The 144,179-nt window shown below is 43.7% G+C and overlaps 1 long non-coding RNA gene across 2 annotated transcripts; it reads right to left on the bottom strand.

Annotated features, from left to right (window-relative positions):
- Positions 1 to 47,181: 47,181 nt before the first annotated feature.
- Positions 47,182 to 108,998, bottom strand: LOC148505797 (uncharacterized). Of its 2 annotated transcripts, none has more exons than XR_015869845.1 (4): positions 108,767 to 108,998; positions 94,180 to 94,298; positions 48,316 to 48,400; positions 47,182 to 48,052 (listed from the first exon to the last, which is right to left on the bottom strand). It is a non-coding gene; the product is annotated as an uncharacterized LOC148505797 (long non-coding RNA). The 2 variants fall into 2 exon arrangements; XR_015869844.1 differs by lacking the exon at positions 108,767 to 108,998 and adding an exon at positions 108,280 to 108,614.
- Between the last annotated feature and the right edge of the window lie 35,181 nt (positions 108,999 to 144,179).

Genomic DNA, 144,179 nt, shown 5'->3' with positions numbered 1-144,179 from the left:
CGGACTCGGATCGGGGGGGCTCGGGGGGGGTTCGGATTTCAGAAATCCGAACCCGCTCACCCCTAATATATATATATATTTATACAAACACAGTATATATATATATATATATATATATACATATAAATATATATATGTATATATACACACACACATGTATATATATATATATATATATATACATACTAGGGGTGAGCGGGTTCCGATTTCTGAAATTCCGAACCCCCCCGAGCCCCCCGATCCGAGTCCGATCCGAGTCAGGCTCGACTTTTCCGCCTGACTCGGATCTGAAATCGAGGCAAATACGTCATCATCCCGCCTTCCGAGTCTCGCGGGTTTGGATCCTAATAAGGTACCCGCGTCGGCGCCATTTTCTCACTCGGCTGTGGACAGTGAAGAGGGAGGGTGGGAGTTAGGGCTGTGTAGTGTAGTGTAGTGTAGTGTAGTGCTGCTGTTGTCCACTACTTCAAAGTCCATGAGGGGCTGGCTGTGTTGTGCTGTGCTGCTGTTGTTAATAGGGGCTGTGTCCACTACTTCAAAGTCCAAGGGGCTGGCTGGACTGTGTTGTGCAGTCAGTTCTCCATAGGGGCTGTGTCACTCCAAAGTCCTGTGCAGTGTCCCAGTCCTAAAGGAGTGCTGTAGTGTTGTCCAGGGGTGCTCTGTCCATCAGGGGTGCTCCCCCCAAGTGCTAAAAAAAATAATATATTTTCTGTGTTTGTGAATTGTGTGCGCAGTAGCCGCACGTGCATCACAAAGTAGTGCCAAGCGTGCACCTGTGTCATAAGTAAAGGGCCGGCTGGCTTGACCGTTAAAGGGTGCTGTAACCCCCGAAAGTACACCTCCAGTCCAAACCAAAAAAAAATTATTTTCTGTGTTTGTGAATTGTGTGCGCAGTAGCCGCACGTGCATCAACAAAGTAGTGCCAAGCGTGCACACTGTGTCATAAGTAAAAGGGCCGCTGGCTTGACCGTTAAGGGTGCTGTAACCCCCGAAAGTACACTCCAGTCCAAACCAAAAAAAAAAATTATTTTCTGTGTTTGTGAATTGTGTGCGCAGTAGCCGCACGTGCATCAACAAAGTAGTGCCAAGCGTGCGCCTGTGTCATAAGTAAAGGGCCGGCTGGCTTGACCGTTAAGGGGTGCTGTAACCCCCGAAAGTACACTCCAGTCCAAACCAAAAAAAAAATTATTTTCTGTGTTTGTGAATTGTGTGCGCAGTAGCCGCACGTGCATCAACAAAGTAGTGCCAAGCGTGCACCTGTGTCATAAGTAAAGGGCCGGCTGGCTTGACCGTTAAGGGTGCTGTAACCCCCGAAAGTACACTCCAGTCCAAACCAAAAAAAAAATTATTTTCTGTGTTTGTGTATTGTGTGCGCAGTAGCCGCACGTGCATCAACAAAGGTAGTGCCAAGCGTGCGCCTGTGTCATAAGTAATAGGGCCGGCTGGCTTGACCGTTAAAGGGTGCTGTAACCCCCAAAGTACACTCCAGTCCAAACCAAAAAAAAATTATTTTCTGTGTTTGTGAATTGTGTGCGCAGTAGCCGCACGTGCATCAACAAAGTAGTGCCAAGCGTGCACCTATGTCATAAGTAAAGGGCCGGCTGGCTTGACCGTTAAGGGTGCTGTAACCCCCGAAAGTACAACTCCAGTCCAAACCAAAAATAAAATTATTTTCTGTGTTTGTGAATTGTGTGCCGGCAGTAGCCGCACGTGCATCAACAAAGTAGTGCCAAGCGTGCGCCTGTGTCATAAGTAAAGGGCCGCGTGGCTTGACCGTTAAGGGTGCTGTAACCCCGAAAGTACACTCCAGTCCAAACCAAAAAAAAAATTATTTTCTGTGTTTGTGAATTGTGTGCGCAGTAGCCGCACGTGCATCACAAAGTAGTGCCAAGCCGTGCACCTGTGTCATAAGTAAAGGGCCGGCTGGCTTGACCGTTAAGGGTGCTGTAACCCCCGAAAGTACACTCCAGTCCCAAACCAAAAAAAAAAATTATTTTCTGTGTTTGTGAATTGTGTGCGCAGTAGCCGCACGTGCATCAACAAAGTAGTGCCAAGCGTGCGCCTGTGTCATAAGTAAAGGGCCGGCTGGCTTGACCGTTAAAGGGTGCTGTAACCCCCAAAGTACACTCCAGTCCAAACCAAAAAAAAAATTATTTTCTGTGTTTGTGAATTGTGTGCGCAGTAGCCGCACGTGCATCAACAAAGTAGTGCCAAGCGTGCGCCTGTGTCATAAGTAAAGGGCCGGCTGGCTTGACCGTTAAAGGGTGCTGTAACCCCCGAAAGTACACTCCAGTCCAAACCAAAAAAAAATTATTTTCTGTGTTTGTGAATTGTGTGCGCAGTAGCCGCACGTGCATCAACAAAGTAGTGCCAAGCGTGCGCCTGTGTCATAAGTAAAGGGCCGGCTGGCTTGACCGTTAAGGGTGCTGTAACCCCCGAAAGTACACTCCAGTCCAAACCAAAAAAAAAATTATTTTCTGTGTTTGTGAATTGTGTGCGCAGTAGCCGCACGTGCATCAACAAAGTAGTGCCAAGCGTGCGCCTGTGTCATAAGTAAAGGGCCGGCTGGCTTGACCGTTAAAGGGTGCTGTAACCCCCAAAGTACACTCCATTCCAAACCAAAAAAAAAATTATTTTCTGTGTTTGTGAATTGTGTGCGCAGTAGCCGCACGTGCATCAACAAAGTAGTGCCAAGCGTGCGCCTGTGTCATAAGTAAAGGGCCGGCTGGCTTGACCGTTAATGGGTGCTGTAACCCCCGAAAGTACACTCCAGTCCAAACCAAAAAAAAATTATTTTCTGTGTTTGTGAATTGTGTGCGCAGTAGCCGCACGTGCATCAACAAAGTAGTGCCAAGCGTGCGCCTGTGTCATAAGTAAAGGGCCGGCTGGCTTGACCGTTAAAGGGTGCTGTAACCCCCAAAGTACACTCCAGTCCAAACCAAAAAAAAAATTATTTTCTGTGTTTGTGAATTGTGTGCGCAGTAGCCGCACGTGCATCAACAAAGTAGTGCCAAGCGTGCGCCTGTGTCATAAGTAAAGGGCCGGCTGGCTTGACCGTTAAGGGTGCTGTAACCCCCGAAAGTACACTCCAGTCCAAACCAAAAAAAAAATTATTTTCTGTGTTTGTGAATTGTGTGCGCAGTAGCCGCACGTGCATCAACAAAGTAGTGCCAAGCGTGCGCCTGTGTCATAAGTAAAGGGCCGGCTGGCTTGACCGTTAAAGGGTGCTGTAACCCCCGAAAGTACACTCCAGTCCAAACCAAAAAAAATTATTTTCTGTGTTTGTGAATTGTGTGCGCAGTAGCCGCACGTGCATCAACAAAGTAGTGCCAAGCGTGCGCCTGTGTCATAAGTAAAGGGCCGGCTGGCTTGACCGTTAAAGGGTGCTGTAACCCCCAAAGTACACTCCAGTCCAAACCAAAAAAAAAATTATTTTCTGTGTTTGTGAATTGTGTGCGCAGTAGCCGCACGTGCATCAACAAAGTAGTGCCAAGCGTGCGCCTGTGTCATAAGTAAAGGGCCGGCTGGCTTGACCGTTAATGGGTGCTGTAACCCCCGAAAGTACACTCCAGTCCAAACCAAAAAAAAATTATTTTCTGTGTTTGTGAATTGTGTGCGCAGTAGCCGCACGTGCATCAACAAAGTAGTGCCAAGCGTGCGCCTGTGTCATAAGTAAAGGGCCGGCTGGCTTGACCGTTAAAGGGTGCTGTAACCCCCAAAGTACACTCCAGTCCAAACCAAAAAAAAAATTATTTTCTGTGTTTGTGAATTGTGTGCGCAGTAGCCGCACGTGCATCAACAAAGTAGTGCCAAGCGTGCGCCTGTGTCATAAGTAAAGGGCCGGCTGGCTTGACCGTTAAGGGTGCTGTAACCCCCGAAAGTACACTCCAGTCCAAACCAAAAAAAAAATTATTTTCTGTGTTTGTGAATTGTGTGCGCAGTTGCCGCACGTGCATCAACAAAGTAGTGCCAAGCGTGCGCCTGTGTCATAAGTAAAGGGCCGGCTGGCTTGACCGTTAAAGGGTGCTGTAACCCCCGAAAGTACACTCCAGTCCAAACCAAAAAAAATTATTTTCTGTGTTTGTGAATTGTGTGCGCAGTAGCCGCACGTGCATCAACAAAGTAGTGCCAAGCGTGCGCCTGTGTCATAAGTAAAGGGCCGGCTGGCTTGACCGTTAAAGGGTGCTGTAACCCACAAAGTACACTCCAGTCCAAACCAAAAAAAAAATTATTTTCTGTGTTTAGCCGCACGTATATATCAAATCGATATAACATAAATGGAGGACCAAACTTTCTCCGATAAAAATAAAATAGAGAAAGATCAAGAACCACTTCCTCCTAGTGCTGAAGCTGCTGCCACTAGTCATGACATAGATGATAACATGCCATCAACGTCGTCTGCCAAGGCCGATGCCCAATGTCATAGTAGAGGGCACATACAATCCCAAATGGCAAAGTTCAGGAAAATGACCTTGAAAAAGACATTTAAATCAGCTGAAGAGAAACGTAAACTTGCCAATATGCCATTTACGACACGGAGTGGCAAGGAACGGCTAAGGTCGATCCCTAGTATGTTCATGACTAGTGGTTCAGCTTCACATGACGATGGAAGCCCTCCTCCCACTAAAAAAATCAAAAGAGTTAAGCTGGCAAAAGCACAGCGAAGAACTGTGCTTTCTAAGAAGATATCACAAATCCCCAAGGAGAGTCCAAGTGTGGTGGTGGTTGCGATGCCTGACCTTCCCAGCACTGGACGGGAAGAGGTGGCTCTTTCCACCATTTGCACGCCCCCTGCAAGTGCTGAAAGGAGCACCCACAGTCCACTTGCTGATATGCAAATTGAAGATGTCACTGTTGAAGTACAACAGGATGAGGATACTGGTGTAGCTGGCGCTGAGGAGGAAGTTGGCGAGGAGGATTCTGATGGTGATGTGGTTTGTTTAAATCAGGCTCCGGGGGAGACAGTTGTTGTCCGTGGGATGAAAAAGCCCATCACGGTCATGCCTGGGCAGAAGACCAAACATTCCACCTCTTTGGTCTGGCAATATTTCTATCCAAATCCGGACAACAACTGTCTTGCCATATGTACCATATGTAAAGGTGAAATAAGTAGGGGTAGGGACGTCAACCACCTAGGAACATCCTCCCTTATACGGCACCTGCAGCGCGTTCATAAAAAGTTACTGTCAAGTTCAGAAACTTTGGCTAAGACCGTAAGCAGTCCAGGGACACCTAAATCCCGTTGTCCTGTTGTATCCAAGCGCCTGCAAACCACACCGTCAACTCCCTCCTCGTCAATTTCCTCCTTAGTTAGGATCGGAAGTAGTCCTGCAGGCCATGTCACTGGCATGACTGACTCTCCTATCCGGGATTCCTCCGGAGGATCCTGCATTGCTACGCCTACTGCTGCCGCTGCTGCTGTTGCTGCTGCTGGGAGTCGTTCATCATCCCAGAGAGGAAGTAGGAACACCACTACTTTTACTAAACAATTGACCCTCCAACAGTCCTTAGCGAGGAGGATGAAGTACGACAGCAGTCATCCTGAAGCAAAACGTATAACTGAGGCCTTGACTGCTATGTTGGTGTTAGACGTGCGTCCGGTATCCGCCATTAGTGCAGTGGGATTTAGACAATTGATGGAGGTAGTGTGTCCCCGGTTCCAAATCCCGTCTAGATTCCACTTCACTAGGCAGGCGATACCGAGACTGTACAGAAACGTCAGAAAAAGTATCCTCAGTGTCCTGAAAAATGCCGTTGTACACAATGTCCACTTAACCACGGACATGTGGACAAGTGGAACAGGGCAGACTAAGGACTATATGACTGTGACAGCCCACTGGGTAGATGTATCACCTTACGCAGCAACAGCAGCAGCGTCACCAGTAGCAGCATCTCAGAAACGCCAGCTCGTTACAAGGCAGGCTACGCTGTGTATCACCGGTTTCAGTAAGAGGCACACCGCCGACAACCTCTTAGAGAAACTGAGGGAAATCATCGCCCAGTGGCTTACCCCACTTAGACTCTCCTGGGGATTTGTGATATCTGACAACGCCACCAATATTGTGCGGGCATTACATCTGGGCAAATTCCAGCACGTCCCATGTTTTGCTCACACAATAAACTTGGTGGTGCAGAATTTTCTGAAAAGCGACAGGGGCGTGCAGGAGACGCTTTGGGTGGCCCGAAAAATTTCTGGCCACTTTCGCCATTCAGCGACTGCGTGCCGAAGACTGGAGCGCCAGCAAACACTCTTGAACCTGCCCCGCCATCACCTGAAGCAAGAGGTTGTGACGCGGTGGAACTCAACCCTCTATATGCTTCAGAGGATGGAGGAGCAGCAAAAGGCCATACAAGCCTATACATCCACCTATGACATAGGCAAAGGAGGGGGTATGCACCTGACTCAAGCGCAGTGGAGAATGATTTCCGTGTTGTGCAAGGTTCTCCAGCCCTTCGAACTTGCCACACGTGAAGTCAGTTCAGACACTGCCAGCTTGAGTCAGGTCATTCCCCTCATCAGGCTTTTGCAGAAGCAGCTGGAGAAAGTGAAGGAGGAGCTAAGACGGAGCGATTCCGCTCGGCATGTGGGACTTGTGGATGAAGCCCTTCATTCGCTTTGCCAGGATTCCAGGGTGGTCAATCTGTTGAAATCAGACCACTACGTTTTGGCCACCGTGCTCGATCCTAGGTTTAAAGCCTATGTGGTGTCTCTCTTTCCGGCCGACACAAGCCTGCAGAGGTGCAAAGACCTGCTGGTGAACACACTGTCAGCTGAAGCGGAACGTGACACGTCAACGGCTCCTTCTTCATTTTCTCCTGCAACTGGGGCTGCCAGGAAAAAACTTAGGTATCCTAAGCAACCCGCTGGCGGTGATGCAGGGCAGGCAGGACCAAGTTTGGACATCTGGTCCGGACTGAAGGACCTGGCAACAATTTCTGACATGTCTACTGTCACTGCATATGATACTGTCACCATTGACAGAATGGTGGAGGATTACATCGGTGACAGCATCCAAGTAGGCATGGCAGACAGTCCATACCTGTACTGGCAGGAAAAAGAGGCAATTTGGAGGCCCCTGTACAAACTGGCTCTATTTTACCTGAGTTGCCCCCCCTCCAGTGTGTACTCCGAAAGAGTGTTTAGTGCAGCCGGGAACCTTGTCAGCGAAAGGCGTAGGAGGTTGCTTCCACAGAATGTGGAGAAGATGATGTTCATCAAAATGAATTATCAGCTCTTCCAGGGAGACCAGCCTCCAGAAGGTACAGAGGGACCTGTGGTGGTGGATTCAAGTGGGGACGAGTTAATACTTTGTGAGGATGAGGATGTACACACTGAAGAGGGTGAGGAATCGGTGGATGAGGAGGATGAGGATGACATCTTGCCTCCATAGAGCCAGTTTGTGCAGGGACACATTAATTGCCAGCTTGTTTTGTGGGGGCCCAAACGAACCAATCATTTCAGCCACAGTTGTGTGGCAGACCCTGGCGCTGAAATGATTGGTTTGTTAAAGTGTGCATGTCCTGTTTATACAACATAAGGGTGGGTGGGAGGGCCCAAGGACAATTCCATCTTGCACCTCTTTTTTTTCTTTGCATTATTTGGGGCCTAGTTTTTCAAACTGCCATCCTGTCTGCCACTGCAGTTTCACGCCTAGATGGGTCACGTGTTTGTGCCGCCCACTCGTGTCGCTTAGCATAGTCATCCAGCTACCTCGGTGCAACGTTTTGGACATAAAAACACTATTGTGAGGTGTGAGGTGTTCAGAATAGACTGGAAATGAGTGGAAATTAAGGTTATTGAGGTTAATAATAGCATAGGAGCAGAAAAACCTACAAATTCTGTGATTTTAGCTGTTTTTATGCTTTTTTAAAAAAAAATACAGATCCAAAACACAAAACCCAGAACCCAAAACACGGAAGGGTGGTTTTGGCAAAACCAATCCAGATCCAAAACACGAAGAAAGATCCAGATCCAAAACCAAAACACAAAACACGAAAAGTGGCCGGTGCACACCCCTAATACATACATATACACACAGTATATATATATACACACACATACATACAAAAAAAAATAATATATATATATATATATATATATATATATACACACACATCTCATATCCCACATGTTGTGATAGTTTGTCTGTTTATTATTCTACCCGTAAGCAGAAAACAGCTAAGTGTAATAGGCGCCAGGGGTTAAGATGGTGAGCTAACCTGCCATATAGACAAACTGCATTCAGGTACTTCATACATACATACATACATTACATACTTACTTACTTACATACATACTTACAAGGGAATCGGTATGTATCTTAACCGCATCCCTTATACGTACATTAATATATAAAAGCCAAATACATAAGACATTAAATACTGAAAGAAAATAAAAGCTGTTACAGCCAACATTGAAAAACATACATATCATAACGCACATACATAGAATAATTAGTTAATTGTCATACCTAGGTAGTACTGGAGAACTAAGCAGTGTGACATAAAAGCAATATTAACTATATATATATATTATATAGGATGGCATTACACCGCTCAGCCATTAAGGCGGCCTTGAGTGGGAAGAACTCGGACCAGCCCGTAGCCCGGCATTTTGCGGTGCAAAAGCATGACCTGGTGCAACTTCGACATATTATAATCGACCATGTGCCTCAGTCCCTGAGGGGGGGTGACCGTGCTAATAAGCTCCTTCAAATGGAAGCTAAATGGATGTATCTTTTGAACACTATCAGCCCTAATGGGCTGAATGAAAGAATCACGTGGAGCGTGTTCTGAGCATCTGGCTACATAATTGGATCCCTGGGTTGAACTGGCCTAGTACACTTTTGAACTATTGAATTAGTCCTGCATATTGTTGGCCCTTTTGTGTATTCTCTTTGGCTAATTATTAATCATACTGGGTGCATTGCCTAGTTAGCTGTGCCCATGATGTATAGTTATCACTTGTGAATTGTTGTTCTTGTCCCCCTGATCTCTAAGTTAAGACTAGCCAGAGTCTATAGACATCATTGATTCACTGTCTCCACTACACTTATTTCTCCTTATGCCTTCGGGTCATGCATTTTGCGCTTTGGGTGGTGGTTTTAATTAATTTATTTCACTGTAGTTTGATGTTTTATACACATTGTATGTGCGCTGTTTATCACCGGCTATTGTTTACTATACAGACCGGCTGGCGTCCCTGGTAACCCGGACAACCGGGCGTCGCCAGCGGGGTGACGTCATCATCCAGGGTCTCTGCAGCCGCGCACACCCTTTCGGCTTCCTGACACGCTTCCTCACTGGCAGGCTTCTTGGTGGTATATAAGGTAAGACTTGTCTTTATTTCTTGTTCACTTACCTTGACAAAGGGGCGCTGTGGCCCCGAAAACGTTGGTCGATGTTCCTGACTTTGGAATAAACGATGTCCTTTTTCTAACTGCTGTTAAGTCTCAGAGTGCCACTATTTTTCGTTCTGCTTATATATATATATATATATATATATAATATATATACACACACACACATCTCACATGTTGTGATAGTTATTTGAGTGATGCATAATAATATGATAACATTACATCCTAGGCATCACCTAAATAATCACAACTTGTGGAATGTGATTATATATATAACTATATATATATATAGTTCTATGTCACCGTGGATAAGTTGTGACACATATGAATTCAGTCATGGTCTACACACTTATACACAGAACTTGTGTGACTCACAGTGTTGGTGCCAGTCGCCTCTGCCTCCAGTCCTGCTGCCCTGCCCCTCTGCCCTTCCCGGCTCCTGAGTACTGCGCTGGCTGGTCAGGTGGCTGCTGGAGGCGGAGACGTGAGGTGTCACTCACGTGCCCATGGGAGGAGCTGCCGCAGCTCAGCATGTACAGCAGCCCTCCCTCAGCCATCTCACTGATGAATGAGCCTCTGCACATGCACAGAAGCTCATTCATTACCGCTGCCCATTCGGAGCTGAGCTCCGATCGTGGTAGCGGCTGTTAGAGCCGCCTGCTAGTAGTCATAGTGATTAAAGTGCCCAGCAGGTGGGGAGAGGGGACCGGCCCAGCGGGAACCTTCCCGCAGTCCCGGTGGCCCAATCTGCCCCTGCCTCTGAAGAAACCGCCTGTCTTGTGGGCGGAGAAATGCGTCAGTAATTGGCTGTTGGTGACACGCAGGTGGAACGCGGAAACAGGAAGTCCGTACAGCAGCATCCGGAATACAGCAGCACGAGGAAGCGGTGGATTACATCCGCATCACCCCCATTTCAGGCTTGCGGAGGGGCCGCGTCACAGGAGCGGAGGTCCCTTTGCATTGGGACTCGGCGCCACCGGAGGCAGGGTGAGCAGCCACCAGATAAACCAGCGGGACACATCAGGTATTAAACGTACCATACACAATCACGTTGGCTTTGAATCCCAGGATCATTGCATTGGCACATTTGTTAAGACATACCAAGCACGGATTGCTTGGAGATATCCTCCCTTAATAAAGGTAGAGGACTCTAATTAATGCATGCATGAATTTTGTCCTTACTAACTTGCTGGTTTTTGCAATCCCTCGGCTTACTAACTATCTGCTGTATCGCACTTCCTGACATTAACCTGCTTATACTTACAAACTTCAATGCTGCTACAATCTTAATCTTTATTAAATTCCATTATTCTGAATGGGTCATATTATTAGGATTCTTTCCACTTAATGACCAGGAACCAAACATTATTTTAGAATAAGCATATGCTATTATTACTGTTATTAGTGTAATTTAGAGGAATTGTCATTTCTATGTGTATTTATAATTGTGTATTTTTTGAATTGAGTAAGCATTTTAAATCAGCAGCTGGTCACAGGCGCCTTTATTCATTTTAAAGTTGTATACCTTATTTCTGTGGAGTATCCAGACCCACATTGTAAGGGCAGCCTAGACTAGCCCATACTATATACACATCCTATTGTATTAATTGATAGCGCTCACCTTATATTTCCTTTCTTCTTTTTCACTTACCTGTCAGACAAGGGCATGTCCTGCAGTCATGTGACGCTAATCAGATTGGGGCCGGACTTAATTTTCCATTCTGGAATGTTGGAAAGTACAGGCAATTCCCCTAGAGTTGCTTAGTGGTGAACACAGAGCCAGATCATCCATTAGTCAACCTAGGCTTCTGCCTATGGCCCAATGGTCACCAAAATGTCATGTTAAGGTGCGTACACACGGCCTGATTAAAATGCATGATATGATCGATACCGTTATCGTTCATATCGTGCATTTTTCGGTGCCTCCAACAACCTGCGATGCGTGGGCACGTATGGACGATAACGATATCGTCCATCGCCCGTGCATGCAGGCCAACCTGGTCGATATCGACCAGGTTACTATAGGGACTCGCGATCGTTGATCGTGGGTCGTTGACCATTGTTGGTGGTGTGCTGGATGATCGATATCGATCATCCAGCACAACCTGGAGATCGTTCAGTATTCTGCCTAGGACCTCATGGCGTCTTAAAAGGGTTTTGGACAGATTTCTGGAAGGAAAAACAAGTGTTGTACAATCTGTGTTGTTTTTGAGTATTCGAACATGTGTGTGTGAATGTTACAGGTGACATAAATATATATGAGAGAGTACTTTCATAACTATGGGCCTGATTCACCATGGATCGCTAGCATACGTAGCTTGAGTACTCACTGCGTGCGACGAGGTTAGCAATTTCTGAGTAAGGTCAGACCTGTTGTAATTGTGCGTGAGGGGCTGATGTTACTCGATGTTCCCGATGTATACACAGGACTGCAAGGTATTACGGATGTGAGATAGCAGATCTGCGTGCGTAATCACAGCCGCCATCGCAATAGCGATTCGTAATGAATCAGGCACTATTTTTATTGGCCCTTGTATCTGCCTAATTTAATAAGTAGGAGATGAATGTATAATACTGAAACGAGTACCTACGGAAGTCAACAGCTATTGTTTTTGTCTCTAAACCATAATCCCTTTCCAGTGTCTGTCTTCTTGTGTAGTTATCAATCCATCATGGGTCTGATGTCTGATGTAAGCAAGTGCTGGTATGATGTCATTGGGGAACGGCTATATATATATATGTATTGGAATCAGAACTGCTGGAGAACAGGCAAGAGAAACTGACATGTCATTCATTTTACTCTTAAAGGAATAACAAACCATGTCTAGCACTTTCATATACTTGGCACAAAAAGTGTCTGACATTAATGTAAAATAGACTGAATTTATAACGTTAACTGTTTCAAGTCATATTTAGTAAGCTTTGTGAAGTATAAGGCGTGAGCCAACACATTGTTGCTGGAAAGGGGGTATTATAATCTGTTATAGTGGCAATTTGGGGAAAATGTTGATACAATTGCTGATAGGGGTACATTAATAAAAGGATGAGCTTCCCCCAACGTTCCCAAAAGCAGGTACTAGAGAGGAGAAGTCTTCTGTGACTGGGTAATGTCCAGTTTTTGCTTTTCCCCGACCACTCCCCGTCACCCCCACAAACAGCACTTCCTGTCAATCACTCTGCAATGGGTCTGCGTAGCCGCTGCGATCGCAGTGGCCGGTTCGCTTACTGCGATGCATGTGCAGTACGCAACAATCGGCCGATTGCGTGCTTATTAGCAGTTGCGTTCCGTGCTGAATCAGGCCCATAGTGCATAATTCAGAGACGGACGGTAATGCATATGCAACTGCATACTCTCACGGATCGCAGTAACTAAAATACGCCAATGCAACAGGCGGCAGATATTGTATTGAGATGCCCCCCAGAGGGCTAGTCGTGGCCGCAACTGCGTACACAACCGCAGCATTGTACGCAGATCTTTATAACATCGACAGCCTGAGTAAGTCTATGGTCACTCAGAAATGGTAATTGAGACACTGGAGGGTCTGTGTGCGTGATTGCAGACGCTGGCTAGTGCACGCCCAGGAAACGGCAACGACATGACTGCGTTTTGGCCGGAACTCCCCGTAACCACCCACGTAACGGTCTCTTCCTGTCAATCAATTGCGAGTGAATCCTCAAAGCGTGCGCGATAGCAATTCGTTCACAGCATGTGCGCAATGCCACTGGGATGCACGCACAGACCACCGATAATAATCGCTCAACTGCGTGAACATCAGTAAAGGGTTCAGCTGTGAATCAGGCCCATAATTCCCTCTTTATTTCCCACGCTCTAGACAGCTGCAGAAATGGCTATTATACATGTCACAGGCCCCGCCCCTCTGTGTGAATCCACCAATCCGTTTTCGCAGAGCAAGTGCCCAAGCCTATCACTTCCTCTCTGCTGGCTGAGAATGCTGAATAATAACTAAGCACCTCCCCCCTAACACCGCCTTTTGCAAAGGTGAAATAGAGAGCATGAAGGGCATAGTTACTTACCAATAAACACTTCAGTCATTTCATGTATATTAAGCAGCTCAGTGATACACAACCTTTAATGTATAGTAATGCAAAATAGTGTCTTGACTTGATTTTCAACTCGGCTAATTTTGTCCCTGCAGCCCTGTGCTATTTGACATTGAAATATATTAGCTGTCATATGGATATACCTATGGGGAATGGTTGTGATTATCTGACAGATAATAAAGAAACAAATTAACATGTATAAAGCAGATGCAATGTGCTTCCTGATAGAGCAAAATGCATGATAGTCACGGTGATCTGCCGGGCTCTGTCTGGTGCCCATGAGTATGGGGACTGACACTGCCCTTGATATGACATGTATTGTTGCTAACATTTGAATACAATTTCCACTGACGCTTAGCTGTGGGGCTTTATATTTAGTCATGCACGATGCTCTAGTCCGACTATATCACGACCCCCTTCCCGAAGACAGAACGATCATTGGAGATGACCAAATCCAATTCCACTTTATTTTATATGCTGAGGATTTAGAGTCACACTGGGGCTGAGGCTTAGCTGGTAGGAGATTGGAGGCATGTTCTCTCGTACAGAGATAAACTCCTATATTCGCCTGTATGCAGTTTTATGTATCCTTGCAATGCACCCACCCCCTATGTATAATCTTGGGGTTCAATCCTCTTAGCTGCGAGAGGCGAATTGCCGTTGCAACAGCGTAGACATGCCGGTAACGGCAGCACAACTCGTCCGCCTCATGGACCCCCACCCAGGACTTGCACATTTTAGTGCACAGTACTATGGGGCTGCGAACAAAAGTCTGTTAGTACGGAGGTACCATAAGTGCGGCGTTACTTGCGCTACAAAGTAACTCGCAGCTTATTGGACTGAGCCCTTGGTTTGCTACTCATCGTCACTATCACCATCTGTGCGCATGTACACCAGCCTATACATGCAAATGATACACCCAGAGGCGCCTCTATGAACTTTTCCTACATGAGAACACCCTGTTACACCTCTTCAGTCATACGTAGAGATGCGAGATGCGTACGTTCCGCTCGGAATCAGACCCACTGTCTTGTTAAGGATACGATGTGGTGCATGCAGGCATCAGCTTCTTGCAACTGCTGAGCAGGTGCCCCCATAGCACACAGGGGTCGCAGATGGCCCACCAGTATCTCTAGTGATGGGAAACGCAAATGTAAATGGGGTGTGGTATGTTAGGTCGACAGTTCTCCTGTCAACATGCATCAGGTTGACAGGAGAATGTTAACATGGTCAAAGTGTCATCATGCAGCATGTCGACAGTGACCATGTCATCATTCATTATATCTACAGGGATAACATGTCAACATGACAGAATGCTGACCTGATGTCCCTGGTGGCACATCGGTTGCTTAGCTGGTCCTGTCGCCAGCGGCGTCTACTTCTGGGTGCCGGCTGAGCGATTTCATGCGCAGGAGTTCCGCCAAGTATACAGGTCCTATCCTTAACACTTCCTCTAATGCCTAACTCCAATATCCCCCCCCCCTTCCCGCAGCCTGACTCTAACCCCCTGGTGGCGCCTAACACTAACTGTCTGCATTGTGAGGATGTCGATCTCATGCCTGTTGACATCTTGAACCATGTTAGCATTTTAGTGTCGATATGGTAAACGGCGACCAAGTTACTGGATACCATTTAAACACTTTACCATATCAGATTACATTTGTAAAATGTAATCTACCACAGAGATGAATGTAAGTTTTAAACTGTGTTGATATCAGAAGCATTTAAGTGGAAAAATAATTGCTCAACCAATGACATTGTATGCAATATTTTTACGTTTTTCTAACCGATCTATTTGTGAGCCGGTGGTTTCTTCTGCCATTTACCAACCTACTAAAATTAAACCTGGAAGGACAACTGCATTTGCCTATTTTTTTTTTTTAAACGTTGCAGCCTGTGGTTGGGTCCCAAGCCGGCTGTCCTCTGCTCCTCCACGTGACCAAGATGGCTGCTGCAGTACCGAAGATGGCGGCACAATTTTCAAATATATGACTGGCACCAGGCGCCATGTCCAGTGGCTTTGGTGGCATGCTGTTAAGCCTGTGTGCCACAGATTGTGTAGAAAGAGCAGCTGCAGGGGTGCATGCCGACCGCTGGGGATTGGGAGCCTAGATCCCGATGCCCCAGCGCTGCAGGGCAGTGGGCTACATATCGCTGGGGTACCAGGAAAACCAGCTCCCAGAGCTGAGCGCCGAACAGTGTGACTGTTACAGTGCTCTGGGGACCAGGAGAGTAGCTGCCGATGCCACAAGCAGTGAACTAGTTAAAGTCCCAGCGAGAGGACTACTAGGGTATAAATGCACATGTAAAAACATAGGTGTATATAAAGCAAAGCATATTTAATAGTATGTAACATGTTTAAATGTACTTATATTTAAGATGTGTCTAAATATATGTATAAAATTTATTTAAAAGGGTATGTGCAGCACTGAGCCGGGAAAGCAGCTCCTGAGTTGAAGTGCTGCTATGTGTAAAGCCTGATGCTGTGCACAGGCACAGAGTGTTATACAGAGTGTTATACAGAGTGTTATACAGAGTGTTACACAGAGTGTTATACAGAGTGTTATACAGAGTGTTATACAGAGTGTTACACAGAGTGTTATACAGAGTGTTACACAGAGTGTTACACAGAGTGTTATACAGAGTGTTATACAGAGTGTTACACAGAGTGTTATACAGAGTGTTACACAGAGTGTTACACAGAGTGTTATACAGAGTGTTATACAGAGTGTTATACAGAGTGTTACACAGAGTGTTATACAGAGTGTTATACAGAGTGTTACACAGAGTGTTATACAGAGTGTTACACAGAGTGTTACACAGAGTGTTATACAGAGTGTTATACAGAGTGTTACACAGAGTGTTATACAGAGTGTTATACAGAGTGTTATACAGAGTGTTATATATGTAATGAAAAAGGTTTCAACTGTATTTAAAGAGCTCTCTGTGGGCTGATGGGTTCCTTAGTCCCCCCTCCCAGGTAAACAGAATGCCTTCCTCTGCAGCCCCATAGCCCAAAGTTTATGAGGAAGGGCAGAAAGAGCTAGCCACTGCAGCCAGCTAATTATTTTCTTGGAGCTACAACGAGCTCCCGCTCAACAACCAGCAGTCTGCCGCCTGGGGATTTTGTCTGCCTGATCATACAACACAGATTCGGGTAGAGGAGGTGGCATGGTCCTCTAACAAAATCCGGGAAGTAAGTTTTGGAGGGGAACCATTCCCCCACTCCAGACGTGCCGGCACCTGTTCAGGTGGTCTCAGGCACAGAGCAGTGACTCCCCACTGCCCATAAGGAACAATGTTAAGGGGGAGCTTTTTGAGAGTTAAAATCGGAGATAAATAGCACCAACCAATCAGCTTCTGTCATTTTTCAAGCACAGCCTGTAAAGTGACAGCTAGGAGCTGATTGGTTGGTGCTATTTATCTCCAATTTTATCTCTTTCCAAGCTTTATTAAATCTCCCTCTGAATGTGTACATGTACAGTGAATGTCCAGCACATGCACTTAGCTTGATTGGTTAAGGAACCCAGGGCGGTCTTACCCCTTGTGGTACTGTGTGTTAATAGGATAAAAAAAGGGTCCTGTGAGAGTGTGTATGTGTTTGAACATCAAGACGGACAGTACTTCTGTAACATCTGTATGCTGTGATTTACCCTGAGCACCTTCAGCGAGGGGAATTGTCTTTTTCAAGACATTGAGCAATAAACATCTTGCCTTCAGGTGACGCATCTGCTTGTATCCTGTGTCCACTATAACAGCGCAAAACGCTATTCCATTCTTCGGCTGACCTGGATTGAACCCAGTGTCCCCAAGCTAAAGCCCTCTGCCAGCTACCCTGCAGAGACTGGTCCATGGTAAGGGACCAGTGCAAATCAGCAAACACTATTCATGAAGTACAGTATTGCAGTAGCAGCAAACAGTTCCAAATGCCGATAGCAGGAGCTTGGTGGTAACAACGTAGTACACACCCTCAGGGGTCTATTTACTAAGCAGTGTTAGGAGACAGAGTGAAAAGTGATAAGAAAGTGATAAGGTGCCAGCCGATCAGCTCCCAACTGTCATTTTTCAAACACAGCCTGTGAGATGACAGTTGGCAGCTGATTGGCTGGCACCTTATCACTTTCTTATCACTTTTCACTCTGTCTCCTAACACTGCTTAGTAAATAGACCCCTCAGTCCTATGCAGAACAGTGTGCAGTTATCACTGACAGGAAGCTGCTTCATTTATAAATAAATAACAACCATTTTAAATTGTCTTGGTATTGAGTGAAATATATTCATGAAGATAAACAACTAGTGGCTAGTTACTTTCATATCAAATTATGAGATAGGTCCATTGACCATTATTAGATTAGACTGCAATCGATTCAACGTATTAATATTCGTTTTTGTGAATGCTGAATTATATATATTTATATTGGATCCCAGTTCAAAGCCTGGCTGATCTGTCAGCTATGTTCCTTATATAAATTGGCTGACTGCCGGATTCTGCAGTTTTCCTAAAGGTAGAAAAATAAGAAATAAAACTAACAGTAAGAGTAAGACAACACATTCTACAGACAAATAGGTCTATTTTTATGGTAAAACAATATAAACTACATATTGAGACAGAAGTATATGAACCTATTATGTCCTATAGCCGAAACATGTCTATTCTAGGTTCATATCCCCTCCCCGAATAAGAGATGCTGGCAGCTCTAATCCATTGATTGGACATTGATTAGACCCGCCTGTCAGCCACTCTAGAGGAATGCAGAGCGGGAGAGATATTGATTTGTTTCACCTCCTGCTCAGTCAGCTGTGAATTGGGAGTTTCAGCTGACTGAGCAGTAAAGGAGAGGATTACCCCCAATATCATGACTCTGAAGTTCCCAGCGCTCCACACCGAGAAAGGGTTAAATCTTATACTGAAAGAAAAGCTATGCCTTAGGTTATACGTTGCAAAAACCACAGCGTATACTGAAATCATTAGTACATAATATGTTATACTCGTAGTGTGCTTTATTCTATAATGCAATGCTAACTTGCAATGTTCCAATAGAGAAAATTGAAGATTATTCACCCTAAGTACATAATTTAGCCCCGTGCCATCAAGGACGAAGTAGATAAAATGTATTGCTATAAGCAATGCCTCTGAGGACAAGCCCCACCCTGACAAATTGGTGTATTTTGAGAGAAAAACGAAACCCAAAAATTCAGACTATGTCATAATCCTAAACACTTGGGGGTAAATTTACTAAGATGGGAGTTATATTAAGAAGTGATGTTGCCCATAGCAACCAATCAGATTCCAGGTATTCTACAAGGTGCTAGATAAATGAGAAGTAGAATCTGATTGGTTGCTATGGGCAACATCACTTCTTAATAGAACTCCCATCTTAGTAAATTTACCCCTTGGAGTCGGTTATCGTTTGTCTGTTGTTGAAAATTTGCTATAGTCCATATTAGTTTTATATATACATACTGCATGTATGTATGCAACTATATCTACCCATATTAACAGCACTCTCAGGACTCCATGCTGAACACTGCCCATCCACTCCAACGCTTCAGCATATGTATGTATGTATGTATGTAGCCACGGCACTAGGACCCAGTGTTGAGACTCAGGGCCTATTTACTAAGCAGTGTTAGGAGAAGTGAAAAGTGATAAGGTGCCAGCCAATCAGCTCCCAACTGTCATTTTTCAAACGCAGCCTGTGAGATGACAGTTGGGAGCTGATTGGCTGGCACCTTATCACTTTTCACCCTTCACTTCTTCTAACACTGCTTAGTAAATAAATCCCTCAGATTGGTTTGTAAATAAGAGAATGTTGGTGAAGTGGCAGAAGAATGTTGAAAGGAAAAGCAGCCATAGTGAGGGGGGGGGGGGGGGGGGGGGCTGGAGGAGATGCCCAAGGGCTGAAGGGGGACCAGGTATAATTGTGAGAGAACATATCTGTCAGGCAATCAGAGACTCAGCGCAGGCGCACAGGACGAGCAGGGGTAAAGTCCAGCCACAGAGAAAGAGACTAGGGCACCAGCGGCAAATGCATATAAACACGCAGCACTGGTCGCAGGATCCTTTGATAATTGTCTATCTGAGTAACCTTATGGTCGCGCAGAATGGCTGCGGAAACTGAAACATTGGGGCCAAACATTCTGCCTACGGGATCGCAGTAGCATGCTGAGACACACCCCAAAAATGCCCGCAACACACATATTTTTGCCGCCACTCTCCATAACCGCCAAACTGTCCCTGAATGTCAATCACTTTGCAAAGAAATTCTCGCTGCAATTGGATCGCTAAGGTATCTTGGTGTGTGCGCAGAGCGATCTCTGCGCATGCTGCCAATAATCGCGCAGTCGGCATATAATTAGGCCCAGTGTCATCTGATACCTGTAGGCAAATTGGAGATGCGCTCCCACAAGATGTACTAAACCTTCAACTATAAAGGGAGAGTTATCTAACACTATTTCTACAGTTACAGATTAGCTACTAACCAGGCTTACTGACGTTAAGCGCATCTTACCCCGATCCACCATTAACCTTACCTCCTGTTAATAAATGTACTGTGGTGATTTTCATGAAGTATTGCCTGCATGCGTAGTTCTATAGAGTAAGCCTGGTGACAGGTACTAGGGGTCTCCCAGCAGGGCCGCAACTTGGGGGGGGGGGGGGCTAAGGGTGCATTTGACCGGGTGCCGGACCTGAGGGGGTGTCGGGGAGAGGCTGCCGGGAGGCTAGGTTGCTGCTCGTGTGGGTTTGGAGCCGCATCCCGGCCTTGAGAGGCACAGAGACACTGTCAGTCTAATGTGGTGCCGGTCGCAAGCCAATCAGTGCTCGCAGACCGGCAGCCAATCAGCAGAGGCTGCCGGTCCGTGCACTCCAATTGGTTTGCGAGCGGCGCCACATTACAATGACGGCAGCACCGACAGTACCCCAGCGTGTGGCCGCTCCGTCCCGCGCCACCCAATGCTCACCTAGCGCACGGCCCTGGCAAGTAAGAGAAGGGAGATGGGGCCTTACTGTGGCTTAATGTAAAAGAGGCCTTATTGTGGCATAATGTATAAGGGGCATTACTGTGTTGCATAATGTGTTGTAAGGGACATTACTGTGTCACAAAACCACATACCCTTTTCGTCCACACTTTTGTATTTTTTTTTTAGGCGTCGCCAAATTATGACCTTGCCCCGGGTGACAGAAATCCTAGTTTCGGCCCTGCTTACGTCATTGAGAGGTGAGTCAGCGGAAACAAACTAGCATCTCTCTCTCTCTATCTCCCTCTCATGAAGTTGGGGGCTAGTGTGCTTTTAATCTGATTCTATTCTTTTGGAAAAGCAGCATAGGTTTATATAGTTCCTAATACTTTATAATTCCTTTATACTTTTGCTGACATTGTATTTTTACTGTTGCTGACAACAGGCCAGGAAGTAAAAAAAAAAAGAAAAAAGATATAATAAAAAGTTCTCCTTTTAGTTCTTTCCGGGAATTGCTCGCAAACTCTCCAAACTTTACAATAATATAAGCAATGCCACTGGCAATCTAAACTTATTTATTTCCTAAAAACAAGGCGTTTTGCCTAATTGAATTCATGTAGTGATTGAAGCGGCATTGTAGCACTATACACACTTCTCTCACATAGAACACGCCGCACGTTCTGTAACTGTAACAGTCCCAGCACTAGCTGGGGATCATGCGAATACATTTAGTTTTAGGAATATATAAATGAGAGAGGTATTATTCCAAACTGGTTAACATCTGTGTTTAATTGAGAACCGTTCACTGAAACATTCCAAACCGCCTGTTCCCTTTAACGAGCTGCGCCAACCTTCCAGAGAATTGAACGGTGACAGTGACATCACATTTTATGCACCTCTTTCGGCAAGTTTTAGTTCGGGAGGTCTGAGGAGAGGAGGCAAATCGGTGGGATGTTACGCTTGAATTCCGGGCTTTGCATCTCTAGGGGCAAATGGCGTCAAGAACAGCGTCCCGGCCACTTCACGGTCAGCCATCAGGATGCGGGGTGCCCACCTTACCGGGAGCCTCTCCCCCAAATTCAGGAGTGTCCCGGAACTTCCGGGAGAGTGTGGCAGTATGCCTCAGTGATTTCACTGCTTTCTAGTGAATTGATAGGCTGAATATTCAAACTGGCTGCCTCCAATGTGTAAAGGTGACAGCTCTACATTAAACATAGCTAGGATCTAATGACATAACGTAGGCTTATGCATGCAGTGGCTGGGCATCCTGGGACTGATATCAAACTTCCATTTTTAAGAACATGTGACTTTATGTATGGACTCATGACATGAAAGTGACTTTCTGCCAATTGTAGAGCATTGTTTGTTATCAGTGCACTGTCAGTCCTGCATGTGGTTCTTGAGATATGAATAATGCCTGGATAGTAGCCTCTGTGATGTCGCTCGCAGATAAGATTTAGACGCAGAGTGATTGACACTTAGGGACCGTTTGTGGGTGGTAACCGGAGGGGTGGTTTGAAAAAGGCGGGCGTCGCAACCGTTGTATAGGCGTGTCAGATCCAGCGACTGTGGCTTTGAACGCATTTTCACTGTTGCCGGAGTCTTAGCTCCGTCGGTCAGTTTGGTTAGACATAGGGTCACTGAGAAGGCTGATAACCGTCTGTTCTGCAACCGATGCAGTGTCTGTGTGCACAGATGCTGCAAGTTTTTACACAGCTGCTTGGATCTGCAAAGCCACCAGTGGGCGTCTCCTGGCAGCTGCGACATTTGCATATTAACTCACAGTATCCGCATAAAAAAACGCAGAGGCGATGGGATTAGTGTACAACTCTCAATCAGGCCCAGGTGACACTGAAGATTCCAATCACATTTTTGTTACAGGTAAATCCCTAATACCCCTTTTACACCAAAGTCCCGGGTCTGACCCAGGATTTGGAACACATTTCCAACCCGGATCAGACCCCTTTTTACACTGCTCTGCCCGGGTCGGCACCATTCACAATTGAGCCGGGTCAGCACTCCGGCGCAGGTGAGCGGAGTTGCTTTCCCTCCGTGACCCTCTTACCTTACTCCGCAGCGGTCCGGAGGCAAGGAGGGCGGGTGGGGTGCGCTGCTCCGTTCTTGAAGGGCCGTCGCTGGTTGCAGTGGATGCTTGGAGATGATTTCATCTCCAAGCACCGCTGAAGTTGGCCAATCAGCTAGAATGCGGCGCGACCCGTTTACACTGCAGCGTGACACGGTTTGATTCGTTCACACTAACAAAGATCCCAGGTTGTTGCGCGTTCATGTGCATCAACCCGGGATTTTTCAGTCAGTGTAAAAGGGGTCTTATTGTACTACTACAAGAAAAAATGTATTTGCAGTTTTCCCCGCTGCACTACAGGTGCCAGGGTAAGCTGACACTTGTGGTTCTCCAAATGTTAGCATGGCCCAGCGGCTATTTTTTGCAACCGGACATTCTGGCTCCAGTAGTTAATCAAGGACAACTTATTAAACTATACCACTGTTAATCTGTTATGGGAAGAGCCCTAATGTTATTGTCACTAGGGTTATATATACCCTTGAGGGGGGCGGGGGGGTTGCAGGATTATTTGAGGGCCTGATCTCCTGGGTAAGCCAGCCCTAGTGCAAACTGTCCTAGGGTTGATAGAATGATGGTTTGGGAACCCCACATTGCATGTCTTCCTCAATGTTTCCACCAGCCCGGGCTGGACAAGCCTAGTTCTGGCTAGTGGAAAATTGGGGGGGACAGGAACTCCACTCTCTTTGTCCTTGATTTCTCCACTGCCAGCCTAGGATTAAAGGCCTAGAGTTGTGTAACAATTTGGGACGAAAATGGCCCTTTAGTAAATATACCATAAGTTTTAGAAGGTCTTTTAATTATAGTTTTATTATTAGCTGTAGAATACAGTTACTGGTCAAAAATATTTTGTATCTTCATTTGTTCTCTTACATTTTCCTTTCAAGGAACATCGAGCTGGGGATTCTGTAACCAAAATACATCCTCTTCTTTTGTTCATTAAAAGTTCCCGGGTTTTAGATAAAGTAATCAGTCTGCATGACATTGCAACTTTCTGCAGGCTCCTGAGATGACATCTGGAAGGCAGCCATATTGATTTGCAGCGGGTACTAGAAGCAATGGTACTAAAAGCCAGATAGCCTGTGGCTGACTGGATCACAAGAGATCCAGAACAGAACGGCACTGTTCTCCTCCCAAGAGTTACCCACCTCCCAAGAGTTACCCAGTCACAGACGTTGAAATATTAAACGTATTTTACTTTATTATTCTTTTTAGATTGATGTGATTGCTTCTGTGTTTGGATGCTTTTTTTGTGGCATTTACAATTTTAATATAAATGTCACTAATACAAATATAATCTGTTGTATCTACTATGTCTGCTATTGATTAGTAGTTACCGCTTTAGCATTGTATGACATATCTTGCCGCTTTAGATTACACCAACATTAATGGCAGCTTGCAGGAACTCAGGAGCTGATTCAGACCCGGTCCCTAGATGCGTTTGCTCGTTCTCAGCGTATGCAAATTTGGCTAAGTGACGGCATGGCAGGCGAACGCATGGCCAGGCATAAGCACGCCCACTATGTCTTGGCTTGCAATAGCTTTGTGTATGTAGACGCCCACCAGCCTGTCTTAAGAGGCCCACTTGCGCACGTCATCTCCAGGAAGTGTATGCAACTATCGATACATCGGGTACCATCAGAAGCGAACGCAGCGCTTGAGGTTGACTATACCCTACCGCAAGCACTGCGAGCACTTCAATGTACAAATCCACCAAGTGACGTGTACTATGACGCTGCCTGTTAATTATGCACGCCTCTGATGCCCTGCGTTCGCACCTCCACTCCCCCCTTTCTAGTGCCCTGCCCTGTAACCACCCACAAACGGCTTCTCCTGTCACTCACTCTGCTGGGCTGTCTATGCTTGGCAAGCGAACGCTTCTTGATCTTCGCACTGCACGTACTGCAATGCATACACAGAATGCGAACCATCGGCAGCTATGAGCAAACACATCCTAACGAGTGGGTCTGAATCGGGCCCTCAGAACCAGACACTTGCACTCAACATTGCACAAAGCTGATCAAAACTCAGGGAGAGATGTATCAAGCCTTGGAGAGAGCTAAAGTACTAACCATTCAGCTCCCAACTGTCATTTTTCAAAAACAGCCCATTAAGTTTCAGTTAGAAGCTCGTTGGTTGGTACTTTCTCTCTTTCCTAGGTTTGATAAATCTCACCCTCTTTCCTGATTGGCTGCTGCATGGGATTAATGTGCTGTGCAATATTGTATGGGGTGAATTCAATTAGCTGTGGTAAGTAACCGTGTCTAATTGATGCTCCGGGGGTTATCATGGATTCTGTGTGTTTTCGGGTGAAACACTTTTTTTTTTCCCGCATGAACAAACCGAGATGCAGTTGAATTGCGCAAAAAATGCAAAATACTCGTTTTTCACGTGCAAAAAATTAACGGGGCTTATTGCATTCCCCTCTATGTGCTTGTTTATAACCTGCAATATGGAGGCCGTGTCTTCTTCATAATATGGTCATGTGAGTCCTGCGTTCTCAGCTATTGCTGCAGCCCTAACGAGCACAGGTAGAGGCGGCTTCAGTTCCACCCAGAGCATCAACAAAAGTAAGATGGTCACTTCTAATATGAGTCACGATAATTGAAGCATTGCTTTATACTATACATTAGAGAGAAGCAGCACTATAGGAAGACCTCCTGTTCCTAAAGCCGCCGATATTTACTTTCATATTTCATCGAGCAGCTTGGATCAGCCATGATCAATCCTGTTTATAATATTAAAAACTTTGATTAGGAAGCTCCATTATATCCTCCTAAATGAGACCAATTTGGAAGGTCCGTTCATCTTTTACATCTAAGTAGTCTGGTATAATTTCTGTTGCGCTTTCTTTTATCCCCTTATGACCAATTATATCCTTTGTAAGGTACATGCTGCACTATCAGGCTGTGGTTTGAGAGCAAACCTTTGGCTGCTATGGATTTAAAGCACAAACGTCTTAAGCCAAAGTGTTTGCCAAGTGCGTGTCCCCAGTGTAACAGCTCGGATGTATAGGCAGAGCTTCCTTATGAGACAGATTTTATTTATTGTGCTCAACGCTTCCATCAACATCAGGTGGGGTGTTATGTAATTTCCAACAGGTGTAGTGCTGAAAAATAACAGCCATAGGAACTCCCCATTTAAATAGTAAACAATCTTGAGATATATATCTACAGATATATATATATACACACACACAAATATAGATACATATACACAGTACGGTAAGTAAGTTATATATTGTAATGTGTATTATAGACAATATATTTTATCCCCCATCCTTCAAATTATTAGAAGTACAAAAACCCAATCAACTGCTCGCTGATTTTTATACATTTTTAGTCTGGTAAGCAGCTGCTACACTAAAGAGTGAATACAGCAAACCACTACATAAGACTAAACAAAAGCACTAATAATAGCGCTGCTCATCCAAAATAATAAAATGTATTCTACATTATTAATATCAACACTATATATATATTATATATAAATAACCTATATAAAAAAAAAATATATAACACTCAGCTGGTGTAAAACACATAAAAAAAAAAACTAGCGAAGGAGGCTATAAAGAGACTTCAACCATGCAAAACACTGTTGTCAGTATATTTATAACAAACAAAGGCAATTGTCCATATAGGAACTGTAGATGTTAATTGCGATTTAGAGCCCGTTAGTACCCATTAAGTTTGTGCTTTTTACATCCAGTACCTTCTGAGGAAGCAGCGGAGGACACACTTAGGCGGAGAAACGTGTTGAGGACTCATTAGCTGTATGGAGCCCACTTGTGCTGCCGGGCCTTCAGCATCTTCTGGTGAGACATTTACAATGGATTCAGGACATTCAATGCTTCTTTTTGGCTGTTGCAACATAGGAGCTATCAGCAGTCGAGAGGTAAAGATTATTTGTTTCAGTAATATCTTGTGGCGTTAGCAATGTATACATATAGTTGGGAACTTTATAACTTGGATTTATAAGGCTGGGACAAAGTTTATTACAATACTACCTACTAACCCTGGAATGCATGCACAAACTTAATGGATACTAAAAGGCACTAAATTACAATTAACATCTACAGTTCCTATATGGACAATTGCCTTTGATTATAAATATACTAACAACAGTGTTTTGCATGGTTCAAGTCTCTTTATAGCATCCTTGGTTGTTTTTTTTTATGCGTTTTACAGCAGTTGAGTTATATATTTTTGTGGTTTTTTTTTTATAGGGATACAGTCAGTATTCCAGCGGCTGCGATGCCGGCGCTGATATTACTGGTGCCAGAATTCTGACACTTCTCACAATACAGACGCCGGGATACCAAAGGTAAGTAGCGGGATGAGGTATAGGCAACCCTTATATGTGTTGATAATAATACAGACTACTTATTATCATTCTGAATAAACAGTGTTTCAGTATTAGTGTTTTTTTTTTCCATATTAGAAGTCATTATGTATAGCCATGACCTGTATAAAAGCACTGGGCTTTGTGCTTTCCGTATAGTCCCAGGTCCTCTCCAAAACTAACAATATCGTAATAATATACAATAGGACGTTTAATATCCTTTATTCTGGTTTACCATTGAATTGATGGCGGTGTGCCATTGAACATGGGTCAAGCACACAAAAGGCTGCTCCTGTGTGTTTCAATAATTCTGTACGCATCTTCAATTATATACACCATACCAAAAACCTTGGATCAGGGCATAATATAATGTTCAGTTCTTTTGAAAAGCTTGTGCAGTGCTAAAAAATTGTGCAGTTGTATGCCCAAAATGTATCCAGTTCTAAGAACACTTAGCTTACATCTATAGAGATAATTCCCTCCACCAATCAGGGCTCAGCACACACTCCTCTGACTCCCGATGCTCAGGCTGTGATTGAGGCTGAGCCAATAGAGACACCGTCGCAGGAATAACAGTCACTAATGAATCCTCATAATAACTGTTGGGCCAGCGTTTTCACACCACCATTAACCCTTTAGGCGCTGACATGAGGCACAATCAGAATTTTAAACCTTTTCTCTCCATGTTCCAGGGTTCCGCCTCCACATAAGGGTGGTTGTATTAAAAAATTTTTTAAAAAAATCATTTATAATGGTTGGCACTGGGTGACTTGTCAGCTTACTGGACCTTAGGTGCCCACAAGTCTGTAATCCATCCCTGCTCACAACGTACAGTGCAAAAACACTCCAGTATAGTATTCAGTTCACTGCATACTATAAAGGAGTACAAATGGGGTCAGTTATCGCCATTAATGCATGATTGTTTTCCCTACTTGATTTGAGGCCTCACAATTACCCGACCATCCTATTTTTTCCCCCCTGGACAGGTGAATCATCATTCAAACAGATTTTGAGCATTCTTTTTAATGGGTATAGTATGTATGTAGTATGGTTCAAATCCCAACAGCGGAAGTCAGGCAGAGGTGAAGATCCCGATCACTAATAAGGTAAGTATAACTACCCCCTATTCCCTCCCCACTAACCCTCCCTTAGAGGGGGGTTAGAGTTAGGCACCCCCTAAGTGCCTAAGCCTTCAAGGGCCATATGAAGAATACAGATTTAGGCCTCGGACTTCTGTCCTGTCTATATTTTATTGTAAAAACAAAGATGCCCAATATTTGTGCGCTACATGCACAATAAGGAAAACGCTGGAGGGGAGGGGGTGTGAGCAATTCAGCAATATTTGTGCAGTTTAAAAAAAAGAAACTTTATTCAAGGCATGCTTGTCATTATATTGTAATTTGTTGGGTCTCATTTTGTGACTGGAGATAAGAGGGAAAGTGTAAATGAAATAAAACATTTAGAGTCGTAAAAATTACCTTGAAATTTTATGTCAAGAACTCTATTTGGTTTCTTATTTAATACTGAATGCTCTCCTGTCTGATAATTTCCCGACCCATTATTCTTATGTGTTAAGATTGCAAAGTGTAATACCATGAAGGCTAAAAGGAAAAAATATATATATATTGATATATACATATATATATTACATACATACCCCTGCTCTACAGGGCCAGCCGAAAGTAAAATCCTTTTTTTTTAGATGGACAAATCTTTAAGCTACAGCTCGATATTGCAATAGCATATTTGGCTGAATGCATCAGGGGACAGCTCTCACCGAGGCCTTGGGAGGAGAGAGAGAGACATATTGTACAGTTCAAATATTCTGCCCAAAGCCTTGCCAGAGGGCACACGCCACACATTCTAAGGAAGAGATCGGCAGTAAGAACATTATTCCGATACGCGGGCAAGGCTTTCAAAGACTCAGCATCACTTCTGAAGAGTCTCTGAGCCATGAAATTGTAGAACAGAAACAAGGCCTGCTATTTTCCAAGGAGATGCCGTCGCAACGTATTGCACTATAGATTATTATTATCATCGTTATAATGACCTGTCCGGTATGTAAATATTCTGTCAACAGTAATCGGCACAAAAAGCTGCGATGGCTTTCCGTAGATACAGTTCAGTGGTGAGAGAGGGGGATTAACAGAGCTTTTAAAATAGCTCCTCCACAGAGCACTGACAACACAAGTAATTTAGTGCACAAGAAACCGGAACAGATCAATGTAAAATTAACCAGTTGGGTGCCTAAGGGTGGACGATGGCAGGCTACCATGTGCACACCAGTAGGAATCTGCACCTATGAATAGGTTAAAGAAAAAAAAAACCACAGCGGACAAATAAGATTGCACTGTGTTTTTCAAAAGTGGCCTTTAGTTCGGCTGTTTTTTTTTCCCAACAACCCTTCAATGCCCTTCAGAAAAGATCAATAGTGATCTATACAGAATGAGGCCCACCCTTTCTGAGCGGTAAGACATGCACGTTACTTCAGACCTCTACCAATGGGCAATAACAAAACACAAATGATTACACAGCAACTGCAGACACTATTTTCATTCTTTTTATCGTCCCAGGAATTAATTGGTACAAGAACTAACAGTAGTAATGGATTTCAATTGAATTGTTGGGTGACACATATAAGGGCTTATTTAATAGAAGGCTGCAAGTAAAACATAACGACCAACCACTCAGCTCCCAACTGTCATGTTACATGCTGTTTGAAAAATGACAGTTGGGAGCTGATTGGTTGGTCATTTATCACTCTCCACTTTATCACTTCACAGAGCTTCATACATTTGCCCCATTATGCTGTAACCCACAGCAACCAGTGTGAAATCAGTTTTCTTTACATGGAGAGGTGGATTGCTGCAAACCCTGCAGATTGGATGGTGAAAACTCAAACTTCTCGCAACAGTGGCAGCTTGCACTCTCCAAAACCGAGGGTTAACGAATTGAAATTAGTTATAGTGTCGTAGAAAAATAATTGGCGGGTAAAAAAGTTTGCTTCATGATTCAAACTTATTTATAACAATCTTTTCTCATACAGTATATGAGAAAACGTTCCTGATTGGCTGCCTGGCAATAAAGTAGGCGGGCTCACTGCAGAATAACTCATTTGGTGTCTGAAGCTTCCTGTGAAGGATCACTTTGACTAGTAAAAGTTTGGGAGTTTTTTTTTGGGCTGACCCTCTAGTACCCCTTTCACACTGAAAATTAAATTACCAGGTAAATCACTTTTACCTGGTAATTTGCTGAACTACACTGGTTTTTTGTTTTTACCTGTGTGAAAGGGTCATCCCGGGACATAATTCCTGGGTCTCTGACCCTGGTTTTTTGCAGGGTCGAAGATCCGGGAATTATGTCCCGGGATGACCCTTTCACACAGGTAAAAAAAAAAAACCCTGTAGTTCAGCAAATTACAGGGTAAAAGTGATTTACCCGGTAATTTCAAATTTCAGTGTGAAAGGGGTTTAAAGACTCGATCTGGCAAATCCACCCGGCACTCAAAAGCAGCATAGGTGTGTGAGGGTGGGGTTTTTTTTGGGGGGGGGAGGGGGCAGTTTTTGGCTCAGACTTCCTTCCCCCAGAGGATGAGTCTGATGCTGAGCTGTTGGAGAAAGGCATGGTACATTATTTTCTCTGTTCTGACAGGCCGGCTACCAATACAGAGAAAACGGAGCTTGCCGGGCCGTACACCTCCACTAAACATAAACCATCCGAAAAGGCTTGAGAAGCAATCTATAAGATAGGTGAAGTGATAAAGGGAGGTATTCAGCATCTCCGGCTAAGGAAGTGCTTGCTAAGTCAGCTCCTGTTTCATTCTGCTTAGCAGATGAATTTGAGGCCCTTAGGTTTGATGGTTCTATTCCCAGCGGAGAGAGGGAAAAAGATAAAGCAGCACAGTGCATGACTAAATAACATGAATTGTCTTCTTGAGTAAACACACCGACATCATGAAACACAGAACATATCTGCTGCCGTCATTGTGTTCTTCAAAAGAGCTCTGGCTGACTTTATCATTTTACAAATTGCTTTTTTTATTTTGCATTATGTCTCATGTCTACATGTTTGAGTCAGGCAGCTTAGATTAAAAAACAAACAAAAGCACGTGATGTTAATTTTATCATTTTGTGCATTTTATTGGAAAATAAGCAATTACCATCAGCGCGGTTTCGCAAACTTGGTCCGCAAGGCACCATAACATTCCAGGTTTTAAGGTTATTCATGTTTGAGCACACGCGACTTCATAAGTACCTCACTCCGTTAGATTTAACCATCTGTGCTCAAGCTTGGATATCCTTGAAACCAGGATTGTTTGGATGCCTTGAGGACCAAGTTTGAGAAACACTGCATTATAGCAATATTTTTAATGGCGACTTACAGAAAATGGATTGGCATAACATTGTAAAAAGATTGTAGAGGCTAGCATCCATCTGTGATGGATGACATGGTCACTGGATAGCGCCCTCTGTTGATGGTACCTTGTAGAACATTTTCTTCAACGGTTAGTGAAGAATGGCCGAGTTAACGCATGCCCGCAATGAATTGCATTGTCTGATTTAGTGTATAAAAATATTACAGGATATTTTTTTTAATCTGTATGTTTCCCCTAATAAGGGCGCTAAGCAAACGAAAAGGATTGAGACTTAGCAGCAATCTAAACTAAGAAAGACTTAATATTCTGGATGCATCATTAGCGGGGTCACCAGCTATTGCCCAGGGTTTATCCACCTTGTCCCCTCTCCTGGCACCCCTCCCTCTCTGCCCTGGCACCTCGTCATAGACACATTTCCAGAAGCATTTAAGCAACAATGACTCTTCTAGATCCTAACTTATTTAATTTTAATAAATTAGCAGAGAGACGACTTGCAAGGTGACGTGTACCTGAGTTATGAGTTTTCTTCCATACCGTTAATTCTGTAAACAGGAGATGAGGAAATGCCTGTAACAACATTTGCAGCTCTCGTTCATTTCATATAGCTGTCAGCAAAGAAATAAACTAGTTTGGCAAAGAGTGTTGATCAAATTTTTAGTACTTTGCATATTCCTGCAAATATGAACATCTAACTTTATGATTTCACAGAGTGACTCCTGTTCTTAAAATATTGCAAAATCCAAAGATTTAAACAAATGGCTTAATCTTACACTTTGCTTACAGACTCTTTCTGAGCACCTGCTTTTTCAGGCAGATGCCATTGTGGCTGGTGTGTCATTGCTACAGACAGTGATTTAGATGTAACAATGTTCTACACTGTATTGGTGAGGCTGCAGGCTAACAATTGCTTGCAATTATACATGTTTCTGTCTGTGCATAATATAAATCTATTGTGCATCCAGAGCATGCCAATACCTATATGTTATCTGCTCAGAGTTTCTGCTGTTGTATTATGGGACAGTTACAAGCGACACAAAGACTGAGTGATGGACCTGGATTATGTCTAAGCGCTTCTCAAACCTGGTTCTCATGTCCCACTCACAGACCAGGTAATAATGGATAGCTATGCACAAGCACAGGTGGCTTCATTATTACCTCAGTCAGTCATTTATCCACCTGTACTGAAGCAGGTATATCCCTAATGTCAGGACTGTAAGTGGGCCATGAGGGCCTTGTTTAGGAAACGCTGATCTAAGAGCATGCCGAAAGAAAAAAAAAAAACCCTATTCAGCTAAAAAGGTTAATAGTTTTAAAACAGTATTGGTAAATCAGGTTGTAGTAAGGTTGGGTGGGTACTGCTTAGGAAACATGAGTTTGCCACAAAATTTTAATCAGGTGCCTTTGCAGATTAATTTTTTTTTAAAAAAGGTAACTGTTTAGTACACCGCTAAGGCGACAGTAATGGTTCCTGGACTAACACTGCTTCCTGGAGATAGGGTTCCAGGCCTTCCATGCTGTCCAAGTGTCTTACTCCACCATGATCTTTTATAACACAGGTTCACAAACTCTGTTCTCAGGACCCCAAAAAGTGCATGTTTTCCAGGTCTCCTCATAATTAGCTCCACCTGTGGCTATTTTAAAATGTGTCAGTGAGTAATGACTACACCTGTGCAGCTGCTGGGTGACCTGCAAAACGTGAACTGTGTGGGGTCCTGAGGACCGAGTTTGAGAACCACTGTTTTATAGGAGCCAACAGGTAGAAGAAGAGAGGGCTTTAATAGGGCATTTCTGTACCTAAATATATAATTAATATGCACCTTAACCCATATACATCCATAATTATGCACATTCTTCAAATGTGTAAATCTGTTGTAAAACCATAGCCAATAGACATTATTTAATCAAGCTAGGCAAATTAAGTAATTGCCTGCTTGGTTGCTATGGTTTTAGTACAAGTTTGAAACTTGAGTCATGGCAGTTTATAAAAAAATAAATAAAATTAAAAAATATATACCATCACAGTCATTTATTTACACAAAAGTAATGCCCTGGTTCCTAGTGACTGGATAGGCTGCTCTCTCAGATGTCACTGGTTCCTTCATATTAGATAGGCTGCTTTTTTATCGATGACCCTGTTACCTAGTGACCGGAAAGGCTGCATCCTCAGTGATGTCACTGATCCTAGTGACCGGAAAGGCTGCCCCCTCAGTGATGTCACTGGTTCCTAGTGACCGGAAAGGCTGCCCCCTCAGTGATGTCACTGGTTCCTAGTGAGTGGAAAGTCTGCACTCTCAGTGATGTCACTGGTTCCTAGTGACCGGAAAGGCTGCACCCTCAGTGAGGTCACTGGCTCCTAGTGAGTGGAAAGTCTGCACTCTCAGTGATGTCACTGATTCCTAGTGACCAGATAGGCTGCACCCTCAGTGATGTCACTGATTCCTAGTAAGTGGAAAGTCTGCACTCTGTGATGTCACTGGCTCCTAGTGACCAGAAAGGCTGCATTCGCAGTGATGTCACTGGTTCCTAGTGACCGGATAGGCTGCACCCTCAGTGATGTCACTGGTTCCTAGTGACCAGAAAGGCTGCATTTTCAGTGATGTCACTGGCTTCTAGTAATTAGACAGGTCTTCTCTCAGGCATATTGGGGGATCAACACATAAAATGGGCAACATTTTATTTCTCTCATTAAATATTAGTGTTATATATATATAATATATGTGCCATACACCAGGTCCAGGACTGCCCCCAACCCACTGGTGCATTAGCGTTCTCATGTCCTGCTCTGTTCTTATCTTCGTCTCTGCACATGACAGAGATGGGGCAGGCCACATTTGATTATTATATAGATACTAACGTCACTGTCATAATTCTATATTTCAGAAAATGTTTAAATATTATTAAGTGAGAAATTTGTGGCACAAATTAGAAGTCAGCATTGATTACATTAGTACATTAGGCATTAATAATATAATTTATAAATATATATATATATATATATATATATAACAACTTCATTAGGTGAGAACTTGCAGCTTTGAATTGTACTTTGTTGAAACAAATCAAGAATAAAAGTGGACCAGCAGTTGCCAGCCCTACAGAAAATGACTCTGATGCAAATATAGAACACTTTTATAATCATAATTCACTAGGAAAAGAGATCTGCGGCTGTTACATATGTCAACGGTAACATCGTTCCTCATTTCTTTCATTTACATAATGGAACATTTTTAAGATTATCCCCAGCATTCGTGTGAATTCAAAACACTGATCCGTCTCCCTCCAAAGTTAAACATTTAGATTCTATTAAAACATCTAATCAGAAGATTAAAAAGCTCCTGATTCACATTCAGGGCAAAAGAATAGAAAAAAATCAGCTTTGTTGAAGCATTACCAGCATTAGGTTGCAAACAAGTGAGAAGTGAGACAGTCATCGGAAGCGGCGAGAGCTGTTACAGCAATGTTTTAATTGAATTATCGCAGAATTAACTTTTCATCTGCTGCATGGCATGTGTTCCACGTTTCATAGGATGTACGACTACCACCGGTCCCGTTTTTGGATGTCTTCTCTGGTTTGCAGATCACCAAATATCAATACCAAGCAATTTAAAGAGCAGACAGCAGAGGATGTAATTTTGTGGGCTGAACTACTTGTAACAGAATAACTGGGATTTTTGGGTGGGTGCAGCTGAAGAAACAAATTAAATAAAACCTACTTACCATGTGCCTTTGGGTGGTGGAAACTGCTGATTCAGTGGCACAATGCCCAGTTCTAACTTGTTATTAGATGGGCACAGGGTTCCCAGTGCCCCTTTCCAAATCCTCAAACCCCCCCAAAAAAATTACCAATCGGGTAAATTCAAAATGGTACCAAAGCAATGAGAATGTGGAATAGGTTTCTGTAACAGTTTTACTTTAAATCAGTAAGCAAATTCCATGGCGATGCCAAAAGCACATTAGTTTCCGAGAGGGCAGCTCATGCATGAAGTAGCCTATTTACACACTTGAAACCGGTGACCACCTACATTCACACATTTCAGTGAAATTGTGCACTTTTTTTTTTTTTTTAAATATCAACACCAAACTATAAAATAGAATCCAAAATACAAGTGTTTTAATGCCATAGGAGAAAACGATATTACTACAATAATTGTATTTATGTTACAAAACACAGTAATATAAAAGACAACTAAATGCAAAGGATTATATTGCATTTAGCCTAATGCTAGGCAAACACTGGGCAATATATCATATGTACAACTGACAAACGAGATGTACACACAATATATCTGTGACCATCATCTTTGACAAATCTTTATCGCACCAGCAGTGCTGCACAGTAGTAAAGATATATCATACACATCTTTAGCTCCTCCACCCACCAATGTCACTTTGTGCCCTGTGCAGACTGCTATGTAGCCTATCCTATTCACCCACCACTGTCACTGTGTGCCCTGTGCACAGACTGCGATGTAACCTATCCTATTCACCCACCTCTCACACCAATGTCACTGTGCCCTGTGCACAGACTGCTATGTAGCCTATCCTATTCACTCACACCAATGTCAGTGTGTGCCATGTGCACAGACTGCTATGTAGCCTCTCCTATTCACCCACCTCTCACACTAATGTCACTGTGCGCCCTGTGCACAGACTGCTATATAGTCTATCCTACTCACCCACCACTCATACGAATGTCACTGTGTGCCCTGTGCAGACTGCTATGTAGCCTCTCCTATTCACCCACCACTGTCACTGTGTGCCCTGTGTACAGACTGCTATGTAGCCTCCTATTCACCCACCTTACACCAATGTCACTGTGTGCCCTGTGCAGACTGCTATGCAGCCTATCCTATTCACCCACCACTCACACCAATATGTCACTGTGTGCCCTGTGCACAGACGGCTATGTAGCCTCTCCTATTCACCCACCACTCACACCAATGTCACTGTGTACCCTGTGCACAGACTGCTATGTAGCCTCTCCTATTCACCCACCACTGTCACTGTGTGCCCTGTGCACAGACTGCTATATAGCCTATCCTACTCACCCACCACTCATACGAATGTCACTGTGTGCCCTGTGCAGACTGCTATGTAGCCTCTCCTATTCACCCACCACTGTCACTGTGTGCCCTGTGTACAGACTGCTATGTAGCCTCCTATTCACCCACCTTACACCAATGTCACTGTGTGCCCTGTGCAGACTGCTATGCAGCCTATCCTATTCACCCACCAATATGTCACTGTGTGCCCTGTGCACAGACGGCTATGTAGCCTCTCCTATTCACCCACCACTCACACCAATGTCACTGTGTACCCTGTGCACAGACTGCTATGTAGCCTCTCCTATTCACCCACCACTGTCACTGTGTGCCCTGTGCACAGACTGCTATATAGCCTATCCTACTCACCCACCACTCATACGAATGTCACTGTGTGCCCTGTGCAGACTGCTATGTAGCCTCTCCTATTCACCCACCACTGTCACTGTGTGCCCTGTGCACAGACTGCTATGTAGCCTATCCTATTCATCCACCTCTCACACCAATGTCACTGTGTGCCCTGTGCACAGACTGCTATGTAGCCTATCCTATTCACCCACCACTCACACCAATGTCACTGTGTGCTGTGCACAGACTGCTATGTAGCCTCTCCTATTCACCCACCACTCACACCAATGTCACTGTGTGCCCTGTGCACAGACTGCTATGTAGCCTATCCTAATCATCCACCACTCACACCAATGTCACTGTGCACCCTGTGCAGACTGCTATGTAGCCTCTATTTACCCACCACTCACACCAATGTCACTGTGTGCCCTGTGCACAGACTGCTATGTAGCCTATCCTATTCAAGTGAATGTGGGCCCAAAGCACCCACCCCTTAACGCATGCTGCCACACCTCTCTCTTGCATTGAGGATGTAAATAATTTTTTTTTTTTATTATTGCTCAGCTTTAACTTGACAAATCGAGATGAAACAAAGTGCAGGTTATTTCTAAGAGTTTCCACTACAAAATTATGCAGTTTTCATGAAAATCAGTTCAGTAGCTTTTTGCCAAAACATGGAACAGACAGAGACAGTGTTTTCTTATTATATTAGTATAGATATATGCTGACAGGGTGCAAACTTTCCCTTCTGCCTTTGCGGAGAGCAGAGAAAGCTGTCATGTACTAATAAGTAGTATTGAGAGGTAGAAATCCACCAAGCAACAGTATATACAAAGCACAAGATACTGAAGTTGGAACACTGTCAGAAAGGAAGATGATATATAATTTATATAATATGTATCTGTAGATATCTTGCAAGGAAAAGGTGTTGTGCTCTAAGCCGGGCACACACTGGGCAAGCAGCTCATCAGTAAGTGTGTATAGCTTACTTGATCAGCCGCTCTGTCGGCACGATGGAGATCTGCCTGGTATGTACCGTTACTGTTCAGAGAGCACAGCAATACTGCACAAGGGATTTAAGATATGCGTCGAAATACCGACTGGGCAGGGCTAGCTTTAGGGAGTGTAGCGGGGTTAGGGTTTTTTTTTTTGGGGGGGGGTGTTTAGGCACTCCTAGGGGGAGAGGGGTAGGGATAGAGCACTTACCTGCCCTGTCGGGATCTTCTCCCTTCGGGCTGCCAGGACTTCATACCCGTTCCTTTTAATCAGTCCATAATGTATTACAAATGTTTGCAGAGACAAATCCAAAACACATTGCAGCTGTAATAGTCTTACAGTATTTATCCAACCAGAGGAAGGAGAAACGTCTTTGTCTTCTGTATCAGTTCTACATGTCTAATCGCCTCCATGTTTTGTAATGAAACAATAAAACTTTCGGCTCACAGAATACTTCAGCAACCGTAACCTGAACACTAGTCAGACTCCAAAGGAAAAGTGACCCAAGTGGTCGCATTATTGGGGATAATTTTATTATACAGGACTAATTATATTGAATTATTAATTATTGCTCAACTTTATTGTGAAGTAACGTTAAAACAATAAACAGTTCTTTATAACTGCTTTGTTTAGGATGTTTCATTAGGTTCACCTTAACACATGCACAGGAAGATAAACAATATATACTGTACAATACATTGTTTTACTGATTCCTAGAATAAAGTAAAAAAAAAAAAAAATGGCTCAAGATATGCCACCGCCAGATGGCATTCATAGGATAGTACATGGAGGTCTTGCAACTTTAAATAAGTATATTACTTCACCCTTCTGTTCTCCTTCTCCGTTTATTAGAATTTTTTCATCCAGGAAGAGTCAGATATTTTAATTGCCCTTGGATAGGACGTAGAATCCTGTGGCACTTTGGACACAGCACGTGGCAGCTCTGCTTGTTGTACTGTATGTGGTCTACTAGCCACAATCAACACACTCTGCCTTGATGATTTAACTGTATTGGTGAAAAACATAGAAGGAAGCCAGCAAGACAGAAAGCCATGTTTAAAAGAAAAAAGGTTTTTTTTTGTTTTTTTTTTTAGAGGGGATGTTCTAACCAATAAAGACCAAATAATTTGCAGTATGGAAATAACTATGTTTAGAGAAATAATATAACATATACCTATTCCATCTCACCCACTTATTAGCCATGGACAGAGAACAGGAGCAGAGTGTAAGTGACAAACGTAAAAACTTGATGAAAAATAATTTGGTACGAGAGGAGCAATTTAGCCATTAAACATTTGGAGTAGAAATGAAACGGTTTCATCTTTCATGTAACCATACATGTATAAAACCCTCCCAAAGGAGGCCTGTGAGAGCCAGAATAATTGACTATGAGATATAATAAAAGGAGGAATGAGGAGCGGCTTAAGAGAGAGCAACCGACTTAAAGGATGTCCACCTTAAATTTCAGATGTGCTCGCATATCCCAGAGATGATTTTCCCCCACCAATACAACACCATTTTAAAACGAAATTGGGTTAAAGTTTGATTCACTGGCAACTGGACATCCAGGTATATTGTACTATTCATACACCTCAAGAAACGTTTGTGCTTCATAGTAATCTGCTGGAGATCCAGGCTTGTTGCAAATGGTTTAGTACCAGAGATGAAGTCAGTCAGAAAGAATGTGGCCTCTAGAATTGGAAGCAAATGATCAACCTAAACTGCGCTTCAAGGTCTGACACATTCCCTAGAAGATGCACTTAAATATTGAACCTCCCTTACTTCCAAGTGTTTTGAGCTTTGTTAAAAGGGATTGCAACCCCTACATACATGACCTTTGTCACTGTCCAATGTACATCAATCAGCCATAAGATTAAACCACTGACAGGTGAACTGAATAACATTGATTATCTCATTACAATGGCACCTTGTCAAGGATTGGGATATATTGGGCAAGGCAGTTCTTGAAGTTGATGTGTTGGAAGCCTGAAGAATGGGCAAGCATAAGGATCTGATATACTTTGACTAGGGCCAAATTGGGATAGCCAGATGACTGGGTCAGTGCAACTCCAAAACAGCAGCCTGGTGGGGTGTTCCCAGTATGCAGTGGTTAGTACATAGCAAAAGAGGTCCAAGGAAGGACAGCCAGTGAACTAGCAACAGGGTCATGGGTATCCAAGGCTCATTAATGCGTGTTGTGAGCGAAGGCTAGCCGATCTGGTCCTATATCTCATAAGAGCTACTGTAGCACAAACTGCAGAAAAAGTTAATGTTGGCTATGATAGAAAAGTGTCAGAACACACTGCATCGCAGCTTGCTGCATAGCCACAGGCTGGACAGAGTGACCACGTTCGCGTCAGAACTGGACCATGGAGCAATGGAAGAAGGTGGTCTGGTCTGATTTTCTTTTACATCATGTGGATGGCCGGGTGTGTGCGTGCATCATTTACCTGAGGAAGAGATGGCACCAGAATGCACTGTGGCAGAGGTTCTCAAACGTGGTCCTCAAGGCTCCCCAACAGTTCAGGTTTAGAGAGATCCATGGTTGAGCACAGGTGACCATTAGTATCTCAGTCAGTTTGATATAGCCACCTGTGCTCAACCAAGGATATCTCCAAAAACATGCACTGTTGGGGAGCCTTGAGGACCACGTTTGGGAACCTCTGCACTATGGGAAGAAGATAAGCAGACGGCGGCAGTATGATGCTCTGGGCAATGCTCTACTGGAAAACCTTGGTTCCTGGCAATCATGTGGTTGTTACTTTGACACGTACAACCTAGCTCAACATTGTTGCACACCAAATACACCCCCTTCATAGCAACATTATTCCCTGCTGGCAGTGGCCTCTTTCAGCACGATAATGTGCCCTGCCACACTGCAAAAATGATCCAGGAATGGTTTGAGGAACATGACAGAGTTCAAGGTGTTGATTTGGCCCCCAAATTCCCCAGATCTCAATGCAAACAAGCATCTGTGGGATGTGCTGGAAAAACAAATCCGAGCCACGGAGGCCCCACCCCACACCTTACAGGACTGATTGGATCTGCTGCCAAAGTCTTGGTGCCAGATCACAAGACCACTGAAGGGGTCCTGTGTGAGTTCAACAGGTCAGAGGTGTTTTGTCGGCATGAGATGGGACCTACAGAATATTAGGCAGGTAGTGTTAAGGTTATATCCGATTGGTGCATAATTAGTACACATGGTCACAAATTTGGTTCTCAAGACACCTTGATATACCACGTTTTAAGGATATTCAGGATGGAGCACAGGTCAACCATAGATACAGTACTTTTAAAACCTGGAATACTATGGTACTTTGAGGACCATGTTTGGAGACCACTGTGGTAAGGGATGGTTGGGCTTAAAAAGGAACTTGCTGTGTGTGCAAATTTAGGGTCATCCTGGTGACTTATTAATAAGAACCCCTACTGCAATTACAGGGATATTACAAGTCACTGAGAAGTTCCATTTCCACATATGGATAGAGTGGCCAGTGTTGCATAGAAGTCCCAGACGTCTCTCATAATACTGTATAATCAGTGGTTACACATTAGTATTACATACAATCTATCCCTATAACCTGTAAATAGAACACAAGTTCTAAAGTGACTACTTACTTTCTATATCTACTATGACGGAGAGAAAGTGCCACTACACCCTGGTGTTTTGTTCACACTGCCCAATCTGCCAACATGCAACTCTAAAAGCAACACAAAGATATAGAACAAGGATAAAAGCTCAGCATTAATCCCCTTTAAATGGCGCTGCAATCCACAATGAAATGTGAGTAAGTTTCGGACACGCGAAGGCTTACAAATCCTATTCTGCACTAGTGCGAAAACTCTGCAGCTTAACCATCGCTCAGTCACTTGGAGACAGAAAGATCTTACGGCCTAATGAACGATATATATTTTTATAGGTGGCAGAAAAGCTTGGAGAGGACCTAAATCTATTTCTTTGCTCATTTAGCAGCTTCAGCTGTATGCAATTAAAGCATCAGCACTAAATGTTACAGAAATAAAAAAAAAAAAAAACGAGACTCTTAATAAGTAATTGTGCTTCGCTGGGGCTGTTCTCAATGGGAAATATCTTCCATAGATGGCAGGAAATTATATCATTACAACAGACCCATTGCAGATCTACACAAAATGTGTGGCTATCAGCATGCGTGTGCAATATTTATACATACAGGCACACATTGTAAGTGTCAGAGGCCAAGAATATACATGGAATACAGATTGCTGTATACGGGTCACGTTGGGAACTCTGTCAGATCACAGTATCGGCAAAGCTTCAATGCTTCAGTGGTTTTTTAAAAGAGATAAGTGGATGACTGTGCTCTAATAGATGGAGTAGCTGATCTCTAAACTGGTGTGAGGGAACGTGGAACCTCGCTTGCTGGAGACTCAGGAGCTGGTTTCGCCTCTTTTTGTTTAAATAAAATCAAAACAAGGCCGACATTGAAGTGAGTTCAAAAGAAAGCGTGCGGAAACCTCACACATTGCTGCGTCTGCACTGTTCAGAGCATCGATTGTCAGAGTAAATCTCACCTTTGTGATTACGCTGCTAAGATTCCCATCATTACATGATGTATCTTTAATAGCTAATTAATTACTGCCATTTAATCATACTCTATCAAATGAAGAGGACTACACAAAACTGCCAGCACATTCTGGGAAATAAGTAAAGTGCTAGAATGGTTTGATGTATGTTAAGTTGCAATAAAATAAACAATGTACTTTAGATCTATAAATATATGGTCTTTAAAAACATGGAAGCAGTGACTGCATACGTACTTCACGTTGGCCAACACAGAAATACTGGCAAACGTTATCACATTAATCAAATTTGCAAGCATGGCGTGGTTCAGGGGGTTGTCCGGGTATTATAATGCATGCAAACTTGAAAAGGAGTATAAAATCACCCCCTACAAGACTATATACACAGGTAAGGGGGGGGGGGGGGGGGTACGTTACCTAGACAGTAAAGTATCCATTATTTGCCAACTATATGAATCTATGTACCGTCAGACAGAAAAGGGGTGTTTTTACCTTGAGGTGAGCTGCTGCTGGCAGTTAATCATCCACAATTACAGTAACCTGATTTCTGCTGGCACCGCCCCAGGCTGTAAGCAGAAATCAGCTAGGAGCCCGGACATACAGATGTGCCCGCATACATCTATAAATCGTGCGCTACAAGTCACACCACAACACGCGGGAGCTCTGTGTGCCTCGGTAGCACAGAGTGTCTTTTTACCTACAAATGCATCTTATTCACACAACGATGGGAATAGATAATCAGCAGAAGCTGCTTGTGCTATGATATGCGGCATGCCTATGTTCTCTGAGCAAGTGCGGTGTATCTGTATGCAAAGTGCTACGTCACAGTGTCAGCGGCTGTAATGTAGTGATCAGCATGCAGATACACCTGCAGTCACACGTAGAACATAGGCATGCTGCATCACATTTTACTCAGCGGAAGCCGATTGTGCCATCTATTCGCATCGATGTGCGAAGACGACGCATTTGAAGGTACAAAGACGCCCAGAGTTACTGAGTCACGCCATGGCATGGTGCGCGACTAGCAGGGCTGTTTACCGCGCCAGGAGGCTAGATGTATGTGGACCCATCTGTATCTGCTGACGGCTAAATGAATTCGGCCCAAAGATAATAATTAATACTAGATGATTTTAAGCAAACTGGCAGATGAAACTTATTGTAGGTACGTGTAGTTATATATACGCCATGGTAATAACTATGCTACCACTGAAATAGAATAGAGTTGAGGATATCGGAAATGGGAGACTTAGGAATACTGGATGACAGAAGAATACAGGGCAAGGCAGTTGCTGCAAAGGTGGATAAAGTCTTCGTAACACAAAAAAAAAGTGGAGACTACATATAATGCATACACAGTATTACCATGAAGATTAAAAAAAAAATAAAAATTCCATAATGCTATGAACACTTAAATCCTTACAGGACTGTGAACTGTGTAAACCAAGGTACCTGTTGCAATTACCCCTCTCTCTATGGAAAGCCTGACTAAGTCCATGGCAAAACGCGCTGGGATTTTGGCCAAAAGTTATTCCTTGTGTATAAGAGTAAGCTACTCCTGACTGTATTCTTACTATTCCGGAAAGGCCACTACAGCTGTGATATGATCTTGTCACACTGATTTCTGGTATGTTTGTGTTGTAAAGATTTTTATTGTAATAAATGAGAAAAATCAGACCAAGTATCTCGTCATAATATTACCACTGTATAAGTCACTCTAACACCACATCTTAAATATAGGGTACAGTTTATTGTCTAAGGTGATCACTAAGAATAAAACAAAAAAAAACAACTTTATTTTTCAGGAGCTGGCCAGTAAAAACAAGTGTCCAGGTAAAAAAAAAACTTTCACGTTGATGTCCATCCACAGGCGACAGTAGAGTTTGTATGGCTACCTAAGCTCCTTAGATATGTCATAGGGAGGATTTACAAAGAATAAAAACTGTGTAGCAGAAGTTTATTTCGTTAAATATATACCATATGCTTTGGAATAAGTTGATAGATAATTAAGCTCCCCATCATATGCTCGCATGGTAAACTTAAATGTCAAAATAGAAGGGTGACTGCAAGTGATGGCTTTATTGTACAATAGATTGTTATAGTCAGAAATGCCATCACTTCTAACTGGACCAGTAACAGCACCTGAGGATTTAGGATTGAGAACAAGTACAAACCATGAATCATAAATAACAGCACATTATGAATATTGAGCTCTAATGCATTTGTTACACCAGATCATATATAAAATCATCAAGTCATTGCTAATTGTACCCTGTGTGCTTCATAACAGTATGAGCACATAATTAAAAACCCATCTTCTAACACAGGTAATTATATCTACAAAAAAAAAAAAAAAAAATCATCTTGGAGTTCTATGCCCTGTACAGGTGACTTGAATTAACCATATAAGGGACACAATACACTGGACACCGCTGAGCTGTGTTGACTTTACAGTAACACTTGGTTGGGTCTTCAGCTTGTAATACCATTGATTGACAACAGGGAGAGCAATTTTCAAGCACACAATCTAAAACCTAGCTCAATAACTATAGCTTAGAAACTTACATTTGTTTCCTCATTGTTCTTACTGACTAGTAAATGCTGTGTTGCGAGAATAGCTATGCAGGTCTCCACAGCTTCTATTCACTGGGACATGGTTATATTGAATAAAGAGGAGAGACGTGGCCCGTTTTAAGGTTCCTTAAAGTCCACTGTGGTGATGCAAGTAAATGAGTGTATAATATAGAACATAATGCTGACCACACTATTTTTACTTCTGTGCAACCTTCCTTGTAGACAAAATATAAAACGTTAATCAAAAAAACAAAAAAAAACAATTACCTGTATTTGAAGTCTATGTGAACGAGAGTTATAAAATGGTTACATTTAAAATAAACTGTATTTAAGGTCTACCGGTTATGCAGATCACAAAGAAATATCTTTAACCACTTAACTGGTGTGGTCACATGGGATGCAACAGGGGATGTGCTTCAGCTGACACTGCTGCATCCCATATGACAGCGCTGCACCATCCCCAGGCTTTTAAAGTGCAGAACGGATCTCCTCTCAGACTCCCGGACCCCAGGCGGTGATGGAGCTGCCCGTGACTGCCGACATCACTGTCGGAATTGCGCCCCAGAATGCTGTGCGAAGGGCATTCTGGAAAGCATGTGACGGGGACTAAGGTGCAAGTGTTCCTCCCTGAGCACTACTTGGCTGACCTCTGCAAGTGCAGAGATCAGGTGCAGCTGGGGAGATTGATCAAGAAGGGGGGGGGGGGGGGGGGGGGGGGGCTGTCTACTCTCAGTGGGGGATGGGCCTCATTAAGGTAATTTGACACTGGAAGGGGGGGAGGGTAAAATAATAAAAAAATTTACATCGGTCACAGGGAATGAGGCATGTGCAAAAAACGGGGGATGTTAGACGGTGGGTGGCTGGGTTATAAGACAGGGGAGCAGATGTATGAAGCTCTGGGAGTGATAAAGTGCAGAGTGGTAGACAACCAACCAATCAGCTCCCAACTGTCATTTTTCAAACACAGCCTGTAACATGGCAGTTGGGAGCTGAGTGGTTTGTTGTCAGTTAAGTGGTTAATTGCAAATCCAAATTGCACAGTACAGTTATTATCCAGGCTAAAGAAACCTTTACATAATATATACCTTAATGACCTGGGCAACAAAATAAATTTTAAACACAAGCAATAGAAATGTTTTTATCGTTTTAGCCTGAAGAATACAGGTATAAAATGTGTCACTGGTGTGCTGAAGTTATACAGAGAAAGTGATTTTCCCTGATGGTACACTGCGAGTGGATACAAGTTGGGAGGTCAGCAGCCGGTTTACTTTTGTGCAGCATGTGACAATCGTTAAAAAAGAATACAAAACAGCCAGCGTCACTGTCAAGGCCTTGTGTTGTGGTGAGAACGACAAAGTTATTATCTACTTAGGTTTTTTTTTTTTTTTTTTTTTTTTTTTTAAACCTGAGTTTGGATTTTAACTAGAGAAAATATTTTAGCAATTAGATGATTCACAGGGACTATTAGAGACCGATTCATAGAATCCAAACAGCAGCCAGCATGTCAGGAGCTATTTAATCCAGATTACAATGGTATGAATACATGGTGTAGTGGAGACCTGATATACACGCCCTGTGCAGAAAGCATGTTTAAATGTTGTCCCTGGTGCTAGGCCAATAACCAAGAGAACAGAAGTTGTGTCAGTCTATTTATGTGCTGCGTACTTCATCCTTAGGCGTTTGGGGATAGTAACTTTAGAGCAAGCAGGCGTAAATGCCTTATCAGAGAGAACGGGTTAAATATACATACCCATAGCACCAAAAGCCTAAAGTATTCCTCACAGAATTATAGCCCTTGCACTGCAGGAGACCTGCACAGCAAACTTGTAGCATAAAATTCAAATGCAAATTAGGTCAGGAACACATGATTATAGTGCATATCTAATTCATAATGAAAAGGTCGTTAAGCCGACAAAAACACTGTGCAGTAATATTTTTTCGTAACACCAATTATTATTGCCTGTTTAACAACCTTTAGTTAATCTAAGCCAATAGCTTCTGCAGAAAAATCTCCAAATGTAAAAATGCAAAATGAAATGCTAGACCATTATTTGCCGGGCAAAGTCTGGAAACAGTGAAATAATGAGAACTTGTGTGTGCCCTTGCTTACCTCATTCCACTTATATAACGCAAAGTGTATCGGTACTCAGAAACTGGACTTCTGCTATGTATCTTAAGTAATGCCCTATATTGTTTATTTATAAAAAAGTGACAACATATTAATCAGCGCTATAAATTGAGGGGAATCGAACACAAAAATATGGCATGAAACAGAAGGAAACTGTCTAAATCTCTGAAGTGGGAGAAGTACTTGCTAAGTGAAGTAGTGGTACAATAGAATTGTAGAGGTCAGTAAAGATAAAGAGGTCTATTTACGAAGCTTTGTTAGGAGATAAAGTGAACGGTGATAAGGTACCAGCCAATCAGCTCCTAACTGCCATTTTTGTCAAACACAGCCTGTGAGAGTTAGGAGCTGATTGGCTGATATCTTATCACCGTTCACTTTATCTCCTAACATAGCTTAGTAAAATAGACCCCACAATCTCAGGGTTACAGCCACTGAACTGTACACGTTCCTGACAACTGACTGACACAGGTTTTGGCTAATTCCGGCCTCATTGCACTAGGATCCCATTTAAATTACTGAAGTAATGATAGAAGCAATAGAGCCAATCAGCCTGGGGAACTGGAAGACAGAATCTCATCCAGTTTGGCCACGCCGGATACAGATTGTGGTAGGATCTGCCCAGGTGCGTCCTGGCTACCAAAGTACGGCAACTAGCTAGGTAAATGTAAAGACCTGATAATATGTACTTAAGTTGGACGTGGGGCTCCAAACATATTACAATTCATTCTACAGCACTTCCGCCAATTCTTGTATAGCAATAGATCAAAAAAATGGTCTAATACAATTTGACTTCCATACAGTATAGCATGATGCATAGTAAATAAAACAGTATCAGTCATACAGTATAATGACAGCATCAGTAAAGATGAAAGTCCTTGGCTGATTAAAATATTGACGCTGCTGAGACAAACATTGTTTAGTCGCTGACCCACAAGACCATTCTTACCTGTGGTTGCTATTCTGAAACGGAGTTATTCCTCCAAATACACAATATATTTAAATTCAAAGTTTCCATTACATATACACACAGCATGATATAGAGTAACGGTGGAGGGGATTCTGGACGATTTATAAAAGAATTTGGTTGTTGCATGTTCAACTTTGTCCATACTCTAGATTGTAGAACATTATCACAGTTCTCTCATAGGTGTCACCAGTTACGGTTATCACTTGCCAGGATTTTGGTTCGTAGGCTTTAAACAACTTATAAAGAAACTTATCCAAGCTTGACTGAAAGAAAATCAAAATGTAAAAACATGATTAAAATAAAAACACAATGAAATAAAAAAAGGTTTTTGGCTTTTTTTTTTATTTAATAGAAAAATATCAAATGAATTTCAATGCAAGACAGATGTAAAACAAAATAGAAGATAGATTTTAGTCAAAGAAAAATCAAAAGCAGATCAGGATATTAAAAATAATGGAAAATGGTTACAATATTACAGAAATTAAACTGAATGGCAAATAAAACATAAAACAAATGAAATGGTTACCAAGGCAATGCAGGTCAGGGAATCAAGGATGGAGGATTCACACAATATTAAAAAGAAATCCAAAAAGGCGTCAGGAACATGAACTCTGCAAAACAGATGGAGGAGCTACAGTAAGTTATCTGGGGTTTCTGAAATTAAATCTAAAATGATGGAAATGCACATAAGGTTTAAATCAAATTAACGGTTAGTAGATTGACAAAACAAAAATGAACTGTATTTAAGTACATCAAAATATGTACAAATAAAGGTGCGTACACACTTGGCGATATTACTGAGCGATTGCACGATTACGTCATCGTAATCGTGCACAAAAATGTAGGAAACGACCAGCGATGCGCGCGCCCGCTGGTAGTTTCCGACATTGTCCATCGCCTGAACATGCAGGCCAATCTGCCGATAACGACAGATTGGCCATGTTCAGGAATGATGGAGTGTGCCTACACTGAACGACTGATCGTTCAGTGTAGGCACTGCAGGGGGATCAGGAACGACGGTACGATTACAATGTCGTAATCGTACTGTCTTTCCTGATCGCACAGTGTGTACGCACCTTAAATGGGTTTCCCAGTTTAGCGCTACTCTGAAATGGTCTTAAAGATAACAAACCTCAAAAAAATATATACACGCCTTGAGTTGGGCTCTAATTTTAGTCAACGCCCATAATTTTATGCTTTTCATATTACAATATACACATTTGCTTTCTGGGTGATTTTACAGAGATGCATTGCAAATGACAAAATCATGAAAAACAATTGTTCGTTTCTACATGGAAAGGTGCCTGAGGGCTCAATAGTGACCTGCAAACAAAATACTGTACAGGTAAGAGGGGCAGCTAATTTGCAGGCTGAACCAGCCTATCAATTCAGGAGTAAAGTGCCTCATCACATCACTCTTCCCTAACAAATTTAAAGGCACTCTCATGAAAACAGCTGTCAGTGTCGAGGTCTGATTCCAATATGCACAGCCCTACTCCATGCCTTAAGTCTTTACCAACCTACAACCAGCTATGCAGCCAACACAAAACTGCTTAATGTGTAACATTTTGACAATATAAAACAGCACAAGAATAAACAGACAAAAGTGAAATACAAATAAGTCCCGGAACTTGATAAATACTCCTATCCTTGTGTAGACAGTGGGTAGGTAGTTTGCCGTTCTTATTCGGCACCTCATCAGATTGAATGAGTATTATGGGAGCGTTACCATGACAACTGTGAGAGAGGTTTTGCTGGTACCATTCATTCAAGCTCAAGTGGAAATAGGCCAGATGGGTTTGGATATAGTGGAATAAGGAAACTTCTCTGGGTGTCTGGATTTTCGACTCCTATGGTTCATTTGCAGGGTCTGCATTCAATGAAAAAAGGTGTATTGAGGAACATATCCTCACCGGACTAGCTAGCAGAGAACGGGAGTCCATGAATAAAAAAAAAGAGGACTTTCTCACTGTCCAAATTCTCAATTGCTGCAATGTGTATATTAGAGAGAGGAACTAAATTACAACATTTTAATGGAACAGTTACGCACAACAGGCCATACACCATTCGGCAGAGTGAAAGTTTTGATGACAACGGTATTCTGCTGTGATGGGCGCACAAGTCCAAATTTCTATTCCAAAACGCAAACCACGCCATTATTTTTTTGGTACAGTTTTACATTCTTTTGGCTCATCTCTAGTTTAGGGCACAGCATATAACAAAGTTCAATGGAACAGGAGTCCTACAAGGACGTAACAGATTCTAACACCCAACAGGAAGATCTTCATTTTTACTGTCTGCGCCGAAAACTATGCAGTGAAAACACTTTTTCCCTTCCTGGCTCTCTAGAACGGTCCATAATCATCTTACCGTTTCTAACAAACTTCCCTTTCTTAAGCAGATCAATTTACATTTGCTGAAACCGGCTGGGCTGCGAGAGAACAGACCGATGTAAACACTTCCCTTCAACCAGGCGCACAATGCTTTTTATCGCCTTTACTTACTTTTCAATACCTAATCTCTATGAACGATACAAATCTGCAACACAAAATGTTAAAGCACATGTAATTAGAGGTCTGAAGTGCACAGTCAGTGGGGTTCCGACACAGACTTTTCCTTCAGTCACTCAAAGTTGAAAAAAAAACGTTTCGCTGACAGCTCGTAACAAATTCAGACAACATATCGCATTCAATTCCACGCTGAACCAGGCTCGAGTCAGTGAGAATAACCCATATGCACTTCGATTCCTATAGTCTTATCTGCTCACATTAGCATCCTAATCTCTCAATGCAGAATAGGTAAAAATTACCCTTGCCGTGTGCCCTTCACAGTGGAGACCATAATGTTGTGTAGGCTACATACAGCACACAAAAAGGGACGCTTGAGAACCTCGCTAGCCTCATGCAGGAACCCGGCACAGAAAAGCAATAACTACTACATGTTAATAGATTGTTCCGCTTATCTACAGGAAGGTCAACGTGCATTCCAATCACCAACGCACATACTTCTGCCCCCAGATTTCTCCTTTTTCGTTCAATGCAACACAGATTACAATATGGTTAAGGCCATTAGGTGACGTTTGGTTAATCAGAGCTTGATAATGTAATTTCAATCAGGAGACTGTTCAATATATAGACAAAAAAAAGAAAATGTGATTCGTCTTCTAAGTGATATGCGATACATATTAATCTCATGACATTTCTAATTTCTATTCCACACTTAATACAACATTACATTATCTTATTGGTTGTTTTTAATTGGATTAGTGTTCCCAAAATATGCAGCTAATCCCATTAGAACAATGAAAAATACTCTGTGGAAAAACTATGCCAACGGAGTTTTCACAAAAAAGGAAGGGTCTGGCATGGCATGCTGATACTTGTAGTTCCACGTGTCGTCTGCCCCATAGCACAAAGCACAAATAGAATAATGCAGAAAGGCTAGTCACAAAGGAAATGGCACAAGAATGAATTACACAATTATTCTATTACTGTTCCCTTTAACTTCATTTGTAGTTGCGTTTCACCGGCATATTCATCTTTATTTCTCAAAGCATTTAATTTGGCGATAAACCTAGTTATGTAAAATTGGAAAATTAAATAATTGCTTCAATTCATACGTTTTATCAAATCCAGCCTGTATGCTGATTACATTAAGGCCAGGAAGTGCTTTCACTGGTCTGCTTGAATATTTGAAAACTTTAGCAAAATATGTGTTATTAAACGCAGGTAAACAAGTTGGACGCAAGAAGTTTGTCTCATGTAGAGGTGTGTACCACCACAAACCTCATGTACCAGTAGCATAGAAGTGTGTCCCACACATGGACTTGTAAGAGCTGGCTAATTTGTGGCATTCAGGGGGGAGTGTTAAGGGTAGCTGGGCTTTACCACTCAAGATGGTCATGGGTGCCTAGCTCTCTGGGATTCAACAGTATATTACATTGGCCAAATTAGGTCAGATTTAGAACAATGTATTACCAGTTCTTACAGTGTATCACATTTCTAACCTTACACACTGCACCCTACTTATGAAATTATGTGCTGCGCCAAGATCTCTAGTCTGTAAGCTTGATCAGTTTGGTAAAAGGAGCAGGTTGGTATCTTTGCAGGCCAAGCTGCTTGTTGTGCACATTTACACTGACTGACAGTGCTGCTTATTACTGCCCGCATCTAGGCGCCCCCATTCCACTCCACTTTCTCCACATTTCTCTCTGCGGCTTGACCAGCACAAGGCACAAATCAACTGAAGCAGCCTAATCTGCCACACACCTTCTCCATGCGGTCAGCAGAACCAGCACTGGTGGCTGTCAACCAGAAGTGAGGTGGACGGACAGAGGCACAACAGTCTCCAATGTCAGCACTAATTTTACTCATTGTTGCGGTGTCTCAATAGAAAACTTGACCACTAATAGCAATGCACACATATATATATATATGTATATATAGATATATACACACATACATACACACACACACATATATATATATATATATATCAGAACAGATTCAACACACGACAAAAACAAATGACGCAAATAGCTTATGAAAAAAAAAAATCTAACATATAAACGCACAGAAATAAAAACATAATCAGTTGTAGACATAACAACTGGGTCCGATATACAAGCCTAAGCAAACAATCTACCGGATCTCTCTCCTCCAAATATAAATAGTGAAAAACTGCAATGCAAGTCTAAAAAGTAAGGACGAGGGATTGCAGGTTCCAGAATGAAATTTAAGAATAGATAGAGCTTTTTGTTGCACATAAGACAGGTATACGTGAAAATAGTATGAAAGTACGAAACAAAGTGAAAATTAAATGAATGAAAAAACGAGGTACCAAAACTTCCCGGTAATAAAATAGTGTTCATGTACACAACACACCAGAGGGCTCCACTTTACTAGTATGATCCAACTAAATTCAGCAGGGTATGAGAACACAATCCAAATAAGGGGTCCAATGCATAAGCCAAAAAATGGTGTACCACCTCTGACCGGTGTTGCCTTGTGCCCGGAGGCTTTATTAATCTTCCCGCTAGGCTGAAACAGAAAGGGGGAATTGCAGTGCAGCACCATGCCCAGTGCCGGACATAGAATTAACACCACTTTATCAATAGGAAACGATCACATTATGGGGTCAATTCAATTAGCCAGGAGTTGTCATTGCAGCAGCATAGAGACGCCAGCCAAAGGCAGCTGAACTATATGGAAATGCGGACAAAAAGCTGCAAGTTCGGAGCTAACGTAAGTACAGCATATAGCCGCCACACTTACTTGCCAGAGGGAGCCGCCTTGTGTCTAACTGAATCAAACCCTATGGGTCTGATTTATCATGCTCGAAACCCCATTAGTGCGAATGGGATTTAGAGACATTGCTGGTCAGATTATTCACTGAAGACTTTGCAAGCGTTGAGACAAAAAGTACTTTAATAAATCAATAGGGCTAAATCTAGCATCAAAGTGTTACCACTGGCGATAACGCTGCCTTCGTCAGAAGTAACGTGCACAGGCGGAAAGAGTGCTTTTACATAGGGAAATATATGGGCTCGATTCGATTGACCACGAATCAAACAGCGCCGGAGGGAGCTCCCGAAGCTATTAAAATCTGCGCGTAGATAGGTCGGGGAAAGCGGCTTTCCCGCCTTCAACAGGGTGTTTGGTTGCGAGAACATCCATTTTCCAACTAAACTTCCCGACGCGATGCTATTTTCCCGACGCTAAGGACAGAAAACAGCATCGCACCTGTACTTTTGTCGGATTTCTGCTCGCACCCTTGGAGGGATCACATACAGTAATAAAACAAGATTGGGTAAAACAAAAGGTGAAAGTGCCTTATCCAATCCTTGACAGAGCGCTGAATTGAATAGCTCCGGGAGCTCCCTCCCAGCGCTGTTTAATTCCCGGTCAATTGAATAGAACCCTATGTAACAAGTATCGCAACAATGTGTGATGCACAGCAATACCTGTTCCGTTATCACCTTCTCAGACATTTGGCCCAGCTTAGCACCATTGTGTCTAGGGCTAATAAGTGCTAATTGCATTATGCTGCCTCCTTACAGTTAATTTTGGTCCGGCCTAGATGAGAACACTCAATATTTTGCCCATTGATAGTTTGCAATCTGTCTTTGCCTGAAGGAGTCCACTACACCTCCAGTAACTTTCATCCGGCAGTTTCCTGCTCATCTCCAATTCCTACCTCATACCATGACACTGCCTGTCACATGCAACCCTGAAATACACAGTGCTGCTGCAAACACTCTGCTGACCCGACTGGAAGTGGGTGGTGGTAGAACAACATGCAGCCACAATGGTTACACACTAAAGTCCAGAACATGAAGGGTATAAAAAGAGCTCTGGTCCTGGTGAAAAAGCTACAGAGAAATTCTTTGGGCTGTGACACTTGACCACCTTCCCAGATTTATTACACGTCAAGTGATTATCAATGGCGGTAAGCAATGAAAGCATCAGGAGGAGACTCCACTGCAGATTGGAGAAACTTTAAAACAGACTTATTATTAGTATTATTAGTGGATTACAGAATAACACTGCAGATCAGCTACTGTGTTCATTAATATTTCATGCTCTCACTTTAAAAATTGATACTTGAATGACTTCAGTATTAAAAGCAAGGTCATTTTAAATATGCAATGGTATCTGATCAGTAAAGAATATTAATAGCAATATTTGAAAATAAATATATAAAGAAAATAAAAATATAATGGGCCAATGGATAGTTTGCAAGCAAGGCACTTTCACCTTTGTTTTACCCAATCTTGTTTTATTACTGTATGTCAGTGCTCGACAAATCCCGGGGGCCAGGTCGCCATGGCTACCAGATTTTGCTGCCTGGCTACTAGATTTTGCAGTTAGGAAGGAAGCAGATCCTCATCAGCTCCAGCGGAGATTTGTGCCTATAGTATTGCGGTGTTCATATCATGCACAGGAGTGCATGTGCTAAGTGTCGCCTGTGGTGACTGCTGTGCCTCTGTCCGTCCCGGCCTGCGCTGACGACTCCTCTCAATCCTAGCCTACTCTGATTCCTGCTGTCTGTCCCAGTCTACGCTGATCCTCCTGTACGTCCTGGCTGTCTACTGTCTCCGGCTGCATAGAGCTCTCCGGTAGTAGGGTCTATGCGTGGCCAGGGATTGCGGAGTGGCTTCAGGGGAGCTGTGCAGAGTAGTGAGGGGGCCTCCATTTTACTGTATCCATTCAAATGTGACCATTTTGTGGACTAGTATAGTGTGTATTACAGTTGCATAACACACAGAGCTGTGCTCCTCACTCCTGTAATTTGTTTGGGTGGGGACGGTGGTCTGGCTCCAACACTTTCATCCTGGCTCTTAGATTTTAGAAAAATTTGTCAAGCCCCGCTGTATGTGATCCCAAATGTAGTGCAGTACAGTTTCCTAGCGCTATATAAATGAATGTGAATAATTTGAATTTGGTTATCGCTTAAAACATGCTCTACATAACTTATGGTTGTTTATACAATCTGCTCGCACTTCAGTGGCATTTAAATTATGCTCCTTCCACCTTTGGCATCTGTAGGGGAGAATGAGAAATTCACCTTTTGAAAAGAAATAAATAAGTAAAAAATAATGACAGAGCTTGGTATATACTAAAAGGCATAACTGCTGAACTTGTGCTCTTGCTGTTCCGCTAGCCTAACTGGGAGAAATTCAAAGATGTGAGATGGGAAAAACCAGCAGATTGCATCCTTTGATGCATAGGAAGATCATAAGCTCTCCTTTGCACGGATCTAAGGATTGTGTTAGTATCTTATTTAAGCTAGACCCATTTCATTAAATATGAAACTGGTACATGGGGTGCCTCCAAATCATCATTGCAGACACTGGGATTTATAAAGAAGATTACAGCGCTTTCCTGATCAGAAAACAAACCTTGACTGCTGAAATGTAAATTTTATGTGTATAAAAGAGAAAAACTGCACAACATTGCTACTGCATAGTTTCTAGGGAAGCAGGTTGCATTTCCCAATTGTATAGCTATGATGGCACGCATATATATATTATTATTTAATAAACTATATTGGTCCAGCCAACAAAACGTCTATAGCCAGCATGTAGAAGATAAACTGTTCATGCTAGCATGCTATGATTTATAGACCATGGAGGTCTCTTATTAACTAGAAGGGTCTCAAACTCGGCCCATGGTGGTAGTGTGTGGGGCCCGGTGGGGTTGTGGCAGCACAGTGGTGATTATAGAGATAGGCAGCCAGAGCATCTCTTACTGTGTTGGGCACCCCTGTAGACTATTGTATACAGAGGCAACTGGCATAAGAGACACACACCAGGCGCCCAACATTCTGCTTTCAGGTTCAAGAACCATCAAGATGTTGGGTTACAGAGAAGAGGAGCAGAGGAACACCTCATCAGGCGACCGAAGGGAGGAAAAAAAGAAAAAAGAAGAACATAAGTAAAATAGAGGTCAAAGCAGAAAATGGTTAGGGCTGGACAACCTAGAGTAAATAAAAAAAAAAAAAAATGGACGGGCTCAGGAGGGTTGGTGGCAAAAATGAAAAAAGCTAAAATGATTAAATATAGAGTGGGAAAAATGGCAATGAAATAAAGGTAGGTGGGGTAAAGAAAACTGGACAAAAATCACGAGGGAGAGAGACAGACAGGTGGAGGATACAAAAATATATATTTATATCTACGAGAGAGAGAGAGAGAGAGAGAGAGAGAGAGAGAGAGAGAGAGAGAGACACAAACAGGTGGAGGATACAAAAATATATATTTATATCTACACACACACGAGAGAGAGAGAGAGACGGACATGTGGATACAAAAATATATTTATATCTACACACACACGAGAGAGAGAGAGAGGTGGAGGATACAAAAATATATATTTATATCTACACGAGAGAGAGAGAGAAAGAGAGAGTCTGTGTGTGTGTTTGTATGTATGTGTTAGAGTCAGACACTATCCCCGACGGTTAGTGTTAGGCACCAGGGGGAGGGTTTAGGTGAAGATTAGGATTAGACAGCAAAAAGGATGTGTTGACAATTTGTGTCAATCATTTCCGCGTCGACCTTTTGCCTGTTTAACATCTGGTGCCTATCTACACACATTGTCGACCTTTCAACTGTAACTTTTCCTGCAAATATATAAATGCACAGCCATACATGTTGTGAAGTTTGGCACTATGAAAGGTTCAAACATCTGCCGGGAGGGGGGGGAGGAGTTCTGGTATAAAAGATAATGTTGTCTATGACAGAAAAGTATCAGAACACACAGAGCATCGCAGCTTGCTGCATGTGGGACAACATAGCCGCAGACTGGTCCCACTGGACCCATGCTGACTACTGTCGAATGCCAAATGTGCCTACAAATGGGCATGTGAGCGTCAGAACTGGACCATGGAGCAATGGAAGAAGCTGGTCCAGTCTGATCAATCACGTTTTCTTTTACATCATGTCGACAGTCGGGTGCATGTGCACGGTTTACCTGGAAAAAAAGATGGCCCCGGGATGCACTATGGGAAGAAGACAAGGCCTTTCGCCAAATGTAGGTGGTCTTGTGCGGCCCTTACAGCTACTTCAGTTTGAGACCCCTGAGCTAGAAGCTATTCAAAGCGTTCTGGTGAAACACTACAAAATCACAGTGTAACCATTGGTTCTTCCAGGAGAGGACCTTTTAATTGACAGTTATGGGGAGTGATATTCTCCCCCACACACAGACTCATGATTTAGGACGATTCATAGAGGAAGGACCTTGTCTCAAAACTTACTACCAGCAGAGACGGACGGCCTCACATCATGGTTTGGGAGAAGGCCGTGTCTCGTTAGGATTAAAGGGAATAATCGTAAATGTTTTGTGTGTTTTTGTTTTTTAAACCAAAAATCTTTCAAAATGTCAGAAAGCTTTAGTTTGCCTTGAATGGAAATAAAGGTAGCAATTGTATGTGATTTGTTGCAGTGGTGATTTCACGTGTATAAAAATCAGCAGCTTTTACACCAATAAATGATATACGTGTATAAAAATCAGCAGCTTTTACACCAATAAATGATAAATGGAGACATTTTTCAGAGTAAAACTTGTCTTTTTCTCTTAGCAGATCTTACAATCTGAGAGTAAATAAGGGTTGTAGATTACATACACCTCCATAGCAGTTACTATCCAGATTGCCAATATATTATTTTCCCCAAACCTCTGCAGTTTGGAAAAGCAATCTGTAATATTCTATTTCTGGATAGCTGTGACATATCTTAAACACACAGAAGGCTTTCACTTGGAGTCCTCTGGTACCACCAAGCTCATCTGACAAATCTCTCGTCTACTAGAGCCTTACCTCCAACAAGGATCAGCTGCATAAATGTGATGTGTGGGCTTTGGTTACGCAATTACAGACATAACGAATTGATTTATTTAATTTTTTTTCACATTTTTTTTTTGTTTTGTTTTTTTTTAAACACTCTAAAACTAGGGTTTCTTTTTCCCTGAAAATAAATATCTATTAGAAGAAGAGATTTAATAATCTGTGACGGCTATTAAGTGCCTCAAGAGGTGCAAACTTTCCCCTTGCACCCTACAACGAGCACAAGAAAATTACAGCAGTTTATCTAGTGCTCTGCCCAGCCAAGCATCACTTAAAAGTGCTATGTTGTCCAACTCCTGCCCCCATCACGTCTGTGCTACTTCCTACTCTCAAAAAAAAAAAAAAAAGGGGGCGGATGGTAGGGATTAATGTACTTCTGCCACCACAGCAAAAGCCGTTCAAAAGTTTAATTTCATGTCAATAACTGAATTTGCGGTTCTTAACCTGCTGCACATTTGTACTTGTGCAGAATGTTGACGGGCATGTGAAACAAACGTTCTTCTGTTTGTCACACAATGCACCAGCTAATAATATATTAAAGCCTATTTTCACCTCTGGGTCACTTACTTTCTACAGCAGTAACCTCTAGAACGGCTGCTTATTACAAACGCACAGCCTACACACGAGGAAATTTCAGCAGTATGTGATTACAAAGGTTTCCATAGCAATTCAAAATTCTATTAATGATCGTTAAAATGTACGGTCATTGTTATACACAAAGTACCTTAGTCATCTGCATATTTGCATCCACTAAAAGAAGTGGTAGTTGCATTACTCTACCAAGAAACAGCACCACCCAGTGGTCATATTTAGACAAATGGCAGACAGCTTGCATGTAATAAAATTATATATATATATATATATATATATATATATATATATATATATATATATTTATTTATTATAATTATTTAAAAATTGTATGTGATCTAGAAAATCTTGTTATATAAAAAAGCCAGTTTAGAACAATGACCCTTCTATGTTGGGAACACACAAATTGGTAATAAGCTATTCCATTCTCCATCCAGGTTGCAGAGCCCGGACTTAGTCTTCACCAAAAATAGGAGTCAATTAACACATCAGTAGACATGTACAAGTGAAACACCCTGTCATGTAATGACAATATTGGAAAGTTTACATAAAAGCTATGGTCTTATTTATCTATTCAATCATCAAAGGTTCTAAAAGGTATGTTCTAGGCAGGTCACCTAACCCCTAAAAGCTCCTTTCAAAAAGAGCATGGTTTCAAATAATTTTAGTGACCGACACTTGGCCAAACATGGGCTATCTGAGCAGTCAAATGATTCAGACAGTCGGGTCTTGCCAATGCATTTGCACGTATAGACTTCACTGAAAGACTTAGACTGTCTGGCATCAGATTTGGCAGAAGTAGTAACGCAAGAGTCGAGCTTAGAAATCTACTGCTTTACATGCGAACAAGATATGAACCACGTAAAACTATAAACCATACTTGCTTACAATAAGCCTTCAAATGCCCCTATTAGGGGAAGAAATTAAGGGGCCTTGGGGAAGAAATTAAGGGACATTGGGCATAATAAATCGCGTGAACATGAGATGAACAAAACTGCATCACAGATTTCAAAAAACAAAATATTTGCAAGAATTCATAGTGCTTGCAGTACTGCCTCATAGCACAGGGGGTGCTGTGTTCTATTCCCATCTACAAGAAATTTGAAAGTTGTCCATTTGCTTGTTTTGCCCCCAAGGAGCTTCCATTTACCTTCAGTCCAGACCAGTTAAATGGGGAAATAGAGAGTGAAGGTGGGTGAATTTGACAAAGCTATCAGCTTGATGTCGTCACAGTACATCCAATAACAACATTTATTCACAGCGTTCTAGAGGATGGATAAAGTCATGCAGACAAAGAGAGAAAAATAAACAGCTGTGACACATAGTAAATGTCACAAATATTTAACTGGCATATTTAAAAGTAGTTTGTTAGTAATAGGTATATTAAAAAAACGTTTTAGAAACATGACATACATTCAATGGCCCTCTCCACTCTTAAGCAGGAAGAGTGCCTGTCAGGCCTTCATTCAGATCATCAATAGCCTCTATTCCATCAGTTAACTGTGTGTGTGCGCGAAGTTCACACGGTACCTGCTGAGCTGCTAAAATAATCTCTGCAGTGACAGACTCGGCTGAAAAGATCTTCAACGGCACCTAGTAAAATATTACAACTGTTCACAACTTGGCATGCAATGTGCTGTATACAATTTGCCAGAGGGGGAAAAAAAAGCGAAGATAATATTGCTTAAGGTTTCAGCAAGACAGCAAGGAACATGCAAAAATATTTCTGTGAACACAATTCAAGTGGTACACACAATAAGTAACAAACTACATAATAAGAGTAAACCTTCGGAAGGAATATATATATATATATATATATATATATATATATATAAACAAGTGCCTTACAGTGTAGTATGACCAGCAAATTTACTGGCACAATGAATGCGTACCGTGTTGACCTAACATGATAGGCCTGTAGTTGCAGAGCTGCACTTGTAGCCTTCGGTCAGTGCAGCAGTGAGTGGCTCCTCTGACAGAAGGCTACAAGTGCAGTTCTGTGCCGTCTCGGCAGAGGACTTCCAAGTTGTTGGAGTTAAAAGGTTCCATATTGCCTACAGTGGATGTGAGGTGGGAACTCACCAAAAAGATACACAACTACATGCCTATTATTTTAGGTCAAGACGGTACGCATTTATTTATTGTACAGTGTGCCACTAATTTGCTGATCATACTACACTATAAAGGCGCTTGTTCTCACCCTCCTTTTCATAAATCCTTGGGATCTTGCAACAGTCTGATTGGAGAACATTAAGCTGCCACCGGGAATCTAGTTGAACAGACTGATTCTCTAAAGAAAACGCGTCTATACAGAAATCCTGTGGTATTAGCACTGGTTAGTATTATTATCTCTATACACACACACACACACACACACACACACACACACACAGTCTTCTATACGGTTGTTATAAACTTGCTATTCCCATGAACATTCTGCCATTCCACCCATCATAGATGTTTTGTACAATTATACATTGTACGTATCTTCAAAACAATGACAAATACTGTAGAATGATAACAGTGGAAATATAGATTTGAAGCATCATAAGAAATGTGAGATTTAGGTGGTCAATACAAGTGGTTTGAAGGTCATGCGTGCCTGCCCACGCATCCACAGAGAATGCCCGAGAGATCGCAAAGGAGCCTTACAGTGGTATGACGTATGATTCTGCAAAAGGATATTAATAGTTAATATAAAAGGGGAATAGCTGAGCACAAAATGATTGAAAATATTTGGATTGTTTGCGTTAAAGGTAAAAAAAAAAAAAAAAAATGCCCATAGTTATGGCACTACTCCAGAAAATAGAAAGATATAAAACAGGGTTTATTTGTAGAAACATCTTTTGGAACATTGCCAGGTCTCTTCGGGTTTGGCAGCTCAAAGCCCACTTCACCCTCCTACTGTAGCTCTCCACCAGTACAAAAATAATTTAACTGTTCCACCGGGGAGACCCATCAATTGGATGTTACATGATATTTTAATTGGCTAATTGAGGACTCTGACAACTACATAACAATACAGGCACTGGTTCATGCACACAATGAAGGACAGTCACTAGACCAAAATAGTGACACAAGCGCACTGGACATTGGCTACACAGACCAACTGAGACTGCATGGCGTATAACCATCCCAACTTAAACACAATGAGCTTGATTCAATTAAGCGCGATGTATATAGCGCCGGAGCTATTCAATTCATCACGATGGTAGGTCGGGGAAGGCTCGTTCTCGCGCCTTAAACTGGGTTTTTTAGGCGCGAGAACAGGCATTCCCCAACCTAACTTCCTGGCGCGATGCTGTTTTCCAGGCGTGAAGGGCAGAAAACAGCCTCTCGAGGGATGCGAGGAGAAATCCTAAGTCGGGGTTAGCTGCGCGATGTATTGAATAGCTTCGGGAGCTGATTCCCGGCGCTATTCACATCGCGTAGAATAGAATCGTGCCCAATTTCTATACATACAGAAGATTGATGTCGTGACACATCAGGATGCAAATAACAGGATCCTGCTACTGCCTGGCAGGTAGAAAGTCTAGGGGGTATATTTATTAAAGTGCAGGTTTTTAGAAGTGGAGATGCTGCGAATAGCAAGCAATCAGATTCTAGCTATTATATTCTAGAAGGTGCTAGATAAACGATAACTAGAATCTGATTGGTTGCTATGGGCAACATCTCCACTTCTAAAAACCTGCACATTCATAAATATCCCCCTAGGCCAAGTTGTATTAGTTATAAAGTGCTGGACACCGATTAGAACCTCTGATGACTCCTACAGGTCGATCCTCCTAACAGAAATCCAAATTTGCTTCGAAATAATGACTTAAACCATTGTCCGTCATAAAGGTGTTCCAACGGAATTGGTATGAAATACCGTCGGCCGCATGGCCGGCGGTTCGATTCCCGTCAGCGGCAGCCAGACAGAAGCAGAGTGCGACGCAGCGGAAGCCCGACAGCGCTGGAAATCCCGATCGTGGATAGGTAAGTATCCACTAACCTAACCTCCTAACCCTCCTTAGGGGTGCCTAACCCTAACCACCCCCTTCCCCGCTGCCTAACCCCGTCCCCCCCCGGGGGTGCCTAACCCCAAGTCCCCCCCCGGGGGTGCCTAACCCCAAGTCCCCCCCCGGGGGTGCCTAACCCCAACCCTCCCTCTAGCCAAACCCTAACCCTCCGGGGGGGGGGTGCCTCACCCTCAGTCCCCCCCGGGAGCCCGAAACCTAACCCTCCCCCCACCCCCGCGGCTGTCCGCTCGCGGCGCCCGGCATCACTACGATCGTGATGCCGGGCGCCGGTCTCCCGGCGTCGGGGAAATGCGGGCGTCTATATCTAGACGCCCGCCATTTCACCCATGCCGGGATAAGACAGTCGGGAAGCCGGCTGCCGGTATTTAGGCAGTCGGCTTCCCGATTGCCTCCCGTTCCAACACCCCTGCCACACGTCTTCCCCATGATGTACCCCCGACAGTCCATATGGGTTGGGGGAGAAAGTCTGCAGTAATACGCTTACATAAAGTACAGACATTCACAGCTAAACTCATAACATTGATCTGTTTCCTTTAATGTTAAGAGCATTTTCGTTCAATTAAAGACATTTTATATAGAGAGTCCTTTCTGTTCCTTTAACCACAGGATAAAGAAATATATGCCCTTTACAAGCCAGTGGTTGATGAGAAAATCCCAAAATACAATTGCAGTACAAGATGTGTTAATCCCCAGCACAGTAAAGGGCTGTGTTGAACCAGGAAAAGTGGATTTAAAAAGTAATATTATAGAGGCTTCAGCAAACAGCCTGCTAAAAAAAAAATCCAACCCACCTGCCATGCATGTATATATCAGGACACTGTTGACATAAGTCAACGGCAAATATTTCCTCCATTCAGAGATATAAATCCCTTGCGGTTTGCGGATAAGATATCACAGGTAACATTTTACTTTCAGAAGAGTCTCTTTGAAACAGGAAGGCGTCAGATTTCAGTGCTGGCTGGTCTATGCCTGCTGCAAGGTGTTTTACAGACTCCCAACAGCAGCTAAGTTACTGTCATCATTTAAATGTGTCATCAATTGGAAAGTACACATGTAAAATTGTTTCTTAACCAAAGTGCTGCTCTTCACTCACTTTAATGCGGAAAGCATAACATTTAGCTTAACACTACCAAACAAATACTGAATAAAATCAGGTGTATTATGTCTTTCAACTGTAACTGCAGTTACAATTCGCAGGAGCTGCCAGCTTGTTTCACTGAACGTATAAAAGATCACTTAAAAAGGTTTTGTTGAAGAGTGGGCAAGCGTAGGTGACCTTTCTATAGCACCGAGCACTGCACTGGATAGACAGGGAAGGCAGACCTCTATAGGCACCTGCATAAGGCAGACACCTGATGTGTGAGCCACTAAAAATCATTTACAAAAAAGGTGTTCATTCCGTCTAATGCTGGGTACACACTGGCAGATATATTGGGCGACCAACTGATCGGCCAATATATCTGGGTGCACGTCAGCCAGTGTGTACCAGCGATATATCTGAACGGGTTGGCCGATAGCCGGGAAGCAGCCTGACTAAATCCCGATGCAAGCCCGAACACTGAAGATCACAACTGGGGCTGGTAAGTACCCTAACCCTCCCCTCTCCTCCCCCTCAACTCTCCCTTAGCGGTGCCTAACCCTAACCTCCCCCCCTGCCCGCACCCTAACCCTCCCAGGGTGGTGCTAAAGGTCAGATCACTTGATCTGCTGATATATCTGCCAGGTGTGTATCTAGCATAACACTCATCCCATTTTATTCATACATAAAAGGAAAACCACATTTGAGACCATTTTACATTTATAACGCTCAATATTTCCACTGTTTGACGACTTTAGGGAGAGGGGGCAAGACAATTTGTTGTCACTTATATCACTTGTGAATGGTAGATTTCAGTCAACATGCCGCAGTGACATTAAAAAAACAGTAGCTGCAGTCCTCTCTTATTGGTGCTGGGCAGACAGGACAATTATACACTTTGTAGCAAAAATGTTGCAGGTCGCTCAAGTAGTTGAATCTCAGGCTGGGATACGCACTGTCAGGCGAGTACCTTGCTTTAGCCCAGGGGTCTTCAACCTTGGCCCTGCAGCTGCTGTGGAACTACACATCCCAGCATGCACTGTCACCTTTTTGATATAACAGCATGCTAAAACTATGGCAGTGCATGCTAGGATGTGTAGTTCCACAGCAACTGGAGGGCCAAGGTTGAAGACTCCTGCTTTAGTCCTTGTGAGATCTATAAAGCCTAATATGGCTTAATACCAGTATTGAAGCAGGAGCACAAAAAAGGGTAACCTATCCAGCCAAAAGATATTTACTATACAGCTAAACCAAACCCTTTCCAACCATGCCAATCCCGCATGTTAAAAATAAACTCATTTTACACATCCAGCATCAATGATACCAGAAGTGTTAATGTATTATAGTGCCAACACTAAACATGTTTTTCAGGTATAAAATGATTCAGGACTAATAATCATAATAAGAATAAGAATACTACTTTTAAAACCTGCAACAATCTCTGGAAACCTAACTAGCTTGCAAGTAGTCTCTGTTGGTGGCATTTTAGTTATAGGAGAAACGGGAAAGGATAAGCATTGATAGACAGTACACATAGGGCGGAATTCAATTGTTTTCGCGGCCCGCATCTCCCGTCTAAAGTGACAGGAGTTCGCGGGCCGCTATGCAATTGTTCCAGATTTTCGTGCTGATCGCGTCCAAAGTGGTCGGGTTTAGCCGCGTAAAGCAGCTAAACCCGACCAAAGTCCAGGGCGCGATCGCAAAAAGTGATGTTTGGGCGCCCAAACATGTCAATTTCGCACATTTCAGCTCTCACCCCCCATGGGCTGCGAGCTGAAATGTAGCGCTGGCAGCTGATCGTGCCCGACAGGAGCAAGAATTGAATAGCTCCGTCGGGCACGATGGGGGCAGGAATCAATTGAATTTCGCCCATAGCCCTCATACTTGTCACTTGCCCCAAGATACAAAGTCGTCCAGTTCCACTAAAAAAAAAAAAAAGAAGGCTCATTCATTCACAAGCTGTACATTGCCATCAATTTTAGTCAGCAAAATAATCACAACTGCGATCCTCATTAATAGATATTTTTGTGCCTTTTGATGCTTCGCTGATCCTCTGTTTAAAGAGAGCATTTTTCTGTAATTATACAGTTTTTCATTTCTCAGTTACGGAGGCCCCTCTTGGGTATCCAGTTTAAATAAATCTCTGTGATCTTAGGACACAAAACCAAGTGGATGTAAAAAGGCATACATTACAAATACCAACATCAGCAACGTGAATATGAGAAGCAATAGGTGTTTTAACACATCACTGGTCTCCTGATATACTCTGTGCTGCTGGAGAATTTGCTCCTTCCACTATGCAACTGTATGTGGCTTCCTGCTGCCTCCATTCCCCCTCCACATTATGACCCTGGTCTTGTCACAAGCAGCTGTCTTCTCACACAATCATACAGGTCACTGCCTGCCACACAAGCTCCGTATACTCATTCCATGAATTATTAATAATTTCCTGATTGGCTACAGGTTGTTCTGCCCCCATCACTTCAAATTGGAAAAAAAGACATGCAGGAGAAGACATGTGACAAGACTCTCAGACTATTTGTGAGGTATTAGAGGAGTGTAAAAGTACAGATTCTCATGTAATAGTAGTAGAACAGGATTTCATTGCAACACAGACTCCATAAATGCTGTACAACACTTAATAAAAGCAAATATTTACAAGTCACAGTAGACAAAAGTACACAAAATATGCTTTTCCTATAGCTGCAGAGCTTGATGAAATGAATACAAATGGGCTTTTAAGTAACCATTTGTGGGCCTTAGGGAACCTCCCTGCCCTACGATATCAGGCAGCAGGGTTAAGGCCCCCCCATACATCAGCAACTGATTGCAGCAATTTGCAATCGATTGAAAAAAGGAAAGATTTTTTTATACACCATCGATTGCAAATTGCACAATTGCTGCAATCAATTGATGTATGGGGACCTTAAATATAGTGCCTATTTACCCGTTTTGTTGGAACAACTTGCATCCAGTTTCATAGGCATCAATGTCAAGTGACAGAGCACAAGATACGGGTTTGTAAAAAAAATTCCAATTGAAAGTCTATTAGCTTATATCACATAGTACAGGTTGAGTCTCCCATATCCAAATATTCCGAAATACGTAATATTTCGAAATACGGAATTATTTTGGCATGACTGAGATAATGAAACCTTTGATTTTTGATGGTTCAATGTACACAAACTTTGTCTAAGGCACAAATTATTAAAAATATTGTATAAAATTACCTTCAGGCTGTGTGTACAAGATGTATACGAAACATAACTGAATTTCATTTATGTACACAAAATTATTGAAAATATTGTATAAAGTTACCTGCAGGCTGTGTGTATAAGGTGTATATAACACAAATGCATTCATTGTGTATATTGGGGTCCCATTCCCAAGATATTTCATTATGATATGCAATTATTCCATAATACGGAATATTCCGTTATCCAAAATACCCCTGGTCCCAAGCATTTTGGATATGGCAGGCTCAACCTGTACTTCTGTTATTGTTAAAATAATTGCAATAATCATTAACAAAGATGATGAAACCTGTATCAAACCAATTACAATATCAAGTGCTCCATATCCATGGCTTACAGACCAAATCGATTATATTTTTCCTTTTAAAGTGTCAGGGGTGAAACATTCATAGTGATAGCGTTGAAAGAGGCAATGCAGACAATTAACCAGTAGGAAATTTAATTTTAATATGTAAAAAGTATTTACTAGGCAAATATTTTCATTTACATAAAAGTCAAACTTAGATATTGGGGGGGTCCTTAAGGGCATTTTGAAAAAAATGTACTATTGAATCACACGAGTCCCAACACACTTATCTGCAGATGTGTTAGTACTGCAGGAGGGGGTCCTCTTAGTGGTGTAACAGGACTGGTCAGTATAGGAAGCAGGAGAGGGCGGGGAGAAATCATTTCTATGGGAAGTATGTAATATAGCGGCAGAATGTTCACCATACAGTCTACTCCTCTAAAGAGCTGAGCAAAAATGGTGTTCTCATCTTTTTAATATGTACATTTTAGATGTAGCTAACAAACTGGATCATCAACTTGTATTAAATTAACCTCAGCACTGATTCAAGGGGTACATACACAAACCCTATTATGGCGCTAGTATGCAATACTCTCATAAGAAGAATTGATAGCGTTTTTTTTTTTTTAACAGAGGACAGAATCCAAGATAATCCTTTAGGGAGCCAGAGGCAGAAGCTAAAAGTGAGGGATTCAAGGGTACATAATACAATGACATTTCCTTGTACATAATCAATTAAAACTAATCCAAAAGGGAGGTTTTTAAAAACAGAACACACAAGTGACTGTGCATGAAAGTACTGAGGTTATGATGTTCTTATGACAACGGACACAATATAGGGCTTCGTATTACATGAACACACTCTACAAAGGATATAGAGGGTGCCTAGCCTAACGCAAACACTCTACGGGGCATAACTGGTAAAAAAGTAACACTTTAGGGGAGTTCTAAGTAAGTATTTACCATAACAAAAGGGGTGCACACTAAAGAAAGTTGGGAACTCTAGGTCTATACACCGTGGCCTGGACTCTGGGTTTCCTCTCTTTGTAAATTTGCAGGACTGATTCTCATGAATACTGATCATTCCACAGATACGAGTGGACCCAGCTAACAAATATTTGCAATGTCGTTACCATAAATATTGCAACAAAACGCCCATCACCGATGTTAACCTACACGTATGTATTTTTAAAAAGGTCTCACTTCTGGACTGTGACCAGGCAGAAAAATGGAAACTATTTTGATAGAAACAAAAAAACGAATGTCACATTTATGCTGTACTAAGGATATACACAGATCTACCCTGGACAACAACTGCGTTCATTATCCCTTAATAAACCTTCCCTGGCCATTGCAGGTACTTTACACAAGCTGATGAGGCAGAAAAGCTCTTCGGAAAGTTCAAGGGGTTTTCTAGTCGAAAGTCTGGCAGTTCCATTTAAAAGATACCAATCTCTATTAACCTGGGGCTGATTAACAGTTGTCATTGCTATGAATCATAATCAAATGATTATTTATAAAGCCGAACTCTAAAGCAAGGACAGCAGTTCATTCTCCTTCTGTAAAGTCAGCCGCTCTGCCAACTTATTACATTCATTTCCAATAAAGGAAAAAAAAAAAACCTTGAATAATGGACTCTCATTGCAAATTAAACTTTCAAAATAATAATGGTAGAATTGGATGCATGGGTTATTTATATTTTCAGATGTGTTTCTTTCATCAAGTATTGACTGGAGATGGCAAAATGCTCGCAGGAGGACAGTATATGCAGCCTGGTATAAAGAGGTTGGTGCTTATTTATGGTCCGGCCAGGTAACTGGCAATAAAACCAGCTCTCACATTGCCACTTGACCTGAATCTTTTAGTTCTCTGCCACAAATACACATCTTTTACAGCAACCTTCTCGCCTAGATTTACTAAATGAGAGGTTTTGGGCAGAGGAATCAATATTTAGAAAGTAAAGCACACATCCGATATGCAGTCCCAGAAAAACATTCTATTTTCACTATTTAATCAGCCCTTATTTATATGCCTGGCATAAAAATTAAGACTTACAACCTGGAAGAGATTTTGTGCTCCTATGACGACTGCTGCTGATTTCCATTTTGACAGATCCCATATATTTCACGTCTAAGTCCTTCCTTCAGTTCCCGGGGAAGCAGAGCTGATGTCACTAATGAACCACAGAGGCGTACATTTGTCTGCCCCAGTGGTATCATGTACTTACATATTCCAGTCTCTGCCTAGTTTTATGAGCGACTTGTACCACTTTTAAGAGAGAAATACGGGACAGGGCATAAATTACGGGTCCTTTTTATGATGTGAAAGGTAAAATCAATGTGGATATAAAACGTGTGTAAAGCTGCATCGCAAACTGTGCTGGAAAGATGAATGGGTGTACACCCCACACACCCTCTAACAGTGGAATACACCTACACACAGAAGGGTCACTGCATTGTTTTCATAAGACAACAGCAAAAAAATATACATTTTATCAAAGTATACAGTAGACGTACAAATTAATGGTCAGAAAAGTGTCCGATTTTTATGAATGTCCTAGTCGATGATTTTAATCAATAAATTGGCTGGTAAAAGCAAACTTTTTGTTTTTTAACTTACTTAAGGCCTTAACACAGAGGATTTTTAAAGTGTGTTATCAAATACAAATCAAACAGCAGTTAAACTGCATGGGAAATGCAAAACACATCTGACATGCAGTTGAAGGGGTTTTCTATGCACTTGGGAGATCACACGTCACTATATTGACCTCAATGTGTTTAACTTGCATTAAATTCACTAACGGCAGCAGAGCATGTTGGGAAATCCCCAACGCTGCAGCAAAGATGCGGAACACATGTAACATTGCTAATATGAGGTACAGTTTTTATGCACTGTAACCCATTACAAAGGCAAACTGCAGAAAATGGACACCTGTATGAGCCTCTTCTGCTCACCTATTAAAGACAACCAGAGCAAAGACTGTCCTTTCCAAAGCACAGCCCAGCCAACTCTACAGCAGACCTGTCACCTGACTGATTACTCACAGGAGTTCACAGTCACATCATCAGTCAGAAAGCCAGCATTCACTACAGGACACTTAATAATGAAAGGTTCAGTATACTATTTTGACATATACATAATGTCAAACAACTACAATGCTGTCGACCCTGAAAAAACATCAACATGGTAACAATGTCAACAAGCAATTGTAACGCTAACATTTCTATTGTTAATATTTTGACTGTCGACATTTTGCAGATGACAACGTAGCATTCGACATTCTGTCAACATAGAATTTGACGGCAGATAAGAACCACTTGGCCCATCTGGTCTGCCCCATATTTAAACATATTGTTACCCCCCACCCTTATTGATCCTTACTTCTTCTGAAGGATATCCTTATGTCTATCCCATGCATGTTTAAATTGCTCTGTCTTAGCCTCTACCACCTCTGATGGGAGGCTATTCCACTTGTCCACTACCCTTTTGTGAAGTAATTTTTCCTCAAATTTCCCCTGACCCTACCACCCTCCAGTTTCAGAACCTGTCCTCTTGTTCTAATACTTCTCTTTCTTTGAAGAAGGTCTCCTTCCTTTACCTTGTTAAAAAACCTTTGTATATATGAACGTTTCTATCATGTCCCCTCTTTCCCTTCTCTGCTCTAAACTTGTGATTGTCGACATAGTGAATGTTGACCTACTGGGGGCGACTCAATTGTTTTTTTTGCGCATCGCTCAATAACAGTTGCTCCGATTGGACACAAGTGCTGCGGGCATCGACATTTTTGCTCGCTGCCTGAGATGGCGAGCAGAAACATGCAAAAAGCCTGTTTGGGCGTCCTGATCACGTTTGACGGGCTTAGCTGCTTTACGCGATTAAACCCGGTGCTTTTGGATAAATGACAGCCCAAAACAATTGAATTGCTCCGTCGGGCGCGCATTATTTATCATTGCCCATAAAACAATTTAGTTCCCTCCACTGACTGCATACCATGACAGCTCCTAACCAGTAACAGAACGGAGAACGTGTTCTGTAGTTGGTGTCTTTCTGTAGCTATCAAATGCAAGTAAATGGGATAATGCTCAGTGTTCTCTAACAATGAATAGAAAACAAATAAAAAACCCACAACTTATGGTGGTTACGTGGCAGAGGGGACAAAATTTGATAACACAAGTTAGTGGCACTAATTACTCATGGTTTTGCGGCTAACGGTTACTGTGGGACACACAGGGGGCAATTCAATTATATGCAATGGTGAATAAAGCAGGCAATGAGATTCCGGAGCTAATCAATTGGCCGGGCTGTTAAACCATGACTAGAGGATTTCTGCTCGCACCCTCCTGAGAAATCCGACTAAACTATTGCTGCGATGCTGGTTTCAGGCTTAGCTCGTGCACCAACAGCATCAAGTCCGCACTTAAGACAGAGAAGGTAGTTTACTACAACCTAAACACTTGGCATTAGGCACCGTAAACTGCATCTACCGACTGCGATGGGGACAATTGAATAGCTCCAGGCACGGATTCCCTGTGCGATTCAACATCGAATTTCATTGAATTGACCCCACAGACCACCACCATGTAAGACTCCTATTCTACATTAGGGGACTCTCTAAAGCAATTCTATAAAATACTGGCAGTTATGACAAATATTAAAAAAATATTAACCAGTATATACACGTTTTTCAGCAAGCGCTTTTCCAACGTAAACCACAAGTTGACAATTTAATACGGTAATGTGGAGCGAATGCCACCTTACAAATAATTTGTACCCGAAACATTGAGGTTCTCTCTCCATGCACTTCTTGCATCCGCATGGCTGGCGTAGCATTTAGCATCACTGTCTCACAGCCCTGAGGTCATGAGTTTAATTCCTGGCCAGAACACTCAGTGTGAAGTTTGTATGCTCTCTGTGTTTCCGCCCACACCCCAAAAACTGGTAAGTTAAATCAGCCTCTGTCAAAATAATGAACCCATTCTGTGTGTGCGCACGTGATAGGGAATATAGATGGTAAGCTTCACCGGGGCAAGGACTGATGTATGCCATGTAATCTTGGAAACAAACTGTGGACCACAGTGATTATATCTATGGTTGTGGCTGAAGAAAGTCAATAATTCTCAACCGATCTGGCAAACTGGAGCAAAAGTATTTCTAAGGTTACAGCAGCTGTTTTCAGGGGATACAGAAGACTATGGGGGTATTTATCAAAACTGGGAGAGCGATAAAATTGAGAGCGATAAAGTAGTAACCAATCAGCATCCAATTTACATTATGCAGGCTGTTTATAAAATGATAGGAGCTGATTGGTTGGTCATTTATTTTTTACAATTTCATCTCTCCCCCAGCCTTGATAAATACCCCCTATGTATAGTAATACAACAAAAATACAGTACTTAATCTCACAACTAGTAAAAAGGAGCCATTTATGGCGGTTCCTGAAGGTTCCAACCCACCCGCAGGGCAGAGGGCAGCTACATGCAGACATACTTCCAAGGGCAATCAATTAACTTCCTTTAAGCATGACTGCTTGTAGCTGATCCTCCAAATCAGATCCCAAATTTTCAGATGCGGGCAGAGCGCCAAGCTGAAGGAGACCCAGGAGGCGTGGCAATGCCAAGGGGTGCACTACATTTCCTAGGTAGTAGTGTAGCTTTAAAACACACACAAAAAACACTCTGCACCTGTCATGAGAAACGTTTTACACACTTTTGATATTTTATTTTTAAACACGCTGCATCTTAGTAAGAGTTTAAAATGTGTAGTTCACTTTAAGTGCAATAAACTGGGAACGTAAAAAAAATAAAAATAAACGGTAAAACAAACATCTTAAAAATGTTTTCCAATTCAGTCTTCTTAGACTCTAGCATTTGGGCTGCACACAAAACTGAGTGTTCAGGTTCAATGGTACTCAAGTACAAGAAACTACTTGAGAAAATAATGCCTTTCCCCATAGGATCTCCAGCAGAGCAGAAGCAATGCTATCTTAGTACCCGCTACATGTGATTACAGGCCTCCCTCCCTCAGAGCCCTTTGTTACGCTGGATCGATAGTGGCCACTAATTACAAGTCTTCTTTCATGTGGGATCAGAACCACTCTGCTTAATCAGCTGCCTCCATTTCAAGTAGAGAGATCAGGCTATAGGAATATTTATAAAATAGAAAAGATGATCCTTTGGTATTCTATAACATTTATGGTCTGTTTTTTTGGAGCAACCCCAATCTTACAATATCCGAAAGCATTTAACACAATTCCAATGAGTTCATCTACTTTTCTGTTTAATGTTGTAAAAAAAAAAAAAAATCTCCTGCTCTGAAGCGGCCCACACACTGCCTGAATGTGATTATCTGCACCCAATATAGCCACATGCGCAGCAGAGCCAAAAGGCACACAAGTGGTCACTCAGTTAAAAAAGATGGCAAGTGGACCATGCGATGCGGGAAAACACTCACCGAAGCCCGTCATTGGCTGGCCAAGACTTTCAAAACTGCCTGATCAAATTCCAACCAATCTCAATTGGGTTTTCATCAGGTAAGCCCACCCTCTGCTTGGGCCGGTATGTAGTCAGGAAGCCAGTGGTCGAAATGCGGACCGCCGTCTTCCCAGTTATCAAATCCCGGCATGGGACTAAAGATAGACGTCAAAATCCTGACGCCTATCATTATCCACCCGCCGAAATCCCGATGCCCGGCAAACCGAACGAAGATAAGTCGGGCGTCGGGACCTCTTAGCCGCGGTTAGGTTTAGAGACTCCCAGGGGTACTTGGGGTTAGGCTCCACCGGGGGAAGGTTAGGGTTAGGCACCCCCCTGGGAGGGTTAGGTTTAGGGTGCAGGGAGGCGGCGTTAGGTTTAGGCACTAGGGGAGGGAGGGAGGTTAGGGTTAGGCACCCCTAAGGTAGGATTAGGGTGGGAAGGAGTACTTGCCTCAACTGTCGGGGGCTGCCGGCGTCGGGATTTCAACATTCTGTTTGGGCCATCTATGAACCAATCTCTGATAAATATGGCTGAAAATGACCAACTCTGCCTCCAAATTCTGCTTGTACTGATGACAGCCTATATCCAGAGCTGGTCAGACTTGCTCACTTTCTGGCTGCAATATGGTTCAACTGGCCAGATATAGCATCATATATAGCTGTAACAAGTAATCTGACCAACACTGCTTATAAAAATCAGTGCATTTTGCTAAAAGTGGTCTTAAGGCGGCACTGTAAGCCAATATGTCCAGTCATTTCCATCTGCACTAACATGTCCCAGTGGCGCCAAGATATATCCTGTTACATAGCCCTGTGCTGAACAGTCAGATCTAGTCCAAGCTGGCCACCAACATGTGCAGCCATAGAATACACTGACCAGCTTAGGCTGAGCGGTGTGATTGGTCAGTGAGTGGCCAAACACCATAAACAAAATACTTGCAGTAAAATCCATACTACATTTAAGGAGGTGTTAGATGTGTTGCTGAATGTGAACCCTGGAAAGCATCGTAAGCCAAAAGGACCAATAAAGAGACCCTTTCATTATTAAAACTACTTACCATTAAATTAAAGCACGAGATAAAGAACACATTTTAACCTTTTGCCAGGCATTAACACATATTACAACTGTAAAATAGCTTTAAAAAGGTATTTTACCTTAAGACTCATAACTGGAAAAAACACAGACAAGATAACCTAATAGTGGGCAAATGGGCATCTTTTGTGTTAGACAGTAAAGCAACCCTTTGCTAAGGGTCATGACACTTTTACAACGTAAGCTCTTACGAGCAGGGCCCTCTACCCTCCTCTTGTGCTTCTCCTTACTTTACTTTCATCTACTTCTTACTCCCCACTAGGGCACATAACACTTAAGCTGCATACACACACACAACGAGTTTGTAAATGAACAATTTTAGTAAACGATGTTCGTTCATGTTTTCAAGGGAAAAATGACAGAAAATAGTTCATTACATTTAGTAAATGAACGATTTTAGTAAACTATGTTTTTGAACTACAAATGATTTTTGCATATTCCCTTAATGAAAATCGTTCAGTTGGTCAGTGACTGAACTACAAACGTGAACGCGCATGAAGGATAATCATTCAAAAAAATAAATAAAAAAATTAATAAAAATCGGTGTGTGTATGCACCTTTAGTTGCTTATGCTCTGTTACTTATGTGGGTGTTATAGTCGCTAATGAAGCAATGTATATTATCCTTGTCCTCATTCTGTATTGTACTATAAGTCACTGGTCCCCTATTTGTTTATGTACTTTGTAACGCACTGCGGAACACTTGTGGCCCCATATAAATAAATGATAATAGTAAATAATTACTACAGTCATGACATATGAAGTAGTGATCAGAGACCTTGGAACATTCATAGGATAATCCTCACCTATCATGTTTTCTCCCTCATAGAGGAGCTTTCTGACTGACTGGCTCACACTGAGAACATCTTACACTATCATGGGAACAAGCAGAAATCCTGCTTTCAAGAAACTTTTTTACAAGAAGAATCGGGCAGCATATATAGCCAACACACTGTGGAATGGGAAATGTATTATAGGGAGAACCTAACCTTCATGATACACATGAATAGCATTAGCTGTTGAAGACACAACTATGTGTAATTACACCTTTAATTTCAAGATTCACAATAGCTTTGTGTGAGCTACTACAGAGACCCCCTTTACATGAAAGGCTCACTATGCATTTTGCTACTAATTATTGCATACATACAAAAGCCCTTTTAAAACCAGCATGGAATCTGTCCCTCCTAACAAATTACTTTTAAACGTTTACATAAAATACATTATATAATGTTATACAGCATGATGTGCTTTCCAGATAAGGAAAAATAAATCAGGCTCACAATACAGAGGTGGTTTCATTTAAGGGAAATACAGGCCTGAATTATGCTCACGAGCTATTGGATAGAAATTTGGTATTAATTCACTTTCAAGGTGAAGCTCATTTGGGAATAATTGCCTATTGTTGCCAGATCATCATCAGTCAGCCACTTGTTTTACTGTAACCTTGACATTTCCCCCCCTGAAGAAAAGAAAGTAGAAGATAAAGGACAAACTGGAATTTGTTACTTTGTACTGTGTCACTAAGCAACAGAACAGCTCCATGTTCACACAATTACAATGTAACAGAATGGCTTGCATTGCTTTTGCAAGAAACACATGTTAACTCTGTTCCAAACACCATGTTATAGGATAGATCTTTAACCTCCGTAAAGCTGTATCAGAGTGGCATTTCAACAACCATAGACAGGGAGCAAAGGACCCATTATAGAAAAGAAAAATAACTTTTTTGTAAAGAACTTTCCTTAAGTGACTACGGAGTCTTCTCCCACCATTTTATGTAATGCAGCCACGGACAATAAGGATAACATGCTAAGAGGGAGCAGATGGGTATGGGGGATGTAGTTGAAATCCCGGCTGTCAAAATGCCGGCGCCGGAATCCAGACACAAGTCAGTAGTGGGGTTAGGGGGGAGGATTAGGCACTAGGGTAGTGTTTCCCAACCTTAGTTTAATCCATGCTTGAGCACAGATGATTAAATCAAAATGAATGAGGTACTAATTAAAACACCTGTGGTCAAGTATGGCTAGCCTTAACACCTGGACTGTTAATGTGCCTTGAGGACTGTGGTTGGGAACCCCTGCACTAGGGGAATGTAGCGTTCCTGCTAGGGTTCTGTCTCCACTCATGGGTCACACAGTGTCCCGCTGGTGGTCAAAACGGCAGCGTGCCCGGCATCCATTCACTGACCGCAGCGCTTGGGGGCTGCCCGGCATGTCCATAATGGCCGGACACGCCCCCGGAGTGATGAAAAGGGGACGCGTCATAAAGACACGCCCCTTTTCTTTGGCCACATCCCCTAATCAGGCACGCACGCGCAGAAGTGCCCTAGCTCTAGATCCGGTGCCCTGCCTGCTGCCGGACCTAGAGTGAACACTAGGAATGGTTAGGGTTAGCCAGTGGGGGGGGGGGTTAGGGGTAGGATACTTACAGACAGGTGTCAGTATCCTAACACTGTTGAGAGGTCAGGATTCTGACGCCAGGATCCTGAGCGCCGGCATCCCATACCCAACCCGGGTATGGTTATAGAACAACAATGGTCGGCACTAGGCACTTGTGGAACATATACACAACATGGACAAAAGTATGTGAACACCCACAATTTGGTTGTTGAACATCTCATTCTATTATATGCATTAGCCATTATTATGGAGTGGTCTCCCCTGTGGTTGCTATAACAGTCTCCAGCTTTATGGGAACACTCTACACTAGATCCTGGAACATGGCTGTGGGGGGATTCAATGCCTTCAGCCACAAGAGCATCGCTGAGGTCGGTCACTGATGTTGGGTATTAAGGCCAAGCTTGGTAATCGGCTTTCTAAAAGCGACCAATGGGGTTGGTCATTGCTCTGTGCAGGCCACTTACGTTCTTCCACATCAAACTCTGCAAACAAGACCTCCCTTTGTGCAAGGAATCATTGCCAAGCTGAAATAGGAAATCTAGGAGTGCAAATAGTAACTGAATGAACAATAGTTCTAAGAACCAATTAGAAGATTAGACAATTGCAAACCACTGACATTTTAATTATACACAAATTAAAAATGTAAATATACAAATAAAGATGCATAAGATAAATAAAAAAAATGACTAAAGTAATTGTAAATGTACATGAACTAGACTGCATTCAATAAACACAATTAGGTTTCTCACCACTGCAGTTGGTGAGACTTAAGCCGGCTACACACTTGGCCGATATTGGCACGATTTGCCGTATCGACACGACAAATCGTGCATATTGGCTAGTGTGTGCACACTACTGCGCACTCCCGCAGGTCGTATGCGTTATCTTCCGATTGCCGTGCAGCACGGACAACATGAAGATATCGCATGCAATTAGGTGCCAATCGTGTAGTGTGTACGGCCAACCGGATGATCAGAGGATATGTCGGCCCGATTTGGCCAATTTTGATGTCATATGTTGCCAGTGATCGTTGTAGTGTGTACGGGAGCAGCGATAAATTGTAAACAATATATCGTTCAGTAGTATGCAATATTGGACAGTGTGCAAAATTACAAGTCGCTCAGGTGTGTACCCACCCTTAATCAGAGTAATGTAGTTGGTGATGTAGAGCCTAAAGATTTTGCCTTCAATTTAGCTCACAATTGTAAGCACTGTAAGTAGCGATTCAAATGGAACCTATTAGGAGCAGATAATCAGTAAATCACAGTAGAGTCCGAGCAGGGGACTATAGAAATGTTCAGTGAGGGTCCAATGCACAATAATGAAGAACAGTCATGTTGTAAAGGCCATAAATGAAGTCTAGAGGATATCTGCCAAAACACTCCTTGGAAATTACAATCAGCTAATATCAGTATAATGCGTTTACCCCACAGAGTATAATAAGCTCAGCAGGTGGTGTGTTATATCAGCAATATACTCCCAGCTGATGAGGATTGTAATACAGCCAGTTTGGAACGTATGTGGTTGTAAGCGGACAAGTCCTCACAGGATTGTTAATGCAAAGTCACTCAATAGTGGAGTGGCCTCAGTCTATTGTAGCCGTTTCAAATACCACAGCGCTGGTAAGTTGAATTCACTGGAGGAGGGAGTGAGCAAGCTAGGAGCCCAGCACGTACATACACCGCCAGTCGGTGAAGGAGATCTTCCTCTGATGAAACCATCTCATACAATGGTGGAGAAATGCGTTAGTGTCACCCACTGATTAGACTCTCCTTCCCCTAAAAGGCTGGAAGTACACATTATCTAAAATGTAACTCTTTGCTGTAGCAATAAGAGTTCCCTTCACTGGAACATTTCTTACTCCAAAGAACGAGTGATGCTGGCCACACACACAGTGATATTTTACACGACCTTGCCGATTCAGATACATTGGAACGACAGATCGTGTAAAATATGGCCAACTCCTGAGTAAATCGTGAGTCCCCACTCACGATCACGATGCGGGTCCCAGCTGGTCGCACATCGCATCTTCAGATCTGCCGTGCAGTAGGGCAGATCTGACAATCTAGGAGGCGATGCACTGTGAAAGTCTGGATGCAGGAGAGATCGTTTGAAGATTGGACACCAAATTGTGTGCAGATCGTGTGCATAGTTGCCGGGTACAGTTTCAAGGGAAATCGTACACATCGGCCGATCGTGTGCAGATTTCCATGTGTGTTTCCATCTTAAGAGTACAACAATAATGAGCTTTACTCCACCCCAACGAATGTAAGGCATTGGGCTTGGTGATCTGAGGCTTATGTATGGCTGCTCAGCCATGGAAACCCAATCATGAAGCTCTTATATACTGTGCCGACATTGCTTTGAGAGACTACTTGCAACACTGTAGTGAGATGACTTCTTACGTGCTACACACCTAAGCACTTCTGCTCTGGGAGCTTATGTAGCCTACTGTTTTGCTGCTGAGCTGCTGTTGCTCCTAGACAGTAACAGCACTTTGAGAAGCCAGCTGGCGCTCTAACAGTGCAGAAACGAGATTAACCGACTTGCTGGAAAGGTGGCATCCTGTGACAGTACCAAGTTGAAAGTCACTGAGCTCTTCAACACAACAGTCTACTGCTAATGTTTGACTATGGAGATTGCATGGCTGTATGCTTTATGTTATGTACCAGTTAGCAATGGGGTGGATGTAATGGCCACACACACTAATCAGAAGGGGTTTGCACATACTGTGGACCATGTACTGTAGCCAGACACAGACAACGTTGTCAGATGCACCTTAAGAATTACTAAGAAGTGGAAAAACATTGTAAGTAGGGAGACCATCAGAATTTCCATGAGAGGACTTTTCAGACATAAGGCGGGATTGTACCGAGCATCGCATTCCGTCACCTATCAGGTACATACAAGCGTTAATTACGGCGGTATGTACCTAGAAATGCAATTGAAAACGCAAAAGGACAGCTCTCCCGATGAGAGTTCCTTTGCAATCGAGGGACTACTGGGTTTAAGACTCAGAAGTCCCTCTACGCATGTGCAGAACGGCGCACTAGAATTGCAGAAAGATGCCCATAGGCTTCTACTGGGTGACACCATCTACAGATGGCATTACCCACCGGGTCCAAGCTACCGGTATGCATTGCATTCTGGAGCTTGGTACATATATGAGAAATACGTTCAACCCACTGAAAACAGGTTTTGACTGCATTTTTGCCCATAGTAGACCCCGCACATATAATTTAGCTGCGTTACTGACAAAAAGTATAAATACAAACTGAAAATGCCAATTCTACTTTGGTGGCATAAAAAGCTAAGCATTCTGTCATAAAGATACAGTAGCCTCAAGGAATTTGTTTCACTGTTGTACTTTTACACTAAATAAACTTAGTTATGTCTGCCCCAGGTATATTGGTCCTTTCCATCACCAGTGACATCAAAAATATTCTTAGGTTTAAGGTTACACCCTCAAACTTTTTTTTTTTTTTTTAAAGCATTATCAAAACTCAGAGAACCCTAAACAGGACAGCTGTGATAGGAGAGCAAGGGATTATGGGGGGGGGGGGGGAAACAAAAAAAAACTACAATTAAGCACTACCATAATGAAAAGGAGTTCTGCCAGCTCTACGACAGAAACTAGGTAAAGTCCTGTAACAAGAATAGATTTATAAATGCATCACTTAAATACTGACAGAAGGTAAAAGCAAATGCAAAATTAACAAAAGTAAATAGAGTCCCATCAACCAGATAGACTTCAGTAGATCCTACCATGTATGCCTACTGTAATGTGTGGGGTCAGCCCTCACAGGTAACAAAGGCCTATGCACAATTACTTTTGTAGAAACACAACATTTGATAATTGTTTGTGCTTGAACATTAACCTGGCCATTAAGGGTGTTGTAAGAACCGAAGCAGATTACATTTTTTTATAGCTTCGATAATCCTCCGTCCCTTGCAAATCTACTTTGAATAGATGGAAAGCCAATTATAACTAATTCTTATATAAACACACAGCTTCTAATCTGGGTAAATTGAATATGTGGCCAACAAATATTAACCATCTATCGTCTCTGTGGACCTTTCATTATATAATATATTTCTATAGTAAAATATAAGTTAACAAAATACCTTGCGCTAAATGAGGCACCTGTAATGGAATCGGTATGATTTACCGCTGGATGCAAGTCCATCGGTTGGTATCCCGACAGCGACTGCCCGACATGGGTGAAAATCCCGATCGTCCCCAAGTATAGATTAACCTAATTCCCTCCCAGAACCCTCCCTTAGGGGTGCCTAACCCTAACCTTCACCCCAGTCCCTAACCCGAATACCCCCCCCTTCCCCGCCGCCTAAACAAAAGTTCCCCCCACTGGGGTGCCTAACCCTCCCTCCCCCTAGCCTAACCCTAACCTCCCAAGGGGTGCCTAACCCTAAGCGTGGTTATGGTTATAGTGATATTATATAGGAGAGTTCAAAGTGAACAAAGTAACAGATAACCTATTGTCAGTCCAGAAACACAGATCTGAAAGGTCAGCCTTTCCTTAATGTTCCATAGGTGCTGAACACACATGAAAGACACAGTAATGCCCGTGTTGTTACACTCTAATAGGTCTCGGACAACCATTGGAGCGGTACGTTACCTGCATTACTGGGTGCTATATCCCACTCTCCCAGCGTGAACATTTTGGCAGCGGGAGTCATTGGAGCACCTCTACCTTGCCGCCGGTCCACACATTCTATATTCCATTACCTCAGGACAGTAACTATATGGGGATATTGGATATCTATATCCTACATTTGTGAGTATATTATGTCAGCAATTAATTCAAGTATACAAGAGTCCAGACGACAGCAGAGGCAGTATTCTGGCAGCCTGGATGGGGTTAATACCAATACTGTAATTACAGTGATAGCGAATTGGAGTGATGAAGAAGTGAAATGTACACTATGCTGTCAGAAGCTGCATCATGCTCTTACTGGCTGAATCAAATAGCAGTAAAGCACAAACACTCATGAACTCAGAGCTACACAGTGGTAATCAGCCATGATTCCTGCAATGCTAAGGGCAGTCCCCACACCTCCCTTTTGTGATCTAATCTTTGTGAGCCTGAAAAAGTAAATTTTTAATGACATACTTAGGGTTTTAAATGGCTGACCCGGGGTCAGTGTGAACAGGGCCAACCCTGGTCGAAGGTGCAGTGTGAAAGGGGTCTGACCTGGGTCGCAGCTGGGTTGGACCAGTGTTCAAAATAAAAGCAATTGTATATTAAAAGAAAGTCTTAATAATCAAAAATATGTTGTAGGTTTTTTTTGGGGGGGAAGGAACATTATTTGGTTGTATAAGTTCTCAGTCTTACCCTGTCACCTTCACAATATAATAAAGGTACCATACATCTCCCATCTTCATTGTATAACATACAGGCTGTAGGTTTGGTTGGAATTATTGTGTTATCACACACTAAATGTCTGCATTGTATTTTCTACACTTGGGACCAACACAGACAAGTCAAATTTAATAACTAAATGAAAAGTATTCCGCTTGGCTTTGCACCATCTACACCACATGAACTCCCAACATCTGACATTTTCTATCTGTATATTGTACTAGTTACTTCTCAATGCTGATTCAACAAGCTCAAAATAAGTAGTTACAGTAATACAGTGTAATCTGTAGGTGGTAGAAGGCTGTATAATTACACTAGATGCTCAAGGCTTCACTTATACCCCTTTCAGACATACGACCCGGGAAATTTCCTGCTCAGACCCGGGAATTTCTCCTGTGCAAATTCCCAGGTATTTGATCGAGACCCCCCTTTCACACTACAGCGTCTACCCGGGAAATTCCCAGGTAGACCCCTTTCAGACATAAGCAGGGTTTTTTAGTTTTAATCTTACCTCCCTCTCCTCTGTCCTTCCTAGCCTATCCCCTCTCCGGCTGCCGCTGATGTCATCAGGCAGACGACCAATCACTACAGGCATTTTATTTTATTATTAAATTTAAATGCGCCCTGGTGGTCCAGCAGGAGTGTGGGTAGCGTGCTGTGGCAGAGACCAGCCGGCGGGTGTCCCCGGCGTTGGGGGTGGTAAGCAGCAGCGTTGAGTGTCCTATAGGATGCTCTGCGAACTCAAAGCAGCAGCGCTGGGCATCCTATAGGACACTCTGCGCTGCCAAATCAATGTAAAAGCTGCTTGGTGCAGCCCGGGAGTAGTAAATTCCCGGGTAGCACCATTCAGACATAAGCAGGGTAATTTTCCGGGACTTAAGTCCCGGGAAATTCCCTGGTCGATTGAAGGGTCGGCTACCCGGGAATGTGTTCCCGGGTAGGTACCTTTCAGACATACGCGGCAACCCGGGAATTTGGCTGAGGCAGGCCAAATTCCCGGGATTCTCGGCATGTCTGAAAGGGGTATTATAAGCTTTATATTGCTATGGCTCCTGCCTGACAAGTAATGTGACCCCACTGGAGCCTAAAAGTCAATTTCTGTAGTATACTATAGCAGAATATCCCAAACTCCTCCATTACACTCCAGGTTTTAAGGATATGCATGCTTGAGCACAGGTGACTTAATTAGTACCTCAGTCAATTTGATTTAAACATCTGGACTCAAACATGGCTATCCTTAAAACCTGGACTATAATGGGAAACTCTACTTTAGTAAATCTTTTTTTATTCTTTTTACATTCCCAAAAATCAGATTTGATATAACAATCCCAACTTCTGTCAGGTCAGGTTTTTCATTTTGTTGTAATTACCTTCATAGATTTGGTGAGTATCCCTTGCTGAACAAATTCAATACAACATGTAGGTGAGAACAGCTGCTTAGCATTCCCTCCCATGGAACAGGTCATAGACGGTCAATAATAGGTTTAGGTTCATAACCCTATTCCGACCTAAATCCATCAGTGTGACAAGTGTTACATACAATTCAGGGTCATAAAAATAATATATACATATACACACACACACTAATAAAATTATATATAACACACATACATACATATTTTTATTACATACACACAGATTTTTCCTTACTGGCTCCTTTTTTTTTACTGACAGCTGGAACCCACAGCTAGTTCCAATAAAGTCTTCAGTGGCAACTGCACACAATCCCTTCTAGAGTAGCGAGTGGCAAAGCAGATGCCCGAGAGACGGATCAGACCATGAAAGGAGACAAGACAATGCCCTATCCTGACACAGCAACAAGCCTTATGCCTTTCCGTGCATGGCGGATATTTAGATTGAAATCCGAGCCCATATCTTTTGTTTCAGGTCCATAAATCCAACCCAGATTTCTGTAAGCAAGATGTCTCCAGCTCCCTAAAGGTTTTAGTGCCGAGCATTGTGCTGGGGAAAAGAATTGTGAAAAGTCATTGATTTAAATTAGACAATTTAGTCTGTGACATTGGCGAGGAAATATGCTCTTCTTTCAGCAGTGAGACTGGAGGAATTGCTCTTTAGATGTTAAATCAAATTTTGCAATTTTTCTGGCAAATGAGGCATGCAAGCACATTATCAAAATCATGGCTTCCAAAATTAATCTGCCACTAAATAATTTATCACGCTGGTGATCTTATTGTAAATAAGCTGGAATAGGGATCACGTGGAGCCCGATCAAAGTTTTATTGGCCAATATCATTAGCAATAAAGCACTTGCTTATCGGACTATGTGAAAGACAGGCGATCATTAAAAATAAATTGCAAAAACGAGAATGTCATTGGCCGCAAAATATTCATCTGCTGCTTACTGTCTTAGCCATGATCCATAGAAGTACATCAGCATGCTAAACGAAGTAAGAATATGCTTTCTACTTTCTCTGTGAGGTCAAAGTTGAGAAAAGTATTTCGTTCACTTAACTCGGGGGCGGGCAGTAAGCATCCCTCCAGCTGCTGTTGAACGGAGTTCAGCAACGGTGCTTAAAAAATAAAATCCTTTAATGCAAAGGCTCCAAAACTGCCATTACAGTCCAAGTCTTACAGGTATACATGAATGAGCATAGGTGACTTATTTTAGTACCTCATTCAATTTGATAGCACCATCTGGACTCAAGCATGGAAATCCTTAAAACCTGGACTGTAATTGAGTACTTTGGAAACTTCTGCTTTAAAGTATTACAGTACAGAGGAAAAAAAAAAAAGTGCAAACTACTAACCATTAATACAGGGCTTGACAAATTTTTCTAAAATCTAGGAGCCAGACCACTGTCCACCCAAAAATATTACAGGAGTGAGGAGCACAGCTCTGTGTGTTATGCAACCTTTATACACACTATACTAGTCCACAAAATTGTCACAGTTGAATGGATACATTAAAATAGAGATCCCCCCTCGCTGCTCTGCACAGCTCACCTGCTCCACCCCCCCCCCCCCCACCTCCAGTAATAACACACCACATTTCACATAAAATAATGGTGCCAAGAAAGTACAACAAAAACCCCCTCCCCTCGTGGTCACCCCACTATCCCTCTGAAGCCACTCCGCAATCCCTGGCCACGCATAGACCCTACTACCGGAGAGCTCTATGCAGCCGGAGATAGGAGACAGACAGCCGGGACGTACAGGAGGATCAGGATCAGCGTAGACTGGGACAGACAGCAGGGATCAGAGCAGGCTAGGATGGAGGAGGAGGAGTCAGTGCAGGCCGGGACGGACAGAGGCACAGCAGTCACCACAGGCGACACTTAGCACATGCACTCCTGTGCATGATATGAACACCGCAATACTATAGGCACAAATCTCCGCCGGAGCCGATGAGGATCTGCTTCCTTCCTCACTGCAAAATCTAGTAGCCAGGCAGCAAAATCTGGTAGCCATGGCGACCTGGCCCCCAGGATTTGTCGAGCCCTGCATTAATAAGTATTAAAGTTAAACCTCGCACTTTAAAAAAAAAAAAAAAGCCTGAAAAATGGGAGGAGCTTAAATCAATGATCTGGCTTTGGCTGCGGAGCCTTTCATGATTTTTCAAGCAAAATATTGGTCAATATTATTTTCATTCCAGGTACCGAACACACACACACACACACACACAGACTTAAGGTGCGTATCCACTAATAGACATATAAACGAGAGCACGATTACGACATTGCAATCATGCTGTCATTTGTATATCTAGTGATGTGCCTAGACTGAACGCTCATTCGTTCAGTCCAGGCACATCCATCATCCCCGCACATGCTGAACCTGACGGAATCAGGTTGACCAGCATGTACGGGCGATGATGGATAGCAAAAACGACCAGCGGGCAAGCGCATCGCTGGTCGTTTTTGACATTTACATGTCCGATGAGCGGGCGATTGCACGATAACAACGTCGCTATCGTGCAATCGCCTGTCAAATCCGCCTAGCGGTTACCCGGCTTTACAGAAAAGCTGGTAGACAAGTTTCAGGAGTATTTCGGAACTGAAGTGTTCTAGATAAAGTTATACCTTAGCTATGGGCTGTTAAGAGTAGAGAGGGGGAACTTTCGACACAAAACAGACTACCTGGCAATAATGCCATTGAATGGCGCTACAGTCACATCACACCGTAAAGAGCTAAGGATGTAATAACCAATGTAAGCCTTGTGTAAGTCACCCAGGAACTATACAGTATTACAATACTGTGTTTTACAAAGTGCAATTTTGTATGTAGTCAATATAAGAAAACCACCTGACATGTGCACTTGCTGGTTTGTCTCCTGACAATGCTCAGTATCTATGCATTCAGCCATCATGACGTATGAAGAACTCTCGCTGTGCTCGCTCATAGTAATTTACACTCACACAAAACATTCTAATTTAGCAATGAAGGCAGAAGCATTATGCAATTTAAGCTAAATTGGAAAGTAAGGGTGAGGAGTTCTATTTTCTTAGTCTAATCTTACAATATACTATATCCTAGACTGGCAACCAAAAGGAGGGTGGGAAAGGATGGTAAGATCATAGGAATTAATATTAAGATTAATTAAATGGGGGTGGTTGGAGAAACAAGAGTGAGGGGGTGTAGCAGGGATGGGCGATTGTTACAAGAAAAGAAAGTTCAGTATGTACTCTGCGTCGTCTTGGTGGGTGGGACAGGGGAATGACAATCTGTCTGCTATGCCAAAGTACATTGCTGTATGAGGAGACCGAAAAGAATGGACAATCAGAGCGAATTTAACGGACCATCAGATATTTAACCATCAGAAAGTATATTAATGGAAGATTCTCACCTAGATCGACAGAACAACAGTAAAAGTATATTCTCCATACAGTATTGTATCGTTTACAACAGACTTTTTTTAGGCAACAAATGGGCTCTATCTATTAGGCGCATTCTCGAAACAATTGTCTGACGTTTTAACTTTGCAAAATTAAACGAACCTTATTTAAGAATTAAAAAAAAAAAAAAAACACTGCACACCTGCTTCAAACAGCTATTATGTTAGCGTCTTGGTGGCACCAAAGGTCTTTATTACTCCCAATGTGCACATAAAACTCGAAGAGACAAGCTACATTGCTAGCATACACTGACCACTGGGACTTGCAGTATTTTTACATCTGTGAGAAATAGTCTGAGTCTGTGTAAAAATGGGCTACCACACAAGTGGTCGTGGCTTCTCCTCATGCCAAGTTCCACTGAGCTTCATCTGCATCTTGTACAGGGAGTTTAAAAACTCTCTCCGCAGCGACTTTATGCCAAGTGTGTGACAGACCAAATTTCAAATAGGGGAGCCGCAGCAACTGCCAGTGAGTCCTGGATGGCGATGCTTGGCAGCATTTGGGGTGGCAGTTGGTGGGGCTGCCCTATTTGAAATTCAGACTGTGCTGCAGTCCCACCTCTGGAGCCGCCACTGTCTCACATACTTAGCGCACAGTCACTACGGAGGCGCTTTCCAGAACTCCCTGTATGTGTGTTGTACCATCTCCCGTGTGACGCAAGTCACAGCCTAGCATCTCTGGTACACTTCAGCAGCTTATTGTTGCGTCTGCATTGAGACCTATAGTGCTCCTGCTAGGCTGTTTTAGAGGGTGCAGCATCCTGCCCTATTTCTAAAAGCAAAACCACCCTGCCCGCCGGCGCTGGTCCCGCTGGAACAGCCTGTGGGTGCAGACCTCACCCACGTGTCGCAGTGTCCTGCGGGTGGGAAAAAAAAAACTGCGGTGTACCATTCACCGGCGGTAACTGCATGCCAGGCTCATACGCCCAGCATCCATTCATACTGACGGCAGCGCTTGGGGGGCATCCCGGCAAGTAGATTTATGACAAGCATCTATCTGTAGTTTCCTTGAAGGAGGTTGTAGCATGTTTGGATAAGGTAGCATTCTTGTCCAGACGAGTTATATGAGAATCCAATGCTTCCCATTTAGTGCAATCAGTTGCGGGGAGAGGGGAAAAGGAACTTAAACGTTTCGGTACTTGAAACCTTTTACTGGGCATATACCATGCCTCACTCATATAATCAGACAGCTGGTCAGAGTGAAGAAACTGGTAAAACTACCTTTTGTAGATTAAACAGTGGCTGTTTTGTCTTAGGAGCGGATTCCGCCTCTTCTATTTGTAGAATAGTCTTTACAGCTTTCACCAATGCAGGTATATTTAGAGTGATGAAAAGTGGACGCGTCTTTAAGATACGCCCCATTTTCCTTGGCCACTGCCCCTTTTCAAGCGTGCGCAGATGTGCCCTTTCTCTAGGTCCGGCGCCCTGCCCAGCGCCGGACCTATAGAGAACACTAGACCCTAGATGCAAAATGTAAAGAAAAACATGGTACACTACTCGTCTTGAGCGCCTCAGTCGTGTTGGTGTTTCGCGCCTTATGGCATAAAGAGGCTTCGTGTAGGAGGACACAACTGTATGTCACACACCCACATGTATCTAAAACTGGAGTATGACAAAAATAGGGTTATGATTGCGTGCATGGTGCATGCCATGCACATTAGGTGTGACCGCAGTTATGATGATGGGCCAGAAGAGGGGGGCAAGTATAACAGGGGGTAAGTGTAACAGGTCGGGAGGGGCGCAGCGGTGGTGGCTGAGGTGATCCGACAGATTCTGGTCCATTTACTAGTATATATACAGACTGAATGGCTGAAATACACCTATCTACATCTACACAATTGCACAACATACTAGAATAAGTTTGGCAGGCAATGGTCCAAAATCTGCATGTTATACACAGCCTAGGCCCTACAGGTTATAAAACACCATCAACAAGTGTGAGAAACACATAACAGGTCTCTGCCTCACAGAGACCTACACAGCAATTTATAGCCAACTGCCCCTGCAAATAAAAGCAATATACACCAACCTTGAGGGAGGGGGGAAGGAGTTCTGGGTTTGATTCATTAAATCACACAATGAGCTCCTCTCATATTCAGTGCTGTGGTGAGACTACTACCTGTACTACTAGCAGCCAGTCACTGTAATTTCCAGTGCAGGCATTGGAGGGGAGGAGCAATGTGTAAGTAACAATGAGTCTACAACAGGTAAAAATAACCATCACAAATATATACATCCATGTGTAAAAAAACCAAACAACCAACCAGTGGACTGTTACAGTATTTGCACAGGCTTAAAAAGGGGAAAAATGGTCTTAAAATAAGAATTCCCTGATTATCCAGAGAGTTAAAGATCACACAACTCCATGATTCATTTACCACCGGGACACATTCAGCTGCAAGAGACTAATCTTGTAGTGCGATAGCCGAGAAACAAAAGGATTGTTTCACAAAGTCACTATCTAGACTGGTTACACAGCTTTGTATGTCCTTCATGTTAAAGCGGTGCTACAAACCTTGGATGGTATCAGATGGAGCCTCCTGCTCAGTGCCATGCAGCACTATCCTGATGGCAGGACAGAGAAATGATAGATAGAAACTACTTTACAGCAATTCAACATAACAGGACTCAAAAACCACCTGTTAAAGAATAGGGGAGATGTACCAAGCCTTGAAGTGAGATAAAGTAGAGTAGCTGCCCCAAATAAACTAATCAGCTCCTAGCTCTCATTTGTCTAGCACAGTCTATGAAGTGACAGTTAAAGGCCAATTGGTTGATTTAGGCAACTTCACTTTAGCTCTCTCCAAGGCTTGATACATTTCCCCTTGTGTTACTTTGGGCAATGAAGACCCCATCAGGAGGGAAGAACTGCTTGATCATGAGGCCTCTTTTCTCATACTGTATATACTGTCAGAATCAGACGTACCAAACTTGAGAAGATATTTCACATCGACTGAAAAAAAAAAAAAAAACACACAGGGAGGTACCATGATAAAAAGAAATGCCTGGCGTGACGTAAGCATGTTTCTGTGGTACATACAGACCAGGATTGCATAGTGCGAGGAGCACAGATTTGCACTTATGTTGCCTGTGCATGGGCTATATGTATTGGAAAGATAATCCCGCAGCAGGGATGTTGGCTCTGTAGGTGTTTAGAAAGTAAGTTTTGCCGGATGACAGCTATCAAGGTATGCTGGGACTTGCAGTTTCACAATACCCAGTGGCCTGTCCAACAAAAATGGGACACCGCTTGCTCTGGGTTAACTTACCGGTAAGCCTGATAGTCTGCAATTCTCCAAGCAATGCTTTCTGTAATAACGTTGGTAAACATTCAACTTTTTCATTGGAAAGTTGTAAATTGTGATGAATATTTTAAGTTCTCAAAAAGTGGGTAGATGCAAGCGTAAATCATAATACTACTATTCATTTTGCACAAATTAATGTTTTAAGCAAGTTACTCAGGACATGGTTTGATAAAGTTAAAATGCTTCAGTGAATTTATTTTAATGACTATTTGATAGTGGCGTGGGACAGTAAACGGTAATTAATAACAGGTGGTGATTTGTATTGGTGTGGAGGTAATGGAGGTCTAATTACGAAAGGTTGGCGATGTACATGCACTTCTGTTAGCCTCTGTCCCTGACTGATAAGCAGTATGACTGGCCTGGTGTAAACTTATGCATTTCAGAACACCAGACAGGTTCAATATTGGTTACATCTCCTGGGAGCATATTCAAGTTTCTGCAATGTCTAGCTGTGCAGATCACTGTAGAATACAGTACTTCAACACCCAAAACTTCCTGTACACCTCTGTGGGGCGAGAGGGAATATTGTCATCGATGGTGGTTACGAAGTGCCAGCGCTTCTGATTATCTGGACGGTGTTTCAACGACACCCCGCGAACATTGCACACATCTGAATACTTCACTATAGTCATACAAATATTTGGATCAGAGACCTCATTAAATTGTGTGTGCGCAAAAAACTAATTGTGCCATAAGGATAAAGTGATTGAAAGCCCTGAAATAGTTATAAACAAACAAAGGGGGCAATTCAATTAGCAGCGCAGCGATGTAGCTCCCGGGATGAGTGCCCACAGCTATTTAATTGCCCACATTGCGCCTTGCACTTATGTCGGGAGAAGCAGTTTACCACGACTAATGCCTGTGGCTTAGAAAATGCAGTTTAGCGCGACTAAGTTAAGTAGCGAGGCTGTCACAAAAAGTGATTCTGTCCCGAGGCACTAGTTAGGTTGGATTTGTGCTCGCACCTCTAGTCGCGGATTTACAGTGCAGCCAATGATATAGCTCCGGCATTCGTCTCTGCTACTATGGAGGCAATTCAATAGTTTTTTTTTGGGCCGTCTTAAGTAATGGGCTTCTATCAGAGAAATTCAATGGTTTGCCTGATAAGACGCCCATTAGCTGCAACAGGCTTTTTTCACAGCCTCCTGAGGTGCAAGAAAAAAATGTGTGCAAAGTCCATAGATTAGTCAGTTATAGCGGTTTTGAGCATCTAAATCTGGTGCATTGTACACTAATAGGCATCTATCGGAGAAACAATTGAATTGCTCTGATAGACGCCTATTAGTTAAGACGCCAAAAAAAAACAACTGAATTCGCCCCTATATGTCAGACTATTGTGCCAAGTCCTAGAATTCCTATGCAACACTTTTGTTATAGGTGTTTTGTATCGCTTTGTTTTTGTCATCTTAAGCTGCATACACACCTAAAGATTTTCTGTCCAACCATCCAACTAGTTGATTGGTTGGAATGAAAATCTGGTAAGGGATGAAAGCAAATGACAATCAGCAATTTGCTCCCAAATGCCGGAAAATGGACAAAAACTGTTTGTACAAATTGTTTAGATCAAACATTTAACAAAACTTGTCTGACCGACCATTTTCATCTGTTTTCTGGCATTTAGGAGCAAATTGCTGATCATCAGTTACTCCCATACATTACCAGATTTTCATTCCAACCAATCAACTAGTTGGATAGTTGGACAGAAAATCTTTACGTGTGTACCCAGCTTTAGATTTGTTGATTTTTATCAATAAGTGATAGTCAAAAGTGACTTCCTAAAATGTCACACACACACACACACACACACACACACACAGGACCTGCACAAATGTCATACAAAATAGGAATAGGTCATCTTATACTGTAAAATTATTTAATTTTATGTAAATCTGTAAATGTTGAGTGTCGTTTTGCAAACACAAATCAGAGGGGTAAAAAAAAAAAAAAAAAAGATATTAAAAAAAAAAAAAAAATCAAACAATCCACATATAGTCCACTAAATATTTTAGTGCCCTTGTCGTCGTAGCTGCTGGAGATGTGCTGCCGCAGCAGTTGGCCGTTTGCGGAGACTGTGCATTTTTAAAACCACTTATCAGCTGAGAGCTGCACTCACTGCAAACCTTTAATAAGCTCTCACTGAAAAATGACTTAACCCATGTATCAAAGGCTGTACTGCATGACACTGTACAACACACAAAAAGAGGGATCCCTAAAGAAAGAACACAAGGACACTTACAGAGCAGCTAGTCCCCAGCTGGTGTGATGAGGGTCACCTGTAGAATTTTAAGACCACTGCTGATAGCCTTCCAAACTATCTGTTGGGACACTCCAGTATATCATGGTTTTCTTTCATTTCAAACGGAGCAGTCCAGTGCATATTAAAATATCCTGCATTTGAATCCTTGGATTGGTCGTCAGCGTGGAGAACATTAAAATCTTGTCATAAAAATAACATGGAATTACTTAAACTGTAAAAACTACACCACTACAAACCATGCAGTCATTCAGAAAGGAACCAATTCCACTACACTATACAAATGGCATCCTGTGTTTTTTTGTGACCTACTAGACACAATTCTCAGTAACTGTAAATAACAGGGGACTCCGCAAAGAAATACTAGACCCACTGCTACAATTATAAGTACCATACAACAGCTTAAAGCTTACCATGGCAACTGGCACTTCATTATCTAACAATGTGTCCAGACCAAATGACTGCTTTGCCTACAACCAACAAACCCTCCCCCGTTGTCCACAAAAACGCACTTTGTCAGCCAAAAGTTTCCATGGAAACGCACATCACACATTTTTATGTCAACTTTACAATGAGGACAGAAAAGTTAGAGGAATGCCTCTGCATATAGGATATGACTTGAGCCCTGGACTTACCATGCAGCTAGAGAAATCATATACAGGCGTTCTGACCATTATAGGACAAGGGTCCAAGTTTCAGACCCAGTCCTAAGTCTCGAGTCATGTACCAGATTTACAAATGGATGGCAAATACCTCTTGTCCTATCTAGCACACAGGATAAGGCTCGTTTAGCAAACAGCACATTAAGGTTTTGTATGTTAAAAAAAAAAAAAAAAAACCCCAGTTATTTAGATTTCATTTAGGCAAGTGCGCAGGAAGCTGAAATTAGAACCACAAAGCACTAGAACCATGTCACGTTACACAACTCTATATTCATCTTAGAGCAGCGCATTATACAGAGGTCCTGGAGGCAGCGTTTGTACAAGATATGTACAGATAAGCACAGCTCCGCATCAGGAAATAATTAGCCGTTCTGTCAAAAAAAAGATCATTTAAATACCTCGTTAGTGTTCCAACGATGCCTTTCTTTTGGTAAACTTGAGCATTTTGGTAGACATTCGAGCAGCTTCTTGGGTAGAAAGATCTTTACATGACTGCCGTTGCTGTTTCCATGATCATCTAATGAGAGAAAGCAGGGATGAACAGTTTACACACACAATACACATGAGTATACAAACACTAGTTTAAAAGTAAGGATAATGATGAACAGGCTTTACTCTGTGCAATCGGATCATCCCGTGATACACATCAACCGTGCTGGTGAATACTGACTGTAGTAAATATACAGTATACTGAAATGCTCTTTACTTTGAATAAACGGGTCAAACTGCTCACGTTTTTAAGCAGCAGTCTATGAAATCCCCTTACTTTAAACGCCCATTACATTATTATAAGAAAACCACATGTGATTGAGTAACAGTCTAATGTACGGAAAGGAAACCACATTCCATCTGTATCATACATCGCCTAATTGGGACTCATTTTTTGTGATCATATTACAGCAATGTGTGTAGGAGGACATTCTCAGATGTGCAAATATATTACAAAATACTACTGTGTAAGACCAAGTTATAGCAACTGCATAGTTATATTGTTGTGTCTGTGTAAAATAGGCAAGCATCACAATCTGTACAGTAATGGCATCCAGCGAGTGAGCAAAGCAAGATAATGCTGGGAAAGAGTGGAGCACAGTACAATGAGGTTATGCTGAACCAAGCAGCACAACATCTTCTGCTTAGATAGGGGCAGCAGCATCCAAGGGAAAAAAAAAAATTGCTAAGCTGACTGCTTCCGCCAATGAAGGGCAAACGCTTCCATTGCTGCCTGTTAGAATGGGCCTGTCTTGTATACAGTGGAGGCGGGGTATTTGTGGAATGACCCATATATTGCAACCTATCACTTTAGTGGGAACTAGTGACATCACAGAGGCACTCACCAGTCCTCACCTGGCATACCTGTAACTGGAGATGTGGACTTCTAACTATAAACTGAGAAAACAAATATCATTTGTACTCAGCAAATTAGATGAGTTAATTTATAAAACGGCAAAACAATTTTGTTTACCTTCAAATTATGGTCCGGTAGTAACAGTTTGCAAAGCACATATTTGAAGAGAAGACAAAATCACGTCTAAGGACTATTTAACATGTGCATTTTGTTTTACTAATGATTTTATTTAAGATTATTTGTAATCCAAGTTTAACCATTACAAAATAGAAAGGATATGAAATAAATAACGAACATGGGAAACTTGCTATAACATTAAGGGCCATATCCAATTAGCCACGAACACTGTTCGGGCGCTAAGTGATCCCCACGATCGGCGAAAAACAGGGATTTTTCGCCGATAATCCCCGATATTTTTTTCTCCCTATCCTATTAATTCGGGCAAATTAATAGGATAGTTCGCCTGTTAACACATAGGCGTCGCAATAAGCTCGCGGCACTATGTGTTCTCGCTTTTGGGCAAAAAAACGGCACTTATGGATTTTTTGGGACACATCAGGTCCCGAGAAAAAACCCTGATAAGTGCAGTCAGGCCGACTACGGTGCTAATTGGATAGCCCCGAGTGAGCTAAATAGCCGCAGCTAATTGGATATGGCCCTAAAGGGTAAAACATTTTATAGTGCCTTCCCCCTTTTGCATCTGTGATCTAGTCAGGCTCCCAGGGCGGAATTCAATTGTTTTTCGCGGCCTGGATCTCCCGTCTAAAGTGACGGGAGATTGCGGGTCGCTGTTCAATTCTTCTAGCTTATCGCGCTGATCTCGCCCAAAGTGGTAGGGTTTAGCTGCCTAAATCGGCTAACCCCGACCAAAGTGCTGGGTGCGATCGCAAAAGTGCCGGTTGGGCGCCCAAACAGGTCCCTTTTCACAAATTTCAGTTCGCACCCCTCTGGAGCTGCGAGCTGAAATTGAGTGCTGGCAGCTGATCGCGCCCGACAAGAGCAACAATTGAATAGCTCCGTCGGGCGAGATGGGGGCTGGAAACAATTGAATTCTGCCCCCAGTGTCCAACACTACTACAACTGAAATGTTCTACAACAAAAAATGGCACACATTGGGCTCGATTCTATTCAGCGCGATGTAAATAGCTCCGGGAGCTCACTCCCGGAGCTATTCAATACACCGCGCTGACAAGTCCGACTAATGATTTCTTCTCTCATCCCCCCGGGGATGAGAGAAGAAATCCGACAAAAGTCCCGGCGCAAGGCTGTTTTCTGCTCTTAGCGCCGGGAAAACAGCCTCGGCCGGAAAGTTAGGTCGGGGAAGCCCCGTTATCGCGCCTAAACACCCTGTTTAAGGTGCAATAACGAGCCTTCCCCGACCTAACAGCGATGAATTGAATAGCTCCGGGAGCTATCTCCCGGCGTTATTTACATCGCGCTGAATTGAATCGTGCCCACTGTAAAACAATTACAATTAGACCCTGCTGGTCTTCTAAATATGTTGTGATCCTTTCATTTGTTTTGTTATTTGGAATCACACTCCCTTTCAGCATATAGGAGTCTTATTTATAAATTTGGAGCACTAGAATGAACATACACAATGTAAGCAAGGGCTTGTCACTCAGCACTATGATGTCTCCACTCAGACTAAAGCAGCCAAGCCGTAGAGAAGACCTGCTACACACGTCCAAGCACTGAGCCCTCTGTGGAAAAGGGCCCAAAATTAAATTATACCCTGGTCACGTGCTGCCATCATTTGCCCACCAATACTCAATCACCCATTAAAGAACATAGAAGGACGCCAGGTGTAACTAGTCTGATACAAACAGTCCACATACGGCAAGATAACACTAACAGCAATGTTCGCTTAACAAAAATCAAATTTGCTTCATAAAAAAAAAGCAACACAACATTACTCACAGAAATTGCCTGAAATACAAATAATGGTTTGATTAATTTTTTAATGGGGCATTTATGTTGATTAAGCCTTTTAATAAACCAAGTGATACATTTGGATTATTCATTTCCTATGTTGTTCATGCTGTGGATACTTAAGAGAAACAGGATATTCCTGTTTTTATGGGCACTGCTACTGTACTAAAACCTACAATACTTAAAAAAAAAAAAGGGGGGGTGGGCAATGAAACCAACCACTGTAAAATAATTACCTTTATATACACACTTGCCTTTTAAAAGTATTGTCAATCCTTTACAAGTAATTTGTTTTATTATATGGAACCATTCCATGTTTTTGCTTTGCAGTCAGACTTTCTATAATGCACTATATTGGCTTGAACAAGAGCAAGACTAGGATGATATTGGCCAAAAATACAAAATGATAAAGCATTTAGTAGGTAGACATACTGTATGCAGAGCATGAGATTTACTAAAGCCGGCCATGGTCGTTGTGGCCAGTTACTAGGCATGACTACTTTCCAATTCTGTGGCGAATGTGGCTGAATGAAAGATAGTATCACGGATCGACCCGGGTCACAAGTAAGAAAGTATTTACTGATGATAAACACATTATTTTCTAACTAGCCCCCAAAAATATTATATTTAAATCAACTTTTGGTGCCACAAAGTTGTAATGGTCTGGCCAGCTTGGTAGAAAATAAACTAAAACCCACAATTTAAAACCCACAAATATATTTATCTAGATCAACTCTAAAAAAATGAGGAGAGGATATAGCTATTAAATTCCACATTAAATTCTTTCTTTATTTATTTTTTTTGTTGGTGCCCACTGCCTGCGATTGTAGGTTCAGCCACTTACAGGGCATCTCACTCACCGAAGCCGCTCACAGCCCTCTTGAAGGTTTGCTCTATACAGGACTCGCATAGCAGGTAGCCAGACTAAATGTGGTCTCAAATATTTAGGTTAGTTTTTACTATGGTCTGTTTTTTACCTTACAAAAAAAAAAATTTGAGTTGGGTGTTCGCAATAGATTTTCAATGTACATTTGTCTCTTGTACCTTGGATTTAACCCACCTTTATAAAACACATAAAAGCAAGGTTTCCTTAGCACAAAGTCTAGTAACTAATGACCAAAAAGTTAACTATAATTACACTACAGACGGATGAGGAAACAATCTGGTAGGATGTCCACGTTACTGGCCCATGGGAACTTATATTTACATATTCGTGTATGAGCAGATTGATTAAAATATATTTTACTATGGACACAAATCATTTAAGCTTGGCATACACGTCCAGATAAAATGTCTGTCGGTCTGACAGGCATTTTATCTGGCAGCATGCCAGCCACATACACCGTATTAGCCCGACGTCTGCGGGCATACACAGCCCGATGCGGACGACAGTTTACCTCTTAAATATCGCATTGGACGTGCATGCTGGACAATCCGGCATGCCCGACCGAGCAATATTTAACCCTCGGTCGCCCGCACAGGCTACAATTATCTGGGTGATCCGCGGATATCGGCTGGATCGCCCCAATAATTGTAGCGTGTATGGCCAGCTTTAGAAATGGGTGCAGAGATAAAAGAAGAGTTTTTCTCTTTCTTGGGATGCGATGTAAACCCAACATGTTGGGTGACCCAAGTTTTCTTCAACAATCCAGTATTGGTTTGATAAACGTAATAAGCTCACACGATTCAAACAGGTAGCAAATGTTGCCGTTGAACCGCTTAGGGAGTTCTGCTCATTCACAAGTACTGGGCTGCGTCACAGAGGTCTCTGCTGGCCTTCAAACAGTGTTGTGCACAAACTTGAGCAAGCCAGAAATGACAGTGGGGGGAATTCAATTCAACGCGCTATTAAACAGCGACGGGAGGGACTCCCGCAGCTATTCAATACACCGTGCTGTTTGGGCGCGCTAAGGATTTCTTCTCGCACCGCCTTGGGGATGCGAAGAGAAATCCGACCAAAGTGCCGGGTGTGCGGCTGTTTTTCTACATAGCGCGGCGCTAATGGTCAGAGAATGCCGGGTACCGCGCCTTAACACCCTTGTTAAGGCGCAATGACCGTGATAATCGGTATTCTCTGATCAGACAGCGCACTGAATTGAATAGCTCCGGGAGTTCGCTGCCAGCGCTATTCAATTCGAATCGATTCGCCCCCAGTGAAGTCTTACAGAACAAGGAGATATCAACAATAGTTGGTGATATAAACTAGGCGCCTAAGTTGAGCTGCAGTCTACAGGTTCTCTATTCATGCAGCTTTGCCTATAAAAAAAATTTCTGTTTTCAGCAAGATATTAACATCTAAAAATAGACAAATTGTACTTTTATTTAGCTGGGATATCTCAGCCAGCCAGGAGAAACCTCTGAGACCCCACATTAATTACAAACAATATGAAATCCCTGGTAATTTTATGGGTTTCTTCATGCTCTCTGCACTTTATATTCCCTAAGGAGCCAACATGGATCATAAAATTTTACTGCACACCACACCAAATCAAAAATGATCTTTGTCATCCACAAGTCTATTTTGTAAGTTTTCATATCCTCCGAGACTTACAGACTGTATTTCTGAGCTTAACTGTAAAGGCAGCGTATAGCCACAAGCTATTCTAAATGACCAAGTATAATGGAATACTTTTATTAATACAGCCGTTGCTATGGAGCCAAATATACATATTGTAATAAAAAAGAAACATATTGATGGGAAAAAGGAAAATATTAAAGATAGGAATCAAAGAAAAAAAGGGCCTTTGTAATTATCACTCAAAAACACAAGTTTTTCCAATCTAAAAGGCACTAATACACCAGACATCTTACACAGTGTTATCAGGGCCACCTGCGGTTCTCCCCCTCATTCAAACACTGTAAAGTAATTAATTGGATACCCAAATCTTTTATAGTGTTCTCTCTCAAAAAACACTTCCTTAGATTATATTGCAGTTGGGCCTATAGTTTTGATATTCTCTGGAGGCTTATTAAAATTTGGGATTGAAGTATTACAGATGCAATCATACAAAACACAACGTAAGGGAGGTTTGCTAATCCCAAAAATACTGCACTATTTCTACCAAAGCAGCGTAATGTTCCCACACCATAGCGCTGGGGCCTACGACTAACTATGGTACAAAATAACATTTGTAAGATTGCTGCTATACAGATATCCATATGTACAGAAACAAGTTAAATGTATGAACTTTGGCATGTCAAATGCACCTGTACATTAAACAATCTTTCAGCATCAGCTTTCCTACATGAGGCGCCTACTCCATGCACTACAACAGAGCTTCATATCCAGTCCTCGGGACACACCAACGGTGCATGTTTTCCATGTCTCCTCACAGAAATCATTAGCACCATCTGTCGATCTTTTACAATGGGTCAGTCAGTAATGAATGCACCTGTGCTACAGAAGGAGGAGATCTGAAAAGCATCCACTGTTGGCGTGTCCCGAGGACTGGATTTGAGAAGCACTGTGCTGCATAACTCAGTCTGTGGCTTCCAGTTGCCATCAATTCAGACTAAAATGTTCCCTCCCCCTGTGCAATATCCTGTGTCTGTCTCATCATGACCGCAGCACAGGTCATATTCAAACACCAACCGTCATCCCAAGTGCTGCCAAACATCACTGACAGTTGTTGTCGCTCCTCTATTTGAACAGTGAGAGAAGAGAATGTGTTACTTGAGATGAGAGAGGAAAAACGTGTTACTACACAGGTGAGGGAGGGGAATGTCAAATGTATTACTACTGGGGGAAGGGAGGGAATGTGTTACCACACGGGCAACGGAGGGGAATGTGTTACAATAGAGGGGAGAGAGCGGAAATGGTTTCTCCAGTGGAGAGGGAGGGAAAATTGTTACTTACAGGTGTGAGGGAGAGAGATTGTATTTTTACACAAGGGAGGGAGGAGGGAGGGAAAGGTGATACTACAGATGTGAGGGAGTGGAATGTTAGTACACTGGTGAGGGAAGGTAATACCTTACTAGAGCAGGGATGCATTACTATAGGGGTGAAGAATATATATATACATATACACACACTCCCACATTTGTTCTGACTGACTCATCGTCGACCAGCCCAAACCTCTGGACCTAGAAACATGAAAATCAGGGAGTATATTCCTTCCATGATGTAGGTGCCCACTAATGGTGCATACACACGATCAGATTTTTTCTTCAGATATGGACGATAACGATTTAAAAATCGTTCAGTCGTTCATATCTGATGGAAAATCGTTCATATCTGACATGCCTGAACGATGGACGATCAACGATGCGCGTTCCCGTTTGTCAGATAACGATATCTGACATCTGATGGGTTTGCAGTCAGACTTGGACGATTCCATTCATTTTAATGCAGTCAAAAATCGTTCAATCGTTCAAAACTTTGGTCAAATCGTTCAAATCGTTCAGATCGTTTAATCGTTCAATCGTTCATCTGACAAATCTGACAAGTCTGACAAATCTGACCGTGTGTACGCTCCATTAGAAGGGATTTTTTAGAATTTGACTCCTAAGGGGGTGAAAAGGGCTAAAATGTTTCCTCCCCCTGTGCAGTGGCCTGACGGTCTCATCGTGACCACAGCACAGGTCATATTCAAACACCAACTGTCATCACAAGTGCTGCCAAACATCACTGACAGTTGGTGTGACTCTATTTGAATAGTGGGGAAGGAAATATGTTACAACAAGGACGAGGGAGGAAAAGGTGTGCAATGTGTTAGTACACAGGTGAGGGAGGGTAATGACTTACTATAGCAGGCGAATGATTAATGTGTTACTGGAGTGGTGAGATGGAAACAGTAACGTATCTAAGGTCTACCTGGGTGAAACCGGGGACATAAGCCAGTATATATAAATTAAAAAATATATAGTGCCAAAAGCAGCCATCTGACCACTCTATTACACTAGATACCAGAATACAGTAAGAGATGGAGGGAGAGAGGAAAGATAAGTAAGCATTGCCCGCAGAGTGACTACTAAGAAGTGATACATAACAGCCCTATCATCACCACTGTATTTCTATAGGGCCAACATATTACCCATCCCTAGCTCTAATGTACCTGACTCAACAAAATTTACAAACTCGATCATATAAATCAGGGGTAGGCAACCTGTGACTTTTCAAGTGTGTGTATAAGCAAGCTGAGACTTGTAGTTCCTGAGCAGTTGCAAAGTCACATGTTGCCAAACTATGTTTTGAAATGGTATCAATTTACCCTTTAACAAAGCACAATTGGAGCAACAGGGATGGCATAGAAGTTAGCATTACCGAAGGAATGAAATCATGAGTTCAATTTCTGGTCATATGTGGAGTTTGTACATTTTCCCTGTGTTTGTGTGGTTTTCTTCTGACACTGGTAGGTTAGTTGGCTGCTGATAAAAATTAACCCTAGTGTGTATGTGTGATAGGGAATACAGATTGCAGGGACTGATGTGAATGACTGAAATATTCTCTGTAATATGCTGCAGAATATGTGCGCTATATAAATAACTTAAATAAAATATAGAAGCCAATACTTTTGGAATGCACCCAACCATTAAAATTTTTAAAATACAAATAAACTTGACATGGGTCATAACCTAACAAGTTAATGCTGCAAAGAATAAATATGTATCTTTATAGGGTAATTATACTAAAATGTAAATATACACTAGAAATGGCAACTTCTACCAGTCACAAATATACAAATCGCACACGGCACCTCCAGCGTTCTCCTTGGAAAATGTTGCCAGCCGTGTGGCATCAAGTGGCCGCCTTTGCAATAATGAAATGTTGAAATCCTGACCTTATATTGATTTCAACTCGAGATTAACATTTCAAATATTAATTCTTCTCTTCTTAGAGGCCCAGTTGTCTGCAGCTTTTTCATAATTAAAGTCTGTAGGATGTGGTCCCTCTAGTGAAATCACCATCAGATTATTTAGTGTGCTCTGCTTTCTTAAACAGGTTCTAATTCGTTTTAGAGTAGAGAATCCTTAGAGCTGACCAGATACTGCCCCTACTTGCCATCAGGACACAGCCAGCCAGTCCTATTTGCTGGCTGGACACAGTTGGCAGCACTACCCAGATACTGCCCCACTTTCTGGCTACACAGTCACAAGGTTCACAGTAGGCTCTCTTGGTACAGACTTCTTGCTTGCAATCAGGTGCGAAAAAGTAGAGTGGTAAATCAGTACCATTTTAGGTCATCCTCTTTATATTACCAGCTGATAAAATAGGGATTGCTAGATATATAAGAATTTCCAAATACTTTTACACTAGTTACAAACAAGCCATTTTCTGGTTCCAAGACATTCCACACACAATCATTCAATAAGCAGAGGTGAGGGCGTGTAAAATACACTGTTTCACCACAAGCAACGTTTGAGTTTAAATATACTCAGTTCTCTGCTACAAAATAGTTTACGTATCGGTGACTTGTATTTTAGGTTTAGAGGAGCTATAATAGGCACCGATTTAAAGAAGAAGAAAAAAAAAATAAAACTAGGGAAAGTTCCATTTTGGCCTAATCTGAGCTAAACGTTATTAACAACTCATAATACTTTGGAAGCACAAATTTGGCCTCACTTATTGACACCACAGGACCCCTACCAGTTTGATAGTAGCCCCACATGATTACTTTGTGTAGTTTCAGGACCCTGCTCCTTCCATTACCGAACTCTCAAGTATGCGCTTTCTGCTGCCTCCATCCCCCTCTGCTTCTATTCTTACTAACACAATCACACAGGTGGACAGGCCATCACCACCCGCAAGATCAGCTCATCTCCTGAAATATAACACATTGTTGTGAAAATGTTGATGTCATCCACTTCAAAACGGAGGAAATAAAATTTAATACAATATGGTACTTGGGTCTGGGATAAACAACCCTTTCGGGGCTACGTAAGTATTCTAACCCACACTCCCCTTCACCCCCTAAAACAATTGAGTATCGCATGCCGAGAGATCAGTCACGATAAAGCAATTGAAACGTCCCCTTTGAATGGATGGGTTACTTGAGTTTATTTGGTGCAAAAGAGCAATGTTTCGGGGCTGCTCAGGACCCCTTGTATAGCTTGATAAAGGGTGCTGAGCAGACCTGAAACGTTGATGTTGCTTACACCAAACAAGTAGTTTATGCATTCAAACGGTTTCCAGAGTGCCATTCCTTTCTATCTCCATATTGATCTCTCTCCCTTCTTGTGTAAATACCACCTTACAGGGCACTTTCTTCGAAACAGATCACCTTAACTCAACAGCATGCGATTTTGGCATATTGTACAGCATTCAACAAAATAATTGCATAATTACTTTGGTATCTAGCACACAAAGCAGCATGACCTTTTGAGGATGCATGGCAACAGCACAAAAGGATTTATTCTACCCATTTTTAGAAGCAATTACTTTCTTCACAATAATAATAAAAAATAAAAAAAAAAGTCAGAAAATAAGAAAGCCAAAAGGCAGAACATGACAGACTTCTTTCACTCATTATACTCAGCAACAAATGCAGCTTTCCACTCGACCAAAATCTGTAGTAAATTACTACAGGGATGTATTACTACAAACAGAAGAAATAAAAAGCCAGACATTTTGGCTTAAGGTGCTTTAAAGCCCTTTTGCTCCAAAGTAGTTTGACCTTGTATTTGAACAGATTGTCCAGAAAGCAAAATAAAACCTTTAGAACTGCTGCTAAGTCATGGCGAACTGTGGCTTATGAAAGAGGCAAGTTCTAAAACCCTAAGCGTGCAAACCTTTTATTTAGCAAAATTTACACAGAAAAATGAGCAATAAAGGATTCTAATTACACATTAATAACGCGATTATATTTGAATTCACATTCTGCAAGATAATAGTCTTCCAATGTTTGTTTTAGTACATGCAATACATACGCACACGCATGCACCATGCAAAGATAAACATACCTAAACAGTCACCGGCAATGCTCACGCAGCAATCTGTTAGACTGCCATTTAAATTTACAGTTCAACATTTGCATAGTAAAGCAGCCTTAAAAACAAGCTGTTAAGACTATTATTACACCATTTTGTTCACTATCCCTTGTCCTATTTTAAATGTTACAATACATAATTCAAAGTAATTAAAAAAAATGCTAAAGCAGATATTTAGCTGTGCTGATGGTAGGAATACAGAACAATGTATAAATAATTGATATTAATGTTTAGTAGACAGGACTGACACAAGGCAGCTGATTACTGAAAAAAGGGGATTCCCTGGTCTGCAGTCAGCACCTTGGATAGCAACCAGAAAATCTGCTTCCTAACATTGACTACAGTATAAATAAAACTAATCGCACGAAAAAAACAAGTACGAGGTTCACAATTACAGGTACAAAAAATAAAAAGTAATCTATAGATAAAATGCCAATATTGCACCAGCCTTGCTCGGATGAAATATGATGTCACTCAATCACTTAAATCCTCTCCTGCCAAGTAGTTTCTTCTATATTACTGCCAACGTATAAATAAGGTCAAATCAAGACCGACTTTGGAGACATTTCCAGTCTTTTTTTTCAGACTGAGAATGCAAAGTAACAGAATAAAATGCAACCCCTATTATCAGTCATCATACATAATTTGCACTATATTAGCTTAGCTATAAAGGGGAAAGGGGCTGTAGTAAAAATGGAAAACAATCTAAATAAAATGTGCAAAGGCACAGTTCTTTAAAACCTTGCACACAGCATTATAAAGTTCAATAGCAAACATTACAAGTAAATCACCTCAGCTAAAAAGCATTAATATATTTTAATACAATGAGGGTGTCCATATAATCATCTAGAATCTGAGTCGAACTTGCATATTTAAGATGGAGGCAAGTGATGTATTCATATCAAGTTACACAAAATAAATCTAGGTCCAGAAAGTGAAGGAGAGCTCTGTGAAGTCACACTGGGTGCCCCTATTTTCACTGTTAAGAGTACTAAGTAATTATTCTCATTAAATGATGGAGTCAGCTTCCAAAGGAAGCATTGCTATACATGGGCCACACCATTACGTACATTAAAGCTGAAGGGAAATTAACCATTAGGAACACTATCTGCTAAGTCTGATCCAAAATACATTCTTAGTCTGCAAAGTTTGAAAACCCCATTATGCTTGACAGGTCAAGGTTATCTTATAAAGGGAATAGCTAGTCATGTCTGATGCATAATCAATGACTGAGAAACAGGAAATCTGAGCAAAAAAATAGATCTGTAATACACCAAAATTTCATATTTTATACCTGTTGTTCTATAGAAAACATAGAACTAAGATGGCAAACTGGCCAAGCTTTTTGTCTATAGGTCTGACAACACCACACTGTACATTTAGACAAACATGTAGTGGGCACATCTACCCACACTGGCAAAAATAACTAGGGGGTTCAAAGCTTTACAAAAACCTTAACCACTGCCCTGCAAATATAGTCTGCATTATTGTGATTAAATGTAGCTGCCTATATGCATTAAATATGTATATATTGCAATGAACATGGTGAACATAGCCAAGAATGTCCTTGGGAGATTAAAAACAAAACAAAAGTCTACCGATATTACTTCTGTTAAATATATTGGTGACATCAGTAAGTATTGAGCTCAATTTTCTTTGCAAAAAATCCCAGACGCATAACCATACAAGCTAAATTAGTGCAACAAGATACTGTAGTGAAGAAAACAGTACTGTGCTGTTACATAACTCATGTTTTAATAAAATATATTTCCACGGCTCTTCTCTCAAAAGGCATGGTAATAGGTCGTCAAAACACTTTACCAGCACCTAGGTCCTACAGAATAATTAGCAATGTTAAAAATACAATGGTTTTCCTTTTGACTAAAAGAGAAACAATAAAATGTGTTGGTACTATTTTAAATAGTGAAGTAAAGTCATTTAGCATGCCAATTAAAACATACTTTGTGGTATCTTAAGTTAAAATGCTAATGTGCCATTTTTCTGAAAACGTTGGAGCATTTGAGGGGAAAAAAACAGAATCAGCATGTCTATAGTAAAAGATGTTCATAGTGCATCACTACCCCCTTGTGGATTTCACATATATTAAGCGTTACCCTAAGATTATCAAATTATGTGTGTGTATATATATATATTTTATTTTTATTTATTTTTTTCACACCAGCATTGCAATTTTAGCCTTTACTGTTAAAAATAAAGGTGCATGCTGATTGTTGTTAGATGGTGCCACAAAATAAGAGAAACTAGACTATATAGAAGTGCCTTATTAGAATGTTGAAGTGCCATCATTGGCAGCCAAGTATGCCACAGATATATACTCCACTTACGTATATTTTGTAAATACATTGCACTTCCTATGCGTAACAGCTCATCCCTAGATAAGGAAAGAGTGTACAGCTAAACAGCCTGTTTGCATTAAGCTAGCAAGCATTACGTAAGACAGGTATTACACTTACGACAACCCCCTAATATAGCGTTATACAGCAAAACAAACCAGAAACACCACATTATTAGATGCTTTTGAAGTGTAGACCTATTCTAGTACAATAGTAAGTCCCCCCTGATATGGTGCCTGTTGTGTATGTGCCATGTGCTGCTGCTTGCAGTGTAAAAAAAACTTCATGATGCTGGTTTTGTGGAAAGTTTGGTGTATATGTCAGGGCGCTGACCCAGGTGTGAAGGCACTGAGCCCAGCATGAGGGCGCTGACCCAGATGTGAAGGCTCGGGGTCTGGCACGAGGGGTGCTGCCCCCAATGTGAAGGCACAGAGTCTGGCATGGGGGTGCTGCCCCCAAAGTAAAGGCACTGAGCCTGGCATGAGGGGCACTGACCCCAGTGTGAAGGCACGGAGTCTGGCACAAGGGGCGCTGACCCCAATGTGAAGGCACGCAGTCTGGCGCTAACCCCAATGTGAAGGCACAGAGCTGGGCGCTGACCCCAATGTGAAGGCACGGAGCCCGAGGGGCGCTGACCCCAATGTGAAGGCACGGAGTCTGGCATGAGGGGCGCTGACCCCCAACGTGAAGGCACCGGTCTGGCACGAGGAGCGACGACCCCAATGTGAAGGTACTGAGCCTGGCAAGAGAGGCGCTGACCCCAATGTGAAGCCACTGTGACTGACCCCCCCATCCCCAACATAAGGGCAACCAATCCATCCCCCTTGACCATGGAAGCCAACCAGCCACCACGGATCAGCCAGTATAAAGGCAGGAACGGGGGCAGCTCCCAGCAAGACGGGATCCCTCAGCCCTGCTCTCCAGTCTCCTTCCCCATTTACCATACTTTCCGGGGCTTTGGCGCCGGCTCTGGCCGCTGACAGGTCCCTCCGCCAGGCTGTTGATGGACATGACGAGGTGGTGCCGAGCTCCCGTGCTAGATACACCCCGGGACGTTGCTGAGGCAGGGAGACATGCCCCGGGCCCCCTCCTCCTCTTTCCCTGCCGGGGCGCCCGCTGAGGGGTGGCAACGGTGACAGTTGACCCGCCGGTGACCCGCCGGTGAGGAGGCTCGGTGCTGCCGGTGGCCTCAGTGTGTGGAAGTGAGGGGAGCGGTGTCAGGAAAGTGTGCCCACTCCTCCGCCCGCCTCCTCACAGCCCTCCCCTTCTCCTCCTTCTCCTCCTTCTCCTCCCCTTAGCCAGCCGCCTCTCCTCTCACTGTCTCCCCTGCCCGCCCGGCTGCCGCTCCCCCCTCCCGACACAGCACACCCCGGCCTCAGAGGGGGCAGCCCCCCCCGGGAAGGTGGGAGGGGGGGGCGCTTCTTTTACCTTCCGGCTTGTTCTCGGCGGCCATTTCCCCTCCGCGCGCCACATCCTCCTCGCGCTCGCTCTCAATCTCCTCCTCGCGCCCGGTGTGTGTGAGAGTGTGTAACCGCCGGAGCGCGCGCCCCTGGCTGGCCGAGGGGAGGGGGCTGGGTAGTCCCTGCCGCGCCCCCTTCGCCGACCTGACACGCCAGCTCCGGGTTGACGGACGTCCGCCGCCACCAATCGCCGGGCTCTCCTCCGCGTCACCGTCGGGAAAAAAAGGGAGAGGGGTGGGCGGCGCCGCCCTTCGTCAGTGACAGCCCCCACCCGAATAGCCACGCCCTCATGTCGAGGCGCGATTGGCCGCGGTATGGGGACGCCCCGCTCAAACCCCTAAACAAACGTCGCGACTGGCCGGCGCGCGAGAAAAGCTGCCGAGCCGCGACCAATCGTGTGAGAGGATAGCCGGCGGGGCGCTACTCATTGGGCCAAAGCGGTGAGGGAGGGGGCGTGGCAAGGCGGGGCCTGGGAGAGACGGCAGACCAACCGCGGCGCCGGAATCGGGGTTTGGTGGTGGTGCCTCCCTCCCGAGCCGCGCCCACTTAGTGGTGCTGCCGCTGCCGCACGTGAGGCGCGGCGAGGTCGGGGTGTCCCCAGCTGGTGCCTCTTCGGCCCGGGCCCGTCACACATGAGGGGAGAGTGGAGGACGCCACACACCCAGCCACTTCCCCGGCGTGGCCGCTCACGTGGGTGTCACAAATTATTATTAGAGGTTTAGGGGTCTATTGACTAAGCAGTGTTAGGACACAGAGTGAAAAGTGATAAGGTGCCAGCCAATCAGCTCCCAACTGTCATTTTTCAAACACAGCCTGTGAGATGACAGTTGGGAGCTGATTGGCTGGCACCTTATCACTTTTCACTCTGTCTCCTAGCACTATAGACCCCTTTATCCGATCTCTGTGCAATAGAGGTTACACTCCATACATTTCCAGCTGTTACAGAATGACCATGGACTCCTGACAGATATTTTAGCCAAAAACGCCTCTAGGGGGCAATTCAATTGTTTTATCGCACTCGATCTCCCGTCTAAAGTGACAAAAGAGGGCCGGGTTTAGCTATGTAAAATGGGCTAAACCTGACCAGAGTGCTTTGCGTGAACGCGAAAAGTGCCTTTTGGTTGCCCAAACGGGTCACTTTTTGCGCATAACAGCTCGCCACCCTTGGGGGGTGCAAGCTGAAATGTTTGCGCCAGACAGGAGCGACAAATGAATAGCTCTGTCGGGTGCGAGGGGGGGTTTGCTGCGGGCGAAAACAATTGAATTGCACCCTAAATGTCATAAAATTTGGTATCCTGATTTTTAATATCAGGGCCATAGCAATTGGTATTACCGGCCCAAGAAATTTTAGGGCTGCTCCCAGTTTGTGCTCTCCTGTGTAGATGCGTAAGTTCATAGCAGGCGCCCGGAGGCACGATCGTAGTTTGCTCTGCCTCCTTACCAACCTGCACAGCGTCCAGAGACACAGTCCTCTCACCAACACCTCAGCCGCACGCAGAGACCCACCACCCAACCAACACTCCAACCCCAGCCCTCCTACCAACACCCATATTTCAGCAGCACCTAGTATCATCTCACGATTCTTTGTTTTCTACAGGCCCTGGGACTGGGAGTTGCAAAGTCGCAGTCTACTGCTCTGCCCACCCTTCTACTTACCTGATTTCCCAGCACAGGGCCCCGGAGCCGCCCACCCCGGAGAGTCATAACTCCCCCCTCCTGCAATCCCTGCCTGCCGTGTCTCAGTCCCGGCCGGCTCCACTGAGCATGCGCGAGATTCCGCGTGCAGCCCTGTAGCCGACATCCCCCGCAGCAGGGACAGCGTTGTAACTGCTGTGGGGATAGGGCATCGCCAGGCTGCAGCTGTCGATAGCCATAGCTGCAGCGGGCGGAACGGTCAGGAGAACTGACCGTTCATACTTAGCCCTGCCTATCGGCGCTGCTATCTTGCAGATAGCGCTCCTGTCATTAACCGCCCAGCCCCCCAATCATACATGGGGGAGAAGTGGTATCAGCGCACATAACTTGGCGGTTAATACATCTCTCCCTATGTTATTAAACCTGTGGCTCTGGATGCTGCATAAAACATATTTAGTGGAATGGACATGAAAAATTGCATTGCCTCATCTGCATTTCCTTATATTTGGATTTATTTGTTTTGTTTTTTGTAAACAAATGCTTGCTTCCTTCATGAAAGGGAATATGCAACTGTTTTTCTGTTTAGGACAGTGCTCGAAGTGTGCCGGTATACGACGGTATAGCATACCGTCACTTCAAGCACTAAACAACATTTTTTTCAACTTTAAGGCAGAGGAAAGGGGCGTGGCTTCAGTGCTGAGCCGCCAGCTACACTGACACTGTTCACAGGCTGTCACTGTCAGTAACTGCTGTAGCAGGATGAAAGCCCTCAGTACAGCCCCAGCCTCCATGAGAGTAAGTGCCTTTTGTTCTATAATAAGCACAAAATTTGTACCCCATTTCCCTAACATTCTTATCATGCCCGTCTACTACAGTGTGTTATTATTATGTCACTGTGAACCTCAAATAATAATACACTGTAGTAAGTGGACATAATAAGAATGATGCGGTCTGTCAGTGTATGCGATCACAGATCAGAGGACGCTGGCTTCAGGCGGCTGGAGAACGACTCTGGCAACTATTCAATAGCTGACAGACTGTGCCGGCTTCAGATGCACTGCTTCTCACAGCCAGGGCTCATCACTGATCTTCTCCAACAATGCTCGTGCCACAGCTCAGGAGTATGGGAGAGGGGTTTCGGGAGTATGGCCGCGGGGGGGTGGTCTGGAGTAGGGCCGCGAACAGGGAGGGGAGGTCAGGAGTGTGGCCGCGAGTAGGACAAGGGGGGTCGGGAGTATGGCCGCGAGTGGGAGATGGAGGGGGTGCCATCGGCATTAGCCTACGAGTGGACTGAGGACTCTGACACAGCTCTGTCACACTAATGAGAAATAGGTGAGCTAAGGAAGAGTAAAGAGAGTGGAGAGTAAGAGGGAAGACGGGTTGTCACCTATTATAATTATTATTAACACTCAGAGGACCTGATTTTCGGACTGTCTTAATCTAGATAAGTAGCATCTAGAATTTAAAAATTTTTTTTTAAACTTATCACTTTACAAGCTGAACTCCCCACATACCACCCTCCTCCTTACCTGCCTCCAATCCTCACCCAATTCTAGTCCTCTACTGCCTACTAGCAAGCCTCCTCGTCCGTCTCCCTGCCCCATCCAGTCCTTTCCTACCCACCTTCTCACTGCCTAATACCTGCCTCTAGTCGTCACTTTATACTCACCCACCTCCTTACCTGCCTCCAGTCCACTCCCGTCTACCGCCTCCTTGCCTGCCTCCAATCCTCACCCACTTCCAGTCCTCTCCTGCCTACCAGCACGCTTCCATGCCTGTCTCCATCCAGTCCTCTCCCACTTACCCTTCCATCTCCTCACCTGCCTTTAGTCCTCTCCTGCCTTTAGTCCTCTCCTGCCTACTCGCCTGCCTTTTCACCTGCCGCCAGTCCACTCCCATCTATCCACTCATTTTTTCACCTTTATCTAGTCCTTGCACATTTCCAGTCTTCTCCCAGCTACTAGCATGCATAGGGGGCATTGTATAGGGGCACTACTACTGTGGGCATTGCATAAGGAGCACTACTACTGTAGGCAATGTAGAGGGGACAATACTACTGTGGGCTTTGCATAGGGAGTACTACAGTGGGCATTGTATAGGGGGCACTACTGTGAACATTGCATAAGGAGCACTACTACTGTGGGCATTGTATTGGGGCACTACTACTGTGGGCATTGCAGAAGGAGCACTACTACTGTGGGCATTGTATGGGGTCACTACTACTGTGGGCATTGTATAAGGGGCACTACTATTGTGTAGCATAATGTGTATAAGGGGTACTACGGTGTGGTACACTACACTGATAAAAAAGGGACATGTATTAAGGACACCCCCTGTGTGAGTGTCCACACTCCCTTTCCCAACACTCGCATAAATACAACCTTAGATTTCCCATACCCCTACTTCAAAATTCCCACTTCGACCACTGGATTTTTAGGGGCATAATATTAATTATCAGGTCTTAGACCCAATAATTATAATTTCTTATCATCGCTATTCATGGCAATAAGAAATGATGATTAGCCCAAATGTATTAAAATACACTTTACGGTGACAGGGGCTCCAAAAGGAGCCAGCCCCTGCGATGTGTAAGTAGTGATGTATATGTAGTGATAATGAATCCTTTGGGAGCTGGGCACACTACTGTGCGTGTGCAGTCTGCTGACCATGTGTGCCTGAGTATAGGGAAGGGATCCTACGGATCCCTCTCCCAATACTTTTGGCAAAATTTAGCCCATAGCCTACAACGGGCTAACGCTACCAAGGCTAAACTGCTCAATGCATCACATTCTGGAGATTGGTAAATTTGGCTAAAAAGCAGCCACCATAAAATTCTATGGGGTTTTTATGCAAGCGAAAATGGGAGACAGAAGCTGATATCGGTGGGAGACTTATTACTTGCGGGGGTGCCCCAATACTCTGTGGCCACAGTTCCTGCGGGGGGGGAGGCTGGCTGGAAAATTGCTGTACCAGGCCCCAAGATTTCTCTTGGCAGCCCTGGTGACATCCACCCCTCCCTCTCCCCTCTCTGCCAACACATGACATCCTGGTCGTCTGAGAGCCTTTCTGTCAGCAAGAACTTTTTCTCACCAGAGAGACTTTGAACTAGCACAGCTAAAATGCCTGCTTACAATGTACTTATCTTGTGAGTTAAAAAAAAACAAGTGGAACTGCTGCTGTTTTAAAGTACGTTACGAAAATGTCATGGAGGTGACTTCAATGTGACTGTAAAGGTGCCTATCCACTAGACGATTAAAATAAGCGATTGAACGATATCAATATTGGTCGATAATCGTTTGCAGATTGTTTAAAAAATTGGTCTTTTGGACATCTATCATCATGCAAACATGCTGCTCAACCTGACGATAACATCAGGTTCAGCATGTTTGTGTTTGCAGATAATTGATTGTGTCTACACTGAACGACTGCTCGCTCAGTGTAGGCACATCACAGACTGACAAATGACTGCACGATTACAATGTCGTAATCGTGCAGTCTTTTGCCTGTCTTCTAGTGGATAGGCACCTTAAGGTGTACCACTGTATATTTACTAAAGTGTTCAGTTTTTAGAAGTGGAGATGTTGCCCATAGCAACCAATCAGATTCTAGCTGTTATCTTCTAGAATGTGCTAGATAAATGTTAAGTAGAATCTGATTGGTTTCTATAGGCAACATCTCCACTTCTAAAAACCCGCTCTTTAATAAATATACCTCTCAATGTGAAAAGCACTATTACAGAGGTTCTAGACTTTTTCAGTAATCGTAAATCATAAGTCATGCATAAAGCAAAAGCCAGTGAAAAACATGGAATGAAAGTGACTGTAGTCCAGAGTTGCCGACTTTCTGGCTGCCCCTTCTGGGAGGTGGGAGGTGGCAGCCAGATCGGCAAATCAAGGGGGCGTGGGTGGCAGGGCGTGGCCGCACAATCGCATCATTTTGGCCCCGCTACACAATGCCGGGATTACCGGCATTTTGAAGCCGGGGGGCGGGGCCAACAGGGGATTCTCTTATAACAGCGGGGGGGTGGCGGTCGAGAGGCTTGCCTGCCTTTCCGGGGGCTGGGATTGGCACACGACTTTCGGGAGGCTCCCAGCCGAATCGGAATGGTAGGCAAGTATGCTGTAGGCTATATAATCCTAAAAGATTTCAGGTATCTATACCCAAAGGTCCAGAGTCAGACACTGCATTCCTAGGGGTGCTCAGGATATGTCTTCCATATATGGCTTTGTGTCAGTTTTGAATGGCAGTCCCATTTTTCATTGTCACATTCCAATATCAATATCAACAATTATTGTATGCAGTACCCACAAATTATACCTAGTTTTTGTTTCCTTTGCATTTTTGCAGTAGTCCCTTCCTTACCATTTCATTTCTTGCAGAACTACCGACCATACTGCCTGCTCCCAGCACCCCGGAAGATTGGGCAAGGCTCCCGGCCAGCCCACAACCTCCTACCCCCGCCGGCGACCGTTACGCCCTTGTAAGTGGGCGCTATGAAGGAGCTCTCGGCATTGTGTGTCGGGGGCATGGACGCAATGATGTGATTGCGCAGTCACGCTCCTGAGCTGCCCTTTAATTAGTGTCACGCCCCCCCCCCTGCTATGCCGATCTGGAGGAGGCAGTCAGATCGTCGGCAAGTATGCTACCGACACTCTCCTGTGACTCATCTCTGCATGGTCAGTGCATCAAGTAACTGCTTGTGCAATAGGGGAAGGAATCAGGTGATGGTGCATGTTACTCATAATTATCTACTCTACCGTAAGGTGCAGGAGACTCACGATTTTTCGAGTAGTCCTCCAGACCCTGGAAGAGTGGGTAGATTTTCTGCATCCTGCCCACCTCCTACTGAAGTGAGCAGGATGGGGAGATAATGCTGGGAATTGCGGGTCAGTATGGAGAGGGCGGTACTAAAATTACATGTACAGTATAGTCAGGTTAGCCTCTCCCCACGGGCCTGCGATTTGCTGCATTTTGTAGTGTTGAGGGGAGGGCCTAATGGCAGGGCTGTAACTAGGGGTGTGCAAGTGTTGCCGTGCAGTGCTTTGGGGGCGGCACTGTTGCTGCCCTATGGCCTTTGCTTCTGGCTAGTATTGCTGCCGCAGTGCTGTCCGGAGTATCCTTTGAATGCTCCAGACAGGCACCCTGCAGTCTGTGCAGCCACTCGTAGCATCCTGAGGATGCTCTGGCAAGTGCTGCACTTCCCGCTGCTGGCAGCCCCACCCCCTCTGCGTGACATCATGACGTCATGCTCTTAGGGGGCAGGGCCTGTACAGGGTTCTCCAGGACCCTGGTAAGCTGCACCTTCTCTCCGGGCTTCTCCTTGGAGAGGAGAAACATAAAGTCGGCAAGTGTGAATTTACTTGACTATAAGAAGAAGAGAACTATTATGAGTTGGAAATTGGGACTATACAAACTGGAAGACTGTACTTATACCTCATGGGCTGGATAGCTAAGACTCAGGCACGGTGCAGAGTCTTCATTATCTCCTGAGCATGCATCATATTACTGTTCATTTCATCAGAAACATGGTGCTAGTGTCATATTTCCAAAGCAATAACTGGAATTATAGCATGGGCAGCTGCATTGTTAAATCATTGCAAAGGATGGCTGCACCCATCATAGAGCCACCAACTGCGTTGGGCTGAGTTTAAAGATATCCGACCCCTGCAGACTTTAATTATTTGACACAATCTGAAAGCTTTTTGCAGTGTATCCCTATGTTTACATTCATGGAAAGAGACTGAGGGGTAACTAGGGGCAGGGGAGAAAGAGACTGAGTAGCAACAAGGGTCAGGAGAAAAAGAGGATGGGGACAGGAGAGAAATCGACTGAGGGACAGCAAGGGGCAGGGGAGAAAGACGGGTAGGAGAGAAAGAGAATGGGGGCAGGATAGAATGACTAAAGGGCAGGAGAGAGACGGGTAGGAGAGAAAGAGAATGGGGCAGGATAGAACGACTAAGGGGCAGCAGAGAAAGACGGGTAGGAGAAAAAGAATGGGGGCAGGATAGAACGACTAAGGGGCAGGAGAGAAAGACTGGTAGGAGAGAAAGAGAATGGGGGCAGGATAGAACAACTAAAGGGCAGGAGAGAAAGACGGGCAGAATAGAACGACTAAGGGGAAACGAGGGGCAGGAGAGAAAAAGACTGAGGGGCATGGGAGAAGGAAAGTGAGGGGCAGGAGAGAATGACGGGTAGGAGAGAAAGAGAATGGGAGCAGGATAGAACAACTAAAGGGCAGGAGAGAAAGACGGGCAGATTAGAACGACTAAGAGGAAACAAGGGGCAGGAGAGAAAAAGATTGAGGGGCATGGGAGAAGGAAAGTGAGGGGCAGGAGGGAAAGAGACTATGGGACAAATGAGAAAAAACTGCGGCAAGACAGAAAGAGACTGAGGGGTAACAAGGGACAGAAGAGAAATAAGCTGATGTATGGGAGCAAATGACAATCACCAATTTGCTCCCAAACACCGGAAAATGGACAAAAACTGATTTAACTAAGATTTACCTGTTGTCTTTTTCGTCTGTTCTCCGTCATTTGGGAGCAAATGGTTGGAGGAAAGTTTTTCAACTCAGCAAATGATTTTTTAGATCCAAGTCCATAAGCAAGGAGATTCACTCATCCCAATCCATATGTAAAGAATGTAAGCTCTTTTGAGCAGGGCCCTCTACCCTCTTGTGCTTCTCCCTACTGTAATTTAATTTATCTCTTACTCCCGACTAGGGCAACCAACACTCGGCTGCTTATGTGGGCGTGAAAGTCGCTAATATAGCAATGTTTATTATACATGTCCATGTCATGTTTTGTATTGTATTGTAAGTCACTGGTTACTTATTTGTTCATGTACTTTGTAAGGCGCTTGTGGCGCCATATAAATAAATGATAATAATAATAATATGCCCCTCTTATGCACAATACCCCCAAAAAATCCAGAGAAGAGGAGGGACTAGAGGGGGGAGAAAATTACACAATAAGGCCTCGTCTCAAGTAGAACAGTCAGGTCCAAAAGGAGTTTTTAACCTATCAGGAAAAATCCTAAGTGAGACACAGATCAGACTACTACAAAAAGGATTGAATTATGCCCCTAGTAAAGATCCGAATTTATTTGAATTATTTGTTCATTTAAACCATTTTGTTAGAACACTTTGCAGAAAAATATATTTTGCCACTAAGATCATGAAAAACACTAATCAGCAACAATCTCAAGTTTTGTTAGATCTAGCTGACAAAGCTATTATTGAAATGTTGGAGGAACTAAGAGAAGAAAGCAAAATGCACGATTCTGAACCGATTCCCAGTGAGCCAATTTTTGATATCAATAGGCAATACTTTAATGGTCAAAGAAAAAGGAAGTTTAGGAATAAGTCCAACTTTTTTCCACAAAATCATAAATCAAGTACAATACTTTTTTTCTACAAAAAAACTTTGAATGATTTTGAGCAGATCTGTTCCAAGAAAACCCATTGGTCTAATCTAACTAGAGCAGAAAGGAAGTCCTTAAAACAATTAGAGAAATATATTTATTTAGTTGTTCGTAGTGCAGATAAAGGAGGGGGAGTGGTGTTGATGACAAGGGATGATTACCTTAAAGAGGCATCAAACCAATTAAATGACTCCTTCTATCGTAAATTATGTATCGATCCCATTATTTCTTTTCAAGCTGAATTTAAACAGATGTTTACGAGAGCCCTCCGAGAAGATATAATTTCTAAAGATGAATTTTCTTTTCTTTATATTAATTATCCTGTTATAAGTATTTTTTATCACATCCCTAAACTTCACAAGTCACTCACAGCACCTCCTGTGAGACCTATTATTTCTGGCATTGGGTCCCTCACTTCTAATTTATCACAATTTTTTTCTACAAAAACATACAGTGGCCTTGAAATCACAAATTCGTGATACTATGCATATTCTCAATATTATTAAAGATATTTATTGGAAGAATAATTATACATTTTTGACATTGGATGTGCAGGCCCTGTACACCCATATGCCACATGATCTGGATGTACGGGCTACTGCACACTATTTGGAAAATGATACAGAGATGTCTCAGGGCCTAAGACAATTTTTGTTAGATTCTATCACTTTTATTTTAATGCACAATTATTTCACATTTGAGGAAGCGTTCTATTTAAAGGTAGTAGGAACGGCCATGGGCACCAGGTTCGCTCCGAGTTTTGCCAATTTATACATGAGGAAATTCAAGGAGGAGTTTATATGGAACGGCCCCTTCAGAACGAACCTGTTGTTCTATGGCCGTTATATACTGTAGATGATCTGTTTATTATTTGGGACGGGGATGAACACCAAGCACGTGATTTTGTTTTAAGTTTAAATAACAATAATTGGAATCTAAAATTTTCCCATCTTATAAATCACCTTTCGGTTGATTTTTTGGATCTAACCATCTTCTCGGAGGGCTCAAAAATATTTACTAAGAACTTAAAAAAAAAACTTGATACCAACAACTTTCTGCACTATTCGAGTGGTCACTATAAGCCATGGCTTAGGAACATACCACAAAGTCAATTCAATAGAATTCGACAAAACTGTTCCTCTGTTGAGAACTTTGAGGAACAAGCAAAAATTATGTATAATGATTTTGCTATTAGTGGATATCCAATAGATTTTTTGGACACAGCATATAATAATAGTTTAAGTAGAGAAAGAAATTACCTGTTGATACCCAGGGGAGGCTCTATTACGATCAAAAATGAACATCCTACAGAATTTAGCATTTGCTTTGTACAGTATCAAAGTTCAATAATAAATCTTTATTAATTAGGAAGACAATTATTTCAATATTTGAAGGCAAGATGCCATTTTGAATGATGTTATGAAGACTCAACCCAAAATAGTGTTTAGGAAGAATAGAAATCTCAAGTCGCACTTGGCCCCAAGTGATCTGAGAAAAATTCCACAACCTACTCCGAGACAAGGTACATGGTTGAAAAATACAAGTATGATAAAAGGGTGCTTCCAATGTGGCAAAAGCAGATGCATCACCTGTAAATACATATCAAACAAAGTGGTCTTCAATTACAATGAAGAAAGTTTTCCTATAACAGAGTTCATAAATTGTAATTCGAGTTATTGTGTCTACGTGCTGCAGTGCCCTTGTGGCCTGCAGTACATGGGTAGAACAACACGTGCACTCAAAACAAGGTTTAAAGAACATCGTCTGAACATCATAAATAAATTTCAACAACACAGTGTCTCTCGCCATTTTACAATGAGCATAATGCCAATCCTGAAGGCCTGGAGATCACTGGTGTTAGAATTATTAGAAAAACACATAGAGGAGGTGATAGATTCAAACAGTTATGCTCTCAGGAAGCATTTTGGATCTTTCGGTTGCATTCCCTCTACCCTAATGGTCTTAATGAGAACACTGATTTTGAATCTTTTTCCTAAAGTACTACTGATGGATTTTTGAATTGGGAACTGGGGTTATGGGATCATCACCTCCACTTTCTATTTTTTATTTTATTTTTTTGAAGTTCTGTGTACCAATTAATAGCTGTGTGATCATATGTAGGCAATATAATCAGTGTTTTAGGGTCTCACTGATATCAGTATCATTCACATATATTGTTATTGGTTATATGTAGGGACCAAGTTATATTCAAGTGGGAATATGGGGACATAGATAGACTTTAACTTCCTTGTTTGACTTTTGAAAACAAAATTTCAATATACATCAATAACTTGTGGTTTATCATTTTTTGTTATATTAAAGCCATTCAGAAACTAAAAATGTACACAATATAAATATATGTAACAGTTATATAAGGTATTTACATTATGTGATAGATCCCTTTCCTGTAGGTTTAAATTAATAACAGCAGAGTGATCGACATATATGAAAGGCTGTCTTTTAGTACCAAGTGGTAATGTCAATATCTATAAAGGTGATCACCAAAGTGAGAATTAAAATACAATTTTTTAATAATTGTGTATAAACTAGGGGTATACATTTAGTTTAAAATGTGATGTCTATTTTCTATTTACTTGTCATGTTCTCACAATGTGGCTGATTTATGCTATACAAAGAATAGCAAGTACTTCAAAATGGAGATAAAGAAAAAGAGTCAGTCTAGTAATTAATGAGATTTATTTTTATTATAGGATATGTGTATATTCAAAATTGTGATGCCAACTAACTGACACTTGTTTCATAAACTTTCTACCATAAAAAGAATACAAACACATATATATATATAAATTAGATTTAATTTTATTCTCTCGATATACATTATGTGAATATGCAATAGAGGATAGAGAAACAACTAGGGAATAAGTTATACATATCAGAATCCCCTGTAACTTAGTAGTAAGATAGGGAGAAAATTTCATCTAGAGTCAGAGGTTTGATGCCCGAATGGGAAATCTATTAAAGCTATTGTACCCATTTTTTATACATCAAGATACCCTTACTGATGCTCATAACATATCTGAGTCCCCTGTAGTGTAGAGGTAAGATAGAGAGGCAGGTGTGTTCAAGGTCAGGGATTCGATTCCCATATGGGACACTAAATATTCATTATTTTTTTATATATGTTTTGTTAAAGTGATTTAGACAATATAAGTTTCTTCTTAGCAGTCAGAGGTTTCCCGATTTTTATGTTTATGTATATATGTCCTTTATATATTTATTACATTTTGAATATTTATATAAGCAAATACATGTTGAGGAATATATTGAAGTTATCTGGATAAAATATTTTCTTAGTGGAATTGTTCCATGTGTTTTGGATACACACATTGATTAGGAACAACAGTTGCTATTCACCAGAGAGAAGTAATGATTTTGGATGATTGCTCCAATCAGTTTTCTTTGGTGCTGGTATAAAAGAACAGCAAGCTCTAACTAATACTACTCTTTGATAAAGCCCTTATAAATTAGGGTGAAACGCGTCAGTGGACCCCCCATTTACAGCACTTTGATTTGGGCATAAGATACTGGAGTGTCGTGCCGAATACTAACCATACAGAGGAAGCGCAGCAAGCGTACAGGATTACATCACGGGGTTTCAACAGACCCCAGTGGACGCTAAGTGGCTAAACTAAGATGGAATACACGAGAGCCAAACAAGACTGCTGGAGCAAGGCTGCCCGAATCAGGCTATCTCCCTGAGCAACCCTGCGGTTCAGGTACACCAAGGGCCTGATTCAGAGCCGGATGCTCTGGATCAGGGCATTTTTTTTTTTTCGGTGCATCCTCCTAGCCGCTCGCATAGCTGTGGGTGACCACCCACAGCTACTGCGAGCGGCCAGGTGATGGTCTCGACCATCGGGGCTTGCGACGAGACCCTTGTGGTAGGGCCTCGTTCCCGCAAGCCCCAGTGAGCTTCTGGCTCTTAATAGAGCCGGAATCTCACCAATGATATCACTCATGATGTCAATCGGGCCGCCCCCAAATGGCAGGCGTTCCGTCGGGATGCCTCCGTTTGGCCAGCCACCCCCCCTGCCCGCCTCCAAAACGGGTGCAAGACCCGGCCAGCCACCCCCCTGCCCGCCCCCTTTGGTGTGAGACCCGGAGCGCCCGTCGTTAGCTGGGTCTCGCGCACGTCGGAGTCGGCTCCGGCGTGCGCATGTGCAGTGGCCAAACATCGACCCGCTACCGAGCACATAGTGCTCGCGAGCGGGTCTGAATCAGGCCCCAAGTGCGGTCAAAGCTTGTGATATCTAATAAGCTTCACAAACATTATCATATGGTTTCTGCCTATTTGGAACTGTTTAATCATAAATGATCCCACAGAGCATTCTGCATGGAAAATTTTATACATACACATGCAAGTGGAATACCATTTTATTATCAGTGAACAAAAGATAAAATTATTGTACCTTCAACAGGTGCTTTTTTTGGGACTATTTTATTCAGTATACTGAATGTTGAAATCATATAGATCGTTTTATCCATAATGTGATCCCAGCATTATAGTTAATCCTAATTATATTTATTGTAATGTATTGTTATATATGTATACTGTAATTTTAATTTTAATTGGTGATTAAATTATTATCATTATTGGGAAACCTGACTGATATTTAATTTTTTCTGCCATCTCACTACTTGGTTCTATCAATAAGCGCAGTCCCATCTTTAGGATAAAGTTGGTCTGGTGTAAGGCTATCTTGAGGTTCTGAGCGACTTAGACAAAGTCCAAATTGCTAGACGACTGTGTCAGAGCATTTCCAGAGGTATACAATCGGGAAGCCGGCTGCCATAATACCGGCAGCCGGCTTCCCGACTGTCATATCCCGGTGAGGGTGAAATGCCAGGCGTCTAGATGTAGACGCTTGACATTTCCCCGACGCCGGGAGACTGGCACCCCAGCATCCCGATCGAATGGATGCCGGGTGCCGCGAGCGGACAGCCGCGGGGGGTGAGAGTTAGGTTTAGGGCACCCGGGGGGGGACTTAGGGTTAGGCACCCCCCCCAGGGGACTTAGGTTTAGGCAGCGGGGAAGGGGGGGGTTAGGGTTAGGCACTTAGAGGGGGGTTAGGGTTAGGCACCTCTAAGGAGGGTTAGGGGGTTAGGTTAGTCAGTACTTACTAGGGGTGAGCGGGTTCGGATTTCTGAAATCCGAACCCCCCCGAGCCCCCCCGATCCGAGTCCGATCCGAGTCAGGCTCGACTTTTCCCGCCTGACTCGGATCTGAAATCGAGGCAAAACGTCATCATCCTGCCTTCCGAGTCTCGCGGGTTTTGGATCCTATATAAGGTACCCGCGTCGGCGCCATTTTCTCACTCGGCTGTGGACAGTGAAGAGGGAGGGTGGGAGTTAGGGCTGTGTAGTGTAGTGTAGTGTAGTGCTGCTGTTGTCCACTACTTCAAAGTCCATAGGGGCTGGCTGTGTTGTGCTGTCAGTTCTCCATAGGGGCTGTGTCCACTCCAAAGTCCTGTGCAGGGTCCCAGTCCTAAAGGAGTGCTGTAGTGTTGTCCAGGGGGTGCTCTGTCCATCAGGGGTGCTCCCCCCAAGTGCTAAAAAAATAATATATTTTCTGTGTTTGTGAATTGTGTGCGCAGTAGCCGCACGTGCATCAACAAAGTAGTGCCAAGCGTGCGCCTGTGTCATAAGTAAAGGGCCGGCTGGCTTGACCGTTAAAGGGTGCTGTAACCCCCGAAAGTACACTCCAGTCCAAACCAAAAAAAAATTATTTTCTGTGTTTGTGAATTGTGTGCGCAGTAGCCGCACGTGCATCAACAAAGTAGTGCCAAGCGTGCGCCTGTGTCATAAGTAAAGGGCCGGCTGGCTTGACCGTTAAGGGTACTGTAACCCCCGAAAGTACACTCCAGTCCAAACCAAAAAAAAAATTATTTTCTGTGTTTGTGAATTGTGTGCGCAGTAGCCGCACGTGCATCAACAAAGTAGTGCCAAGCGTGCGCCTGTGTCATAAGTAAAGGGCCGGCTGGCTTGACCGTTAAGGGTGCTGTAACCCCCGAAAGTACACTCCAGTCCAAACCAAAAAAAAAATTATTTTCTGTGTTTGTGAATTGTGTGCGCAGTAGCCGCACGTGCATCAACAAAGTAGTGCCAAGCGTGCGCCTGTGTCATAAGTAAAGGGCCGGCTGGCTTGACCGTTAAGGGTGCTGTAACCCCCGAAAGTACACTCCAGTCCAAACCAAAAAAAAAATTATTTTCTGTGTTTGTGAATTGTGTGCGCAGTAGCCGCACGTGCATCAACAAAGTAGTGCCAAGCGTGCGCCTGTGTCATAAGTAAAGGGCCGGCTGGCTTGACCGTTAAAGGGTGCTGTAACCCCCAAAGTACACTCCAGTCCAAACCAAAAAAAAAATTATTTTCTGTGTTTGTGAATTGTGTGCGCAGTAGCCGCACGTGCATCAACAAAGTAGTGCCAAGCGTGCGCCTGTGTCATAAGTAAAGGGCCGGCTGGCTTGACCGTTAAAGGGTGCTGTAACCCCCAAAGTACACTCCAGTCCAAACCAAAAAAAAAATTATTTTCTGTGTTTGTGAATTGTGTGCGCAGTAGCCGCACGTGCATCAACAAAGTAGTGCCAAGCGTGCGCCTGTGTCATAAGTAAAGGGCCGGCTGGCTTGACCGTTAAAGGGTGCTGTAACCCCCGAAAGTACACTCCAGTCCAAACCAAAAAAAAAATTATTTTCTGTGTTTGTGAATTGTGTGCGCAGTAGCCGCACGTGCATCAACAAAGTAGTGCCAAGCGGGCGCCTGTGTCATAAGTAAAGGGCCGGCTGGCTTGACCGTTAAGGGTGCTGTAACCCCCGAAAGTACACTCCAGTCCAAACCAAAAAAAAAATTATTTTCTGTGTTTGTGAATTGTGTGCGCAGTAGCCGCACGTGCATCAACAAAGTAGTGCCAAGCGTGCGCCTGTGTCATAAGTAAAGGGCCGGCTGGCTTGACCGTTAAAGGGTGCTGTAACCCCCAAAGTACACTCCAGTCCAAACCAAAAAAAAAATTATTTTCTGTGTTTGTGAATTGTGTGCGCAGTAGCCGCACGTGCATCAACAAAGTAGTGCCAAGCGTGCGCCTGTGTCATAAGTAAAGGGCTGGCTGGCTTGACCGTTAAAGGGTGCTGTAACCCCCAAAGTACACTCCAGTCCAAACCAAAAAAAAAATTATTTTCTGTGTTTGTGAATTGTGTGCGCAGTAGCCGCACGTGCATCAACAAAGTAGTGCCAAGCGTGCGCCTGTGTCATAAGTAAAGGGCCGGCTGGCTTGACCGTTAAAGGGTGCTGTAACCCCCGAAAGTACACTCCAGTCCAAACCAAAAAAAAAATTATTTTCTGTGTTTGTGAATTGTGTGCGCAGTAGCCGCACGTGCATCAACAAAGTAGTGCCAAGCGTGCGCCTGTGTCATAAGTGAAGGGCCGGCTGGCTTGACCGTTAAAGGGTGCTGTAACCCCCAAAGTACACTCCAGTCCAAACCAAAAAAAAAATTATTTTCTGTGTTTAGCCGCACGTATATATCAAATCGATATAACATAAATGGAGGACCAAACTTTCTCCGATAAAAATAAAATAGAGAAAGATCAAGAACCACTTCCTCCTAGTGCTGAAGCTGCTGCCACTAGTCATGACATAGACGATAACATGCCATCAACGTCGTCTGCCAAGGCCGATGCCCAATGTCATAGTAGAGGGCACATACAATCCCAAATGGCAAAGTTCAGGAAAATGACCTTGAAAAAGACATTTAAATCAGCTGAAGAGAAACGTAAACTTGCCAATATGCCATTTACGACACGGAGTGGCAAGGAACGGCTAAGGTCGATCCCTAGTATGTTCATGACTAGTGGTTCAGCTTCACATGACGATGGAAGCCCTCCTCCCACTAAAAAAATCAAAAGAGTTAAGCTGGCAAAAGCACAGCGAAGAACTGTGCTTTCTAAGAAGATATCACAAATCCCCAAGGAGAGTCCAAGTGTGGTGGTGGTTGCGATGCCTGACCTTCCCAGCACTGGACGGGAAGAGGTGGCTCTTTCCACCATTTGCACGCCCCCTGCAAGTGCTGAAAGGAGCACCCACAGTCCACTTGCTGATATGCAAATTGAAGATGTCACTGTTGAAGTACAACAGGATGAGGATACTGGTGTAGCTGGCGCTGAGGAGGAAGTTGGCGAGGAGGATTCTGATGGTGATGTGGTTTGTTTAAATCTGGCTCCGGGGGTGACAGTTGTTGTCCGTGGGATGAAAAAGCCCATCACGGTCATGCCTGGGCAGAAGACCAAACATTCCACCTCTTTGGTCTGGCAATATTTCTATCCAAATCCGGACAACAACTGTCTTGCCATATGTACCATATGTAAAGGTGAAATAAGTAGGGGTAGGGACGTCAACCACCTAGGAACATCCTCCCTTATACGGCACCTGCAGCGCGTTCATAAAAAGTTACTGTCAAGTTCAGAAACTTTGGCTAAGACCGTAAGCAGTCCAGGGACACCTAAATCCCGTTGTCCTGTTGTATCCAAGCGCCTGCAAACCACACCGTCAACTCCCTCCTCGTCAATTTCCTCCTTAGTCAGGATCGGAAGTAGTCCTGCAGGCCATGTCACTGGCATGACTGACTCTCCTATCCGGGATTCCTCTGGAGGATCCTGCATTGCTACGCCTACTGCTGCCGCTGCTGCTGTTGCTGCTGCTGGGAGTCGTTCATCATCCCAGAGAGGAAGTAGGAACACCACTACTTTTACTAAACAATTGACCCTCCAACAGTCCTTAGCGAGGAGGATGAAGTACGACAGCAGTCATCCTGAAGCAAAACGTATAACTGAGGCCTTGACTGCTATGTTGGTGTTAGACGTGCGTCAGGTATCCGCCATTAGTGCAGTGGGATTTAGACAATTGATGGAGGTAGTGTGTCCCCGGTTCCAAATCCCGTCTAGATTCCACTTCACTAGGCAGGCGATACCGAGACTGTACAGAAACGTCAGAAAAAGTGTCCTCAGTGTCCTGAAAAATGCCGTTGTACACAATGTCCACTTAACCACGGACATGTGGACAAGTGGAACAGGGCAGACTAAGAACTATATGACTGTGACAGCCCACTGGGTAGATGTATCACCTTACGCAGCAACAGCAGCAGCGTCACCAGTAGCAGCATCTCAGAAACGCCAGCTCGTTACAAGGCAGGCTACGCTGTGTATCACCGGTTTCAGTAAGAGGCACACCGCCGACAACCTCTTAGAGAAACTGAGGGAAATCATCGCCCAGTGGCTTACCCCACTTAGACTCTCCTGGGGATTTGTGATATCTGACAACGCTACCAATATTGTGCGGGCATTACATCTGGGCAAATTCCAGCACGTCCCATGTTTTGCTCACACAATAAACTTGGTGGTGCAGAATTTTCTGAAAAGCGACAGGGGCGTGCAGGAGACGCTTTGGGTGGCCCGAAAAATTTCTGGCCACTTTCGCCATTCAGCGACTGCGTGCCGAAGACTGGAGCGCCAGCAAACACTCTTGAACCTGCCCCGCCATCACCTGAAGCAAGAGGTTGTGACGCGGTGGAACTCAACCCTCTATATGCTTCAGAGGATGGAGGAGCAGCAAAAGGCCATACAAGCCTATACATCCACCTATGACATAGGCAAAGGAGGGGGTATGCACCTGACTCAAGCGCAGTGGAGAATGATTTCCGTGTTGTGCAAGGTTCTCCAGCCCTTCGAACTTGCCACACGTGAAGTCAGTTCAGACACAGCCAGCTTGAGTCAGGTCATTCCCCTCATCAGGCTTTTGCAGAAGCAGCTGGAGAAAGTGAAGGAGGAGCTAAGACGGAGCGATTCCTCTCGGCATGTGGGACTTGTGGATGAAGCCCTTCATTCGCTTTGCCAGGATTCCAGGGTGGTCAATCTGTTGAAATCAGACCACTACATTTTGGCCACCGTGCTTGATCCTAGGTTTAAAGCCTATGTGGTGTCTCTCTTTCCGGCCGACACAAGCCTGCAGAGGTGCAAAGACCTGCTGGTGAACACACTGTCAGCTGAAGCGGAACGTGACACGTCAACGGCTCCTTCTTCATTTTCTCCCGCAACTGGGGCTGCCAGGAAAAAACTTAGGTATCCTAAGCAACCCGCTGGCGGTGATGCAGGGCAGGCAGGACCAAGTTTGGACATCTGGTCCGGACTGAAGGACCTGGCAACAATTTCTGACATGTCTACTGTCACTGCATATGATACTGTCACCATTGACAGAATGGTGGAGGATTACATCGGTGACAGCATCCAAGTAGGCATGTCAGACAGTCCATACCTGTACTGGCAGGAAAAAGAGGCAATTTGGAGGCCCCTGTACAAGCTGGCTCTATTTTACCTGAGTTGCCCCCCCTCCAGTGTGTACTCCGAAAGAGTGTTTAGTGCAGCCGGGAACCTTGTCAGCGAAAGGCGTAGGAGGTTGCTTCCACAGAATGTGGAGAAGATGATGTTCATCAAAATGAATTATCAGCTCTTCCAGGGAGACCAGCCTCCAGAAGGTACAGAGGGACCTGTGGTGGTGGATTCAAGTGGGGACGAGTTAATACTTTGTGAGGATGTACACACTGAAGAGGGTGAGGAATCGGTGGATGAGGAGGATGAGGATGACATCTTGCCTCCGTAGAGCCAGTTTGTGCAGGGACACATTAATTGCCAGCTTGTTTTGTGGGGGCCCAAACGAACCAATCATTTCAGCCACAGTTGTGTGGCAGACCCTGGCGCTGAAATGATTGATTTGTTAAAGTGTGCATGTCCTGTTTATACAACATAAGGGTGGGTGGGAGGGCCCAAGGACAATTCCATCTTGCACTTCTTTTTTTTCTTTGCATTATGTACAGTTTGGGGCCTAGTTTTTCTAACTGCCATCCTGTCTGCCACTGCAGTGTCACTCCTAGATGGGTCACGTGTTTGTGCCGCCCACTCGTGTCGCTTAGAATAGTCATCCAGCTACCTCGGTGCAACCTTTTGGACATGAAAACACTATTGTGAGGTGTGAGGTGTTCAGAATAGACTGGAAATGAGTGGAAATTAAGGTTATTGAGGTTAATAATAGCATAGGAGCAGAGAAACCAACAAATTCTGTGATTTTAGCTGTTTTTATGCTTTTAAAAAAAAAATACAGATCCAAAACACAAAACCCAGAACCCAAAACACGGAAGGGTGGTTTTGGCAAAACCAATCCAGATCCAAAACACGAAGAAAGATCCAGATCCAAAACACAAAACACGAAAAGTGGCCGGTGCACACCCCTAGTACTTACCTATCGACGATCAGGATTTCCAGCGCTGTCGGGCTTCCGCTGCCGGGAACTCTGCTTTGGTTGGCCAGGCGCTGCCGGGAATCGATTCCTTTCCAGAACGGCAGGTCTTGTATGGTGTTCCTGATATGCAGTGGTTAGTACCTATCAAAAGTGGTCCAAGGAAGGACAACAAGTGAACCAGCGATATAGGTTCATGGGTGCCTAAGGCTCATAGATGTGCGTAGAGAGCGAAGGTTAGGCCCGTCTTGTCTGATCCCACAGAAGTGCTATTTTAAGACAAATTGCTGGCATAGTTAATGCTGGCTATAGAAAGATGTCACTGGCCGATCAGAATGCTCATGCTGACTCCTGTCCACAGCTAAAAGCACCTACAATGGGCAAAGGAGCATCAGTACTGGACCAGGGAGCAATGGTAGAAGGTGGCCTGGTCTGCCAAGTCACATTTTCTTTTACATCATGTGGACGGCCGTGTGTGTGCGTCATTTACATGGGGAAGAAATGGCACCAGGATGCACTAATGGAAGAAGGCAAGCCAGCGGAGGCACTGTTATGCTCTGGGCAATGCTATGATGCGAAACCTTGGGTCCTGGCATGTGAAAAGAGCTGGAGAAAGAAGCCTGAGCCATGGAGGTCTCACCTTGCAACTTACAGGACTTAAAGGATCTACTGCTAACGTCTTTGTGCCAGATACCACAGGCCCCTTCAGAGGTCTTGTGGAGTCCATCCCTCGACGGATCAGAACTGTTTTCCGCGGCACGAGGGGAGCCTACACAATATTACGCAGGTTGATTAAATGTTAAGGCTTGATGGGTGTGTATTTACTTCACCTCCTCTGGTGCTGACACATTTTTGTACCAGGATCTCAATGAAAGAGAAGCAATTTTGTTGGATTATTATTTGAGGAAAGTGATTCTGACCCTACCCACTGCTTGCCTGCCATGTGGGGTCTGCGATTGTATTGTTCGCACATTTCATAATGGAGGCCCAAAGGTAGTCCAGCTGTCATCCAAAATTGTGAAGAAATATGAAGAACAGCCCTGTGAGAGTTTGGTGCTCATGTCAATGGAAGCTGGAAGCCATATTGTTTACTGTTAATAATAAAATATCTGTTTAAGGTGCTTGTGTGAAAGCTACATGTTGTTATATTTGATTCCTTGCAAACTAGTGATGCCTAAGAAACTACTTTTACTTCCGACGCAAACATCTGACAGAGCAGCGATTTGGGTGAGCATTTTTTTTTTTGCCTAAGGCTGGGTGCACACCTGAACGATATCGGAACGATTTGGCCAAATTGTAACGACAAATCGTTCCAATGATCACACGATATTGCCTGCGGTCACATGCGTTATCGTGTGATTGGCCTGCTGCACGGCCATTCACACGATATCGCATGTGAGGCTGTACATATTAATGAAGGACGTAACAGTGATCATTCCGTCGTTCATTAAACCTTATAAGTGTGCACCTGCAATCATGCAATATCCAGGGTGAAGGCAAATCGCTTTGAACATCGACACCATTGCCAGTGGTTTAGGTGTGTACCCACCTTAACCCTAATCCCTGCCCCTAACACTGACCTCCCCTACTGTCCAACCCTAAGCCTCCTAATGGCGCCTAAACCTAACCATCAGCGTTCTGAGAATGGCGATATGTCACATGGCGACATTTCTGAGGATGAGGATATGCTGTCAACATGTCGGCATTGTGTCAGCATTGTTGTGTCGACATGGTAACTGTTGACAGTGTGATTGTATCCCTTAGGATCGAGCCGTCTGATACATCAAGTCTCCGGGATCAATACCATAAATTCTTAAAAAACCTAACCTTGATCCTAACACTCTTTCTAACTACCAACCATTCTCTCTCCTCCCTTTTGCCTCCAAACTCCTTGAACGTATTGTCTACAACTGCATCGGCACATTTCTTTCCTCCTACTCCCTCCTTGACCTTTTTCAGTCTGGCTTCCATTTGCTCCACTCTACTGAAACTGCCCTCACAAAAGTCAGCTATGACCTCCTTGCTGCCAAATCCAAGGGCCACTACTCCCTGCTCATTCTCCTTGACCTCTCTGCTGCTTTTGACACTGTGGACCACCCTCTCCTCCTGCAAATCCTTCACTCCCTTGGTCTACATGACACTGCTCTCTCCTGGCTGTCCTCTTACCTCTCTGACCGCTCCTTCTCTGTTTCCTCTCACGACAACTCCCCACCACAGCCTCTTACAGTAGGTGTTCCCAAAGGTTCTGTTCTTGGACCTCTCCTATTCTCTCTCTATATGTCCTCTCTAGGTAAACTCATCAGCTCTTTTGACCTCCATTATCATCTCTATGCTGATGATACTCAGATCTACCTTTCCTCACCTGATTTTCTCCCCTCTCTACTGACTCGTATCTCTAACTATCTCTCTGCTATCTCTTCCTGGATGTCCCAGCGATTTCTCAAACTTAATATGTCTGAGACTGAGCTGATCGTCTTCCTACCCTCCCACATAACATCATGTCACACTATTTCTTTATCAATAGATGGCATAACTATCTCATCTAATCCCAAAGTGCGTTGTCTTGGAGCCATCCTGGAATCTTCCCTCTCCTTCAAACCACATATTCAGAACCTCTCGCAGTCCTGTTGTTTCCATCTCAAGAATATTTCCAAGATCAGACCCTTTCTCACCCAGGATTCCACCAAAACCCTCATACATTCGCTGGTCATCTCCAGATTGGACTACTGTAACCTTCTCCTATCTGGCCCCCCAAATCCCATCTCTCTCCTCTCCAGTCTTTGCTCAATGCTGCTTATTGGCTCATCTTCCTCTCCAAACGCTCTACATCTGCCTCCCCACTCTTACAAGCTCTCCACTGGCTCCCCTTCCCATTCAGAACCCAATTCAAGGTTCTCACACTCACTTACAAAGCCCTCACCCATTCCTCTCCCATTTACATCTCTGATCTCCTCTCCCCTCACTCTTCTGTCTGCCCTCTTTGTTCACTTAATACACGCTGCCTTTCATGACAATTGATTACTTCTTCCCACTCCTGCCTCCAAGATTTTGCTCGCGCTGCTCCCCACTTTTGGAACTCCCTCCCTCTCCCCATCAGACTCTGCACCTCTCTACAATCTTTCAAACGAGTTCTTAAGACCCACTACTTCATTAAAGCCTTCCAGCTCTCATCCTAACTTGCTGCTACACCTTCCTTCCTCCCCGCCTACCCCATCTGTGTCACTCCTGTTTGTCTGCCCCTCCATTAAAGAATGTAAGCTCTTTCGAGCAGGGCCCTCTACCCTCTTGTGCTTCACCCTACTGTAATTTAATTTATCTCTTACTCCACTAGGGCAACCAACACTCGGCTGCTTATGTGGGCGTAAAGGTTGCTAATATAGCAATGTTTATTATACATGTCCATGTCCTGCTTTGTTATGTTAGTCACTGGTTACTTATTTGTTCATGTACTTTGTAAGGCGCTGCAGAACACTTGTGGAACCATATACTGTAAATAAATGATAATAATAAATCTTGAAATACTGCACGCAAAGATCGATCTTTATGAAATATCGAGTATCGATGCCCATCCCTAATTATGAAAGTAGACTCAGTAAGAGTTACAATGGCACTTGGGAGCTCATTCAGAGCCGCTTGCAAGCGGCCACTTACTTGTTCGCGGCCAATGGTAAGTGACCGCGCATGCGTACGCTTCGTTCTGCTCGTGTGCAAACTACTAGGAGAGATCGGAATCCGCTCACTCGCCCAGCAAAGACAGCCCAGTGTAATGAGTGACAGGAGAGGCCGTTTGTGGGTGGTAAAGGGGCAGGACTCTAATAACGGGGGAGTGGAGGTGCGAACGCAGGTGTGCCTGAGTGTTTCAACGCCGTTTCATAGGCATGCATAATTTAGAGCCAGCGTCATAGTACACGTCACATGCCTGTTTTTTACACTGCAGTCCTCGCAGTGATTGCAGTAGGGTAAGGTAACCACAAGCGCTGCAATTGCTCCGATTGTCCGATGTACCAATGTTTTAATACACTTCCTGGAGATGACGTGTGCTAGTGGGCGTCTCCTCATAAAGGACGTATCTAGAGACAAAGTGATCTCTCGCCAAAACAAAGTGAGCGTGCTTATGCCTTTCCGAGCAAACGCCTGCCATGCCGTCACTTTGCATATGCTGGGTGTGAGCGATCGCATCTAGCGAGCAGGTCTGAATCAGGTCCTTGGTGTGTGCAATGGACATTTATTACGTAGCTCTAGTAATGTTTAAAAACACAAACACATATTAAAGAGATTTGCCGTGCAGATAACGGGATGTAGTTAATAGCCCGGCGGACGCGAGGCCGCCGGTCTAAATCCCGACTATACATGCCCAACACGGGACTTCAGATAGGCGTCGAAATGCCGACGCCTATCTTAATCCCGTCGCCGGAAGCCAGACCCCCGCCATCCCGATCGTCAAGTGCCGGGTAAGTATACCAGGGCTGTAGCTAGGGTAGTGCGGCCGGTGCCATCGCACAGGGCACCACAGGTCAGGGGGCACTGTTTGGGCCTGACAAATTTCTGTTTATTATCATTCTTGCTTGTAGCTTCCTCTTATTTCATCCCCAGCATCTCCTGGCCTCTCCTACCTCTTCCCCACGAAGCCATGGCCCTTTTTTGGGTGCATTATGTCCCTTTGAAAAATGAGGGAGTTGTCAATGCTCTTTCTGGCACAGGGCACCAAAAAGTCTAGTTACGGCTCTGAAGTATACTACTTAGCCCGGGGATGGGGGGGGTTAGGATTAGGGACGCTTGGGGGGATTTAGGGTTAGGTGCCCCCCAGGGGAAGGTTAGGGTTGGGGCTAGGGGAACGGGGGTTAGGGGTCGGCGCCACTAGAGGGAGGTTAGGGTTAGGCACCCCCCCGGGTTAGATTTAGGGTTCAGGAAGGGAGGTTAGGCCTAGGCACCCCCCTGGGAGTTTTAGGGTTATGCACTACTACGGTTGGGTTAGGGTACATACCAGCCGGTGTCTAGATGTCCTCCTGTCAGGCTGCCGTAGTCGGCATTTGAACCAGCGGCTGTATCAATCCCATTCCCACATAACATATACACCACATTGGCTTCAGCAGTTAGGGGGTGGGAGGCATTACGCATTTACAACCTTTTGCTCTGAGAGCTTGCATGTCTACATACTCTCCTTTAAATGTAGACATTGATGCTCAGAGACATGGAAGATCATTCAGAGATGGATGCAGCAACGACCCTGGACCTGGTTCAGAGATGGACGGTGTTGCGCTACCACCGGGAAGCGGCTGCTCAAGACCGTCCAACTAAATGTAAATGCAGCAGGAGGTGTCTGTAGGAAATGCATGCATCTGCGATCCGAGAGCAGCGTCCATTGTTGCTGTCTTGGATCACCATTGCGACCATCAATCGCGATGGCTGCTGCTTTGGCCCCGCTGCGTACGGTAAGACTTACTCAGCCTGGCCGAAATAAATGGACAGCTGGGTCCAGTAAGTCTGCGTCTGATGACGCAGACCCTGGGCTCGGCATGCCTCCAAAACTGGCGCGATGAACACCCATTTTGGAGAATGGTTCCGGTCGTCACCCCTGTTCCGCCACCCAAACGCCGCAGCTTGTCAGCTTTGAAGCATAAATTAAAAATCTGTTTTCCAGTGATAAAAAGAAAAATTCAGAAAAAAAAAAATACTTTTAAAACGATATCGAACTGAGGGCCTGATTCATTACGGATCGCAATATTGCATACGCACGCAGTTCAACCATGAAAGTATGCTAAGCCATTGCGATCGCAATGCAAACTCAGCACTACATAAGGACGCCCACGTTACATTGCACACTTCCATGATACTTAGCAGAATAGAGAAACCATCGGTACCATCGAGTACCATCGCAGCCTAATGCACACTTGCACAAACCCTGACCTTACTTGCTAATTTCAGTGCACACTGTGAGACTGTGTAAGGCATCGCAGTGGATAATTTATGCAGGCCCCTGCAATGGCGTTCGGCCAACCCCCACCCCCCCGTCACCACCCACAAACGGTTACTTCCTGTCAATCAGTCTGCGATCACAGTCCCGATTTCAGTAGCCAGTTCGCACACGCGCATTGCGATGCGTATGCAGTACGCAACAATCGGCCAACCGCCATGATTCAGGACTGGAGGTTTTTTAAATGCCTGACAAATACATTTATAACCTTCATCTGCTAAATAAGATGGCACTGACATCAGATGACTAGCAATGCAGAACAGTCTCACTTGAAAGGCACGAGTTTCTTGTTCCATGTAATAGTTAACGTAGTGCGAATCGTGTTTCTGTCTAGTCAAATGTGCAAACCCTGACGTCAATTATTTGTCTGCTTTATGGATCAAGCTGCTGTGTTACGAAGCACACCTAAATATTGGCAATTTATCGCATTTGCATGTCTGCCTCTAATCGCATTCAGATTTATTTCTGAAATATGTAAGCATAGCAGCATTATATTACTGTCCCCCGGAAGGTAAGGTATTGGTTATAGTTATTTATATTTTGTTAAAGCAGCTTTAACTCTGTAGTTATAGTATCAGTCACACTGAAATGCTTTAATTGGATAAAGTAAATCTGGCAATATGTGTTGTATATATAGAGCAGGAATGACTGTAACCTTGGCTAAACTTGTTCTTAAGCACATTGCAAGTTAAACTGCAGCTGTAAATTGGAAATAATTAGAGAAAATCCAGAATGCATAGTATAATATTTCTGCATAGCATGAAAGTCTCATAATCACAGTTAATGGCACCATTGTCTCTAACTGAATATTATAATTTTTATACTGGTTTATCCCTTTTTAATATTGATTAATTATACAGTACCACTTCACTTTTCATATTATATACTGGGGTAGATGTACGAATCCCAGAAGCGGTCGCTGATGCCTCTTCTCCCCGATGTATGATCGGGGGTCTGGGCGGTAAATGACAGGGGCGCTATTCGCACCTGTCATCGGCACTGCTATCTACAAGATAGCAGCGCCGATAGCCTTGGCTATGTATGAACAGTCAGATCGTCTGACTGTTCGGCCGGCTGTAGCTGTCGCTATCGACAGCTACAGCCTGGCGCTAGCCTATCCCCACAGCAGGGACAGCGCTGTCCCTGCTGCCGACTCCAGGCTGCATGTGGGGATCTCACGATACTTGCGAGATCCCGCGCATGCTCAGTGGAGCCAGCCGGGACAGAGACACAGGGCATCAGCACTAGGCTGATGCGCTGTGGTCCAGGGGCTGGCTGGCAACTTTTAGCCTGGGGGGCAAATGCATGCAGGCAGCCCTGGCAGAGGAGTAGCGTGTAGCCAGGGTGTCCGAAGAATATGCGTGCTACCCCTCAAGTGTTCCATGGAGGAGGCGGATCCATATGGGATTAATGTAAGGTAAAAATAAAGATTAGGGCAGCCCCCCTGTCGTAGTGCCCATATGCAGTGGGTCTCCAGTAGTGCCCACAGTAGTAGTCCCCCCCTTGTAGTGCCCCTAGGAGTAGTAGTCCCCCCCTTTGCAGTGCCCCCAGTAGTAGTAGTCCCCCCTTTGTAGTGCCCCCATTAGTAGTAGTCCCCCCCTTGTAGTGCCCCCAGTAGTAGTCCCCCCCCTTGTAGTGTCCCCAGTAGTAGTAGTCCCCCCCTTGTAGTGTCCCCAGCAGTAGTAGTCCCCAGTAGTAATAGTCCCCCACCCCCCTTGTAGTGCCCCCAGTAGTAGTAGTCCCCTTATAGTGCCCCCAGTAGTAGTAGTCCCCTCCCCCTTGTAGTGCCCACAGTAGTAGTAGTCCCCCACCCCCCTTGTAGTGTCCCCAGTAGTAGTAGTCCCCAGTAGTAGTAGTCCCCCACCCCCCTTGTAGTGCCCCCAGTAGTAGTAGTAGTAGCCCCCTTATAGTGCCCCCAGTAGTAGTAGTCCCCTCCTCCTTGTAGTGCCCCCAGTAGTAGTAGTCCCCCACCCCCCTTGTAGTGCCCCCAGTAGTAGTAGTCCCCCACCCCCCTTGTAATGCCCCCAGTAGTAGTAGTCCCCTCCTTTGTAGTGCCCCCAGTAGTGCCAGACCCCCCCCCAGTAGACACACATAATATAAAAAACAAAATAAAAAAAACACTTACCTGAATCCCCGCTCCCGCCGCCGCCATCTGCTCCTCTGTCTGTCCTCCCGGGCTGGGCCGCTCTGCATTATGGGAGAGATGTCATATGACATCATGACGTCTCTCCCATTTCCCACTGCGGGAGCCGGAAGATGGAGCGGCTCCCGCAGTGGGCGCAGCAGCAGCTAATGAGAGTCTGACAGTCTCTCATTGGCTGCTGCTTACAACAAACACACAGCTGCCGGAGCCGGCGGCTGTGTGTTTGTCAGTGTAGCGCTGACCGAACTCCGTCCGGTCAGCGCTACACACGCGGTGCAGTCTGTGTCATAGTGACATAGACTGCACCGGCCCGCGGCCCGCATGACGCTGCGGCCCGGGGGGCACATGGCTCCCTGCCCCCCGGCCCAGCCCGCCACTGCTGTGGTCTCTAGCGGGTAGCGCCGGAGGGGGGAGTTAGCGCTCCCCCTCTCTGGCCGATGAGATGTTCTTACATCTCATCGCTAGTGCTTCCTGTTTCACCTCGGTAAAGAGGCATAGCGGGAAGCGTTATAGCGGCACGTTAACTGCCGCTATAATACATCTGCCCCACTGTGACAAGAATCACAGAGACCGGGTAAAATCCAACAGAAGCTTTATTTCCTCACCACAGACAGGTACACAATTACCCCAGCAATGCCCACTGTCCACTAATGTTTTGCATATGCATAGTGGGCGTTGCTTTGAGCCCTGCATACACTGACCACCGCCAAGCAATGCCCACCCCTGTTTGCTCAGCAATGCCCATTGTCCACCTATTCCCCAGCAATGGTCACCATCTACCTATTGTTTCCCCAGCAATGCCTACTGGCCACCAATGTTTTGCATATGCATAGTAGGCATTGCTTTGAGCCCTGCACACACTGACCACTGCCCAGCAATGCCCACCCCTGTTTTCCCAGCAATGCCCCATTGCCCACCTATATGCCCACCAGCCACCTATGTTTTGGAACCAATACCCATCGTGCACCTATGTGCGCACCGCCCACCTTAGTTTTGGAACCAATGCCCATCGCCCACCCCACCGTCCACCGGCCATGTTTTATTAATGAAATCATGGAAAGCACATTGTGATAATGAATTGGATTTATCCCCCACCCCATAGACGATTATATGCATCTCAAATAAGTTACACTGCAACTTTATTAATAACAAATGAACAATTCAACCAAAACTTTCCAATACACCATTTTGGGGGCGTTATTTCGAGTTCAATGGCCACCCCCACTGTTGAGGGTGTAGAGAATATAAGTCCAGTAGGTGCCCCATTAACACAGTTCAATGGCCACCCCCACTGTTGAGAGCGGCCAGAATATAAGTCCACTGGGGCCCCCATTTACACAGTTCAATAGCCAACCCCGCTGTTGGAGGTGGCCAGAATATAAATCCAGTGGGGGCCCCATTAACACAGTTCAATGGCCAACCCCACTGTTGTGGGTGGCCAGAATATAAGTCCAGTGGGGGCCCCATTAACACAGTTCAATGGCCAACCCCACTGTTGGGGTTGGCCATATTAAAAACCACCAAATGAATATGTCCATTTTACTCCATTATTTAATTTTTTTTCCACCATAGGAATGTCTCTGGATCATGAACCAGAATCCATAACTGGCTTTATCAGGCTATACAGGCACCATGACTGTCTTTGGCGTACCAAGTCAAAAATGTACAGCAACAAAACAGAAGCGTAAAAAGGCCTTACTCGAGTTGTCAGAGTATAAAGTATAGTAAGCCATATCACGATGATGCGTTCTCCTCAGTTTGGGTTCGAAATAAGATTCAGAAGCTGTGTACAACCTTCATCAAGCAGCACAAGAAGGTGGAGAATTCAAAGCATTCGGGAGCCAGGACAGACAACGTTTTTAAACCCACGCTCTGGTATTATGACCTCCTCCTGTTCCTGGTGCAGCAGGATCCGGTTCGACCTTCTGTACAGGTGATGGCTGAGTCAGAGGAGTGCAGACTGCTGGAATAGGATGTTGGTGAATCAGCAGAGTCATCTATGGTAAGTTCCAACATTTTCAGATAAACTCCTCTTGCCACAGCACTGCACCGTCCCCATTAAAATAGGCCATATATTCTCTGACTTTTTTGGCCAGAGAAGTCCCGGTTTCCACAACCGTGGGTACCGCCACTGAGGAGAACGGAGCAACCTTTTCCAGATTTTCTGGGTCTTCCACTGCAGGTGTTCCCAATAACCTTTGCTGGGTGGCTTTCTTGCGCAGGAAGTTGTGCAGGATACAGCAAGCCGTGACCACCCTGGAAATCTTCTCCACCTTTAAATTTAGCGGGATATGCAAATCCAGAATCGGTTGCTCAAGATCCCAAAGGCGTTCTCGACAATACACCTTGCACGAGATAGGCGGTAATTGAACACCCGCTTCTCATGAGTTAAGGCCCTCTGTGGGAATGGCTTCATTACATTTTCATGAAGGGCGAAAGCCTCATCAGTGACAAAAACTTAATTCAGCCCATTTTTGGTAGCCTCTCTGGATGGCAAATGAAGGGTGTTAGTGGTGAGCCTCTCGTAGAATGCCGTCTTCTGAAAGGAGCCACCGTCAGGAGAACGACAGTTCTTCCCCACATCTACAAACAGGAACTCGTGGTTTGCGTTCACCACAGCCATCAGAACAACACTGAAGTACCCCTTATAGTTGTAGTAGTAGGACCCAGTGTTGGCAGGTGGGTTAATCCTAATATGCTTGCCGTCGATAGCTCCTCCGCAGCTAGGGAACTGCCAACGGCTCTCAAACTCATCCCCAATGGCTATCCACTCTTCCGTGCCTGTAGGGAACTGTGAAAGAAATTGAAATCAAATTTAAAATATGACATTTTAATTAATGTTCTCTATTTACAGACTTCTGATATCCCCAGCAACCCGGACCTACACAGTGGAGAAGATAGTGTTGTGACTCCAAACCCCACCACACCAATATCCAAATAACAAAGGCAGAAGAAGACCCACTACTTCGCCAGGCTAGAGAGGCCTTATTGAAACCGCCAGACGAATATGACCACTTTGCGGCCTATGTCAGTGTAGCATTGCAAGGAATGGTACAGGACCAAAGAATACAATTTGAAAGACTGACGTCCGAACTCATATTTAAAGCAAGGCACTCTCTACTGACATCGGACACTACCATTATTACCCCGCCAGTAGTTCCAACCCCCCCTACACTCACCACGCCAACACCCACCTACTATTCATCCCAAACATACCATCCACCAATGGCAAACTACCCACCCTACCCTTCTGATACCCCACCCACCTCCACCTTCCAAACTCAACCCCCCCACACCTCCTCCTACCAACCTCATCCCCCACCCACCTCCTCCTACCATCCTGCTCCCCCAACCACCTCCTCCTTCCAACCTCATCCCCCACCAACCTCCTCCTACCATCCTGCTCCCCCAACCACCTCCTCCTTCCAAACAACTCACCCAACCACCTCCTCCTACCAACCTCATCCCCCACCAACCTCCTCCTACCATCCTACTCCCCAACCACCTCCTCCTACCAGCCTCATCCCCCACCAACCTCCTACCATCCTGCTCCCCCACCCAACTCCTCCTTCCAAACAACTCCCCCAGCCACCTCCTCCCTCCATAATATTACTGCATCCGCCGCCTCCGACCAAACTACTTCTACACCTTCACCACCCAATTTTTTCACACTATTACGCGAAGCTAGGGAGGACAATGATGATTTATCCCAGCCATTTAAGGCACTTGTTTGGTACCCAAAAAGCACCAGGTTGGCATACTTGGGAACAGTCAAATGAAGTTTCACACTCCCACTCCCTCTATTTACAACCCCAATCCGACAAACTGGAAACAGGTCAATCACAAACTAAAACATAAAAGTACAGTACATTCCAGGACAGACCCTGGAGAGAGGGGGGCAGGTCACACAGAAGAACCTGCCTGCCGAGAGGGAAGAGGCGTATCTTTGACGCGAAAAGGATGGACGGGGATTGCGCAAGCTCTTGGAGGAGGCAGGGAACACAAAGGCATGTGTCACCCTCTACCCAGGTCCTGCTGCTTCCCGGCCGCACTTTGACTCCTCGCTTTTCAGCCGATTCATTTAGTGCAGTAGCTGTAGGTACGGAATTCGGTCGTTAAGTGAGGAGCATTAGCATAGCTATTATGGTGAGGGGGTTCTCATATGATGCCCAGGGCCGTATACGCCCCTGGGCACCTCAAAGGCCAAATGGTACTAGATGCAACTCTCAGTACTGTACCTGTTGTTCTGTAAATATTGTATAGTTAATTGCTAACTATTTCAATGTACACTCTGGGCCTGATTCAGAGCCGGACGCAATTAGCGCTCGCTCGTCCATAAAATAGGGGTGGCTATTCAAATGAACCGTTCGCTCTTTGCGGTCTGTTCATGCCTCTAGGTCTGAACGAGCGAACAAAACTTGCGGTCGTTTTTTGGAAAAATACGCCCCCTGGCCGCTCGCATCCTACGTCATGTCCGCTATTTATTAGATTAATCGAGTACATCGACCAGCGTATGAACTGCTCGCTATTCTTGTGGTTGGTTTTTGCTACCACAATCTTGCGAGCAGTTCTGACTATAAAATAACCCAATGACGTGGTCAGTGACGCTGCTGTTTTAATTATGCACACCCATAAAACGCCCGTTTTGACCTTTAAGCACGCCTGCGTTCGGATCTCCACTCCCCGTTTTCAAGCACCTTCCCCTGTTACCACCCACATATGCCTCCTTCTGTCACTCAAATTATCAGGCATTCGCTATTTTGCGAGCACATGAATTTCGACCGCACTGACTGGTTCGCGCATGCGTATAACGATCCGTACGCATGCGCAGTTGGGCAAACATCGCTTGGAGCGAACGAGCGGCCGCTTACGAGCGGCTCTGAATCAGGCCCTCTGTTCTTATCTTGGGTAACTGCACAGTACTACATTCGCTGGTCTATAAGCTGGAGGCAATTTTCAGTATTCATACTTGTTTTTTAAGTACTAATAGCTACACAGTAGCACCTCTACTTTCATTTCTGTGTGCAATATACCATTTTCAGTATCTGTTCTTGATATATACAGTATATATGAACAATTAATGTAAGTTCTCTTTATTAATAACAGATATAAATCACAGTATTTGTGTTTTTATTCCTTTCCTGTGGAAAACTGCCTATAACGGTTCCACCTGTTCTATATGCTGCATAACAATGCTTCTGCTTGCCCCTATTTTATATGTACGGGTTCTGCGCAGACTCATTTCTTTTGTATTGGGTACTAGATATGATTCTTAAGGGGCGAATCAATTGTTGTGGAAGCCCCCCGCTGGGTGTCTATACGAATGGGCGCCTGACGGAGCAATTCAATTGTTGCGAAGCTGCAGGGAGACACATTTCTGCTCGCAGCCTCCTGAGGTGTGCAATCCATTGTTTTGGGCACCCTAACCATTTCTTTAGATGGGTTTAGCTGCTTTGCTCGGCTAAACCTGATGCTTTTAGCCCCGGTAAGTATAATAGGCATCCCAATGGAGAAACAAATTAATTGCTCCGACAGGGCGCCTATTCGTATAGACGTCCAGCAAGGAGCATGCATAACATTTGAATTACACCCTTAGGGGTATATTTACTAAAGTGCGTTTTTTTAGAAATGGAGATGTTGCCCATAGTAAAGAATTAGCTTCTAGCTATCATTTTATAGACTATGAGGGGTAAATTTACTAAAGTGAGAGTTTTTAGAAGTGAGTTTTAAAAGTGATGTTGCCCATAGCAACCAATCAGATTCTACTTAACATTTATCTAGCACCTTCTAGGAGATAATAGCTAGAATCTGACTGGTTGCTATGGGCAACATCACTTTTAAAACTCACTTCTAAAAAATCTACCCCTACTAGTTGTAATGGGCAACTTCTCTACTCGTCGTCTTTAGAATGCTGGATACATCTACCCCTTAGTCTATATGTAACAGAGAAAGGCAATCTGATACAGTTCGAGTTAAGCACTGGGTGGCCCTCTAACCTTCAAAGGGGCTGTGATTACTCTTCATACCACTAACAAATTAAATTAATACATTTAATCAATAAAAGAGATACCTATCTATAAGAACATATCAGTATGCCTTTTAAACAGGTGTGGTACTAAAGGTCAACATTAGGGGTGTGCACCGGCCACTTTTCGTGTTTTGTGTTTTGGTTTTGGATCTGGATCTTTCTTCGTGTTTTGGATCTGGATTGGTTTTGCCAAAACCACCCTTCCGTGTTTTGGGTTCTGGGTTTTGTGTTTTGGATCTGGATTTTTTCTTAAAAAATAAAAAAAAACGCTAAAATCACATAAAATTGGCCTTTTTTTGTTCCTACGCTATTAATAACCCCAATAACAGTAATTTCCACTCATTTCCACTCTATTCTGAACACCTCACACCTCACAATATTGTTTTAGGCCAAAAGGTTGCACCGAGGTAGCTGGATGACTATGCTAAGCGACACAAGTGGGCGGCACAAACACGTGGCCCATCTAGGAGTGGCACTGCAGTGGCAGACAGGAAGCCAATCAGCGTTATGGTGTCCATTTGCATGTAGCACGAACCCGGGAGATCCGTGCTACATGCATCTGTGTGATTGGCACAGAGCAATGACAGGTCCGTGAGACCCGTCTGTGCTGCTGTGGTAAAAAAAAAAAAAAAACCCTGTGTAAAAAAAGAAAAAAATGGCGTGCACCCCCCCAAAAAAGAGCAACCAGCCCCGGGCATTAGTAACCCAGTGCTGGGTGTGCTTAAATACAGGGGACAAACGACGTAGGGGTCCCCTGTACTTAAGCACAATCAGCACCGGGCTAGTCAGAACCAGCGCTGGTTGCCAAAATACGGGGGACAAATGACGTAGGGGTCCCCCGTATTCTGCGCAACCAGCTCTGGGCTCTGATCCGGTTCTGGTTCTGG

Source organism: Taudactylus pleione, unplaced genomic scaffold (assembly GCF_031769625.1).
Source record: "Taudactylus pleione unplaced genomic scaffold, aTauple2 ptg000437l, whole genome shotgun sequence".
Classification (NCBI taxonomy): Eukaryota; Metazoa; Chordata; class Amphibia; order Anura; family Myobatrachidae; genus Taudactylus; species Taudactylus pleione.
The sequence above is the reverse complement of the archived record's forward strand: the minus strand, read 5'-3'. Positions and strand labels throughout refer to the sequence as shown.